The sequence below is a fragment of the Schistocerca piceifrons genome, chromosome 7, assembly GCF_021461385.2.
Source record: "Schistocerca piceifrons isolate TAMUIC-IGC-003096 chromosome 7, iqSchPice1.1, whole genome shotgun sequence".
Taxonomy (NCBI): Eukaryota; Metazoa; Arthropoda; class Insecta; order Orthoptera; family Acrididae; genus Schistocerca; species Schistocerca piceifrons.
This window is the reverse complement of record NC_060144.1, coordinates 208,996,386-209,140,564: the sequence shown is the minus strand read 5'-3', so window position 1 is coordinate 209,140,564 and position 144,179 is coordinate 208,996,386. Positions and strand designations below refer to the sequence as shown.

General features: G+C 44.7%; 1 protein-coding gene across 2 annotated transcripts; it reads right to left on the bottom strand.

Moving 5' to 3' along the window:
- Positions 1-55,021: 55,021 nt before the first annotated feature.
- Positions 55,022-124,544, bottom strand: LOC124805372 (trinucleotide repeat-containing gene 18 protein). 2 transcript variants are annotated; one of them, XM_047265929.1, is made up of 4 exons: positions 124,417-124,544; positions 70,517-70,739; positions 63,783-65,013; positions 55,022-56,094 (listed from the first exon to the last, which is right to left on the bottom strand). In XM_047265929.1, exons 2-3 carry the CDS (start codon positions 70,706-70,708, stop codon positions 63,952-63,954), a joined length of 1,254 nt encoding a protein of 417 aa, XP_047121885.1. In that variant the 5' UTR covers positions 70,709-70,739; positions 124,417-124,544; the 3' UTR covers positions 55,022-56,094; positions 63,783-63,951. The 2 variants fall into 2 exon arrangements, with proteins under 2 accessions (XP_047121885.1, XP_047121884.1); XM_047265928.1 differs by having other exon boundaries at positions 64,044-65,013.
- Positions 124,545-144,179: the final 19,635 nt, after the last annotated feature.

Here is a 144,179-nt window from a genome sequence, read left to right as displayed (position 1 = left end):
CGTGCCGGCACGGAGATCCGTACGCTATGGCTGCTCAGAGGGAACTGGGTTAGCAGGTGGTCGCGGCGGCGGCCGATTTAAATACCCTCCGCCCGCGGCGCGCTCCCTCCGCCGTCCGCGCCCCGCGCCACGGTCGCGCGGTGGAACAGATTGCGACGGCGTCTGAGATGACATCGGTGTGATAGCTCTGTCCGCCGTGGTCGTCACAACTATACGTTTGCTCGATTTACTCTTGATTAACCCGATCGCTGGTTCCCAAGCCTTGCTAAGATTATAGCCACAGTCCCGGTTTATGAGGTCGTCATTGGTGCGAATTTCGATGGCCTCTCTAACAACGCTGTCCCAGTATCTCGACGTCTGTACCAGAATCCTCGTGCGGTCATACTCCATGGCGTGATTTTCCGATAAACAATGTTCAGCGACCGCCGACTTACTCGGATACATCAGTCGAGTGTGCCTCTGGTGTTCACGGCATCGATCCTCAACGGTACGCATCGTCTGACCAATATACGACTTGCCACATTGACACGGAATCTGGTACACGCCGGCCTTCCTCAAACCGAGGTCATCTTTGGCGCTCCCCACCAGTGCACGAATTTTATTTGGAGGACAAAACACAGTTCCGACCCGGTGTTTCTTCAGAATGCGGGCGATTTTCCCCGAGAGTGCTCTTGTGTATGGAATAAATGCAGTGCCTACCTCCTCCCTCGTGACTTCATCCATCTCAACAGGTTGTGCTGCAGTGGTTGGGCGGAGAGCACGTTGAATCTGCCACTCTGAGTACCCATTTTTTCGAAATACAATTCTCAGATGTTCCAATTCCTGGGGTAGACTATTTGCGTTAGAGATAGTGCGCGCCCTATGTACTAGAGTTTTAAGCACCCCATTAGAGATAGTGCGCGCCCTATGTACTAGAGTTTTAAGCACCCCATTCCTCCGTGAAGGGTGGTGGCCATTGTCTGCGTGCAAATACAGATCACCCTAGGTCATGGGATGTATCGGAAGACAACGCACACTGATCTGTATTTGCACGCAGACAGTGGCCACCACCCTTCACGGAGGAATGGGGTGCTTAAAACTCTAGTACATAGGGCGCGCACTATCTCTAACGCAAATAGTCTACCCCAGGAATTGGAACATCTGAGAACTGTATTTCGAAAAAATGGGTACTCAGAGTGGCAGATTCAACGTGCTCTCCGCCCAACCACTGCAGCACAACCTGTTGAGATGGATGAAGTCACGAGGGAGGAGGTAGGCACCGCATTTATTCCATACACAGGCGCACTCTCGGGGAAAATCACCCGCATTCTGAAGAAACACCGGGTCGGAACTGTGTTTTGTCCTCCAAATGAAATTCGTGCACTGGTGGGGAGCGCCAAAGATGACCTCGGTTTGAGGAAGGCCGGCGTGTACCAGATTCCGTGTCAATGTGGCAAGTCGTATATTGGTCAGACGATGCGTACCGTTGAGGATCGATGCCGTGAACACCAGAGGCACACTCGACTGATGTATCCGAGCAAGTCGGCGGTCGCTGAACATTGTTTATCGGAAAATCACGCCATGGAGTATGACCGCACGAGGATTCTGGTACAGACGTCGAGATACTGGTACAGCGTTGTTAGAGAGGCCATCGAAATTCGCACCAATGACGACCTCATAAACCGGGACTGTGGCTATAATCTTAGCAAGGCTTGGGAACCAGCGATCGGGTTAATCAAGAGTAAATCGAGCAAACATATAGTTGTGACGACCACGGCGGACAGAGCCATCACACCGACGTCATCTCAGACGCCGTCGCAATCTGTTCCACCGCGCGACCGTGGCGCGGGACGCGGATGGCAGAGGGAGCGCGCCGCGGGCGGAGGGTATTTAAATCGGCCGCCGCCGCGACCGAACCCAGTTCCCTCTGAGCAGCCATAGCGTACGGATCTCCGTGCCGGCACGTTCACAGGAGCTCAGTCCGTCAGTTCACCTGATGATGGCGACATGTATGATCGCCGAAATATTGTGCCCGTTGGACACTATAGACCGGCAGCATATCCGTGGATATTTTGATTATCAAATACGCCGGGAGAAACTCAAGAATCACAATATTTATGCTATCACTATATGAATAGATTGCTAAAGCTGGTTTGCACACTGGATCTTCCGCGTGTGCGCTGTTTCAGGTGCTCCATGTGCTCCATGGTCAATAGATTTGGACAGTCATATGGACGTCTGAGGATGAGTTACATAACTTCGGAATCGGTAACGTAATGTAAATATGACTATCATAATTAAAGGCAGCTGAGTGGAATACTGCAAACATATATTAAAAATAAATGCACCCGAACGCCTAAGACTTCTGTCTGGAAATATAGGTAGCATAGAAAGATTCTTCTATTAAAGAAAGCTTTCACCGCATGTGCCAATCTATTTCTGATATTTCGCGTGTATGGGCCATCATGTGTAATCGCTCTCCCTACACAGTAAAATTCCTTTATTGCTGTTGGAAACATTTCATGCCGCGTATTCATGCGGTCTTCAGTAAGCACTTGTCTGTCTGAAAGAACCTGTAGTCATCTAGCTGTCTGGTGGGACAGTATATCACTTGGTGGAAATGTAAGGCGTGTCTTGGCCAGTCGTCTAAACTTTGAGGTGAGCAAACCAAAAGAAAAGCTAGGCGGGTAGAATCTGTCAAGCAGTCGGCACATAGTCTGTGCATTCGAACGTCAACGTTGAACGTGCCGATTTCACTGCGTTGCTGAACGCTCAGAAGCGATGCGGCTTGTGCTCATGGTGCGTGAGCCTCGACGTTGTATACGTGGTTGCAGCGCTCTCCAGTGGCAGTTGTCGACTGTATCTGGCTCGCAAATCTCACTGTTTCGAAGTGTACGAGCACTGAATTCCTACGTTAGCTCTGTTACAACGCTCATTTGCTCCCTTGTCCATATGATGATCATGCTGTTCTGCCTGTGGTACACATAAATAAAAACTACAATATCCATGAACATGTCACAAGGCAAGAAGGGAAGTACCATGTCAGTCAATTAGGATATGCGCTTATAAAAGTTCCTTTGGAAATAGACTCATACAAATTTGCAATAGTTCTCTACATAAGATAAAAATTAATTCTTCATTTCCATTTTAAAATAAAAACCTGAGGTAATTCTTGCTTGATCGCTATTCCTGTTCAGTAGCAGAATCTTTACAACATGTGAAATACGAGATTTGAAATAAGAAGGTGCAAAATATCTTATTTCGAGTAGAGCAAGCTGTAAGTCCCATAGTGCTCAGAGCCATTTGAACCAAGAGTAAGCTGCCTTGTAGATAAAGCCAATCAAACAAACTCACTCCTCACAATCAGAAAGACTGCACTTATAGTTACATCGAATATTATACAATATATTTCTATTATATTTCTATTGTATATTATAGAATATATTTTCTACTAAACTAACAAGAAAGTGAACGTGAAAGTTACTAAAAAAATTTGAATGCAGTGGGACGCAAACCAGCAACACATAATTTACTACTTCACAATTGTTCGTCTCTACTCATTACGCTAACATTTTTAAATACACGATCCATGAACGATGTACGACCATACTTTGCACCTTACCATCTCCTGATAGCTTTGATCGTAGATGTGTAATTTAATTATAACAACTTAAGCCAAGAACAATATTCTTTTATGGATCCTCAATGCGCCGTTGCCTTGGGATACGAAAGTAACAATAATTCTGTAACTACAAATATGACTTTCCCGGTCACTTTATTTCAACAAATCCCACAATAAACGACGAGTATCCGAGAGATTCTTTGTCTGCTGGTGCTTAGTAACGGCGAACATACATATGGGATTCAACTGAAAGCCAATAAGGCGTCTCGGGACTCGGTACTGAAGACAGATGGCGTCCTGTGACGTAGATGGCGTCCTTCCATTTCACTGATCTACGTTCTAACGCACGAACGGAATATCTGGCATGCTAGTTATTGCTCCGCACGTTCAGAAAGACCCACCAGCGTCCTTTTTTCCACGCTATGACTCATAAACTCGGCCCCTTCAACGTTGACGTTCGAAAGGACTGTCCTTGGTTTAGCGTGAACCGCATAGCAGAAAACGAGCCACTCTCGTCTGGACTTTTCCTCCGCACGCATCTGTGAGGAAGTTTTGATCTGTTATTATAGATGCTAGTGCTTGCGATAGCAAAATGTGAGCACTGAAGCGACAACGTTGTGGATTATGGTGAGACGGTTGCTGGCTACTTGCTTGCGCTGAATTTACGTGATTGTACGGTATATGCTTTTCAGACTGTTGAACACTAGATTTCTTTCCGCAGGATACTTTGCAATCGTACTTAAGGTGAGAAATGTTGAATTAACAACTTCGTTGAAACGCTTGGGAATCAACATTCAGTTAGTATTCAGTCATCGAACCTTTCAAATTGATTATCTCGTTGCTCTTCCGCTCGTCAAATAATACACTACTGGCCATTAAAATTGCTACACCACGAAGATGACGTGCTACAGATGGAAAATTTAACCGAGAGGAAGAAGATGCTGTGATATGCAAATGATTAGCTTTTCAGAGCATTCACACAAGGTTGGCGCCGGTGGCGACACCTACAACGTGCTGACACGAGAAAAGTTTCCAACCGATTTCTCATGCACAAACAGCAGTTGACCAGCGTTGCCTGGTGAAACGTTGTGATGCCTCGTGTAAGGAAGAGAAATGCGTACCGTCACGTTTCCGACTTTGATAAAGGTCGGATTGTAGCCTATCGCGATTGCGGTTTATCGTTTCGCGACATTGCTGCTCGCGTTGGTCGAGATCCAATGACTTGTTAGCAGAATATGGAATCGGTGGGTTCAGGAGGGTAATACGGAACGCCGTGCTGGATCCCAACAGCCTCGTATCATTAGCAGTCGAGATGACAGTTATCTTATCCGCATGGCTGTAACGGATCGTGCAGCCACGTCTCGATCCCTGAGTCAACACATGGGGACCTTTGCAAGGCAACAACCATCTGCACGAACAGTCCGACGACGTTTGCAGCAGCACGGACTATCAGCTCGGAGACCATGACTCCGGTTTCCCTTGACGCTGCATCACAGACAGGAGCGCGAGCGATGGTGTACTCAACTACGAACCTGGGTACACGAATGGCAAAACGTCATTTTTTCGGATAAATCCAGGTTCTGTTTACAGCATCATGATGGTCGCATCCGCGTTTGGCGACATCGCGGTGAACGCACGTTGGAAGCGTGCATTCGTCATCGCCATACTGGCACATCACCCGGCGTGATGGTATGGGGTGCCATTGGCTACATGTCTCGGACACCTCTTGTTCGCATTGACGGCACTTTGAACAGTGGACGTTACATTTCAGATGTGTTACGACCCGTGGCTCTATCCTTCATTCGATCCCTGCGAAACCCTACATTTCAGCAGGACAATGCACGACCGCATGTTGCAGGTCCTGTACGGGCCTTTCTGGATACAGAAAATGTTCGACTGCTGCCCTGGCCAACACATTCTCCAGATCCCTCACCAATTGAAAACGTCTGGTCAATGGTGGCCGAACAACTGGCTCGTCACAATACGCCAGTCACTACTCTTGATGAACTGTGGTATCGTGTTGAAGCTGCATGGACAGCTGTACCTGTACACGCCAACCTAGGTCTGTTTGACTCAATGCCCAGGCGTATCAAGGCCGTTATTACGGCCAGAGGTGGTTGTTCTGGGTACTGATTTCTCAGGATCTTCGCACCCAAATTGCGTGAAAATGTAATCACATGTCAGGTCTACTATAATATGTTTGTCCAATGAATAGCCGTTTATCATCTGCATTTCTTCTTGGTGTAGCAATTTTAATGGCCAGTAGCGTATTTCGGACGTTAACGCTAATATGTGATGATTTTCTTTGTCTCTTCTACAAAATGGTTATAATTAAAATTTCGCTACTTGAGACAGTGTGGACGGAAAACTATTTACCACATGGATACCCAACTTTATAGGAATGATGTTCGGACAGTGCACGGCAGGATTTGAGTTGTTACTGGTGTTAGTTTCATGGCCTACCGTTAGGCGCCGGTACTGATACGGAAAGTAGAGTTGAAACAGAAGAATCTGTGTGCATTTCAGTTGCACACGGTCAACACGGGTCAGGGCAAGACAAGCAGGACTTTACTCATACAGCTGTTTTATCAAAACAACAAGAATACTGCTGCTGCTCTTGGTGAATTTTTTTTTTTTTGTCGTCAGTCTACTGACTGGTTTGATGCGGCCCGCCACGAATTCCTTTCCTGTGCTAACCTCTTCATCTCAGAGTAGCACTTGCAACCTACGTCCTCAATTATTTGCTTGACGTATTCCAATCTCTGTCTTCCTCTACAGTTTTTGCCCTCTACAGCTCCCTTTAGTACCATGGAAGTCATTCCCTCATGTCTTAGCAGATGTCCTATCATCCAGTGTTTTCCACATATTCCTTTCCTCTCCAATTCTGCGTAGAACCTCCTCATTCCTTACCTTATCAGTCCACCTAATTTTCAACTTGGTGAGTATCGAGGCACTAAAGGGTTTGTGTCGTCTCGTTGCCACTGTGGAGTCTTGTACCATGGGAAGCAAGAAGAGGATGTTTGGTGGCCGGTATCCTCGTACTGCAAAAATATTGCACTCATGTGTTAACATGGTTCTTTATTAACATAAACAGTGGGCTACTTATCCTTAAGCAAGTTGTTGTGGTACAAGCTCTTCCACAATAGTCCACGTTAGCCTCACTGCTGGCTATAAACACTACATTCTCGTAGGCGGTGACGTGAACTGACTGACGCCAACTGGAACAGTAACTGATTTGACTGCGACTGCGGCTGACTCTTTCTGACTGGGCTGACTGTCTGTGACTGACTGGGCCCTCCGTTCCGTGGTGGTGATCTAAATACTGGCGGTCGAGAGGGTGTCGGCGACGCGTTGCTTGCGAGTCTGTCTTTGGCCTCTCTCCCGATAGGCGCGCTTGATTCAGCGCCTATTATCGATCTTCTTGCAACCTCTTTGCCGACTGGAGTGCTGGCGACAGCTTACATCAGCACAAAAGGAATATGTAGAGGTTCAGAGGTTCGTTTTCTGCACCAGAGTTGAAGAACATGATTCGGAAGTTCGAATTAACTGGCAATTTGGGAACTGCAGCTAGGAGAGTCCGACGACAAATTGCGTCACAATTTGCTGAAGAAGATGCTGTCGCTATGGCTGAGAATTCTGGACGCCATGTGCGATCTTCAAGCAGTGGACGAGCTGTGTCACGACAGTTGAACATTTCCTGGTCCACCGTTGTTTCAGCCAGCAGTAGAGCAATCTCTAGTGCGGTTCAGCCTGTCGTGGATGCAGATGGTGTCGACTCTGAGCAAAAATTTGTAACCTGGAACATAAACACAGTACGCAGTAAACAAATGTTATTCTCTCATGTGGAGATTAAAATATATTTCTTTTAGTGGTTTATTCGTTATTTCTCCCCTGCATGTCCTTGCACATTTATCCACAAAGTTTCATCCCCCTATCACTCGTTCGTCATGGGGCTCTCTCAAGTGGCGAAAATTTAATTATAATCACTCTGTACGTGGTTGATCATATAAAGACACGGGGTGGTTCGTTTAATGGGATTTGTACGAGGGGGAGTTGGAAAATAAGTTCCCATGTCTACTGTGGGCAGAGTTGTGTGATATGGGCGAAAGACGACACGGCAGGTGAACGCGCACGTGCAAGACACCGATACACCATTGGGTAGAGGTCGACGGCCAGCCGCTCAGTCTTTTCCTGGAGCTATGGAGAGAAGGTGCGATTTGGAGTCGTGGTCAAAGGCGGAAGTGAGAGCTGTTATCCGCTACGAATGGGCACGTGCAGTATCAGGCACAGAAATTCATAACAGCTTTGTTGAGGTGTATGGGTCAGATGTGATGTCGAGGCAAATGGTGCGGAGATGGTGCCAGCAATTCAGCGATGGACGTCAGCAAGTGCAGGACATACCGAGACGCGCACGGCCACTACAGATGCAAATGTCAGGAAGGTGGAAGACATGATTAAAGCGAACCGGTGTATCACCATCTGTGGAGTAGCGGCAGAACTTGGAATCGGACATGCGCGAGCTCAAAAGGTTATCCACGACATTCTTCGATACAGGAAGGTGTTAGCACGATGGGTGCCCCGCCAACTGACCCCGAACACATGGAACAACGCATGGCGTTCAGCCTGAAACAGCTCGTGCGTTACCATGAATCTGGCAATGACCTGTTTCGAATTGTGACGGGGGATGAAACGTGGGTCCATCATTACACGCCCGAATCGAAGGTCACATCCATGGAGTGGAAACATCCGTCATCACCTGTCCGAAAGAAGTTCAAAAGCACTCCGTCTGCAGGTAAAGTGCTACGCACCATCTTCTGGGACGCCGAAGGAGTTTTGCTGCTGGACTTTCTGGAGGATGCAACCATCAATGCTGCACGGTACTGTGTCACTCTGTCGAAATTGAAAGAGGTGATTCGGAAAAAGCAGCTGGCCTTCTCAGATCTGGCGCTCTGCTGTTGAATGACAGTGCGAGACCACACACGGTGACGGCAACGCAAAACCATATTGCAACTCTTGGTTGAGAGCGCCTACACCATCCTCCTTACAGTCAGGATCTGGCACCATGTGACTTCCATCTGTTTCCTGCTTTGAAGAAGACTATCGGTGGAAGGTGCTTTGGCAGCAATGGTGACGTCAAACAAGCCATTCAACGCTTTTCCGCATGCAATGCCCTGATTTTTCCCTGGAAGGCTTTTTGAAGCTTATAAAACGGTATGACAAATGTCTCAATGTACTTGGAAATTATGTAGAAAAATAAAGATATGTCTTGTCTTTAATGTCTCATTCTCTTTTTTTTTCCTTTCACACACAACTCTGACCACAGTCAAAAGGGGAAACTTATTTTCCAACTCCCCCACGTATATGAAACATGAGATTTTCTATGCAGTTTCTGAACAATACATTAAGTATAACGATAATTTGGGGTTCTTATGAAGTTATTTTCGCTCCTTTGATTTTTATTCAATTAACCTTTCACCTGCTCCATGTCTCTACGTGTTTTCACTAACAAAGTCCGCTTTAACGACGTATAGAGCCGAGAGGGAATAAACTGCCTTCAGCAGTGATAGCATTTTTATTTTAAATGAAATTTCTGGCAGAGGTAAGTTCTTGTCATTGGGGAACTTCAAGGCAAGTGTTTCTGGAGACAGAGACTTCTAGTTAAAATTTTGTTATTACGCTAGCTCAAATCTTTTTCTTGTGCCTCTGTGCCGCATCTGCTCAAGGTTGGCACGGTTAGTTTAAGGGACGGCTCGATGCCCTTCTTGTCGCCACCTTGGGCGGAATGTGTTTACCTCAACTTTCTGTGTATAGTATTACTCATATGAAGGTGTTCTAAAGTTTTCTAAATGTTTTCGAATCGTGTAACTGATGTTTGAGTTGGGTATCAGCCCGGCATTCCCCTAGTGGGACGTGGGGAAAGGCCTAAAAACCATATCCAAGCTTGCCAGCTTACTGATCCTTGTCGTTAATCCGCAGGGCGGATTCGATCTGGTGTCTGCGCTCGTACCCGTCCGTAAGTGGCGCCTTACGCACACTGCTACTTTTATTTACTAAGTTTTGTGGGATACAAAGTGCAGAGACATTTGCAGAGCATCAAATTTCTTGTCTTCGTTTTTCTTCTTCCCGAAGCATCTCTGCTTATGCCGGTCGTTCATGAATTACACCCATAAGATGTAATTTATATAGAAGTGTAGTGAGCAGCTGCTTGAGGTTTTTTTGTAAGGATTTCGGTTTCAGTTTTGTCTTTATATAGCTTTTATTAAATCACACTTTAATTATTCCGTTGCGGCATGAGGAGGTATTTTCCACAATGAAATTTAAAAACAGCTAGACAGGTTGTTTTTATTCAAACATGGTTCACATTCTATATAAAAGGCTAATGTTTCAGGGCATTAAAAACTAGAAGCATAGTCCTTTTTAAACTCATACAGGCAAAGTATAAAGCAGTGCAACTATTTTAGACTACAACACCAGGAAGGATAGCAAATGATTAAATTATGCAGAGGAAGGACAAAAATATGGAAACACGAAAAACACAACACATTACTGTGCATAATACGGTGTAGGAAAACCGTTGGCCTTGAAAACAGATCCCAGTCATCTCGTAATGGATAAATACAGGTCCTGTATGGCTTTCAGGGGACGATTATATCACTCTTCCTACGAAATAGTGGGATGTTCAGAAAACGATGGTGGAGATTGACAGCGATCATGCACCCGTCTCTGCAAAGTAGACCATAAAGGCTCAATAATATTGAGATTTGGTGACGGTGGTGGCCAGGGAGATGCGATAAGCTATCCTAGTGCTCACAAAACCAATCCTGGACGATGCGAGCTATGTGAACAGGGACACTGTCGTTTTGCAACACATCACGACAGGGGAAGAAACTTTGTAGCATGCTATGGACATGGCCAGCCAAAATGGTCACATTATCCTTCATAGTAAAGCGACCTTGGAGATTAACTATGGAGCCCAATTCATCAGCAAACCCCTGTCTGCTTCACTGTTGAACATAAACTCCGCCATAAGTTGGAAACCCCCGTTCAACAAGACAAATCCGTCAAAAAGACCTTTTTCCGTTGCTTCACAGTCCACGTTTTATTGCTTCGGCACCACGTTTTCCTGTTATTGCCAATTCCATCACTGTTGAGTGGTTTTGGAATTCCAACTCTCCCTGCAATTTCCTCAATTTCCTGCTTTATGGAGCTCCGTTCCTGTTGTTTTGGTGCTGACAGGGTTCGCGAGAGCGGTATTCATCTCTGCAGTCGCTTTTGCAGCTGTCATCCTCTTATTTTTCGCCACAATCCTCTTCAGTGACCGTCTGTCACGATCACTCAACCCGCACTTTCGTACGCGTCGTGACTTAGCGGACGAGGTTTTCACCACTTTCCATGTATGCAATATAAGCCTTCGATATGGTGCTCCCTGAAACACCAAACATGTCGACTACTTTGACTATTGAAACATACACCGCACGAACACCAACAATTTGCCCACGTCTGCATTCACATAGCTCCGATATAAGGCACACACTGCTACAGAGAACACTGCTCTGTCCCCGACTGATATATGCTACGTATTGAGGACATTCTACAGCTGCCATTAATGGTCCATTACAACAGAGCAATCTGCAGGCTTGGCTAGCATTTGAATTTATGTTCAAGTATACATTTTTTTTGTCCAACCCCTGTAATTATTATGCGTATGCACTATAGTCGGAACAGTTCATGATTCAATTTGTAGGTGATTATGGGATGTAACTGGTGCAAAAAATATACTACACAAAGCTGACACCACTGCCTTATACATTGGCTCTAACCTGGCTAGGCATCCACTCCAGCTGAACCGGAGTGATGTATACGGGTACGTCATTCCATGCTACTTCCACTTGATGCAATAATACATGAGTCACAGTTGCTGACAAATGGTGCGTATCAGCCTCTTGACAACTCGTGACCAGATATTTTCAATGGGTGAGAGATCTGGAGGATGTACTGGCCTGTCGTACACCCTCTGTAGCTCAAGACAATATGCGTATCATGTGGTCTCGCATTACCTTGTTGGAAGGCAACATGATGGAGACATCGAAGATAGGGCACAGTCACAAATCTTGATACACCAGAAACGTAGCGTCTGATGTCCAAATTCCCAGCTATGCGAACCATGGGTGATCGTGTGCAGGCCCTTACGATGATGACGAATTCTTTTATCAACATTCGTTCTCCTCAGAGCCTCTACACACAGATGCATCCATTGTGATGTTATACTCAGACCTGAAACTCGTCTGAAATGACTACGTTGTGCCACTGCCGTGAGCAGTGTTGTCATTGGCTGTATTACTGCCGACGATCTCTCTCTGCTGCCGCGTCGTAGGCCAGTGGCTACCCTGCAGACTGTCTGTGGTGCTCCAGACGTCACTGCACTGTCCCTTTGAATGCTCGTCTTAATGTAGACAAGCCCATTTGTTGATTCAACGCACGTTACGTAGTTTTACAACCCTTCATAGGCAAGTGAACATTGTCTGACCTCTTGCTAGCTAGAGGCACGAAGACTTTGTGATCCTATGTGGTGCTGAATATGGTCATCCTGAAATCCTCGATTCCATATTTTTCTGGCAGTTGTAGGATCTTACCTAAAGCGAGCAGCTAAATTGCAGAATGGTTAACTACAGTCTCGATAGACCACGATCCGTCCACTGTAGAGCTCTGACACGAGCTGGTAGACATTTCACCTTCTTGTACGATCTTCCCACAAACAATTAACATTCAGATGCGATTTCTGAATGAATACGACGCTTTGTAAGAACTGTGGCCGTGCTCGCATGACAGTAGTTTCATCGTTATGACTGATAGTGAGTAAGTAAACTGCTGCACATGAAATAACGCCAGCTGCCCTCACGTGTCTGCCTGTTCTGGTATGCATAGCCAGCGATGTGTTGTGGTGTACGACGGGATGCTCGCCATGGTCGTCGGAAACGTAAATTTGCATCGCGCAATCGTCTCCTAACAGTCTGATGTGGTGCATGAGTCCTGTATCCTCGTCGAACGCCGAATTCAGTTATGGATCACTCAGCCCACGGTTCATTTGAATGAAAAGTCGTAGATGTCGATCATCCTGTGCATCTATCGCACGTGGGCGGCCTATGCAGCCTATGCAGTGTTAAGCCATCAAAACTACCTGTGAACTGTAATCAGTTCCATGTCTGAACCACATCGCTTTGACTCTTCTGCACACATCGAGCAACTTTCTTGGTTGATAAGATTTCTGTGCGTAACGTGGTGATGTGGAACAGATCATTGCTCGCGATTTTCCTTCGTGGCATCACGGATGTTCACTTTACTGTTCCACAGATGTCTTCAACGCGTCCCTACTGGACCTTTACTTTCAACTGGAATATTGAACTCCATTCAAATGCTGTTCTACAATTAGGTACCGCTCATGTGTATGTTTACGAAAACGTCACGTTTGACCTTCCGATTGGTCCAGGAACAGTCACAGTAGCAACACCCTTCCATGACGTATCGAGAAGAGTATTTATTGCGGATAATAAGTGAGGTAACGACCTTATCTCACGTCACTGATAAAGACTTCCAGTGTCAGGTTACAGACTTGGCGACTTTTGTTCAACGTCACCTCCACTCCCCTCTGCCAGTGGAACCACCTGGAATTATTCAAGGTAACCCAGGGAAACCTCAACTCCTCTCCTCCTCCCCTCTACCCCTACATTACTCTCTGCCCTGGACCAATGAGATTGAAGCACCCCATCGTCAGCTTCACATTTTATTATTAGGGCACTTGAATGGGTGGGGTTCACTCTGGAGCTATACATCATTGGGACAGAATCAGCTTTGTCTATTTGTTAATAACAAACAGCTCTGCACGGGCCTCCGCAGCAGGCACCTGGTTGACTCACATATGCTGACTGCTTTTCATTGGTGACAACGGCTCTAATTTGCACGCCAATACCGCAACTGGACATCCAAAAAAATGGTTCAAATGGCTCTGAGTACTATGGGACTTAACATCTGAGGTCATCAGTCCCCTAGAACTTAGAACTCCTTAAACCTAACTAACCTAAGGACATCACACACATCCATGCCCGAGGCAGGATTCGAACCTGCGACCGTAGCGGTCGCGCGGTTCCAGACTGAAGCGCCTAGAACCGCTCGGCCACACCGGCCGGCCGACTGGACATCCAGTGAGTGGCGACAGGTAGACTTTTCAGATGAATTACGTTTTATGCTCCATTATATAGCTGGCTATTGGCGTGTGCAGTGTGAAACGTCTGAGAGCAAACACTCTGCAACTATTGCCGGTAATGTCCTGGCCAGAGGGCATTCCCAGGATGATCTCGTCATTCTGGAAGGCATAATGGAACAGTACAAGTACGCAACTATTCTTGGGGATTATGTCCACCCATACATGCAATTCGTTCTACCTCGGAACGATGATTTCTACCAGCAGGACAACGCAACATGTCACAGCTCGTAGTGTACGTGCGTAGTTCGAAGACCACCAGGATGAGCTAACTGTACTACTGTGGAAACCAAACTCTCTGTATTTAAACCCAGTCGAGAGTCAGTGAGACCACCATGATCAGGCTGTTCGCTTTGTGTATCCTCAACCTAGAAACCTAGCGTAGCCGGCAATGGCACTGTAGACGATAAGGCTGCACATCACTTTCCGTACCTTCCAGAACCTCATTGACTCTCTTCTTGCATGTCTCACAGCGGTCCTCGCTGCAAAAGGAGATTGTTTAGGCTTTTGCAGTGTATAAACTCATGCAAATCCATCTCTACAGTACTAGGGTGTGCTAAAATGAGCTTGTTGTCATATTGTAGAAATAATGATATCATACCAAAATTCTGATGTCCTCAACCAAGGATACTGTGAGTTAAGAATTAGCACAGCACCATATAATACGCACCTAGAGAGAAAGAGAGCGCGAGAGAGAGAGAGAGAGAGAGAGAGAGAGAGTGAAAGAGAGAGAGAGATAGCTGACCAGTATCTGTAGTCACCCCACCGAATATTATGTCGCCGGCAGTGTAGGCCACCCCTCTGGCGCTTACGTGTAGAGTACAGCCGAGTCCGCGAATATCGATGTTCAGAGTATGGTCGTGAACATACTGCCAGCAACCTAGCAATGACTGAAAAATTTGCACAGTTATGTGTAATCGTCTCTGGCCTAGTTGGCTGACGCAAAAGGCACTGATAAGAAAATCCGGCATTCAGGGAGGGGACACCCCACCGCAGCAAACCAGTCGTAACTTAATGATGCCTACAAATTCACCAGTGAAATTCTGTAGGACAACTTTGTAACAGATTATGCACCATGCGCTCCATTCCCCTCTCCCTTTCTCGCTGGAACAATCATAATCCTGCTTTCAGCACTAGCGCTTGTGCATGTTCGATCCCACTTTCTGCTCGACAGTACTCCCAGGTGGAATGAAGACACGTAATTATACGAGGGCTATTCGGAAAGTAAGGAATGATAGGTCACGAAATGGAAACCACAGTGAAAATCGAAACTGTTTTATTTGAAACAGCTACCTATCTCCATAGTCGCCAATCCGAATTAGACGTTTGTCGTAGCATTGTACCAACTTTCCAATACCCTCGTTATAGAAGCCAGCCCCCAGTGGTTTCTGCCAATTCTCTACGTTGGCCTGCAGCTCGTTATCTGTGCCATAACGTTGTCTTCATAGCCAGCGGTTCACGCGAGTAGAGATGAAACTCAGATGGAGACAATTATGGGCTGTATTGTGGGTAATCAAACGTTTCCAATTGAAAACTGTGCAGGAGCATCGTCATTGCCCCTGCAGAATTCGGCTGAGAATTGTGTTGAAGAAGAAAGCGCACGACAGTTATGTAATGTTGGCGAAATTTCTCACCAGGTCCTCGTCCTTGGCGAGAGACACTTGTTCTAGGTATCTTTATGTGCTCCCTGTGTGCTCAGAACTAAAAAGAACGACGTAACGCGATCGAAGAGCATACTAGAGACACTGCCCAAGAAACCTGTGCAAAACTTCATCGGATTTCACTGTGTTTTCCATTTCGCGACCGATCGTTCCTTTCTTTCCGAATTACCCTCGTAATTAGGGTACCTAAATAAAATAAACCCTTGTATTGTTAGTTTATGTGGCATTAGTGTAAGTCCCGTGTATTAAGTACGGGAAAATTAGAGTATGACCATGGCTATTAAGGTAAATCCACAGATCAACTGAGATCGAGCCGCGCGAAGTGGTCGCGCGGTTTGAGGCGCCATGTCACGGATTGCGCATCCCCTTCCGCCGGACGTTCGAGTCCGCCCTCGGGCATGGGTGTGTGTGTTGTTCTTAGTATACGTCAGTTTAAGTTAGTTTAATCAGTGTGTAAGTCTAGGGCCGATGACCTCAGCAGTTTGGTCCCTTAAGAATTCGCACGTATTTGAACATTTAAACACACGTCGAGCAGCTTGCACACTGCATCATTTAAAAGTAATTATTGCTACAAAATCGCCGGCCGGTGTGGCCGAGCGGTTCTAGGCGCTTCAGTCTGAAACCGCGCGACCGCTACAGTCGCAGTTTCGAATCCTGCCTCGGACATGGATGTGTGTCATGTCCTTAGGTTGGTTAAATTTAAGTAGTTCTAAGTTCTAGGGGACTGATGACCTCAGATGTTAAGTCCCATAGTGCTCAGAGCCATTTTTTGCTACAAAACCTTACCTCTGCATTAATAATGGGTGACACTGCGTAAAGTCGAATGTATGCTTTAATAGTGGGAAGCCAACGCATTATTACGAACTTGCTATAACACGATATTTATACAAATAAACCCTGCAACACGATTAATTTGTGGCAATGCTTGTAAACACAATCCTGCAAGCACACTGATGGTGGGTGGGATCTGCCAGTGCTCCCAGGTAGAATAAAAAGAAATGTAACTCTGGCAGTATGAGTGTGTGACGTCACTATAGGACTAGTAAATAGATTCGGAGTATAAATGCACAGTCCCGCCACCCATGTGAAACTGAGTATTGGTTACAGTGAAGGAAAAATAAACTATCGCTACTCATGCAGTCATAGACTCACAGAGGTCACGGAACCTCTCTCATTATACGATAAAACGCGATCTTAGAGAGCTGCAGAGATGACACACCATATTTTGATAAGTCGATTCCCCAAAGACACACCACAAACTAGGAATTTGCTTGTGAGCAACACATGCGCAATGACTGCTGGGAAAACGGGTTACGCGTACCCGATAACAGTAGACTCAAAACCATTTCTTCTCTATTCCTGCGTCAACTTCGATCGAACGCTGCCTCCACCACTATAAGGCTCCAGGTAGAGCATAGGAATACAGCTGGCTTCGCAACGCCCCGGGGAAGAACCAACACAGCCCCAAAGTACGGGCACTGGTTGACAGTAATAGCCGGAAAACGTTTTATGCAAAGTGGGCGGAATCACTGACCTGTGTGTACGTCCAGTTAATGGTCCAGAATTCCTTTCAATGGCTAGCAACACATGCAACTTATTTCGCTAGATAGCTCACATTGCCTCTTAATACGGCTGCCAGATAGAGGAGCCCACGCACTTAGATAGAGACGCCTGCGGACTCTCTGAACGCTGTGTGAAGACAATCTTAAAAGATCTAAATATATTTTTACTACACCACTCATGCATGTCGTTGTACACATCCGTCAGTTGCTGGATTTACCCATTTTTATTAATAGAAATATATCGATAGTCTGTGTTAAAACAAAAAATGCATTATTTAGTAGTAAAAACGCTCCTACATGTACTCGATACAGGAAAATCATTACACTTAAAGTGTGGGACGTTAAGATTTTACCAGGAATCCACCTCTCTCCTGGTTCTCATACAACGTTAGAGCTCTGAAAACTCCCTGACATTGTCACTGATGATGAAGCACAAATCAAGTTTAGATCCTGATGCTGCCGAGAGGAGAAGGCTGTAGAGTGTAGACAGTATATTACTTTTTTTTCGTTCTCTTGCAAGCCAGTAAATACGACAACTCGTTTGGAAAAAAATGCCCATAATCCTTGCAAGTGATGTTTTCCTCTTGTAGCACTCTGCTAGGTAATTCGTGTCGGCACCATAGGTTTATAATAGAGCGCGCAGTAATTATATCCCACATCTATTAACCCAACTTGGTATGGGCCTCAGACTGACAATCAAATCCTGCAATGTTGTTTTGTAAGGTTACTGACCACACCTGGTAGCAGTGAATCTTTTGTTGCTTGGGAAAATGCTGTAACACACCTTTTATTAAGAAGAAGACTTAGAGGGAGGGGTTGGGGGTTCCATTGGGTTACCTAACCAAATTCCGGTTCTTCTTCGGGGGTGGGGAGGAGGGGGGGGGGAAGATGGTGGGGGTTGACCTTGAAGAGAAGTTGTCCAGTGTGGAACCTGACACCGTAAGTTCTTATCGTTATCTCTCTCTGTTCCCGCAGTGAATAGCTATTGGGGTTATGCAACACTTTCGTTGAAGTGTGTATGTTGTCTTTTCCTTACCTTTTTAATTTAATTATGTACTGCGCGGTATTCAACAATCTCTCATTGTTTTAGGAATTATTCAGATTATTTAAAAATTGATATATTACTCTGATGAAAAGAATTGTCATGTTAATGGGTAATGGTTGATGATATCTGATCTACTGTTGTATGAAATCCGTTTTCGGTTTGAGCACAGCCTACATGCAAAAGGAATGGGATACTATATCTTGTATTGTTTCTCCAACACTTTCCCAGGAAGAATTATTTCGTATGTATATTCCATTCCTTTTAACAGGTGTTCAAAGTCTTCCCAGAAAGAAGGGGCACAAAAGCAGAGAAACCTAGATCGTTCTTCTCAAAAATGCTCTACCGGAAAACTTCGTAACCATGTTTACTGTAACACTGTAAAGAGAGCTGCGCGATATTAGATATATACCAAACTATAGATTCGTTCTGTTATTCTACTTTTGAGAAATTAGAGAATGGAAAGAAAACTTAAGTTTGTGCGGACGACGTCCCGCCCACTCCCTCATGTCCACAAGCATGAGGAAGGAGGGCGAGCGTCGCGATATCCGTACCAAAAGTTAAGCTAAATCATAGGAAACCATTATTTAGAAAAACCAGGCAAGTATTTTAAAAGCAGATTGTCCAAAAATATGTCTGCATTGAGCTAATAGATTCTGAAATTCATAGAAGAATGAATATTCAGAAAGACAATTCAAGTTCGTTGCAGCACCAAGAGCACGAACAGGAAAGCAAATCGCCTAAATGTCCGTCTGTGTTCAGTTGGATCAGCAAGTTGAGAAGTGAATACGAACGGCATACGGCAATTGACGGCACTGCAAAACCATGACGTGATCTGCCACGAAGTTTCAACTCAGAGCACACTACGCTGCAGAGTGAGAATTCATTCTGGAAACAGTCCCCTAGTTGTAACTAAGCCAGGTCTCCGTAATATCCTTTCTTCCAGGGCTGCTAGTCCAACAATACATGCAGGAGAACTTCTGCGAAGTTTGGAAGGTAGGAGATGGAGTACTGGCGGAAGTAAAGCAAAGGTCAGGTTGGTAATTGTACGTGCAGAGATCAGTTGGTAGAGCACATGCCGTAAAAGGCGAAGTTCCTGCATTCGATTCCCAGTCTGGCACTTTTAATCTGCTACGAAGTTTCAAGATGTCCTCCAGTTCCACAAATTTTCTATGAGACAGTGTCCATGTCGAATGACTTCGGAATTCTAAAAGCGAGGTCTGCTTGTTTTTTAGGCTACGTTTCTGTGTCTGCAGAAAATTATTATTAAAATGTCCCACGTTCTTGTAAGAAGACAATTTATAGTTATTTATACCCAAAATTGTTTTACCACAGGTGCGGTCTAATTTCCGGTATGGATTTTGTATTAGCACCCCTGTGTTGGAGACGGTATGCTGCATTTACTGGATACCTGTGACTAAAATGGATAGGCAATTGCAGGAAACTAAAAAAATATCTTAGATAACATATAAAATGGTGTAATATAAACAAAATATCACGTACGGGGTGTAACAGGCATAAATGCAGATACACTACTGGCCATTAAAATTGCTACACCATGAAGATGACGTGCTACAGACGCGAAATTTAACCGAGAGGAAGAAGATGCTGTGATATGCAAATGATTAGCTTTTCAGAGTATTCACACAAGGTTGGCGCCGGTGGCGACACCTGCAACGTGCTGACATGAGGAATGTTTCCAACCGATTTCTCATACACAAACAGCAGTTGACTGGCGTTGCCTGGTGAAACGTTGTTGTGATGCCTCGTGTAAGGAGGAGAAATGCGTACCGTCACGTTTCTGACTTTGGTAAAGGTCGGATTGTAGCCTATCGCGATTGCGGTTTATCGTATCGCGACATTGCTGCTCGCGTTGGTCAAGATCTAATGACTGTTAGCAGAATATGGAATCGGTGGGTTCAGGAGGGTAATACGGAATGTCGTGCTGGATCCCAACGGCCTCATATCACTATCAGTCGAGATGACAGGCATCTTATCCGCATGGCTGTAACGGATCGTGCAGCCACGTCTCGATCCCTGAGTCAACAGATGGGGACGTTTGCAAGACAACAACCATCTGCACGAACAGTTCGACGACGTATGCAGCAGCATGGACTATCAGCTCGGAGACCATGGCTGCGGTTACCCTTGACGCTGCATCACACACAGGAGCGCCTGCGATAGTGTACTCGACGACGAACCTGGGTGCATAATGGCATAACGTCGTTTTTTTCGGATGAATCCGGGTTCAGTTTACAGCATCATGATGGTCGCATCCGTGTTTGGTGGCATGGCGATGAACACACACTGGAAGCGTGTATTCGTCACCGCCATACTGGCACATCACCCGGTGTGATGGTATGGGGTGCCATTGGTTCACGTCTCGGTCACCTCTTGTTCGCATTGACGGCACTTTGAACAGTGGACGTTACATTTCAGATGTGTTTCGACCCGTGGCTCTACCCTTCATTCGATCCTTGCGAAACCCTACATTTCAGCAGGATAATGGACGACCGCATGTTGCAGGTCCTGTACGGGCCTTTCTGGATACAGAAAATGTTTGATTGTTGTCCTGACCAGCACCTTCTCCAGATCCCTCACCAATTGAATACGTCTGGTCAATGGTGATCGAGCAACTGGCTCGTCACAATACGCCGGTCACTACTCTTGATGAACTGTGGTATCGCGTTGCAGCTACATGGGCAGCTGTACCTGTACACGCCATCCAAGCTCTGTTTGACTCAATGCCAAGGCGTATCAAGGTCGTTATTACGGCCAGAGGTGTTTGTTCTGGGTACTGATTTCTCAGGATCTATGCACCCAAATTGCGTGAAAATGTAATCACATGTCAGTTCTAGTATAATATATTTGTCCAATGAATACCCGTTTATCATCTGCATTTCTTCTTGATGTAGCAATTTTAAGGGCCAGTTGTGTATTTTATATGTGGTACATGGCAGTGCGTTAGTTGTTATTTCTCTGTGTCGAACAGTTTCCCAACAAACATGTCACAGATTTTGCGACCGGATGTTTTCTGCATGGTCGTAAATGCACAACTAAGTGGGCTACTCCTCTCAGTATAGATTAACCATTTTGCGTCCATGTATCCACGTTTCAACACCTGACCTGCTAGCCAGCGGAAAATAAGCCTTAATGGCTTGCTCTTGCCACATGTACTTGGAGATACTAACCAGCCTAAAAGATATTATTCCTAATGGCAATGATTATTAGTCTGCAAATCAAGTCGCCAATAAAAATATCTACTCTAACACCCGTTGCACCTTGTAATTTGTGACTGATAGCTTTAAGATACTCAAGGAACTTCACTGTACCTTTACACAGCTGTATTTTTTCTTTATTAAACAACTGAATTTGTTCAGTTATGGGCCATCTTACGGTTATATGAGAAATTATTAATTTTTGTGTGCCTTTGCAGAATATTGAAGACTATAATAGTATCTCTGCAGATCACGTAATATTTACATAATTCTATCAGGTTTTTCTCCGGATTCATTTCTTGCGCAAAAAGAAGATGAGCCAAAGATCCTGTTGCAACACGTAGAGACTTCAGAAAGTAAGTTACACGTGTCGTCCAGTAGTAAACCACTGCGCAATAAGAGTAGTACATTTTGAGAAGAGGGTACATGTTCCCAGCTTCTTGTGGACACAGTTCTGCTGCAGCGCAGATAAAAAGTGCATCACCGTGTACGACTGAAATGTTACGGCAACTGGAAATGTGCTCCGGCGATATGTGAACCAAACGCAATGCCACGTCCTGCCTTAATGAAATGATGCCAACGGTTTGACCAAGCAAGACGGCACAGTCTTGTTTGATGATGATGGGGAAGGAAGGCCATCCACATCGACCACATGGTGTACCATACGATTTTCATCTTTTAGGCAGGCTGAAATAACATATGGCGGAAAAGAGATTTTCCAACGGTGAAGGCGTTCACACAGCATTTCTCGAATGGCTTCGTATCCGAGGAGCAGATTCCTATCTTCGAGCAGCTGAGTGATAGGTCGAAAGTTCTGACCGTTGTGTTCAAAGACTTGGGGACTCTATTGAAAAAATAACGTCTTATACCTGCGTTCCTTTGAAATGCAGTGCTGCATTCAATAAAAATTACTTGGCTTAACATAATAATGTTTAACCTAATTTTTGAAGTCCCTTCCTAGTTACTGTAAACGCTGACCAGTCCAAACACTCCCACACAAATTTCAACTTTGTTCAGTTATTAATTGAAATAATGTATGAAATATGTATTCGCATCGCCAAAAATGCTCTTTTAAAAGATTGAGAGTTAACTGTAATAAATAGTGAGTGGTACAGCTGTTTTGTTATCGGAGCATGAATTTTTAGAAAATGTCGGAATTACTCGAAACAGATAGTAGAAAATTATTTACATTGACCTTAAATGCAGTATAATAAAAACAACGATTTCGTTCAGAAACCACATGACATTAATTCAGATATACTTTACAGAACTGACTTGTTTAGGAAGTTGGCATGTTTCCTCTTGTAGAGATTTTTTTCTCTCTCTCTTTCTCTCTCTCTCCTTATGGTGTTGCGATGTTACATAGAACCAGAAATCTTCTTTACTTTTGCTTTCTTCTCTTAGGATGTAATAGTTGTGAGACCTTTTATTCAGTTCACTCCAAAGATGAAGTACGCGGAACAGTACGATTCTTGTGGGCAAGACGTCTAAATTAGGCACGGACAGTTTAGCGCCCGGAACGAAGTAGTCTGCCGGCGTGATGTTATTGAGCGTAGTTCTGTTTATTGTTGTTAATATTTTCCAGTTAATAATATTCTTCGTCGGTACAGTTATTTATTGCATGTCTTCTTTCTGGCGGTTTGTCTGATCGTCTTTTGAGTGTCAGTCTCTTCGCTTGGGCATGTGACTGTCTCCATTGCGATTCCTAGTAGTCCAGGCGCCTCTTCATGTGCGCAGTTAACGTATTGTTCCATTTCTCCAATATTTTGACTGCCGAATTATTGGTTGTTTTCCTCTCCGGCTTTCGGTTTCAGTTCGTTGTCATTTCGACGTGACACAGAACTTGGTGTAATCAGGTTTGGTTCTCATTTCTGTCTTTGCGTCTTTGTTGCTATTTCTACGAGAGTGTCGGATATTGGCGGCGAATTCGTTTCTGCCGCCCGCTCAAAATGGCTCAAATGGTTCTAAACTCTATGGGACTTAATATCCGATGTCGTCAGTACCCTAGACTTAGAACTACTTAAACCTAACTAACCTAAGGACATCACACACATCCATGCCCCAGGCAGGATTCGAACCTGCGATCCTGTACCACCTGTATAATGTTGATCATGAAGGATCAGGGCAGCCTGTAGATTCGGCACAATTGGAAAGAGGGCGGCATTTCACTGGCTGAGCCTGCAGGCCTAACGTTCAGTCGTTATGCTCCAATATTAATTTCTGGTTTCTACGCCACGTCCGTCTTGTTCCACTAAAGTGTGCAGGAGCATACATGCCACTTCAGGTAGATCCGCAATTTCGTCTCCATAGACCGAGCGTGCGCCATTACGAAGCTTTGAGTTTGTGTGTTGCTTGTGGGTCCAGATATTCCACCTGACGTACTTCCTCGTAGATAACTGAGCGGACTGACCCACAAGCAATTTCTTGAAAAGCCAACACATTCGCACTCGGAAGCTCCAAAGTGTCGCTGCTATATTCCGTCTCAACGTCATGTTAAATGGTGTTAACTAGTAGATAGGACTTATCAAAGATGTAGACGTATGTTTTAACTGTGGCTTTATTCCGTTCGACTTTCATGGTTCAAAGCATGTAACACACTCTACAACAAACCTTCATTAGTCTAAATCATATAAGCAGAGGGTAAATGCACGCTTCTAACTGTGTGTTTATTCTGTCGGTCTGAGAGGACGATTTGCATCAGTCCAACCATACTTTACTCCTGACTATAAACCAAGCTTAATTAGCCAAATCTACGGTGAATTTATGCGTTCATTATCGTTGCCCTACCTAGAAACGTTGAGCTAGACATTAATTATACGATGCAGCAATCCTGTCCCACATCTTACCAACCACATATGACTACTGATTCCTTGGACGGTCCATAACGAAGTGAGCGATGTTACAACATTGTGAACGCTCACCAGCTCTTATACAAAGTTAAGTTGTTATAGTCATTCTCAACCTAGTTTTGTGGCGGTCGTTTAAACATCGATCGTTCTAGAGCATAGCTGGACTGGAGTTTTTACACCGCTAATTATTATAGCTCCTTTGTTTCCAGCCTTTGAGAAACTGTACACTTTCCCGTACAGCAGAGTGGAGCATCATAGTTGCAGAGGAGTCTGGACACTCACAACCTTAGTGCCTCTTGTAGACATACCAATTCACCTCGTCTTCTACTCATTAGAGCTTTTAATAATCGCCAATTACCTGACTTAACAGGAGTTCCCTATCAGCCGAGGTGTAATTTCAAGAACTTGTGGCATCTTAATGCGATTGCGTAGCGTGTCAAAGATGGACTAACATTCTATTAGATAGCTGACTTGTGAGCGGATATGGTGTCCTCTGGTCACCCTGATACAGAATTTCTGTGTTTCATTAAACCACTTTCGCTTACTACGACAGTGGCCCTGGGACCAGGTCACAGCTGGTCCGTTACCATGTTTCTGTTACACTAAGCTGCTCCTCTTTCTCCAGCGACATCGATAACAAATTGTTGAAATATCCAGTTTTCCTGTTCTAACAGTTTCACCTATATTGTGCAGAAACTGTCTGATAAAGCCAGTGAATTTATCACATTCTTTTGTCTTTTACGCGAAGCGCGACCATGGTCTTAACCATGATTTTAACCTTTCATTATTGCTTACCGTCTCCAAACAAGTTATCCAACATCGTTGAAGCTCTGCGGAATTCCAAGAAGAGGAGAATGTCATCAGTAGACTATAGGTTTCAATATCTACCATTATCTACAGCAGCTATTTCTCTTAGGCCATACGAGGTTAAAATGGATTCCGTCATATAGTCTCCGCGGAAAACGCTTCGCACTGGGTCTCCTCAACACATTGACGTTTTCCTTAAAATTACGACAGATTTCTCTCGTTTGAGACTATCCGGAAAGAGAATCTTTCCTCGCAACAACGGCCCTGTGTCCCCATTCTGTCGTCTTATCTCAGATAGTACTTCGTAGATGTCTGAGATAAGGGCCGAGGTTCTTCGTTCTTAGGACGTGGTAACTGAAAAAAATACGCAAGCCCAAGTGTGAACGCGAAGGATGTTTTGCTTACATTTCAAGGATTTAGCAGTAATTTCTTGGCAAGAAATAGTTTACAAATCCAACGTCTGAAAATTACACAAGAATTAATGCCCCGTATGTCTTGGGGTCATTTGCTTATATGGATGCCACCACACACAGGATTTTCGTGGCTTTACATTTCTGACATAGTTGCAGTTTACTTTCACTGACGAGTAAAATCTGTTGTGAGGTTGTTATACAGATAATTTCAGTCTGACTCAACAGTTACTGTTTGTGTCACTTTCGGATACTGAACACGTACTATTGCTTCAGCTAAAGAAGACTAACTCGATAAGCACGAATTAACCAATATAATAGGTGAAAAAATAATCAATAAAAATCTAATTTATGATGCGCTAATGGTAAAGGTATAGCGGTAGTGTATGATTGGTACCACTGGTTTACATATATCTTTGTTTAGCGAATGAGTGGAGAAACACTATCACCAGCATATTATCACGCTAGCTTCTTTTTTTACAAGTAAAGCTTAATATTTTACCAACTAATATTATTTTAACTCTTCCTCCGTACCGATAATAAAATAGAACTTTCAGTTCAGTTGCCAAATTACCTTAGGCAGAATCTACTGTGCAGCCAATAAGGAGATCATGTGTAACGTGGTGTTCAAATGCCCAGTATGTGGCTAGAATTATCTATACAGGAAGACGCTGAGATTTGTGCAAAAATGTGGAAGAAGTCGGCTGTTTCCCCATCAGAGGAAGCAACTTAGGGAACCAGGAAAAACCCAAATTTGGATGCACAAAAGGCCTTCCGAATGGGAGTTTGGCGAAGTAATCACTTTGTCAACTGATCAGTGTGTATCTGTGCTGCCATTGATGTTCCTTTCGCAGACACCGGCCGCGTAAATATCAGTGCACGGGGCTCCGTTTCGTATTTCGGTCTCATTTCCCCCGAAACACAGTGAGCAATTCCTAGCTGCATTCCAACAGCAAGGTAATCGATGAAGTTCACATAGGACCTTGAAAGACCTGTCCAGCAGGTTCACTAGATTTTCTTCGAACCAACAAGCAACGTTGCTACCTTTCTGGAAGCGAGGTTCCTATCGCTAAAATAGGAAAGTCCCATATCATACTGTAGGCGCTTTATGTTAAACAAGCCAGTCTCTAATATTTTACAACATCGTATAACTTCATCTTTCACTCTAGCAAAAGTAAGAGTCTGAATCCAAACCTACATTGTAAATTAGCGTTAAGGAATAAGCAACATTCGATCGTTGGGATCTGTGATGGCTCTAAGCAAGTGATTGTACCTGTCACAGAGAGCTGTAACTCTAATCATGAACATACCCGACGATGGTGTGTAACTGTGCATTGACATGCGATCATATCTTCTAGGTGCTTCACTTCTTTTATCAGGTAGCGTATTTTATTATTAATAGCGTTCTTATGAGTGTCTAACCGGGGTGTTCATTTTATTTTTAAGCACTTTATTCTCTTGCTGCTAGCTGTGCTGTTATGCCCACTCGCTGCCTGGAGTCCAACCAGACTACTGCAGTCCAGACGACGAGTACGCATAACAACGTAGCTTCCTGAATAAGGTGACTGGGTCGGTCGTCGAAATATCGCGCGTAAAAATGAAATCAACACCTCCGTTGAGCACCACACCAAGAAAATCATAGTGGTCACAATTGTAATTATTGCGACACACTGAGGTGAAAGGTAAGACCAAGAAGAAGAGCTTGCCAACGTGCTTTAGGGCAATCAGAGCGACGCTCCACGAATGCGAGGCAATTAATATGAGTTACAAAACATTGCTTCAGGAAACTAAAAGAATACACAGAAGTTTCTATCAGGCCAACTGCAATTTGTCATAAGGGAAAGACCGTGTAAGTTACTGACTGGAAAGGTTCAGGGACCTCCTGTCACGTCCACAATTCTTAAAAAGTATGGCTCAATGACGACTGGATAGAGGGATTCAGCAGAGTACCTGCTAAACGCCCTATTTCCTGATGATAACACTAACACAGATACTGCAATACAAGTACAACTTAGAAGTAAACTAGATAACGAATACGTCAATCATTGATATCTTTCCCTCAGAAAGAAGTTGCTATAGCAATTTCGAAGCTCAAACCTGGAAAGGCACCTGGCCCGAATGGCGTCTACCCTGAGGTCGTGAGGATGGTAGCTTCACTGATATTGCCATATTTGAAAGCATTACTATAAGAGGCACTGCGAATAGATGGGATCCCAACAGTGTGGAAAACAGCTAGAGCAGTAGTGATAAAAGAGGTGAAGAATAAAGACCCGGCAACACCGAAAGTGTATAAATCTATTTGCTTATTAAATGTCTTGGCCAAAGTCGAAGAACATCTGCTCTGTGATCGGTTGCAAGCGCACAGGTAGACCTCGGGTATAAACCAGTATGGATTCAAAAAAGGGAAGTCTACAGATGATGCGGTTAATAGAGTTCTTCATGATTGACATCGTAGGCGCATTCGATAATCTTTGTGGCCTGCGACGTTCGCACGCCTCCGAGATCTCAGGATCCCCAAATGTCTGTAGAAGAGCTTTGTAAAATATTGCAATGGACATAGTGTCCAGTGGCTTGAGGACGACGGTTCAATCCCGCGTCCGGCCATCCTGATTTAGGTTTTCCGTGATTTCCCTAAATCGCTCCAGGCAAATGCCGGGATGGTTCCTTTGAAAGGGCACGGCCGACTTCCTTCCCCGTTCTTCCCTAATCCGATGAGACCGATGACCTCGCTGTCTGGTCTCCTCCCCCAAAACAACCAACCAACCAACCGTCCAGTGGCTTGAGGGGCAGAACAATTTAATCAAAAAGATTACCAAGGGGTCTCCGCAAGCTCCATAAGTCTTCCATCGTCCTGGGATCTTACTATTGAACCGCTACTGACCTACACTATGTGATCAAAAGTATCCGGACACCTGGCTGAAAATGACTTACAAGTTCGTGGCGCCCTCCATCGGTAATGCTGGAATTCAATATGGTGGTGGCCCACCCTTAGCCTTGATAACAGCTTCCACTCGCGCAGGCATACGCTCAATCAGGTGCTGGAAGGTTTCTTGGGAAATGGCAGCCCATTCTTCACGGAGTGCTGCACTGAGGAGAGGTATCGATATCGGTTGGTGAGGCCTGGCACGAAGTCGGCGTTCCAAAACATCCCAAAGGTATTATATAGGATTCAGGTCAGGACTCTGTGCAGGCCAGTCCATTACAGGGCTGTTACTGTCGTGTAACCACTCCGCCACAGGCCGTGCATTATGAACAGGTGCTCGATAGTGTTGAAAGATGCTATCGCCATCGCCGAGTTGCGCTTCAGTAGTGGGAAGCAAGAAGGTGCTTAAAACATCAATGTTGGCCTGTGCTGTGATAGTTCCACGCAAAACAATAAGGGGTGCAAGCCCCCTCCATGAAAGACACGACCACACTATAAGACCACCGCCTCCGAATTTTACTGTTGGCACTACAGACTCTGGGAGGAAGTTCACCGGCCATTCGCCATACCCACACCCTGCCATCGGATCGCGACATTGTGTCCCGTGATTCGTCACTACACACAACGTTTTTAATCTGTTCAGTCGTCCAATGTTTACGCTCCTACACCAAGCGAGGCGTCGTTTGGCATTTACCAGCGTGATGTGTGCAGCCGCTCGACCATGAAATCCACATTTTCTCGCCTCCCGCCTAACTGTCATAGTACTTGCTGTGGATCCTGACGCAGTTCGGAATTCCTGTGTGATGGTCTGGATAGATGTCTGCCTATCACACATTACGACTGTCTTCAACTGCTGGCAGTCTCTGTCAGTCAACAGACGAGGTCGGCCTGTACGCTTTTGTGCTTCACGTGTTCCTTCACGTTTCCACTTCACTATCACATCGGAAACAGTGGACCTAGCGATGTTTAGGAGTGTGGAAATCTCGCTTACAGAAGTATGACGCAAGTGAGACCCAAATACCTGACCACGTTCGATGGTCGGAGTTCCGCGGAGCGCCCCATTCTGCTCTCTCATGATGTCTAATGACTACTGAGGTCGCGGATATGGAGTACCTGGCAATAGGTGGCAGCACAATGAACCTAATATGAAAAACGTATGTATTTGGGGGTGTCCAAATACTTTTGATCACACAGTGTATGCACAGGGTGGTTATAACTAAACATTCGTTGCTTGAGCCAGTGTAGACGGAATGCTTAACCAGCTTCAAGGGAATGATATTCAGACTGTGCGCTGCATGTTAAGCGTTGTTAGTTATGTTACTGTCATGCAGCAATGCTGCTGCTCTTCGAGAATATATTCAGAACTCTTCTTTCAGCACCAGAATTGAGAACATGATTCGGAAGATCGATTAACTGACATTTTAGGAACTCTGTCACAAGTTGTTAAAAATTTACTGTTGTCACGGCTCAGAATGCTGGACGCCATGTGCAAGCAGTGCATGATCTGTGTCACGACAGCTCAACAGTGCACGGTCCACCGTTCGAAAAATACTGCGATAATTGTGAACTGATATTCGTACAAACTTCCAGGCTATCGTGGGCACCAATGTCACAGTGGGCAACGTTTATAATCTGGAAAGTAAACATGGCACGCATTTGGCAAATGTTACGCTATCTTGTGGAAGTTAAAACGTCTTTCTTTCAACGGTTTACGCTATTTCTCTTCCGCATGTCCTTACAAATGTTTCCATGAAGTTACATTGCCCTACGACGGCTTTTTTCATGGGGCCCTCCCAAGCATCGAAAGTTTAATAATAACCATCCTCTACTTCGGTATTGCCTGTTGTGTTTGTAAATTACCAGGGTGTATCAGAAATAAGAACGCTAACTTTTCCCAATACAGAAGGCAAACTCAGTTTAGGGGTGACTGTATAGAGCCAGCTTCTAGAAGCTCTCCTGAGAAACATCGTAACTTACTTCATTGAATTTGCCTTTGCAGATGCACCTCTCTCAGGACAAAGAAAACTACTAAACTTCATTATCAGAAGGCTGGACCGTAATGAAAACATGTTACTTCACGACGTAGATACAAAATGGCAAAGATTCAGAGATGGCGCAAGTATGGTGACACAGAGCTTTTATGCAAGAAGACTACGAACTTCATTTACTCGTTGCTGGACTATTACATTTGATTGAAGATAAAGCTGTTATCGACTCTAAGTTTGGTTTGAACATCTCGGTTCTGCCATTTTCCATGCTACAAGTCCAAAATACTGTTGGTGGTTCGAGGAGCATGAAATTTATTTAGAAATTGCTATCTTGGTTACTAAATTTTACAAATGTCACAGAGAACCATTCTTTCTTTCGCTTACGCCATAGTTCCGTCGCAGGGTCGGGGTGGTTAGAATGGATTTGGCAAGGTGAGTTTTAGGGGTGGCTGGATGCCCTTCCTGCCGCCACCCCATACCCCCAGGGATGGAATCAGTGTACCCCAGCTGTTTGCATCTAGTGTAAATTGTGAAAGAGTGCGAACGTGTTTCAAATGTCTGCAATGCGCGTAACTGAGGCGGGAAATCCGGGTTCGAGTCCCGATCCGGCACAAATTTTCATTGTTTTCATTCCATTATACAGCTGATGTTTGTCCATATTTGCAACTGCGAATAGATTTCATGCACATTACATACGTGTCTTAAGACCTGAACTATATCTGTCGTCAACGTGATGTTGGTTCGAACACTGCAGTGCTGTACTAACTAGCATGCTGCAATGGGGGGTAGGGGTGGGGGGGGGGGGTGATGTGTCCTTGCCTCCAGCCACCTTTTGTACTGACTTACAAAAACATGATGGCACGCAGTTAAACTTGAATTTTAAACCACGGTGCATTTCCACGTTTTCACATTAATAACGATTGCCAGAGGTGAAAGATCGATAAATCGTAGCAAAAAAGCCAATGTCTGATCACGTACCGATCACCGCACATTTGGATACATAGCATGGGACTAACATTTTTTTATAGAGCCTCATTACTGCCATTGAAACCGGATCTTACGGTTGTCATAATTGCCTTCAACGGCAACGGCTCTTCGGCCTACATTTCTGATTTTCACAGGCCTCTTCCACGAAAATGAGCAGAGAGAGAGAGAAAAGAGAAAAGAGAAGAGATAAGCAGAAACAGATGCTGATGCTTTGTTGCTGCGAAATTTGGTGGAAACGTGATACCCTTGTAATAACTGAAACGCAAAGTGACGATTCTACTTGATAGGTAAACAATGCAAACAAAAATTTTTTAAAAAATCTCATTTTGTTCGCTTTCTTTTGTTGCATCTGCTCGGGGCGGGCGTCGTAAGACATCCATTTTAAGTTCGTTGTTGATCGATTAACTCAGTTTCTTTAATTACAGAGAGCAGTTAACCCTCTGACCGAACACGCTGAGCTACCGTGCCGGCAACCAACTGAGCTACCCCAGCACGACTCGCGCCCCTCCTCACAGCTTTACTTCTGCCAGTACCTCGTCTCCAGCCTTCCAAACTTTACAGAAGCTCTCCTGCGAACCTGCAGAACTAGCACTCCTGAAGGAAAGGATATTTCAGAGACATGGCTTAGCCACAGCCTGGGGGATGTTTCCAGAATGAAATTTTTTCACTCTGCAGCGGAGTGTGCGCTGATATGAAACTTCCTGGCAGATTAAAACTGTGTGCCGGACCGAGACTCGAACTCGGGACCCTTGCCTTTCGTGGGCAAGTGTTCTACCAACTGAGTTACCCAAGCACAACTCACGCCCCGAGTTAGAGTCTCGGTCCGGCACACAGTTTTAATCTGCCAGGAAGTTTCAAAAAATTCCTTCTGAATTAAAATAAGTAGCGAATTCTATTCAAATGTAACCAGACAGAATAATACACTCCTGGAAATTGAAATAAGAACACCGTGAATTCATTGTCCCAGGAAGGGGAAACTTTATTGATACATTCCTGGGGTCAGATACATCACATGATCACACTGACAGAACCACAGGCACATAGACACAGGTAACAGAGCATGCACAATGTCGGCACTAGTACAGTGTATATCCACCTTTCGCAGCAATGCAGGCTGCTATTCTCCCATGGAGACGATCGTAGAGATGATGGATGTAGTCCTGTGGAACGGCTTGCCATGCCATTTCCACCTGGCGCCTCAGTTGGACCAGCGTTCGTGCTGGACGTGCAGACCGCGTGAGACGACGCTTCATCCAGTCCCAAACATGCTCAATGGGGGACAGATCCGGAGATCTTGCTGGCCAGGGTAGTTGACTTACACCTTCTAGAGCACGTTGGGTGGCACGGGATACATGCGGACGTGCATTGTCCTGTTGGAACAGCAAGTTCCCTTGCCGGTCTAGGAATGGTAGAACGATGGGTTCGATGACGGTTTGGATGTACCGTGCACTATTCAGTGTCCCCTCGACGATCACCAGTGGTGTACGGCCAGTGTAGGAGATCGCTCCCCACACCATGATGCCGGGTGTTGGCCCTGTGTACCTCGGTCGTATGCAGTCCTGATTGTGGCGCTCACCTGCACGGCGCCAAACACGCATACGACCATCATTGGCACCAAGGCAGAAGCGACTCTCATCGCTGAAGACGACACGTCTCCATTCGTCCCTCCATTCACGCCTGTCGCGACACCACTGGAGGCGGGCTGCACGATGTTAGGGCGTGAGCGGAAGACGGCCTAACGGTGTGCGGGACCGTAGCCCAGCTTCATGGAGACGGTTGCGAATGGTCCTCGCCGATACCCCAGGAGCAACAGTGTCCCTAATTTGCTGGGAAGTGGCGGTGCGGTCCCCTACGGCACTGCGTAGGATCCTACGGTCTTGGCGTGCATCCGTGCGTCGCTGCGGTCCGGTCCCAGGTCGACGGGCACGTGCACCTTCCGCCGACCACTGGCGACAACATCGATGTACTGTGGAGACCTCACGCCCCACGTGTTGAGCAATTCGGCGGTACGTCCACCCGGCCTCCCGCATGCCCACTATACGCCCTCGCTCAAAGTCCGTCAACTGCACATACGGTTCACGTCCACGCTGTCGCGGCATGCTACCAGTGTTAAAGACTGCGATGGAGCTCCGTATGCCACGGCAAACTGGCTGACACTGACGGCGGCGGTGCACAAATGCTGCGCAGCTAGCGCCATTCGACGGCCAACACCGCGGTTCCTGGTGTGTCTGCTGTGCCGTGCGTGTGATCATTGCTTGTACAGCCCTCTCGCAGTGTCCGGAGCAAGTATGGTGGGTCTGACACACCGGTGTCAATGTGTTCTTTTTTCCATTTCCAGGAGTGTAAATCTTCCGGGCGCCACTGTTCTCGAAAAAGTAAATGTTATTGGATGCTAAAACTTCGTCATGAAATTGAAACCCTTTCTGCACATTGAAGGGAAGGCAAATGCAGATATTCTGAAAAAAAAAAGTTTCTTTGTGACTAATATTCTGCTTAAAGGCGAAAAAATGTACTGAAACGTCCATGGGCATTCTGTCCGCTTATTGGCCAATAGGAACTTGCCGGAATCCGTGACATCAATCCCCTTGTATTGGTATAAAGTTCTTCGTTCCGCAAATGCATATCTACGCAACTATTAAAGCGCTTTTCTCCCCCTGGTTTCGCCACCTCCCTTGCCTTATTGTACTGCTTATTATTTATGCTACCAGACAGTTTAGGTAATGTGATTTCTTGTAATATTAGAAGCCTAGATCGTTTGATGTGAAATAGTTTATTTCATGACGAGTTTCGACAGTATCTAGCTGTCATTTTCAGATTCTCAGATCTCCGAGAAATATAACTACACATCAGTCTGTGCTATATTGGTACATACTGGGAACAAGCTCCTTTACAATAAATCAGCTCCACTCCGGTTTGCCAAATATTTAAAACTTGCTTTGACAAACCAGTGTGGAGCTGTAACTGGACTGTGTTCTCCGTATTTGGACGAAACTGGTGTGTAGTTGCACTTCTGGGAGATCTGAGAATCTGAAGATGACAGCAAGTTACTGTCGAAACTGGTCATGAAATAAACTATTTCACATCAATCGATGTTAGCTTCTAATAATACGAATCACAACATTAGATCGCCCCGAAAACATGTGTAAATTTTAATTTGATTTTATCACATTAACTTTTTCTGGACGGTAACTTATTAATTGTTTGTCTTTTATTAATTTTGCATAAGTGCATAGGCAAGTATGATCTGCGTTTTTAATGTCATAATTTTAAATTTAAGCTAGTTTAGCATAATAATGTTCATTCAGCATTTCGCACCCTCCTCAGTGCATACCATTAGTGGCCTTTTCCGTCGGAATCTTTCCTTAGCCCAAGAGTTACGTACGCAACGCTAGTGCATTAGCTGTACGTTGTTGAAGTACAACTCAATGACGACTGCCTTGTTGTTCATAATTTTAATATTATGGAGTGAAATTTTACATATTACTGACGTCATTGGGCTATATTTCAACGTACCTACAACACGTAAACCAGTAATTTTGAACAATTTTTGTATTATCAGTTTCTTTTATTTCCGCCAACGATCACAAAACTTTTTGTCCTTAGATTACCGGTTTCAGTCAGCAATGACCATCTTGAGATCTGCAACAGATCATGGGAAATGGAACACAACTAGATTATGTCTTAGAACGATAAAATTATTTCTTTCATGGATATGAAAACATGCTCTTGAAATATGATGAAGCATGTATTATACTTTATTATTGTAAAACCGTATACATATGGCTACTCTACTATAGATTTTACCTATTGTACTATTCACTTATTGCCTACTGTACAGTTTTTATAATTGACAAATATGTGTAGACTTACAGCAGCGATATCTAACGAGTTTACGGGACGCACGTTCGTTGTGGCTACCGTACTGAAGTTTGTTATGACCAGTAGCGATAGAGAGAGTATGACTGCCAGAACTGTGGCCTAGATTACGTAACATTTTAAATCTGTGCGACAATGCTACGCTGATTCTGTGTATATTGTATTTTGTGTATATATATATATTTTATTTTAGGACAAGTTATAAAACAGGTACGCCTCGTTATGTTTCAAGTGCATGTTTTCATATCCACGAATGGAATAATTTTTCGTTGTGGCATATTTTATAATTCCAAGACATAATCTTTTCACTTGGTGTACTCAGAGGCGGTTCACAGGTATGCATTCTGGCTGTTTACAAATTTTTGGTTTCAGGTAAATATGAGAGTGCGAAATTTTATAGCAGCTGCTATATAACAGTTACACTTGTCAGCATATTTATACAACTTCACCCACTGTCAGTTATAATAATAATAATATGTGTAACTTGTCTGAAAAAAGAAAAATTGTTTTATGGAATTTTGTTAGTTTGTATGTAATTAAGTACAGTTTATGGCAAGAACGAAATAATGTTTAAGCTTTCCCTACACTCCGTATCGAATTTTTGTGTAAGTGGTAGTTTTCGTGCTTTTTGATTTTTTCGGACAAATGTACAAGATCTCTAATTTATGTATTAGTTTGCGAATTAATTTCTGGGCTGAAAATCAGACAATATTACGTCGCACCCACATAATAACTTACGCTTATTATACACTTCTTTGTTAAATGTTCGTCTGTAATCATGCTTATTTGATTTCGTCACTTACTCTCTGGTCTGGAGTGCCCTAGTCTCTTTGCGGCTAACTTTTCCTGGTAATTTTCTTTTCTGTTAGCGCTTAATACATATTCAACAGAGTTCATGTTGACAGCCACAAGAAAACTCCATTCACAAACTGCAATTTGTGGAAATGATTAAACTCAAGTAGAACTACCTACCAGTAAGGTCACTTGACTAGAACACCAATGAGGCGCTGAGACCCATTAGAGACAAAAATACAAGGTCTTCGACTCCCCCTCCCCCCCCCCCAGCCATATTTAAGTGAATATCAGAGAAATCAGTGAGACAGCTTTTCGTGAATGTTATAAGGGGCGTTCAAAAAGAAACGAGCCGGAGGCATAATTACGGAAACCAGTACTTGTATGTTAGAAGTATTGACCCTGTCTGTTGAGACACTTGTCCCACTGTTACACAAGGCGGAGAACGGTTGTCTCATAAAATTCCTGGGGCTGCGATGTTAACTAGTTCTACGCGTACAGGTGGAAGTCGTCGCCCGAGATGAATCGTTTGCTGCTGTTCTTCCTTGACCAATATGGACCCCTTCTGATTCACTTCCTGCAGCATGGAACAACAGTGAATGCCCAGCGTTACTCGCAAACCTTGACCACCCTTCGTCCAGCGATCGAATCAAAACGACCAGGCAATCTCACCCGTGAGGTCATTTTGCTCCACGACAAAGTAAAGCCTCATACGGCCAACACAGTCGCGGCACTCCTGCAGAAATTCAAATGGGAGGTTCTCGGCCACCCTCCATACAGTCCGGACCTCTCTCCCTGTGATTACGCCAATTTTGATCCCCTTAAAAAGGCTCCGCAGGGCACACGATTCACCTCGGACGACAACGTCCAGCTGTACGTGCGGAACTGGTTAACATCGCAGCACCGAAAATTATTTGAGACAGCCATTCACCGCCTTGTGTCACAATAGGACAAGTGTCTCAACAATACTTCTGACACACAGGTACGGGTTTCCGTAGTAATGCCTCCGGCTCGTTCGTTTCGGAACGCCCCGTATATACATACAATACGCAATGTGGACCACAGTAGATATAAACCTGACACTCCACATCTTTTTTTTCCTTTATTGTAATTTTCATACCTATACAAATACATAGTTAGGCTGGCAGCAGCATCGTACGCTGCTCTTCAGCCTTCGATTTTCCAATGAGAAAAAACAGAAAGAAGATACATTAATAGTTAGAGTGACGGGTAAAAAACAGTAGACATACAAAAATACAAAACGCGGAGCGGTTCACACTCGATGAAAAATTACACTGGAACACGTTGGCACGGCGCACAAACACTGATGATTCGACGGCACAGGTGAACGTAGTAGTGTGACGGTGAACACTAACACAAACACGACGGCACACACACGAGAAACTGATGGCGATGATCTCCGGCGCGCGAATGTCCACGTAATGTGTGCGAGTCCGGGGACCTGCCAAGGGGTGAAGAGGGGTGAGGGGGAGGGAGAGGGGAGAGCAGAGATGCCAATGGCAGAAGAGATGGGAGGAGGAGTAGAGGGACGGGGGTAGGGGAAGCCCGGGGGAGGAGTCGTGAGAAAGGGAGGAGGGATGGAAGGGCGAGAGAAGGGAGAGAGGGTGCCCAAAGGAAACAAACACAGGAAGAGGGAGGGAGGATCAAAGTTGGTAGGAGGAGTAGATGGAGGGGAGGAGGGCATCATCAGGGAGGGGGAGCTGGCGGAAGCCACCTTGGGAGAGGGTATGGAGAGTGGAGAGATGGAGAGCAGGTGGGACATGGAAGTACAGGCGTGGCAGCGGACGGGGGCAGGAGAGGATGGGAGAGACCAGCGGATGAGGAGGATCGAGTTTTCGGGAGGTGTAGAGGATCCGTATCCGTTCGAGGAAGAGGAGGAGGTGGGGGAAGGGAATTAGGTCGTACAGGATCCGCGTGGGGGAGGGGAGACGGATGCGATAGGATAGGCGAGGCAAAGAGCATGGCGTTCCAGGATCTGAAGGGATTTGTAAAAGGTAGGGGGAGCAGAGATCCAGGCAGTGTGGGCGTAATAGGGCGAATGAGGGATTTATAGGTATGGAGGATGGTAGAGGGGTCCAGACCCCAAGTTCGGCCAGAGAGGAGTTTGAGGAGACAGAGGCGGGAGCTCGCCTTGGCTTGGATCGTCCAGAGGTGGGGAGTCCAGGAGAGGCGACGGTCAAGGGTGACACCAAAGTACTTAAGGGTGGGGGTGAGGGCGATAGGATGGCCATAGATGGTGATGTAGAAATAGAGGAGGCGGAAGGAAGGAGTGGTTTTGCCTACTATGATCGCCTGGGATTTGGCAGGATTGACCTTAAGCAACCACTGGTTGCACCAAGTAGTGAACTGGTCAAGATGGGATTGGAGAAAGTGTTTGGAGCGCCGCAGGGTGGGGGCAAGGGCAAGGAAGGCAGTGTCATGGGCATACTGGAGAAGGTGAATGGGGGGTGAAGGCGGCAGCATGTCCGCCATATACAAGAGGTACGGAAGAGGGGAGAGGACGGAACCCTGGGGTACACTGGCGGAGGGGAAAAAGGTGTAGGAATCCAGGTTGTGAATGGTGACATACAAAGGACGGTGGGAAAGAAAGGAGCCGATCAGACGGACGTAGTTAATAGGAAGGGCAAAGGTTTGGAGCTTGAAGAGGAGACCGGAATGCCACATGCGGTCATAGGCTCGTTCAAGGTCAAGGGAGAGGAAGATAGCGGAACGACGGGAATCAAGCTGTTCGGAAAGGAGATGAGTGAGGTGAAGGAGAAGGTTATCAGAAGAGAGGGATGGCCGAAAGCCACACTGGGTAACAGGAAGGAAGCGGTGCTGGCGGAGATGCTGGTGGATGCGTCGGGTGAGGATGGATTCCAGGACCTTGCTAAAGACCGAGGTAAGGCTGATGGGACAGTAGAAGGAGACAGCGGATGGCGGTTTACCGGGTTCAGGAACATCAGGATGTGGGAGGTTTTCCTCCACAGGTCGGGGTAGTAGCTGGTGGACAGGACTACATTGTAGAGCCTGGCCAGGGTGGAGAGGAAAGAGGCAGGAGCTTCACGAAGGTGACGATAGGTGACACGGTCGTGGCCAGGAGCGGTGTTGCGTTTCGTGCAGAGTGTAGCAATGAGATCCTGTGTAGTGATAGGGGCATTGAGTCCTGTCTGTGCAATGTTGTCAAAGTACTGGAACCCAGGGGCGAGGGGAGGGACAGAAGTGTCAGTTCGATCGCGGACATCTGGGAAGAGGGACTAATCGAACTGGGGATCATCAGGAATGGTAAAGACATCGGAGAGGTAGGAAGCAAAGTGATTGGCCTTACTACTGGCGTCAGGGAAGGGTTGGTTGTCATGAAGGAGAGGATAGTAGGGGGGGTTTAGATCCGGCAAGGCGGCAGAAGGCTGACCAGTACTTGGATGAGTTGATAGGATGGGTGGGGTTTAAGCCGGTGCATGTCTGTCGCCAGTCCTGGCGTTTCTTAGCCGCGAGCAAGTTACGGATGTGTCTATGGAGTTGCCGGTGGCGTCGTAGTGTGTCCGGGTCACGCGTGCGAAGGAAGGCGCGGTAGAGACGGTGGGATTCACAGAGGAGGAGGCTGGCCTGTGGGGGTAAGGTAGGACGGTGGGGGTGGATGGCGACAGAAGGGACGTGGGCCACCATGGCCTCAGACAAGGTCTGCTGGAGAAAGGAGGTGGCATGGGTAATATCATCAGGGTGGTGGTAGGTAAAGGGGTGGCCATCAACCTGGGTGGAGAGGGTATTCCGGTAGGCATTCCAGTCGGCACGGGAATAATCATGGACGTACTTCGGGGAGGGTCATGATGGGGGTTGGGATGGGGGCGACGACCGTCTGAAACAATGAGGAGGACAGGGAGATGATCACTACCAATGGGGTCCAGGACATCCACCGTTATGCGGCCAAGGAGGTTGAGGGAGGAGAGGATGACATCGGGAGTGGAGATGGATTCGGGGCGGGTGTGATGGGGAATGGGGACGAGGTCGCCTTGGAGGGTGGAGAGGAACCGATGCCACTGCTGTAACTGGGTGGCAGAACAACTATGGATGTTGAGGTCAGCGACGATCACGTAGGAGGAGAAGGTACGATCAATGTGGGAGAGGAAGTCGAAAGGAATAGGGGTGTTAGGGCGGACATAGATGGTGGCGCAGGTGACGGTAAGGCTGGGAAAGAAGAGACTAAGGATCAGGTGTTCGGTGGGGTCGGGAAGGAGAGGTTGGAGCCGAACCGGGATCTGGCGGTGGTGACCAATGGCAACTCTGCCACGTGCAATTGGGAGGGTATTATCGGAGTGGTGGAGAAGGTAGGGCGAAGTGTGGATGGTGTGGTGGGGTTGGAGGAAGGTTTCATTGAGGAGGAAGGCATCCACACTGTAGGTTGCAAGGGTGTGCATGAAGAGGTTCTTGTTGGCGGGAAGGGAACGAATGTTGTTGAACAGGATACGGTGCTGTCGCGCCATGACAGGGATTTAGATGAGGGTGTCGAGATGGGAGAAGGTGAAATGGGCCTGGTTGTGGGAGTAGGTGGCATACATTTTTAGGTGAAAGACGGAACGGGCGGCGAGGGATATCTGTTGGAGGGTCTGAGGGCACTGGAATGGGTGGACATTTTGCAGTACAATGGTGATGAACCTGATGATGTCCTCAGCAGTGGGAGGGGGATGAAGGGAATTGCCAGGAGGGGTGGGGGCATCCAGAGGGCAGAAAGGGACGGTGAGTTCAGGGTGGTTGGAGGGGGTCGGGCCTTACATTTTTGGGAGTAGGTGGGATGCGGGAGATTGCAGATATTACAGGAGGGAGGGGACTGAAGGTTAGGGCACTGCTGGAGGAAATGCGCTTGTTTACAATGTGGGCAGGTGGGGGCCTCGCAGCACTCAGCTGTCGTGTGTGCGTTGTAGCCAGACAGGGATTGAGGAGGGGAACGGGAGGGGTCAACCTTGTATCTCTGGTGGAAGAGGAGGGCACCCTCCTTCAGAAGGCAGTCAATGGAGGGGGCGTCCTCTGAGAAAACCCACATAAGGCGGGTGGGGCCAGTGGAGTTAAAGATGCGGCGGACCGCCCGCACCTCTTGCGAGGGATGCGCCTTGAGCTCCGCCAACACCTCGTCCTCTGTGATCGTCAGACTTTTCCAAGTGATCACGGCGGTGAGGGTCGGCGGGCGACATGGGGGTTGGGGTTGGTGGGTAGGAGGTGGGGAAGGAGCAGGGGTGAGGGAGGTATTAGGGCCAAAATGGGTGATGGGGATGCGGGAGAGGATGTCAGTATGGAAGGTGGGGCTGGTGGAGGAGATGAGAACTAAGTCTCTTCTGGGAATGAGGAGGGAAATGGGGGCTCCAGAAAAGTGTTGGTGGAGAAGGAGGGAGAGGCTCCGGGTCTCGAGGAGGGAAGGATCGGGACGAGAGAGGACGTACTTGTAGGAAGAGGGAGGGGAGGAGGAGGAGGAGGCGGAGGAGGCGGAGGGAGCAGGGCCAGGTGGGGAGACATCCATGGCATCCTGGGGGAGGGGGGGGGGGAAGGAGGACGTGGCAGGGCCTTTTTGGGAGCGGAGGAGGTGGTGGCGCCACTAGGGCGTTTAACGGCGGCGGAAGCGTGGGTGGTGACATGAGGGACGGGAGCTATAGGGAGGTGGCGGGAAGTGGCAGGTCCTGGTGTGGACGCAGTAGTCGGCGCCGGAGATGGTGACGGCGAAGGCGACGGCGACAGCGACGGCGACGGTGGTGGCGAAGGCGATGGGGAGAGCTGGGCATGGGCAGTGGCCCGACAGGCCACCACCGTAGCTGGAGCTGCAGTGACAGGCTGGGGGAGTGGGGGGAAACGATCAGAGGGAGAGGAGCGGGAGGAAGAAGCTGGAGAAGGGGCGACAAAGAGCGAGGGCGAAGGGAGAGTTAGGAGGGATGGAAAGGGGGGGCGACTGGACACACCATGTAATGGTGGTGGTGGCGGCGGAGGGCGAAGTATACACTATGGCAGTGGTGGTAGTAGTGGCAGTGGTGGTGGGAGCTGACATGACGACAGGGATGAAGTAAAACAGCACAGGACGAAAAGGAGAGGAAAAAACCGGGGACGGACGAAGACGAGGACCAGAGTCCCACGCTGCTGGCGCTGGCGCTGGTGACGGCAGGCAGGAACGCCGCAGCAGCTGGCTGGCTGGACCGCTGCGACCGCTGCTGCTGCTGCTGCTCGGCTGGACCGCTGCTGCTCGGCTGGACTGCTGCTGGGTGGCTGGCTGGCACCTGCAACCCTAACACTTCGATTAGTGACAGGCACGAATCGAAGGGCGGTACTCGTTGCGAGGCAACGCCGGAGATGACCACAGCATCAACAGAGGTGTCAGAAGTATGAATAAATGCTACAGTCTCACAGTTGACGATTAAGTGCTTTATGGTTCTCAGCGCCTCAAATGGATTACTCTATGATAAAAACCAAAACTTAATATAATATGTCTCATTCAGAATTGCAAAAATAGGTTTTTCTTTCAGTATAACTATAGCATATACTGATGTCCGATCTAATTTTACTATGTAGAGAGTGAATTTGCATATCTGTGGTGTGTACTACCGCCTAGCGGGATTTATGCCAAGCGAATGTAGATAGAAGTCTGTTGCAATGTGCTACCACCTGGTGGCATTGGCGTAAACTTGTAGTTGAGTGGTAAGGGCTAGCAGGGCACGCTGTGAACCGTGTAAATTATTTATCAAATCCGTATGTATTTGACCTGTATGCCAATTACGTCACGCCAGTCACGCATGCGCGGAAGCTGCTTTAAATGTGCACAACTGAAGGTGTGCTTGCGTCCCTTACGCCAAGTTTCACCGAGTCTAGAGGAGCAATATGTAGCACAGAGCAGTATATTTAGTGCTGTGTATTTCAGATTACCGCATCTACATTACGTTTAACAGCATTCAAAGAAAAATAACCAATAAATACGCAAGGTGTCAAAAGTTAGGGTGCTCATGTGCCACAGCAGCCGCCACTGGTTCTACTATATTTCCCACGATTTCCTGAGGATCTGAAGATGGTCATTGCTGACTGAAATTGGTAATCGAAGGACCAAAATTGGCGGAAATAAAAGAAATTTGTTCTACACTTCCTGGAGCACTGTTTTCATCTGCGACCAAGTCGTAGCTTGTGAAATTTTTGTATTCGTAACTAGTTATAATTGTTGCTGTGTTATATATACACATTTACTGTTAACCTATTTACGTTGTCACTATTTTCCTTCCGAATAAGACTTTTTTGTGAACATTGGAACCATTGTTAAGGGGTTTAAATAAACAAATCTTTAACATCATGCAGCACGTCAACAACCGTATATGTATAGAAAATAAACCTTCCATTTTGTAACTGGTTGGCTGCTTATTATTCCTTCACGAAGATGTTACACCACTTACCATATTTTCGTGAACTATAATATCGGCTCTTAATTAACGACTTAGATGTAAATGTCCTCATACATAGCGCTGGGAAGACCAACACACTTTGCAATTTTTTGTTCCTCGTTCGTGTTTTTGCTAATTGAGCCACTCTGTATAAACCGCTTCTAGCAATAAATGCAGTAAAGGCGTAGTTTTAATCTCCTTCATACCCTATTTCCGAATTCGTGCTAAGGCTGTAGTGCTGTAGTGCCACACAAGTTCCTATAGTTATGCACACGCCCTTTAGAAACTACCCTGTTCTGTTGATTCCGCGGGTTCCGCTGAATAGGTCAGGAGTTCACTACACTCAGCTGGCGGCTACACGGGTAGCGGAGGCTGTATGGCGTGGACTTGGCGGTTTTTTTAGGTTAGAAGGCCTCGGGAAAGTACGGGGTGGGGTGCAATCTCAAAGGGTGCATGGCAAATACAGGACGTGCTTGGATCAAGAAACAGTCGGAATTGTAGTTGTAAATTGTTGTAGTTGTGCTGGGAAAGTTCCTGAGCTTCAAGCGCTAATAGAAAGCACAGAAGCTGAAATCGTTATAGGTACAGAAAACTGGCTAAAGCCTGAAATAAGTTCTGCAGAAATTATTAAGAAGTCTCAGACGGTGTTCACGAAAGACAGATTAGGCATAATTGGTGGTGGAGTGTTTGTGTCTGTCAGTAGTGGTTTATCTTGTAGTGAAGTCGAAGTAGATACTCCGTGCGAATTGGTATGGGTGGAGGTTATACTTAACAGCCGAACTAATTTAATAATTGGCTCCTTCTACCGACCCCCAGACTCCGATGATATAGTTGCTGAACAGTTCAGAGAAAATTCGAGTCTCGTAACAAATAAATACCCCACTCATACGGTTATAGTTGGTGGGGACTTCAACCTTCCCTCGATATGTTGGCAAAAATACTTGTTCAAAACCGGTGGTAGGCAGAAAACATCTTCCGAGATTGTCCTAAATGCTTTCTCCGAAAATTATTTCGAGCAGTTAGTCCACGAACCCACGCGAATTGTAAATGGTTGCGAAAACACACTTGACCTCTTAGCCACAAACCATCCAGAGCTAATAGAGAGAATCATGACTGATACAGGGATTAGTGATCACAAGGCCGTTGTAGCTAGGCTCAATACCGTTTCTTCCAAATCCACCACAAACAAACGCAAAATAATTTTATTTAAAAAAGCGGATAAAGTGTCACTAGAAACCTTCCTAAGAGACAATCTCCATTCCTTCCGAACTGACTATGCAAATGTAGACGAGATGTCGCTCAAATTCAAAGATATAGTAGCAACAGCAATTGAGAGATTCATACCTCATAAATTGGTAAGAGATGGAACTGACCCCCTATGGTACACAAAACAGGTCCTAACGCTGTTGCAGGGGCAACGGAAAAAGCATGCGAAGTTCAGAAGAACGCGAAATCCCGAAGATTGGCTAAAATTTACAGACGCGAGAAATTTGGCACGGACTTCAATGCGAGATGCCTTTAATAGATTCCAAAATGAAACATTGTCTCGAAATTTGGTAGAAAATCCGAAGAAATTTTGGTCGTATGTAAAGTACACAAGCGGGAAGACGCAGTCAATACCTTCGCTGCGCAGTGCCGATGGCACTGTTACCGACGACTGTGCCGCTAAAGCGGAGTTATTGAACGCAGTTTTCCGAAATTCCTTCACCAGGGAAGACGAATGGAATATTCCAGAATTTGAAACACGAACAGCTGCTAGCATGAGTTTCTTAGAAGTAGATACCTTAGGGGTTGCGAAGCAACTCAAATCGCTTGATTCGGGCAAGTCTTCAGGTCCAGATTGTATACCGATTAGGTTCCTTTCAGTTACGCTGATACAATAGCTCCCTACTTACCAATCATATACAACCGCTCGCTCACCGATAGATCTGTACCTACAGATTGGGTCAAAATGGGTCAAATGGCTCTGAGCACTATGGGACTTAACATCTATGGTCATCAGTTCCCTAGAACTTAGAACTACTTAATCCTAACTAACCTAAAGACATCACACAACACCCAGTCATCACGAGGCAGAGAAAATCCCTGACCCCGCCGGGAACCGAACCCGGGAACCCGGGCGTGGGAAGCGAGAACGCTACAGATTGGAAAATTGCGCAGGTCGCACCAGTGTTTAAGAAGGGTAGTAGGAGTAATCCTTCGAACTACAGACCTGTATCATTGACGTCGGTTTGCAGTAGGGTTTTGGAGCATATACTGTATTCAAACATTATGAATCACCTCGAAGGGAACGAACTATTGATACGTAATCAGCATGGTTTCAGAAAAGATCGTTCTTGTGCAACGCAGCTAGCTCTTTATTCGCACGAAGTAATGGCCGCTATCGACAGGGGATGTCAAGTTGATTCCGTATTTCTGGATTTCCGGAAAGCTTTTGACACCTTTCCTCACATGCGACTTTTAATCAAGCTGCGCGCCTATGGGGTATCGTCTCAGTTGTGCGACTGGATTCGTGATTTCCTGTCAGGGAGGTCGCAGTTCGTAGTAACAGACGGCAAATCATCGAGTAAAACTGAAGTGGTATCGGGTGTTCCCCAGGGAAGCGTCCTGGGACCTCTACTGTTCCTGATCTATGTAAATGACCTGGGTGACAATCTGAGCAGCTCTCTTAGGTTGTTCGGAGATGATACTGTAATTTACCGTCTAGTAAGGTCATCCGAAGACCAGTATCAGTTGCAAAGCGATTTAGAAAAGACTCCTGTATGGTGTGGCAGGTGGCAGTTGACGCTAAATAACGAAAAGTGTGAGGTGATTCACATGAGTTCCAAAAGAAATCCGTTGGAATTCGATTACTCGATAAATAGTACAATTCTCAAGGCTGTCAATTGAACTAAGTACCTGGGTGTTAAAATTACGAACAACTTCAGTTGCAAAGACCACATAGATAATATTGTGGGGAAGGCGAGCCAAAGGTTGCGTTTCATTGGCAGGACACTTGCAAGATGCAACAAGTCCACTAAAGAGACAGCTTACACTACACTCGTTCGTCCTCTGTTAGAATATTGCTGCGCGGTGTGGGATCCTTACCAGGTGGGATTGACGGAGGACCTCGAAAGGGTGCAAAAAAGGGCAGCTCGTTTTGTATTATCACGTCATAGGGGAGAGAGTGTGGCAGATATGATACGCGAGTTGGGATGGAAGTCATTAAAGCAAAGACGTTTTTCGTCGCGGCGAGATCTATTTACGAAATTTCAGTCACCAACTTTCTCTTGCGAATGCGAAAATATTTTGTTGAGCCCAACCTACATAGGTAGGAATGATCATCAAAATAAAATAAGAGAAATCAGAGCTCGAACAGAAAGGTTTAGGTGTTCGTTTTTCCCGCGCGCTGTTCGGTAGTGGAATGGTAGGGAGATAGTATGATTTTGGTTCGATGAACCCTCTGACAAGCACTTAAATGTGAATTGCAGAGTAATCATGTAGATGTAGATGTAGATTAATGTATTGAAGTTACTAATATTGTCTTTATCGTAAAGGCTACAAAATGCCCCAGTATCAAGGCATAAGCATTTTTCTGTCTTCTGTTTGAAAGTAGCTCCACAATGTTCTGGCAATTAATGCCAATTTCTTACGCATACAGTTCTAAACCTGAACAAGGCAAGCAAAAAGATGGGCCAGTAATCACAAATTCGATAGTCTGCCAATGTATTTAAGACTTCCCTTTCTCACGGCTAATTTCGTCTCAGTGTTACACCAACGACTAATAATGTCTGTAGGAAATAAAGGATGATGTGTGTGACCATGCTTGTTGCCAGTTTTGGTACCAAGCCATATATATCTCAGTTGCTGGAAGTGCTCCGACTTCGCAGATATGGTTTTTAACATGCGGCAGTGTGTGTTAATTTTCAGTGGTTCAAATGGCTCTGAGAACTATGGGACTTAACTTCTGATGTCATCAGGCCCCTAGAACTTAGAACTACTTAAACCTAACTAACCTAAGGACATCACACACATCCATGCCCGAGGCAAGATTCTAACGTGTGACCGTAGCGGTCATGCGGTTCCAGACTGTAGCGCCTAGAACCGCTCGACCACTCCGGCCAGTTGTTAATTTTCGAGGGCACGTTACCAGTAATGGTCGAACATAGGTCTGTCAGGGCGTTTACTTTATGGCTATAATCACCAGATGTGGGATGAATGGACGTTTTCTCTTGAGGCATTGCTAAAAGCCTTAGGCACTCCCATCAACCTGATTGCTTCCAGTGCTACTTTTGATGAAGAAGTGCGTTCGACTGGACTGCAGCTAACTGCCTACAATACACGGTCCAGTTATTCCTCTGGCTGGACTCTGCTCATCTCAGAGGCTAAGACGGTGTGTGGCCGAAAGCTGGCAAGTCATGAAGGAGAAGTTCATTTGAAGGGTATTTTAGATAGCGGCAGCCGTATCACCACCATATCGGAGGGGCGTATCAAAGGTATACAGAAAATAGACGTTGGCCGACACTGCTGCTTAAGATGCCAAGAATCAGAGGAGCATCAGTACGCAGATATTAAGATGTAAATCTCCAGGATAGTTTAGAATTCGTGAGGCGAATTAGGCAATTAGTCTGATCATTGGCATGAATTTTCTGAACCAAAACCAAGCAATACTAGACCTTGGAAGAGGTGATCACACTGCAGAAGGGTTCAGTCATTTGTATACGCTCTTTAGAACGTACTATCCAAACACATATTCCAGCTTACTGTTTAAAGCTGAGTTATGTTAAAGTCAAGATGAGTGCGAAGCCAGGTCCAGACGGTAAGGCCAAGAAAAAGAGAACAAACTCAGATAAAATGACAGGATTGAAGAGAAGGTACGGATTCTGCACGGTATTAGACCTACAAAGATAGAGGGATTATCAAACTTTTGTTGAAAAATGCGGAAGTAATCTTGCCAATACCCCGCACCAAAAAGAGCTTCCTATACGAATTCAGAGTGCGAGAGCAAAAGAAGTTATTCGTGCCACCATAAACTATTCCATTCGCCCATAGGTAGAAGGTGTTCCTCGAGCTTCATAGGATGTTAAGAGGATGGTCTCAAAATTCTCAGGGTGTTAGGTGATGGTGTAATTCAACCTATTAGGTCGACATATAAAAGGCCATTCAGGGTGGCTGAGAAGGACGGTTCCATTCACCCTGTCTTAGACTCATGACAAATAAACACAATAATAGATTCGGAAGCAGATAGGCACAAGAAACTTGAAGAACTTTTACAAAATTTTCATGGAGTCAATGCCTTCTCATTTATCGATTTATAATCCAGTTTCTGGCAAACAGAACCACATCCAGAGCATTCGTAGGATTTGGCAGGTGTTACTAATTTATGTGGCTATATATATCGTCATCTGCATGTAGATGTAGACTATATTGAGTGATGCTCTTAAAATGTATGTGGATCAACTGTTGGGAGGATTACAATCAACTTGTGAGTGAAGAACTAAGAACTTTCAAAGAACACGGTGTCACAGCTAACATCGAAAAATCCTGCTTTCAGACCTCTAGAGTAAAATTTCTGCAGAACATTATCACAGAGGATGCGATATCTCGGAACTCAAATAAGATGGATACTATCTCAGAATTTGTGATGACAGCTCCTCAGAATAATTAATTTTTATAAAAGATTTACAAATATAGACACACTGGTAACACCTCGACTCTGACAACCAACAGCTAAAATCGGCTTATGATGCCGTGGCCGAACATGAAGTCAGCATTAATAAGAGTGCCGATTTCGTCATATCCTGATATATCGCAGGACATCTGTATGGTCACTGACAGTGAATATACTGGATTGGATATGTGGTATCTCAAGAGTAGGAAGCAAATGGGAGCTTGCAACGATAGCTTTTGGTAGCCGAATGTTAACGAAGTGTGAGATGAACCATTCAGTCACCAAGTTGGAGGCTCTGGATGTGGTCTGGGGGTTTCATAAGTTTAGGCTTTTTTGTTTGGTAGAAAGAAGAGGATTTTCATAGACCATAAAGCACTGAAATTCCTATTGACAGCAAAATTGATGCATAAGAGATTAGCGATATGGGATTTTACATCCATAAAAAACAATGGGAGAGAGCTAAGCAGGGATCCAGCGCTTTTGCATTGAAACTTAAGTTGAAAGACCGAAGCCAAGTAGTCATTCGATAGATCTATTGCACAAAGGAGTTTTATTCCACTGCAGCAATGTGGGAGATTCGTCTTGCCACCTGTATTAATCGGAAGATCTGATCATCAAAGTCATCTGGCACACATTTCTCAGCTATGGTCATTCTGGACCCAGAAAATAGAGGATGCCTTGTTAATTTAATAACTGGGAGGAAAGATTTCAGAGAGTCTTGTCTGTTTGTAAAACCCACCAGGCAGGAAAGCACTCGACAATACCAATGCAGGCACTGTTGCACCCTATCATGCACAAGAAACTAAAACAATTAGCCACGACTGACTTAATGGGATATCTGGCATGTACACACAGAGGTTTCAGCTACGTAATGATAGTTGTGGAGCTAACATCTAAATTCCTCAGCCTCACGTCATGGAAGAAGGCCCCAGCTTTGACAGTGTCAAGTGCTTTATCCAAGCACTTCTTGCCACAAACATGACTGATTTCAGATAACAGTCCTTAGTTTATATTCGAGAGATGGAAGGCTGCATTGAAGAGGCACAGGATAGAACCTATAATACATATCCTCATATCATCCAGCCTCAAACCCAGCAGAACAAATAATGAAACAACCAGGCAGTTTGTGTGGAATATATTGCACGAAGTAGCACACTAGACGGGATATTTTCCTGAGAGATTTCCAGGATATTATGAATGAAATGGTCCATGGTATCAAAATTCTGGATCCTGTGACAGTATTAAGGAACATCTAGCCAAGAAATCTTATATCAGGAGTTGTCAACTGTCCACCAAGGCCAAGAGAGCAGCACAAAAAGAGAGTGGGGAAGCACTCCACAAGATCCAGATCGCAGCCAGGAAATGGAAGGAACGGTTGGACGAGAAGGTGTGAGCAAGCATGTTCCATAATGGTCATATTGGTCAGAAAGTTCTGATAACGTGTTTTCAGCTCTCAATTAGGCAAAACCAACTGTGTTACAAATTATTCTCGATTTATACTGGACCTACGCATGTCTAGAGGATTGTGCTCCCCTTGAATCTATTGGAGTACATCACACATGTCACATTAAACCATACACTGAGTAAAATAAAGGGACATAGGTTCAGTTATGCTAGGAGTATTACACTACAGTTTATATGTTATGGTTTAATAAGAAGCTGAATACCTAGATGGTCTTAATACATGGTTACATTCTAGTTAATAACGAGCATCATCAGAATGTTGTTATTTTTAGTTGTATGCGATGTTATGCAGGTCGCAAGAACCTAGTCAAGACATACATTCTTTGAATCTTCCTGTTAATCCCAATGTTACAGCAGAAAGGATTAATGGATGTACTACAGACTGGTTAGTATGATATTGGAAACTAATTGTTTCCGACTTGATCACACAAATGTGCGTCACTGCTTTCTTTTTTTTGGGCAAACACTTACATGGGAGAAGTTATAATGCTGTCCCAGGTTACAGGTGTCTAGTTTACTTCATGTTTCCAAGATTTCGTTGTCCTTTCGCTCGTCAATAGCGTCATTGGTGCTTTTGTTGTTGTGCCATTGTGTTTGGGTATACCTAAGATGTATTGTACCAGAGTTGTTTTTGCGCAAGAGTTCGTTTTGTACCCATGCTGTGGATGCGCGCCTGACATATGAGACGTTGTTATTTATCGAGAGTCCCATGCCGCAGTATATGTGCGGGGCCATCGGCTTTTTAGTCGCAGAGAATTACGTTATGTTGCATGGAGAGTGTGAGCGATGGTAACAACCCTGCCTGTTTTATCATAGGAAATCTCCCACCAAGAATAGGAACCGTGGAGAGCATACCCAATAACTACAATTATCTTATCGATCTACTAATATACAGTAATCATGGACAATGTTGTGCATGCTAAGTCTAATTGTGTATCCATTGCCAATTTGTACAGTATAATTGATGCACATACTTCAGTTACTGGTATCAGACTATGTGAGGATAGAAAATTACAGGTAATCTGTTCGCTTTGTCACCATTATTTTGTGCCGGGAAATATTTCAACTGCATAAGGTGCTAAGAGATGGTAAAAAACCAGATGAATGTTGTGAGTATTCATCTGTGGAAGATATGTAACCTCTCGTTTTTGAGTCCATGTCAATACAACGGCGTGTATGAAATCCTATGTACTCTCCTCATGAAGGTCTAAGGTGAAACCTTGTTTTTTGTTTTTGTCGTCGTTTGTGTGGTTAAAGAGATGTTTTCAGGTTATTCAGTAGATGATTTAGCGTGTGTGAATCGTCATGTATGTCGTTGACAAAGTATGCTGGTAATCAGGTAGGTATTGCTTAGTACATTGGATTGTATTTTGTTTGAGCTTCTGTTCAGCATGTTAGGTTACATCATGTTTAAAACTTTCTGGCAGATTAAAACTGTGCCGGACCGAGACTAACTCGGGACCTTTACCTTTCGAGGGCAAGTTTCATATCAGCGCACACTCCGCTGCAGAGTGAAAATCTCATTCTGGAAACATCACCCAGGCTGTGGCAAAGCCATTCTCCGCAATATCCTTTCTTCCAGGAGTATTAGTTCTGCAAGTTCCGTAGAAGAGCTTCTGTGAAGTTTGGAAGGTAGGTGACTAGGTGCTGGCAGAAGTGAAGCTCTGAGGACGGGTCACACGTCAGGCTTGGGTAGCTCAATTGGTAGAGCACTTGCCTGCGAAAGGCAAAGGTCGCGAGTTAGAGTCTCGGTCCGGCACACAATTTTAATCTGCCAAAAAATCTCATTCTGGATACATCATGTTTAATTTAAATAATGATGGGCTATAGCTATGTTATATTCTCTTTAGAGGCGATGTTACAATTAAGTACATTGCAAGCATGTATAAACGCTGCTATACCGACAGTTGGTACGTACGATCATATGAATGGACTAAGGTACTAACTTACACTCAAACAACACTATTATCACCATGCTCATGCAGTACCCTCTGCGTACTTGCAGCCCCAGATTTACATGTCATAGTTGATACATATTTAATATGACACAAACTGTGTATAATGGCTTAACTTATGTAAGTGTATTATCAAATATGTTACTGTTTATGTTGATTTGGTATGTTGCCACACGTGTATCTTTTGTAAAGTTTTGGACATTCGCTGATTTGGCATATATGAGGCATGTGCACACCCAGACCAGAACTGATGCGACATGGGGATGCTATTTATATGGTTTCCAGAGAGTTGAAAGTTGCAGGTACACATCAAAAAAATTTTGCATCACCCTGGTTCTCTGGAAGATAGACGTTGAAGTCTTTATGAAGTGTGTGTCTCTTAAAACATTTCTCCTCAGATTCTGAAATGGCACCACACTGCTTGGTGCTTGACACTGTCACCAGCACACCAAATGTATTTTTTTAGCTCTTTAGTTCAGTACCCAGCAACTACCCACACAAAAAAAACATTGTCATTGGAAATCAGTCCCTTCAGAAGACGTACCACGAGTGTTTGTAATTTTTGGCAGCAAGCCCCTCTGTTACAGGGAGTGATGTTGCCTATATTATGGAGGGAGACTGCATGTCTGTATATGTTCATGCTGTTGGCCCAGAGAGCCTGCTATGTGTCCACTGGTAGTGTGTATCCTGGGAAAGTAGGTAGTTTTGAGAGAATTTTGGAAGAAGTTTGTTACAGGACCCCCAACTAGGGGAGTCAGTGCAAGGATGACATGGAAAGAGGATAGAAATAGGCGCATACATCCACGTTCTGGCCATTGCAATGGAGTCAATGATTTGAGCCCATCCAGGACTGCACTAGTCACACACTTGCAGATCAGTGGTGGCAAGCAGGGGCTACTCACGAGACATTTGTTTATGGGGAGCATCTTTGCAGCTCAGCATGTTAGTTTTCCATGTGCTCTATCACACTCTTCAGCATGTTCTTTCAACCTCCAGCAGCACCTGTTCACCTAACACATGTAACATACCATTACAGTTTTGTGGTTCACACTCTTTTCACCTAACATAGAAACATTCTGGTAGCATTAATATTGATAGAGAAAGGGGAAGGTGTGATGCAGAGAGTTCCAACCCTCATGCTGAATTGGTCATTAGTACTTTCACGGTTTTCATGTGTGTGTGTTTCAAATAATGTGTGTTCTATTTATTTTTGTATTTAAATGTCAAATTACGTCTATGATTTATTCAATAAATCCATTGTCATGATGAATAACATTATTTCTCTCACTCTTCCCCTCCCCCCCCCCTCCATCTCTCTCTGTCCTCCTGTCCAATAGACAGTGCCAAAGTTTACCCCGATGTCTTGACACCACAAACACGCCTTATTAATCCACATGATGGAGGTTTAACCCTCCGAAATATGTTGCAGAAATAAATGTTACTTTTAACTGTAAACTTCTTTCATTCTATATAAGTCATGGTAAAGCCTAACAAAAATGTTTGGACATAAAATTCACTAATAGATGAGACTTTTGTTCCCCCAACTCTTACGAAAAATAAAATTATAGAGGAATTTTCTCCTCTCTAAAAAGAAACAGCAATCACCAATATAGCTAATAGAGTACATCAGTTACACAAAATATGCAAGTACTTATGATATGTCAAAAGTATGGAGGCTACACTGCTGAGCCTGCAGATCTGTCAGTTAAAACTGGAGCAGTCACAATGTAATCACCTTACTAATGTTTCACCGCCCTAGGTTTCATGGGATCACAGTTTCTCTGAACGAGTCTGACTTCTTGTTCTGTTATTCCCAGGAGATACTCACTACTTCTGTAAACAGCAGCTCTTGTAATATCTGCTCATTCAGCAACTGTGACAATGATTCAGCACTGTCTGAAATATAGAGGGTTGATGTGAGAAAGTAACTGAAACAACCATTTGTAACACCTGATTTATTTAGCTGCAATCCAAGTATATACAGAAGCAGAAAACTTCATACCAAAAGAGGAACATGTATTTTTCTGCAAGAAAGTCTATACAGCTGTATAATAATCTGTCCAACTTCCATTAACATGTGTTTATGTATTTACAATGGGCATAATGTGTGTGATTTTGTATAGAAAAAGCAAAATAAAGAAAAATGTAGCTGCAATGGCAATAGCCATGCATTAAAAGTAGAACTTAGCAGATTCTTAATTCAGGAACAATAATTATTATGCTCTGTAATCAGTCTCAAATGTTAATGACTTACTAAAACTTGATGTGATCATGTACCACCTGCTCCTCTCAGAGACACATACAACACAGATTCACATTAAATACAATCATAAAAACCAAACATTTACTCCTGATGACTTATACATTGACCACATCTTTTTACACTGACAATTTCAGTCATGTTTAACAATGTAGCTTCCAGGTTCAAAGCTATGACTATGTGTAGATTCCTTTAAAATGGTTTTGCTTATTGTAAATCTTTTGACAAGGTAACATTGCTGTATAAAGGCCAGAATAGATGACAGACAGTACAAGCAACACAACTAAGATGCTGCTACAGAAATGTGAATAATTTTCACTGTTATTGGACATGTTAGCCATTGTTACCCGTTACCATGTGGAAGCAACTAAGCTGCTAGCTGAAGGGAAAAATATCAGAAATTAAATATTGAACATGTTTTCTCTCAGACAATATTTTCTGGCAGAGCAGTAAATCATTCTACAAAATACAGAAATTACCCTCAAAGATGGTTTGTGAAGGCTATATATTCAATATGAAAAATTCCATAATAGCTTCTAAAACTATTTTCTTTCATTGAAAGATGTACATAAAACGTTAGACAACAATCCATGAACACGCAAATATGCTTCTGTGAATTACGAAAATAATGTTATTCATTATGTATGACTTGACATCAAGGGATTGCTATACATATCAGGTCAGTAAAAAATGAAAGCAATACAATAGTATACAGCTCTTCATGAATTCGTACAACATCCACGTAGTTGTTGAGCACTATGTACAATTAATGCAAATAGCATTTCACATTGTCTTCTCTCTCGATGTGGAAATATTTACAACAGCTCGGAAGCAGCCGAGAGTTTCGAAACTAAAACTCATTTCGCGGGCGAAAAAAATCGATCAGTCTTTCTGTTCTCAATTGTCTTATTTACAGCCTCAATCACACACTGCAACCACTTTAGCCAAACGTTCTCTCGCATACCACTGCTCTCAAGACGATACAGTAATCGACTGCTTAAAAATAATAAAAAATAAAGCGATCCGGTCACAGAACGAATCACGCTGACAACGGTACAACGAAAGCGAATAAATATGACACTGTAAACAGAGGACAGCAACAACGCGGTTTCGTATAATCTTGTCACTTCTCACAGCTCACTCGCGCCAACACTGCAAGTTTCTCGTGGTTGTTCAACAATGCTGTCACTGCGAATTTCCGTTAGCAGGTGGCGCATTTGACGAAGTTCCCAACTGCAGTGTGGTCTGCGGCTACTCTGGTCGGCTGGCTTGACAGCTGGTGGACTATGGTTGGCAGTCCTGCGGTGTGGGACTCTGCAGCAGACTGGCCATCGGACGTCTGCAACGGCGGCTTGCTCGTAGTGTTGCCAGAATGCTGCTCAGGCGGTCCTCTGGAATGAAAAGGAACATGGAGTGGTAAATGTTAGCCCACAAGGAAACCAAGTAGAACAGCAGAGATGACAGCAAAGGAAAAAAAAAGCACAGTATATAGTGTGTGGATGCAGTTTCTATGCTGAAGGCAAAGAAAAATGACATACAAGAGTCGAACGTTAATGTATAAAACAAGAGGGAAGATTTTTTAGGCAATAAGGGAAACAGACACAGGCACACAAAGGAAAGTTGGATTGACAGGAGGAAAACAGAACGAGGCAGCAATCTACAGCATCAGTGGAGGAGAACGAAGTACAAGATAAGGGAAAGAGTAGAAACCTGGAAAAGAGAAATTTTTTGGGAGAAGTTTACTACCAAAAACAGAAAATGGAAGGAGATGTTATGAAAACACACAGAGGAAGTACCTAGTCTAAAGAATGCCACGTATGGAGCCTCAAATAAATTAGCTTTAAATGGAAAGTTCAGATGAATAAATATGACTGCACCGCCAACGAAAACAGAAGAAACGTAAGTGTAACTGACCAATGCAAATGTGTAATGGACACCAGCGACACCAAGTAGTTAAGATTATACTCAAATTTCCCAATAGTGTTTACCGGGATCCTGTATCAGTAATACTAATGTTATAACAACACCATCTGCAGTATTGCCTGTATCACACGGAGGATACTTTGTGTTAGTTACTGACCGCTGAAGAGGATTGAACAACTTGTTACAATTATCTTCTAAGAACTTTCTCTATAGTTTCATGATCAGTATCTTCATATAACGACTGAATCAAGTGAAGCAAATAAAACCAAAAGTACACAAACCGACTACTATGACAGGAGCCCTATGCCTCATTTGGGCAAAGGAAAGCAGGAAGGAATCAGTAGTGGTCTTCTTTAAAGAGCTTAAAGTGGTAATACACTAAGTACAACACGAATCAGGATAGCTAGATCTTAAGCTAGCATTCCGCTGTACTGTACGAGATCACTAAGTAGTTCTTTGTACCACTCAGTCGATAGGCAATGGAAGTGATGGAGCAGAACGTATCGATTTGGAGTCGAGGTGGCTGAAATTCGGCAATAGCTATTGAACTTTCTGAAGTGTCGTAAAATCCTTCGAATGAACGTGTGACCTTTTAGGCGACTTCAGCGAATACATAAACTTTAGTTTCAGAGCTCCTACATGATCGGTAAGTAGAACTACAGCAACTGAAAATGAGTGCTCATCATTTACATTGTGTGCAAAAAGAAATGGTGGGGCGGATCCTGGGTATCAAACTCAGGGACGGGGTTAACGAGAGCGGAATGCCGATAAAAGACACCCCGAAAATAGTTACGGGGCTGAATGGCAAATGGCGTGGACTGTAGTGCTGTACGATCCCAACAGGTCGAGCAATGAGGTGGTTCATTTGACCCACGAAAGAGGCACTGGAAGACACCAGAAGAGATTTCTCAGTGAGAAATGTTGGAACGTTGCTGACGTGATAGCACAGATGTGACGTGGAAGAATTTGGATGAGGTCGCCATCAGCTGTCGATAAATAATGCTCTAAGAACAAATACGTAGGTGAACAGAATCAGGACTGTTTGCCGGTGATCAGATCGCTTGGGACACTGACTTCCTCATGTAAGATGACGGCCAGCTGGTGCCAGAATTCCGGGACGAGGAACGCGACTCCGGCGCCAAGTGCGATATCTGCGGGTTGACTGAGAATGTTGCGTAATTGGCACGCGTCGGCTGCGGCCGCTTCGGCGTGTTCTGCTGCTGAGGGGTCGGGGGTTATCTCGGCGCCAATTCCGCCATGCGCCGCTCAGGTCCCCAACATGGCGAACTCCGGAGCATCGCTCCAGCTTGATGACCCTCTTCGACCGCCGCAGACAAGTCAATGCTCTAGGAAAAGCTGAACTGCCTCTCCGATTATTTTTCACACACGCAACCGGACCACTGTTGGCAGTAGCAAGAACGGTTAGGTTATTTCCTTTCACCGCTGAATAGTACGGTCACGCAAGTGCAGCTTGGTTGCTCAGGTGACTGAACAACACGAGGGGCGTTCAATAAGTAAAGCAACATTTTTTCCTCTACCAGTTGGTTGAAAAATTTTCGAATTTGTTCTGGGACATAGAATATTCCAGTTTCAACCCTTATAGTTTCATGAAGTTTGAAAGGGTGGGAGGGGGGGGGGGGGTGCGCTATACGTTGCCTTCAAAATAGCGTCTACAATGGAGGTCCGTTCCAAGCAGACGTGTCTGTTTTTTGGCGGTAAACCAAAGCATCGGAGATATTCATAGGCGCTTGCAGGACGTCCACGGGGACCTGACAGTGAACAAAAGTAAGGTGAGTCGTTGAGCAAGGTGTCTGTCATCATCGCAACAAGGTCGTGCAATCCTGCTGTGAATCTTGCAGTGTTGGAAAGTGCTGACACTCAGAGAAGATCGACGGATCACAAACGCCTCGTTGCTGAAACTGACATCTCTGCTGGCAGTGCTCCAACACACGTCCGCCAATTGCGGCACTAAAAGACTTGTGGCCGCATGGTTCCTCGGCGCCTACCAGGAGAGCGTAAAGACCAACGAAGGACCATCAGAATGAAGGATGCACTCCACGGCAAGCAGTACGTGGTTGATGGGCAGGTTATTGATGCAGAAAGACGTTGGCACCGACGTCGACCAGTAGAGTGGTTCCATATGGGCATACCGGCCCTCCATTTAAGACGGCGTATTGAACGGAGATTAAGTTGAAAAAGATGGTTTTGTAGCCAGAACATTGGGGAATAATACGGTGTATTTTAATCCTGAATAAAACCTAGCTGCTTTCAGAAAGAAAAAATTGTTTATTTATTGAACGCCCTTCGTATTAATAATGTAGGTTCTGGCTTGAATTCACATTGGTCAGAGGTTTGTGTGTCAGTATGTGGAGCAAGAGTGAATTCGCAAATTGCGGTTATGATTTAGCGTCTGCTGCAGAATATTGCAGAGCAAATTAACGTATCTGCAGAGCCGGGACTAACCCGGATTTCTCCCTTGTTGCGAGCGGTCAGTGTAGCCACTTCGGCTATCCGTGCAAGATTCCAGGACGGCCCAGATCTCAATTTTTCCTGGTGTGTACATTCCCTAGATCGCGCACTATATTCCCGCAGTTCTCGCACGGGTTGACACTTTTTTCATATCTTATTGCCGTCTAACGGCATAAAATACTGTAAGCACGTGCAAAAGGGCATCGCTTTGGACTACAACGGCTCATTCTTATTAACTTCCAAAAACCACTTAAACGACGTAGATGTGATCGCAAAAGTCGGGAAACACCCCATACATTTTGATCCTGAAGGTATACTTCAAATCCAGCACATGTTGCCACTTACGTCTACCGCAGAATGGCGAAATTTCAAGTATGTCATTTCCTTTTTTTTTTAACCACTCCTCCGACCTTAGCTGCACCCTCCACGCACTGCAGGTTAAACGTCCGATTGGTTATAGGTGCACTGTGGCAAATTCGTGACTAGTCGGAAAAAACCACACACATCCTGTCACCCACTGCCCTATATCCGTGTTTTGCCCACTGCTGCTTTGCTTTGTGTGTCTTAAGCAATAGGGTTTTACGTGGTAACCCTCTATAGATCTCAATTTTATGCAGCCCCCTTTACAGTATGCGCTCAGGAACTGGACGAGATGGACTTGAATTCACCTACAGTAAGGATTTATTGGGTTTGTCCATGACAAACCGTGATAATTGTCTTCAGCCCCTGCTGGTTGCTACCTCTTTACAAGCACTGTTTGTATCAACAAATCGGGAGACTTCATTTACAGTGTCATGTGCACGCCCAAAGATTACCGGTGCTTTCTGCGATTGTCATGTCTCCATGGCAATTCAGCACACTGTGCTGATTCCGTGTAGCCGACTAATACGTACACACATACACCATTTCACTGCCATGGTAGTCAGGGGTACAGCGACCAGTGTGCTCTTTAACGAAGCGACAAATCTTGTTTGTTGAGCGTACTAACCATCTTCAAGGACAACGGTACATTTAAGGCCGAAGTGTAAATCGTAATCTCAGTGTTGCTTCGACCCGAGCATGTGTCATGAACTGCTCAAAAATACTGCTAGTATTTGTTTATAATCCATCTCGTATCTCAAGACAAGTTTTAAATTTACAAATTATGGTGCAGTTGCTAAACCTACGAGATTTCATTATTGGCATTCTTGTAGATTTTTCCCGAACTGAAGGCTATTGTATGTTAAGCCGATCCTCAAATGATGGGTCAGTGCGGGCATATCGTAGAACTTCGGTGAAGATTGCAAGGTAGGAGGAGAGGTAGCGGGGGGAAGTAACGCAGTGCGGCCGAGTCGTTGGGTCGCGCTTAGGTAACCCAGTCGAGATAACCCTTGCCCGCAAGAGGTAAAGATCCAGAGTTCGAGTTTCTATCTAGCACACAATTTAAATCTGCAAGGAAGCTTCAGTATTCAAAATCCTTTAAGCTTGCTACCAAAACGATTTTGTAGTTCTGTGTGCACATCGAAACCCCGGTACACGTACCCAACTGTAAGTTTCGCAAGACTTTTCATATTACGTTCACAGGGCTACTATTTCTGGACGATGCGGCATAAGGAAATTTGAGATGATAGGTACGATGGAGAGAAGCGTCGCTTTCGTTTGACCTGACCTACTTCCTCGAGCGCTAAGTGGGGCAGAAAACAAATATCTTAAACGACCAAATCAAAAGCGCGAGAAGCAACTTGAGAACATCTGCGGAACTTCGGACAGAAGGGACTATTTCTCTTTCAGAGTAGGACATTTCTGATCCACGAAGCAAGAGGAGCGAGTTTACTGCCGCCTTCATTACTGTGAACTGGTCAGGCGGACACGGTTTACCTCCCGTCGACAACGGTTTCGGAGAGAACATAAGCTCATGTTGTATAAGAACGAGGAAGGAAAACGGCCGCATTCAGTTTAAAGGTCCATTTATTTCGTGTTTGTTTCTCCAGAAGAGAATTCGATCAAAAAACTACACTTTTCTTGGACTGAAAAAGTCATCAGTTTTATTTACCAGGACTTATTCACTTTTATAGCCATGCTGAAACTGAGGTTTTCAGTAACTGAAGCAGAAGTGCTGACGCCTTTACGGAAGGGGAGGAAATACGTCAGTTTTACTAAATATATGGTGTAAAGTGTGAAACTGCGCAGAACAAAAATTCTATGCAAAATAAAATAATCGTTATTATTGACAGTAACTAAAATCGCTACCAGCAGATATTAAAGAGCAGACGATCATATGCGGGACGACATTAAGGACTTAATATATACTGTATGAAAGGAGGAAATGGTGTATGATCACAGGCTCTCACAGCTGCAATAAACATCTACAGAAAATGAAACTCGCAAGACCTGCCAGTGAACAGTTCAGCTTAGCCTGAACTTTTAGACAAGGGAAACATGGTGAACAACTTAATTGTTGATACACAGAATATTTTTAAATGAATTACTTTTTAATCACGAATTATTGTAAAAATCGGGTGTTATTAAATTGGCTGGAGACATGACTGTCAAACAAACAAGAATTGTTTTAACTGACAGCTGTAACACATTGAGATAGTCTGCTCTTTAGGTAGTAACACGATTACTTTCTGCCATAAAAGTTAATACTAAGACTTGGTTACCGAGGAATAGTTATCGTTTTAGTTACTGGGAAACGTGCTACAAAGGAAAGACGTCCAGTATCAGAATCTGGAACAACTGAGGACAACAGGATGGCCACCCACAACAAAATGGTTCCTACCCACGTATTCTTACGTCCCAAATGACTGTTTTATAAAGACTAAGATACAATGCAGTTTAGTAAGGAAGTTACTGTTTCTCAACACCCTTGTTTATCAGACTATTTTCCATTCAGAAAAGGATGAATAACATCAATTTTAAAAAATAACTTAATATTATAGTTTGCATTATGAAAAGTGTTCGAACGCAAAATGTTCTGCAGTGCTGATACACGATGAAAGAAACGGCACAGTTTTCGTATTGCTGAAGGAATTTTCTATTCTGTAAGAAGCACTACATGCGTGATGAGAAAGTAACTTCCTTGTTCTGTACTGCATCATACCGATTTATTGGTAATTACTGTTTTTCTATGCTATAAACTGGCGCTAAAATAAAGGTGCAAGCATTTAGTAGAGTGGAAATGCTAGTTCATACTAGGACCGTAATTTGTTTCGGTGGAGAGTGATTCAGTTACTCAACGAGTTCAGACAAAATCAATACTGGTAGCCACATGCTACAGTATCACTGTCTACCCCCCCGTTCCCCATTCTGTACCCAACAAGGAGCTATTAGGCACCAGACAGGTGAGAATGCCATCTGCTTGGTCTTCGCTGTCCCTTACCAATGACCTGTTTCTTGTGGACTGGTAACGTGGTTACAGTGCTTATAACACTGATAGATTTGTTGTCGATTACATGGAACAGTGCTTATATGATTTAAGTTCTCTGCGTGGCACACCTCCCCTATCTCAGGATCCAGCAACAAGCAGGTGTTCTCTCAGCTTTGTTTGTGCAGCTAGGACTTCATGTTGACAACTGATTTCACTGTGTCGTGTTTCTAAAAGGAAATTTAGGCAAGAAACCGACAATCTCAGTGCAGAGAACCATTCTTCATACCGACTGGGTTTATTAAGCAGCACAACGGAGGCTCCACAACCTCTCTCTTCGAGCAGTCTTTTTAATACCTTTATCCAAATTTCTTAGGTTTAGGTTTCTTACGAGACTGATTGCTTGTTATTAATTATGAAATGCATTTGCAAACTGCAAATACAATTGGAAAACTGCTATACGATTTACTGGTAACATAAGAAAATGTGCCGGACCGAAATTAATCCGGATTTACCATTTTACGCGAGCGGGCGCGGTTGCCTTAACTGCTGTCTTAGGACGGACCCAAACTTCCCAATGTTCAAGTCATCTGGTGTCTACGTCTTATAGTACTCGCATATGAATCATAAATCCCACACAGGGAGGGACTTCGTTTTACTCGTCACATTGCCTTGTCTTGGAATGAGATAAAGGACAGAGTGTGTATTTTTCAGAGCATGCATTTCTGCTAAATATAGACACTCCCCTACCGTATTTATTGTTTGAGTTGTCTTGTTTCGCGAGACGAGCTTACAGTACACACACTGCAGTGGGATACACTGACCCTACCGGTATCTCAAGTATCATTTGACTACGTCTTCAAGTTACTGGACAGAACACACGCATCGAAATCCAATATGCCTCAAATATGCGCCGTATCAACAATTTTAATTACTCATGACGTCACATTCGTTGAAATCGCCAATCACTACAAAACTAAACCTTTCAACCGAAACTCATCCTCAAGCTACGCTACACGGTCTATAAACGCAACCAGCAGTTTAAGAAATACAAAAGCAAATCAATATTGTCCGTTTTCTATCTACTTTCGCCCTCGTATACGTCACGAACTTCGCCAACGTCCAGTATCAGTAGAGTAGATCTATCGCTAATTGAAAATTTATGGGAAACTAAAATGCGTCTTCTACAATGTGTGTTTTTTCGTTGAATCACTCGTCACAGAAATAAATTGCAGGCCAGTTTGAGCCAACCTTATTCGAAAGGCAACTAAAGGACTTCTCTAGACAGAATGTAAAGAGAGTGAACCCAGAACACCAATCCACCACATAACAGCTTCCTACCTTTCAGTCGTCTCGCAGACGACACCATCCAGTTGTCCAAGCAACGCTTCCCAATACATCAATCAGTTTTGCGACGGGTGAAGCGACAGCAGTTTTAGCCCGAGTCCCAACGAGAGCGCACAACGTGAGCTGGTCTCCGGTCTTCTGACGATCGAGCGCGGCTGTCGCTTCACCAGTAAGGCCCTTCGGTAACCAGGTGGTTCCAGCTGGCAAACTCTGACCACGAGTCGAGCTTAGCGTGAAGGGCGTCTCTGAACTTACCGGCGCCCTGGGCAGGCCCAGGCCCGGCGCCGGCGGGGACCGACGCTGCCGCCACCGCCGCGGGGGCGGCTGCAGGGGCGGGCGTCGCGACGACGGGCGCCCGCCGCACCAGCGCGTAGTTGGCTCCGCCGTTGCTGTCCCAGTACTCGTGGCCGCCGCAGCGGAAACACACGCAGAACTCCACTCGCCGCGAAGGCTCCTGTGGTCGAGCTGGCTCGGCGGTGGTGGTAGTTGTTGCTTTAGTGTCACTAGCGCTGGAAGAACAGGATGTCATGGGCGCAGGGGAAGAAGAGGGTGCAGAGGAAGAAGCGTTAGAGGCAGGAGAAGAAGAGGATGCGGAGGAACAAGTGGTGGAGCCAGGAGAGGAAGATGATGCGGAGGAAGAATCGGACGATGAAGCTGGCGTCGCAGAGGCGGGAGACGAGGTGGACGACGAAGAGGAAGAGGAGGAGGAGGAGGAGGAGGAGGAGGAAGATGTAGCGGAGGATTCGTCTCGCGGATTCGCAGGTGGGAGAGAGACGCGGAAGGAGAAGGTGTCGTAGAGCACGTAGGCTGAGGAGCACGCCACCTGGTTCTCCACGTAGGAGCACGGCTCGTCCGTGTACGTCTTCCAGCCGTCCGCCGTCCAGCGCAGCTTCACCTCCTTGTGGAAGTCGAGGTTGCGCACCTTGACTGTGCCCGTGAAGACGCCCTCGGCGTCGCGCACTATCACATTCTCCAAGGAGACGTTGCCCGAGTCGAGCCGCTCGCGGAACTGCAGGTAGTCTGAGGCGGGCTGCGCGAACTCCGGCACCCAGCGCTCGGGTTCGGAGGCGGTGACGGCGGCGGGCGAAGAAGCGGCGCTCGTGACGGAGGCGGCCTCGTTGGCGGCGGCTGCTACGGCGGCGGGCTCCAGGTCGCGCATCACCTGCGCGAGGAACTGCAGGCTCCACGTGGGCGGCGCATTTGACGGTTCGCGCATCACTCGCACCTGCACAGCCAGAGGCAACGCAGCGTTAGTCAACGCCGCGCTGGGTTCCGCCGAACTATTCATTCAGCTGGACAGGAGCATGTGAAGAGGAAGGTGCAGGCCTTACAATTCGTCCTTAAATTACTTGAGCTTAAAACGGGCGCTGGGGGAGGGAGGGAGGGAGGAAGAGGGGGGGCGGAGGAGGAGAGGAGGGCGTGGGTGAGGGGTCCATCAAAATCTTACCAAATCTCATTTAAGGAACCTGGGGCATGAAGATATCAGGTTTATTTTTTTCAATTCACACAATATACGTTATTATAATGGATAACATTTTGTTTTATAAATATAGTCCCCGAGCACAGGTAATATTACAGTGAAACTTTACTGGCAGATTAAAACTGTGTGCCGGACCGAGACTCGAACTCGGGACCTTTGCCTTTCGCGGGCAAGTGCTCTAGGAAAGTTTCATACCAGAGCACACTCCGCTGCAGAGTGAAAATTTCATTCTGGAAATATTTTTTACAGTGCCCACCTATCTATAAGTCCGAACTGAACTGACCGCTTTACAGGTGTGCATGCCAGGGATTCCCAACTTTAAACAAGTGCCGCGTAACTATCAGATTTCATCCAGGAAGTTCCCCGCCAAACCAGTCGAAATCGCTGCGTGCCAGTCGCGATATTCTGCATGGAACATAAAGCGGGTGTTATTCTGTTCAACATGAATTGGTATCAAAACTTTCACGATATGTATGTTAAGCGATATGCCGGCTAAACACATGTGCGAGCAAGAAGTTCATCGTTTGTGGAAGGAAGGTAAGCTGAGGTTCACCCACAAGAGTTTTCTTAGTGGTTATATAAATCAAGGGATTCGAAAGTAACGCGACATAATCGTAAGGCTCGAAGGAACGTACGAACAATGTTTTCTCATCTGCGAAGTAAGTGAAAGTTGAACAATATTCAGTGCATTGTATATATATGTTGTTGTGGTCTTCAGTCCTGAGACTGGTTTGATGCAGCTCTCCATGCACCTACATCCTTCTGAATCTGCTTAGAGTATTCCTCTCTTGGTCTCCCTCTACGATTTTTACCCTCCACGCTGCCCTCCAATACTAAATTGGTGATCCTAGATGCCTCAGAACATGTCCTACCTATGATACGCCAATTTTTTAGGGATCGGTCAAAACGGTCAATAGCACGTTCGTGATGCCTTTTGATCCTCTCGTCCATCCAGATAGTATACACTGCGCAGTACCCCCTCTCTGTGGTATTGATGTTTGAATTCATTTCAAAGTCTCGCGACAGAATAAAGCCGCATTTTGTACTTTACACCCTGTGACTAGTGTAGCTGATAGTTTCTTATTCTCACATATAACTTAAATTAAAAACTGGTGTGGACAATTTAACGACTTTTCTTAGTATTATACATGCAGTAATACGGTTAATTTCTCCGATGTGCCCGATATTAATACAAGTTACAGAACTACAGTTCAGGCAATACCTTTATTGCGTTGCGAGTCACCCACCCCTTCCACAGGAGTATTTTAGACAAAATTAGTGTGTTTTATGCTTTGGTTATACGAGTGCAGATACTGAAACAATATCAAGATGAGCATTATATATTAGGAAACTAATTTCTGAGAAAACTCCGTATGAGTCATATTGACGTTCTGACGTCTCTGATCTAAAACTGCATGAAGATCTGCAATCCATTGTATTTTATGAGAGAGATAAAATGCGACGCACAATTTGATATAGTGCCACAGAGCTTTACAGACACTCCGTATGTGCCCCTTACTGAGTCACTGATATCAAGCCAATGTGTCGATAGACTCAAATACTCTCAGATATAAAAACTCCTTTCTGCTTTAAAGCAATGTTGCTCCTTAGCTTCGGTTTATGGATTCACGGACTTGCGCTCGAAAGATAAGTTCTAAAAATTTTTCCGTGTTTACAAAACTATAATTATGAAATAAAATTTTGCTCACTTTCATACAGGTTTCGGCACAAGCAAACGCTGTACAAAATTTCACCATTGTAGTCAACCTGTACTGGAAATACAGCTATTGAGATAAATTTAACAGTTCTTCAGAAGTCGCCTGTGGACTGATTTCGTGGCTAGTCAGCTCACCGAGATGTTAATCTGAACATAATTATGTGTTGTGCGTTCTGTGTCATCTATGGTCTAAGGGGCAGACTGGTGAAAATGCGTTCCTCTACTACAGAAGTTCTGATACCGGCTTTTGCAATTCTCTCAAGGGACAAATTACATAATGAATTCCTTATTATGTGTATTAAAACAATTGTCTGTGATTGTCATTTATTGTTTTCCATGGTGCGTTTGGAAAACTTACACCCCCCCCCCCTTTCCCACACATCTCAGGTGACTCTTTGGATTCCATCAGAATTTTGATGCACGTGATTGTCTGCCTTATCCTTCATGACGCTTCAAATTAGTTCTTACATGTTAGCGTAATATTGCACTGAAACATTTGTATCGGTGAATAGAGCCCCATCACGGAGCAGAAACATTCCAGATTCCACACAGGTGTAGAAGCATGGTGCCTTATATTTCAAGCGGACTTTGTAAAATGGTCGGTGCTTGACTTGTATCAAAGACTCTCAACTTTCCAGGTAGTTTGCAACACAGTTCCAGAACGTATAGTTTCACTAATGCTATGAAATGACAACCTTTAGGTGCTTACAGGCGTTGACATACGTCAACGGAGACAGATGAAAATGTGTGCCCCTACCGGGACTCGAACCCGGGATCTTCTGCTTACATGGCAGATGCTCTGGCTGGTGAGCCTTTATACACACACACACACACACACACACACACACACACACACACACACCAGTATCTAGCAAGGCTGCATAATGCTAAGCCGCGGCAATGACTTTCCATGCACAGAGCGTTGGGAGAAAGGGACACCTCGCAAGCGGTGGACCGAATATAACCGAGTTGGAGACGCCGGAATGTTGACAGTAGTAGTAGTCTCTCCAGCGGACGCAGCTGCTGTGTGTTAACGAGTTGGGCCAACTCCTCGCCGTGGCTGCGCAAGCGCCGTGGCGGTCCCAGCAAGGTCGCAGGCGAGCTGAGTGCTGAACTAGACGTGGAGGCGAGGTCGGCCGGCATTGGCTGCAGGGTCGACGGGGCTCTACGAAGCGCACGCTAATCGGTTAATCGCTGCGCCCCGAGCCCTAGTCCTCATACAGAAATTAGCACTAGTGGGCGCTCGGGATCTCTCCTTCAGCGCTTCCGCACCGAGGACGTTTCAGCCCACGAAATCTCACCGTGGGCGTGGGGCAGATTACTGAGCACTGCCGTAGGCATTAATTCATATTGCGTGCCAGCTACAGCACGCTCTATAACATTAAAAATCTTTACAACCTAATGGTCAACAGCAAGTGGAACACCAGAATACTGTAGTTTGGGAAACATTTACTGAGAGTACAATCAAATACTTCACACCGAATCTGTATCTTCCCTACTGTAGAATATATGTTCACTGTAACGACTGTCAACTTCGTTACATAATGTGCAACGGCGAACCATATTTTGTTAGATTCTGTGTAATATTCCCCTCTGATGGTACCAAACACTGTAAAGATGCGCTCAGTGAGCTCAGGTACTGCTCCTGCTGAGTATACAAGGGATTTAGCATGAACCCCAAACGAAAAGTCAAGACGGATGTGGTTAGTGGAATGCACAAGCCGTGACACTCGGGATCCCCTTCCTATTACGCTCTGCCTGACGTTGTCTGTGAGATATGCCCTGGCTCGAAGGTCATAGTGCGCTGGAGCACCATCATTCTGAAATCACGAACCAGTGTCAGTTGCTAGGTAACGTCCCCCGCAAGTTCAGCCAAAGCATTGTCCAGGAAGTTCTAGCCTTCCGATGACGACCAGCAACGCCGCAGTAGCCAGTTCCAGCTCCTTTCAGAAGCCTTGGTACTTACGACAGAGTTTACTGCTATATTAGAGGGACTGGATTCTACCAAGGGAAACACACTAGTACACTCATTCTAGCAGATTCGCGGTCAGTATTGCTGCTCCTACAACATTCAGTGGGTAACGAGGCGCTATGATATCACTGGCAATGAAATCGTCTACATTCTTGCTAAGAGAGGTCTCCGCCATGGAACGAGGAAGTATCAACATGTTCCTTACACGGACCTTCTGAAAGCCGGCAAATTGGATCCTTATAGGATGTGTCACTCATCATTTCACCTAATGGGATGTCATTACGCAACCGTAGTACTGAGCATCACTGCCAACTGTGGTTCTTCATTGGTGTGTACCACAGACAGTTTCTGGTCACCAAATTCCACCTTCTCTTTAACCGCAGATGGTTCTGACTTCATCTCTATCGGCTGCAACTGATGGCTCCACCTCTATGAGATTGTGGCATGGGTATGTGTGCGCCGGCCGAGTTGACCGAGCGGTTCTAGGCGCTTCAGCCGGGAACCGCGAGACAGCTACGGTCGCAGGTTCGAATCCTGCCTCGGGCATGGATGTGTGTGATGTCCTTAGGTTAGTTAGGTTTAAATAGTTCTAAGTCTAGGGGACTGATGACCTCAGATGTTAAGTCCCTTAGTGCTGAGCCATTTCAACCATTTTTGAGACGTGCGTGCGTCTCTGATCTCCTCCCAAAATCGAGAACGAATTTCAAGCACATTTGGCACAGAAACAGCAGATCTGAAGAGTATCATCACTTTAGGGTTCATAACTTCTTTGCTCCAATAGGAGGAAAAATATGGGCAAAAAACTTTTTCCAGTCCCTGAGGTATAAGATGAGCAGCATGACAGGGATGTGTGGGAACTGTCGGCCTGCCAAATCAACCTGTGTTGAAGGGCAGCCTACATGCCAGGGGGCAAGAAACTTTTTTCTGAGTCCAAACATGTAGGAAGCTCTGTAGGGTGTGTGTGTTGTGGGAGTAGTTTTTGTCTGCTTTATTGAAGTGTATTGGAGAGACTACATATGCCGATCATGGTTGGTGAGACAGATGGATAGATGATGGGATGGAGGTGGAAGGATTAGGTGGAAAGAGAGGAAAGAAGTGGTAGACAAATTGGGGTGAGGGTGAAAGGATTCAGTATATGTGTCAAATGCATATGCAAGCAACGCTGCAGAGAAAAGCATTATACAGAAATGAAACTTTACTGGTTAAAAATGTCAGTATACAATTACTATGTTTCCTATATATATATATATATATATATATATATATATATATATATATATATATATATGTGTGTGTGTGTGTTTTTGTGTGTGTTTTTGTTTGTTTGTTTGTCTTAGGGGCAGGGAATTGCAGTTACACAAAGGCATGATTATAGTAAGTAAGTTCAAATGGATAGAGATTATTGTAGCTACACGAGATGAATAAGCTCGCATGTGACAGCCTAGTGTGGACAGCAGCAGCAAACAAGTCTTTGGACCGAAGACTTTAACAGTAGTAGTAGTAGTAGTATAGCGATAGAGGGAATGCAGTAGGTATACGAGTAAATTATCGTGACGTACCTGTGTGAGCGAGTAGCCCTTGTCATCGGCGAAGACGACCTTCTTCTTGGCGGCTCTGGGCGGCGGAGAGGCGAGGCATGGCCTGGTGGGGGCGTGCTTGGGCGGCGGGGGCGGCGTGTAGCGGCTGCGGTAGAAGTAGTCCGGCGGGCTGTGCGACACCAGCACCTCGGGCATTGCGGCCAGCGAGCACATGGCGGCGGTGGAGCTGTTACTGCTTCCCGGGCTGCAACACGGCCACACATCGTTCACACTTAGCACCAAGAGCTGAGCTCCTCCACACCACTACTAAATGCATTCCATCAAATTTCGGTTACACGATAAATCATTTAAGTTTAAAGGCTGTCGATTCAACACCTAGGAATCACAATTAAGAACAGCTTAAACTGTACGATCCCATAAAAAATACGGTAAGGACGAACCGAACACTACGTTGTATTGGTAGAATACTCTGAAGGTGCCACAGTTCTAATTTGGCTATGTTCATTACGCTCGTCCGCTCTTCTTTGGATTATTGTTGCGATGTATGGTATCCCAACCAGATTAGCTCGACGCACCGTGTGTACTCACATCGTCAAAAACATTAAGTACATACGTGACGGTATCTCAGCGGTAATCGTGCAGCAGTAATAGATTGGAAGGCAATCGTTGTGGACGTAAGCAGAAGAAAGCAGGCAATGTGACTGCTATACAATGAAGCAGTGACTACACTCAACCGCTCTAATAGAATGTTTTCTAAAATGTTATTAACAGATGATTTTTATATCAAGCTGAAAGGGCTCTCGCCAGGGAGCAAAGCATTTTCCGTTCAGAGCTATTTGAAGTTTTCAATGTGCCTAGTCTAGCAAAGCGCAACCACGAGGATACAAACAACGATACATGCTTCCATAATTTCGCTATTGATCCTCCTCCGTAGAACAAACTGCTCGCAGAACGTTTTGCACACTTGAGACCATGATCATGTTGCTCCCTGCGAGGTGTGCCCATACTTCAGGGGATTTTTTCGATCCTTCAATGAGTAAGTTCCAATCGAAACCGGCTGTATCCACGGCAAGCTGACTGCAGTTGCTGCTGGAGTTACGAACAGCTGTGCCTGCCCAATTCTGCCTCAGTCACTGCTATACAGATAGCTACGAAGCAAAAGTGGTTGGCGAAAACAACTGAGTGTTCGAAACTTCGCAGTCATTCTGTATGTGACTCCATTGCTTCAAATTTACTACTAAAACGCCCTAGGAAATGATGTGCGCTCGCGATAATAAACCACTCGTGTCCGGCGAGACATAACTCACGGAAAACATCGGAAGTTCAGAGAAACGCAGCTCGTTTACTGTTATCGCAAAGTAAGAAAGTGAGTGTCACGGGAGTAATATGCGAATTGCGGCGGCAGTCGATAGAATGCAGGCGTTTTTGTTTCGGCGAGATCTTTTTACGAAATTTCCACCACCAACTTTCCTTCCCGCGTGTCAAAATATTTTGTTGACCCCTGCAAACAGAAAGTTTCTACTGTGATAAAACACGATAACCTCGTTCCTTCGACACAGTCCCGTTCTGCCGTTTAGTGAAAAAAAAAATACGAACTTATAGAGCATCGGACCAGATTTGTTAAGTGGCGCTAACAAGGGGAGGCCGCCAATTGTGAAATTCAGATTCGATTCATACTGCGCATAATAAAAGCTCATGGCCAGAGGTGTAATGTGGCAAAGCACCAAGATGCACTTCTCAGCCGTTGTCGAGAAAATCGACAGTTAAAAGAAACCGTTGCGGTGAAATGCTCTCTACGGTTAATAGTTTTATACAGCGTCGTGGCGCAGCGGTAAGCGCTCGGGTTTGTAATCGGAAGGTCGGTCGCCGGATCGAATCTCGCGCCATGCAACATTTTTTTTTATTATTAGTTTTTTGTAATTCAAATTTATATATATATAAATAAACTATTAATGAATTGCTTATGCATTTTGGTGAAGGCGGATCGCTCTCCAATTGTACCGCCTCCATTTTTCCGTTTGTTTAACAGGGTGTACCAAAGCTCTCACGTCCGCACTGATTTTCGACGATGTTATAAGTTGCGCTAGGGACCGCATCTACCTTCTTCCGAAGTTAGCAGGCAACTACGCTTTTATGCGGCGGCTCGTTTCGGCCCATTCAACATCTGTCCTTCAAGTGTATCGAGCGAGTAACGGAGCTTATATTTCATACCTGCCACAGCAAATTTGTGTTCGTGGGGTTTCTATTCTAATTCTAACGTTTGACTTACGCTATACGTATTCGTTTCGGAATATCGTTTCTACGTCTTCCGTTAACTATACGTGGTTAACATTATGAAGACAATTAATAACATTTGTGAAATACAACTTTGTTTGCGGAAGACATAATGATGTTCGAAGTCGCCAGTTTTTCCACGACAAACGACCTTCAACAACTTATTATATGCATAATTGTTGCAACAGATTGCCGGGAATATATATATATATATATATATATATATATATATATATATATATATATATGTGTGTGTGTGTGTGTGTGTGTGTGTGTGTGTGTGTGTCTATAGACACATTTGAATAACAAAAAACAAATACTAAAAAATTGCATGACGCGAGATTCGATCCGGCGACCGACCTTCCGATTACAAACCCGAGCGCTTACCGCTGCGCCACGACGCTGTCGATAATTATTAATCGTTGAGAGTATTTCACCGCAACGGTTTATTTTAACTGTCGATTTTCTCGACAACGGCTGAGAAGTGCATCTTGGTGCTTTGTCACATTACACCTCTGGCCATGCGCTTTTATCATGCGCAGTATGAATTGAATCTGAATTTCACAATTGGCGGCCTCCCCTTTTAAGACTTCCTTGCAGACAAAACACGTCGCTCACAAGGGAATAAAATCGTCAGATGGAAAGTTAATTTCCAAAGTACGCCAAGGAATTGGGATACTAAAGGGAACTGTAGAGGGCAAAAATTGTACGGGAAGACAGGCTGGAATACATCTAGAACGTAGGTTGCAAGTCCTACTCTCAGATGAAGAGGTTGGTACAGGAGATAAATTCGTGGCGGCAGCATCATACCAGTGAGAAGACAAAAGAAAGATGTAGTAGAAAGCGCCGGTAGCCCTTTATCACTGTTCGCAAGTGGTATGGCTGTCTATAGGAAAGTAGCAGCGCCAGAAGACAATATAGACTTGAAAAAGAATCTGCAGAGGACTTCTGAATGGCGCAGGCTCTGACAGTTGACCCTGAACATATTTACTGTATTTCACATACATCGGAAAAGATATCTAGTATTATAGAACTACACTGTTTATGAGAAATTGCTGGAAACAGAGCCTAGCGTAAAATACCTAGCAGCGACCTTCAGTGGAATGAGCATCTAAAATTGCAAGATATGCCCGACAGATTCTTAGGAAGAATCATAACGAAATGTAATTCATCCACGAAAGAAGTGGATTATTCGGCACTCTTTGGACTGGTTCTAGAGTACTGGGTCATTTAATCCGCCCGCGAGAGTTAACATCCTGAACAAACTTAACTGGCAGACGCTACATGAGCGGCTTTACGCATCACTATTTTACTATTGAAATTTCAAGTAAGGATTTCTCGTGAAGAGAACTTGTTACTTCCTTCCGCATGCATCTCTCGAAATGACCACGACGAGAACATTCGAGAAATTGGAGCTAATACAGAGGCATTCATTCTTCTTACGCGCCATTCACGGGAGGGAGGGGTACCAGAAGTATCCTCTGCCACACACCGTTAGGTCGCTTGCGAAGTGTGTCGAGGTAATAAAAACATCTCGTAAGTGAAGATTTAAGTGTTCATTTTTTGCGAAGTGGTATTAGAGAGTGGGACTTTCGAGAAAGCGTCTGAAAAATTCTTCTATCCTCTGCCACACACCTAAGTGTGAATAGTAGGAGTATTCATGTAGAATTTTTTTCTCCTTTTATCAGGTTAAAGTCCTATGTCGCGGGAATATGTCATTATCGCCTCAGAAGAATGCGCTTATTTCCTTCTACGAAGAATCCTAAGGACATGGTGTTAACGCGTAACCAGCTTCCTGCAAACTACTTCTTTTAATTATAATGCCATTGATTTACTTTTGTGTACTGCCGCTCGTACGAGCTTCTGACGACCAGACACGGTCTAGTTACGAGTTTCTGCGGCAACACTTCTCCACGGGCAATAAAACAGCCAGATATAAGATTGATCGTGATGTCTGGCGTGTGCAATTAAACAGCAGTGCTTTCGGCCCGCGCTTTGCGCCTGTGTGAACTTAACCGCTCACGATTGTTATCTTTATCCACGGCATCGTTTATTCTCACAAAAAAGAAACTAATGTAGTGGAACGAGAACGAAAACAAGACGCGACCAGAGAAGCTATAAGTGGCGCGGAATGTGAAACACACGCCGCGCGCAGGACACGTATTAGATACAGCGAGCGATAGACCGCCGGGGACGGCCGATCAAAGAGCTCTGCGAAGCAGAGCGTGTCGGCGCCATGAGGCCAAACCAGCCAGAAAGAGCCCGGGAGTCGAACTCGTGGCCGCGCGCGCGTGTGCGTGTGTATATATATAACGGTGAGCGCTTCTGGGTCAAAGCCGAACATGCACGCAGAGCTTCAGCGTGAATTAGCCGAAGCTTACTCTGTTCGAATTTCCCATTAACAAAGAATGCATCTACAAAGCTTCACAGTACTGTCGTAATTTGCCTCTGTTCGTTTGCTTAACTTCGAAATTACAGAAACGAAACAATGTAATTTTGGTTTCGATAAATTCAGTGGTATGTAATCTAATATTCTACTTACGTGTGTGCAATCAAACATAAAGCTCTGGTTTGTGGACAATACATGCTTACTATAAGCTCTCTGATAAGCGTAATTGTTTCTAGATAGCTGTATTATACATTTGAATATTTCATCGACATGTAGTTCAATGGAGACGACCAGCCCAATTTCTGATGATGATGATGATGATGGGGATATTGTATATTTTCTTCGTGAAACTGTTGTATGGTTCGCTCATATAATTTAGTTCAACAGCGGAGAGTCCAAATTCGTGTCTTAAATACGCTAACTCGCTCTGCAACCGTTTCCAGTTTGTGCACGAAAGTGTTCAGTATTCGGCTGCTTATTACACCGATTTCGTAAGCCATCTCCATTTCTATCTGTGTATCTCAGCGGATTATATGCTACTGGTTGGTAAGTCAGAAACAAGTCAGCACTAAGGTTTGTCTGTGATAATGATTGAAGCAGAAGAAATGGATTAAAATTTGTACCGCCACCGGGACTCGAACTTCTTGCTTGCTAGGCAGAAATGCTAACCGTTACACCACCACAGCACTATAGTTTGCATTGCTGCACGAACTACCCAAATTGAGTGTCTTCCCAACACAAACTTCATATCTTCTGCTTAATTTCCTCTTCTGCTTATTTTCCCTTACATTGTCACTACTGCCAGAGCTCTCCGGCATTTGAATATCACCCTAGCATTGGACGTAATGGGAAGGTCCTGTACCATCGTGCAGCAATGTTAACCATAGTGCTGTGGTGGTGTAATGGTTAGCATTTCGATGACTCGGTTTCGAGTCTCGGCCGCAGCACAAATTTTAATCCATTTCTTCTGCTTCAATCATTATCGCAGATAAAGAAGAGACTGTCTCGGGGGAAAATATAGTTATGAGATATGTAAGGTTTGTAAAAACCAAGCGGAAGATGCTGTGTGTTTTCCTGTTTACCAACAATGCCTATGGGAAAAATTGAGTATCATGATTGTGCTACTAATAAGTGGACTCGTTTTGTAAAGACGTCTGTAACTTTAGTATTGATACGGGAAATTGGGCTTTCGGTCCTAACAGCAATTCTCAGACTGATGATAATTACAATCAATAACTAGACTATCTTTAGCAGACAGCGCATCTGGCGCTAACCCAAGCAACGACTCAGCTCCATAATTTACGTGTGACGGAATTCACAAGGGTTTACTCCCAGTGCTTCAACAATGCTAACAGTTCTTAGGGGTTTTGGTGCAGTCCTCTCCATTCGTCAGCCTGTGCTGTAGCTGAACTCCCATAGGTAAGCAAGGTTGAGGTCAACTCATTGGGTAGCCACTCACTTTCATTCATATCCCGTGGGAAGCTGTGTAAAGGTCCACACTTCATGAACCAAAGCTGTTTCAAATTGAAAATGTTATGAGCCGTCGGTACAGGATAGCAACAGCAACAAACAATATCGTTAGAAACACATCGGCATTAAGAACGTCTGATTGCAAGTAGGTGAGGAGACAAAAGCTTATAGAGAGCCAACTATTCAGAATTCTCATCGAGGTCACTGGACACTATCATTTAAGCTGAACAGTGGTGGAAGGAAACTGCTGTGGCATCTGCCCGACTGTGGAGAGACCCCGTTCAAGCTAAATCAAAACGGTCTGACGGGGATTGGAAACGCGCTCGTCTACAACAGTACAGGGTCGTAACCGCTGCGCTACCTCTTTCCGAACATATAATTAAGATCGGTTATATATTCATTGTAAGCTGTCGAAGAACCATTACTTTTCTAGCCCCTGTCTCATTTCACTACTTTCGCACACTAAAACCGCAAACTGTATGCTGCCTGCCACGTAGAAGCTTCTGGCGTCAAGAAGGTCGACGAAGTGGCAGAAGGTGAGCCCGTCAAGTCACAACCTGGCACCTGTTCACTGCAAGCGACCCTGGGCTCGCCAATTTCTGCGCGTTGGCCCGCTAGAGGGCAGAGCTGGTGATAAATGGGCTATAAATAGGAGCGCCGACCGCGTTCGTCCGAGACCTACTTGCGTGGAGGTTCCAGCACCTTCCAGCGTAGAGTTCCTAAGCGTACGGCCGATTGTAGTCACGTCAGGCGCGAACGTGAGGTGTGTGGCCTATACGAGCAACCGAGCGGGTCGAACAAGCTCCCACGATGTAGCCTTCACAGTATAACGCTCAATATGTGCAAGCAGAGTTCGTCGTCTTTCTAAGGCGCTATGCAGCTATTTCCATGGCCTGTGCACACTACTGTAAGCTTCTAATGCCCTCACGGACCACGCGAACTAAAAAACGAAGTATGTTCTGATAGATCTTGTTCAAATTTTCTTAGCACATCTTAGAGAGACGTAGGTTTAGTAGGATATAATACATGCTCTTCCAGTTTCATCTGAAGAGGGTAGAGAGAGGAAAGTACGCCATGTAATGATTAAACAAAATGGTTGCACGGTTTGAGAGCAAAGAAGAAAAACTCAATTTTATCTTTACCAGACAACACGTCTAATGTATTTTCTCCGTTGCAATGCTTACAATCGCTGGTTAACGCCTATCGCTTCTGATTATTGATTGTTGTTTTATTGAAGAGCAGTAATTTATTAAGGAACAAATTACCTAAATTGTCAGTTCGCACCGATCTAGTTGAACCAGTAGAGTAAAACAATTTAATTTCCATAAGTTACTAGAATTTCTGTACATTTTCTTCCTCAACGGAAACTAATTATGCCCAACACGACGAACAAACTACTACTTGACATGGTATCTTCGCAGATAAAATCTCGTGTATAATTGAACCGATCCTTTAAGATTATTTTTTAATTTATACCAGTTATTTGAAACGCTTCAAGCACTAGAACATTGAAAAGAAACAAGCTTTTGGAAGTGGAACACTTGATACCAAGCAAGTCATAAATGTCTAGTTGGAAAGGCAGTAGAAAACGTTTTCAAGCGGCACTTCGACATTCTTTTTGCACAAATTTTACATTTGCTTTGAGCGCCACAGATATTCTCTCTTTGTCGCAGTTTACAACACCAAACTAAATTACATACCCAACTGATACCATTGGGCGTTAGTACTTTCTGAAAGCAGGTGACTCAGAAAATTCATAAACTACACTATCTTCCACAGCCAATCCCCATTTAGATTTAGACACTTCATTTACACGCCTATTTTATTTCTACCTTCACGAATCCACACTACTACCATAATGTAAAGGTTTTACGATCTGCAATCGTCAGAACGCCTACTGCAAACACTAAAATACCCAACAGAATTTCTGAGCTGCTGCTTTGGTTCAGTCCCCTTGAGTGATTAGCGAGGTCGCACCGTCTATGTTTTTCGGGCTCTGGCAGATCCGCTGGCGCGATGATGGTAGTGAGTGAGTGAGGGTTCTATTTGCGGCCGTCCTTCCTTCCCGCAGCAGTCAGCTGACGCACAAATAGCTGGCTGTCGCCCAGCGACGCCCACGCCGGGCACGTACGCCGCCAGATGCCAGCACCGGCGGGATTGGGGACTTCCTTCCAGACAACCGTTGCCTATCCATCACCTCGTAGCCGCTGTCAAGAGCCCGCAGCGGCGCGCACAAGTAATCGCAATGCCACAACAATCTGGCCGTAGCTACAGCTGCTTATGTCGCGCTGATCCAGTTTGCAGTACTGTGAGTTGCACAACACTTGCGCGCCACATTCACTGATGCTCGAGGAAGCAGGAATAGAATCTATGTTCCTGCCAAAGGCATTTATTAGTGTGCCCGTGTGCGCTCAGGAAGGGGGGAGGGTGGAGGGAGAAAAATAGATGAAACCATAATTCTTAATGGAATTTAGTTAAAGTATAAATTAACGCTGGTAGTAGACGTACGATATTGAAACTGTCTACCGATTTAGATTTAATCACTCGGCAAACTTGTTCAGTTAGTAAGTAGATTATTATGATGTAGGCCTATTTTTATACACTATCTTAGCACCCTCAGAACTATGTAAGAGTACACTGTTCAATAACTTATGTTGTGCAGAAACTAATATTAATGTACTAATTTCTCCTGTAACAAGTAATTTCAGATATCACTGTAATCACACAAATAGTTCGTGTATGCATTTATAAATACGAGGGGGAGTTCAGCATGTAAAGCAACATTTTTCCTCGGTCAGTTTCGGTTTAAAAAACTTGAGATTTGGTGAGGGACATCGTGGAATATTCGCGCTTTTGCCTCCGCAGTTTCATGAAGTCCCGGTAGGTGGTGGCTCTGTACATAGCGTTAAAAATGGCGTCTGAGGTGCGTTCCAAGCAGGTGTCACTCAGTTTCTTTTCGCGAAAAACCTGACCATTTCAGATGTTCACAGGCTCTTGCAGAATGTCTACAGACATGGCAGTAAACAAAAGCACGGTGAGTTGTTAGGGGAGGCGTGTCATCATCGCAACCAAGGTCGCACAAACTTTACCCATCTCCATACAACCAGAACCTCGCACCTTCCGACTTCCATCTGTTTGACCAAATGAAGGATGCACTCCGCGGGATGCAGTACGTAGATGATGAGGTTATTAATACTGCGAGACGTTGGGTCTGACGATCAGTAGAGTCGTACCATGCGGGCTTATAGGACCTCCCCAGTAAGATGTCTTAAGGCCGTTGATTGAACTGAGAGTGTTGAAAAAATAGGATTTTGTAGCCAAAAGAGTAAGGTATAATAGGGTGTATTAGAATCCTGAATAATGCCCACCTGCTTTCAGGAAAAAATGTAATTACATGTTTAATGCTCCTGTTATATTAGGTAGTATGTTAACTGTGCTGAAATCTTTGATCAACAGACAAAGTCCATGCAGTGTGATGTTATACGAACGTAGAAGTCTAATGTTAATAACAGCATGAAATTATACTGTGACCTATACTAGGAAACAGCTTTCACAATACATGAAACTTTCTAAAACAATCCCTATGTCCGCCTTCATATTTACTTAAAATTCACCATAACATCACATCTACGTTTGATACTGCAGTGACGGTCCTCTTCTAGTTAGCTGTAATCCCGAAGAAGAAATCTCGATTAGAAACGTACATAGGATAATGAAATAAGATCGAGCAGTAACTGAATTTTGTCATTTACTATACCTTTACGAGTTAAGAGATGTCAATAATGACAGAGCAATAGCGTTATAGCATACGGTTTTTGGAAGAAAGCTACGGTAAACTTATTGAAGGAGTTATCACAGGATATGCCTGCAAGTATTCAGAGAAAACGAGGGAAATCTAAATGCCCATTACTGCTCGAATATTTGATTTCCGATTCTCCCCAACGAACCAGTGTTGTCGCAACTACCCCTGTCACTAAACTTCTCTAATATTTAGTACTGTAGTCAACATTTAATAGACAAACTCCAAAAATTTGGGTCTCGTTGCTGCATAGCCATGCACTTTGTTATGCTCTTACTAAATCCTTTGCGGTGAAGGCTTGCATAACCCAACAAAAAGAGTCGTCCATACGTAACAACGAACTGAAACATTTTTCAGTCTCTTGTACACACGCTACCTTAGTGACAGTAGCCGTTGTCTCTTTAAACTCCATGTGCACAACCAAGCAGACCATGGTAACGACTGACGATTTAACTGTGTTCGACTCCGTTACTAAAAACACTAATCACAAATTTGGCGCTCAGACGTTCGTCACACTTCGTTCTTCAACTGAAGTTACGGTGCGTAAATTAACTAGTGAGGAGAAGGAAGAAATAAAATCCCAAATGATTACTTCAAAAATGTCCAGCCAATCATTCGTGCTAACAAGCAACGTGCAGCGAATGTGAAACCAAGGGCAGTGTAATTACAACATGAGAAAGAAAGTATGCAGATAATACAGCTTATCTCTTATCTAGATACGTCTTCATTGCCTAATACCAGATGAAACTAGAATATCTCGCTCGAGTATTAAAGATAACAAAAGCGTATCTTAAAACTGTGCATTTCACGGCGCCTCAGCTTATCAGACGTAGATACCAAATTATCAACAAACTACTATACCTTTTTTTCACTAAGGATTGTGTGCAGCAAAAAAATGTGGGATTCGAAAATTCGATATTTTTTAAGACTTCAGTGCCCCTCAACAACGAGGGAAAAGCTGTCAATTTAAAAACATGTAAAAAATGGAAGGAGCACTTTAAGTAAATCGTACGCCAAATTTACAACGAAAAATTGAGTAAACAGCGGACGAGAGAAACGTATCATGTTTACTGTATTTATATAACAACCATTGACGATGCATTGTAGTTTAGAAATAAACGCATGTGATGTAAAACAAACTGCTGTTCGCTTAAGACAAATGAATTAATAAATTGATAAATTTTGTCCTCATCTAAGTTAAATACTGCTATCACTTTTCGCTTACGCAACATTCTGATGCCAGGATGAACAGTTAAATTTTTCTGGTAGCGAGTGACAAACGAGAAAATAAAAAATGCTTCGCGAGAAACTATATATTACGATTTCGCAAACATTTTAACAGAAAAACTTGTTCTTGTAAGATATCCACGCGGACGAATCGCTCTCTTTCACTATGTTGCATGCTTGCTGCCGGTCTGAAAGCCCAATTAATTACGTGCGAGAGGGAATGTCCCTGACCGCATAGAGGGATTAACCTAGATGCATGGCAGACTACGAATCTGCATAACACTATCCATCTCTGGTGGCAGAGCGGTATAATGCTCAATACCGAAAGCGAAAATCGAGGTCAGGTTTCATGTTATTTCGCGAATATTTCGTCCTGTCATTAGGTGGGCTCTATGTACCTAATCGGTTTACATCGTAACACCTCATTTTGCAGTTCATAGTCATGTACAAGAAGTTTTTTGCCGTACTTCCCAGAGAGTCTTTAAGTTTGTCTTTCACCATGTGAGATATTTTAGAATCACACATTCACAGCTGCGGACGGATGACACCTTTAGTGCGCTGTGCTGACGACTATAGTTCCACTGAAGGTCACTACACTACAGAAGGCGGTGTATTACATGTCTGTTCGTATAACAAGCCAGACGTAGACTAAGCGATATGACATTTCTTACTTTGAACTAATGACAGGGAGCGGTTAGCTACGCAAGTACACCGAAAACTAAATATGCCACTGGCGTGGGGAACGAAAGGATCTTGGACGTCTTAGAATACGCTATCTTCAAGAAGATAGTGTTTCACTTCACCCTGAAGGCTATGTTCAGGCGTAGTCAGCAAGCCATTTTCAAAATTTCAGATAACACGCGACACTTACTCTTCTCAGGAAAGAAGTTTACCGTCGTGGGAATTAGGACGCTTATTCCAATGCAGTGCTTTCCCGCAGCTGGACGTAAATGCGCATTCATTATCGGCGTCGTTAGTTGGCAGGGCTATTAGATGTGACAGGAAATATTCCGCTTTACCTTTCTGGAAATGAGCTCTCAGGTTCATTAAAAGAAACAATGGTAATCTGTTAGGTGCAATTGTTGGCGTCTGTATCGAAACCTTTGCCTTTTGTCTCCACGACATAGGCAATTACAACGCAGAAGTGTAAGATTTAGAACGAAATCTCTCCAAAACCCGGTCGGTAAATGTGAAATCTAGCATTGGGTTCCACAACCGACTGTGTGAGCTGGTTATCAGATCTAAGCACACCAAAGGTTCTCAAGTATAGTAGCATGCTTGTTCAATGACTGATGTATTAAAAAAAACGTTTAGATTGCAGACTGAATTTTTTGCGACTCCGACGATTACTTCACAAGAGGGTCTTTAGAGCTTCCTGAATTGACACAGCGGTCAGCTCTTCACAAACCAAGTCACTGAACGTGCTTTTGTTGTAAACATTGCTGATATGTGTTTACGTATACCGCAACTTTACGAAATTTATTTGCAGTGACAAATAAGCATAGCATCGAGCGACTTGTTTACACATAAGTACCACAGTGCCAACCAGAAGACTGGGTTGAACATTAGTTATTTATTAGGCATGTACCTATTTAAAATGGCATGTCCTTGCCTTTCCCGATCTTTGAACTGCCTGACTCAGCCACATAACCTTGCGTTAAAAGCTGATTCCTTGCCACGGCACCCGTAAGTCTTATTGTTATGCAACAGTTTTAAACCATAAACCAGGTTTCTTTTGAAGTGTACAATGCAGGTGTGTGTGTGTATACCAATGGTAAAATAAGATGTGCTTTATTAGCTGTAAACCTGTGTAGCATACTATTGGGCTTTGGACGTTGTAGACAAACTGAACTATCTTGGGCTTTGGACGTTGTAGACAAACTGAACTATCTCTCACAGACTAAAGTTTTGTCCACGCTACTGCAGAGAGGCCGAGCGCATCTAGCTGTCAGGTCACTTGTGTACCTGTAGTAACAGACGGGTTGGGTAACGCTGGGCGAAATTTTGCCCAATGACGACGGCGCAATAAAAGTAAAAAAAATAAAAATCAGATTACTGCAATGAAAGGACAATAAGGTTGGACGTTTCATCGACGATGAAGTCATTAGAGATGGAGCGCAGACTGATTAGATTGGCTTAAACGGACCGAACTATGAGGTCATCGGTCCCTTCATACTCGAGAATGGTCTTCAGAAAGGAAGGATGTACCAGACGATGAACCCATTGCAACCGAGAATCAGTAAAACCGGGAGAGAAGCAAAGAGGAGGGGGGAGGGAGAGAGGGAGGGAGAGAGGGAGAGAGAGAGAGAGAGAGAGAGAGAGAGAGAGAGAGAGAGAGAGAGAGAGAGAGAGAGAGGTAGGTGAAAGTAAGATGGGCGAGTTACGACGCCCAGAAAGCAGTTGGAGGCCCCGGGTATTCCCTTACAAAGCTTGATAAGAGCAGGGATGAGGAGGAAAATGGATCATACTACGTAAAAATTGGGGAGGCCTTACGCTTATTTGAATGCCTTTCTTCTCGAACGCTGCATCTCGCTTCGTAAGAGTGGTTTCAGCCTTCGACAGCGAACTGTCACAGATCAATATTGTGTCTCCTGCCCCTGAACATTTGTCGTAATATTTGATATGTGAGCGGTTGCCCTCCGTAGTCTCATGGTAAATGATCACCTGTAGTGTGTCCGTGTGTTTGAACTGTGGCGTTACGTTGTTTGTTCTCAAGAATTGTTGAAAGAAGAACAAAAAACGACTAAACAGATTTCGATGCGACGAATGTGAGAGAAAAAGAAGATTGTAAACAAATTGTGCTCTTCCTGTGCCACTATCTAGTTGAACTATCGGAAGTACATCTTATAACAGAAAGTGGACGGACTTCATAATGGAGATTGAATAAATACTGTACGACATACGCTGCGACGAAAGCACTATGAACAAGTAACAATTTCGAACCTATTTTTGGCTATTGCAAGGGAAGAAAAGCGAAACATTTTGCCCACGGAAGCAGTGTCCTTTTATCATCTCCACACGGGTGCAACTGGATATACAGGCCGCGCACCATTGAGGATCCCTTCTTCGCATAATCAGTGGGGCTCCTGCTGGCTGAATGAGAAGCCATAGGGGAGGACAGCTGTACTTCGCAGACTGTCACCCGTGGGTAAGCGTGCGGTGCAGTCAACGCAGCGCGGCAGATTTACACGAACGAGTAAGAGTTAACACGAATAAATTGGCTTCGATTGTGCAATGAAGGTATTGTTGGCACTAATACGTGACACACGTCTAGACACCATCAAATGATTGCTTCTTACCGCTCAAGTTTACATTCCGCTCTTATTCCGACGAGTGGGCCAACACACTTTCCGCGCCCAATGCCTACGATCACGCGTCAAACAAAATCTCTGCTAACTGAAATCTCTATTCACATAACGATATGCCGTTTATACAGCTGAATGGTCTATTTCAGAAGAGTTCCACTTTTGTCACGAAGTCGTTGCAATCCGTCTCACAATTCGTTTATGTGGTCGTTATAACCTAATATACAGGGTGTTACAAAAAAGTACGGCCAAACTTTCAGGAAACATTCCTCACACACAAAGAAAAGATGTTATGTGGACATGTGTCCGGAAACGCTTACTTTCCATGTTGGAGCTCATTTTAGTTTCGTCAGTATGTACTGTACTTCCTCGATTCACCGCCAGTTGGCCCAATTGAAGGAAGGTAATGTTGCCTTCGGTGCAATCACGTCATCAACACAGATTTTCTGTGAACGTTTGGGCAGGCATTGTTGGTGATGTCTTGATTGGGCCCCATGTTCTTCCACCTACGCTCAATGGAGCACGTTATCATGATTTCATACGGGATACTCTACCTGTGCTGCTAGAACATGTGCCTTTACAAGTACAACATGTGGTTCATGCATGATGGAGCTCCTGCACAGTTCAGTCAGTGTTCGTACGCTTCTCAACAACAGATTCGGTGACCGATGGATTGGTAGAGGCGGACCAATTCCGTGGCCTCCACGCTCTCCTGACCTCAACCCTCTTGGCTTTCATTTATGGGGGCATTTGAAAGCTCTTGTCTACGCAACCCCGATACCAAATGTAGAGACTCTTCGTGCTCGTATTGTGGACGGCTGTGATACAGTACGCCATTCTCCAGGGCCGCATCAGCGCATCAGGGATTCCATGCGACGGAGGGTGGATGCATGTGTCCTCGCTAACGGAGGACAGTTTGAACATTTCCTGTAACAAAGTGTTTGAAGTCACGCTGGTACGTTCTGTTGCTGTGTGTTTCCATTCCATGATTAATGTGATTTGAAGAGAAGTAATAAAATGAGCTCTAACATGGAAAGTAAGCGTTTCCAGACATGTCCATATAACGTATTTTCTTTCTTTGTGTGTGAGGAATGTTTCCTGAAAGTTTGGCCGTACCTTTTTGTAACACCCTGTATAAACCGAAGAATAATTGTTTGCATCCCGGATGCCTTGTTGCACTTCTGATTTCATTCCACCAATAAGTATCGCGAGCTCAAACGATAGAGTAACTTCCCTCTCTGCACTTGCCACTGATTTTACTTTTGATACATTGCTTGTACCTGTGCGAGAAGATCGGTGTACACGTTGTACAGGTGGTTGCACCCCGCAGGGTTCAGCCCAGCTGCACCAGACAGCGGCAACGCCGGCTCGGCGCGGAAGGTGAGGCGAGGTCGTCACGTGACCGTCTGGTGGGGCTCTGCTATCGCCGACTAGTCTGGTGGGCCGGTTTAATAATAGCCGACCACGATCTGCTCTCTCCTGCGGGCGGCTGCCTGGCGCAACGGGACAACCAGCGGCGGCTGCCACTGAGCAGGAGGAAATGCCGGCACGACCGCACGGGGGCGTAACCAGTTGAGGCTACATTCCAGAAACAATTGCCAGGCTGCGGTTTCACACGGCGCCGCGATACGACAGCTACGGTCTCTGCTGTGAATCTGATTCTCTCACTATCAACCTGACTTAGGCTATTTTTATCTTATCCGTAATGAAGATCGAATCTGTGACTGCGGTCACAGTAGCGTATGCTTTTATTGAAACGGCGACCAGGCACTTTACAACGCATTTTTTAAAAATTATTCTTGCATTAGTGTTCGAACCTCAGCAGTTTCTTTCTCTGAAGATATTTACAGGGACTTTTACCAATAGCCATTCGATAAGATTCACGAAAGGGACAGAATGATCGACGTCAGTTCATTGGGAGAACTCTAGGGAAATTTAAGTCATCTATGAAGACACTATAACACCTGTGCGACCCATTCATGAGTACTTTTCGCGTGTTTGGGATCCACACCAGGTCGTATTAAAGAAAGTCATCAAAATAATTCAGAGACGTGCTGGTAAATCTGTTACCAGGGGGTTCGACCAACATGCGATTACGGAAATGCTCCATGAACCCAAATGGGGATCCGCATTAGTGACAGTGCAGAACGATCCTGCCGCCAACACCACGACCAAGGGGACGCCCATTAATTACATGAGCTGAAAATGGGGGCAGGGGTCTCGCAAAATCTCACCGAATCACATTTAGATGGGGCAACGGAAACTCTCTTCAACTATTCAATTCAGAAAATTGAAATTATAACGATAACGGGCAATACTAGAGTGTTCATTAGTCTATCATGTGTCTTAACTAAATGTTTTATACATGGGATACCCGGGTTTCCCAGATCTGAAACAAGTGTCACATATCATTCGCTGAGTTCTCCGTTGTGCCGGTCGAAATAATTGCGTATCAGTGAGTGAATCTTGATATACTGCAACGCATATAAAGCAGACGTAACTGTGTTCAAGATCAATTTGTAACAAAACTTTTACAATGCATATGTTAAACGGCAAGCAGACAAGTCTAAACACGAGCGAGCAAGAAGTTAATCGTTTGTCGAAGGAAGCTCAGATTAAATTCACCGACAAAAAGTCCCTTAGTGATTAGGTAAATTTAGAGAGATTCAAAAGCTATTTAATCATACGGTTCAAAGGAACATAGAAACAGTATCTTCCATCTGCGAAGTAGGCAAATGCTCAATGACGTTTAACGTATGTAATAAACTATTAAGAGGTCAGTTTTTTAGGATACGTTGAAACGGTAATACTACTTTCGTGGAGAGTTTTTGTCGGTCTCTGTACCTTGTCAGGGTTGCCATGTTTCAAATAGTGTTCTAACAACCTGTTAAAAATCACATTAATGCCCCTTCTAAATAAAAGTTTTTGAAGTGTTTTAATCCATGTTTAAAACAAAAAATTCTTTTACATATTTTTACCCAGCTATGGGTTAAACCTCAGGCGAGGAGGGGGTCTTGCCACGTATCACCAAGGAGGGGGGGGGGGGGGGGAAGCAGGTTCAAATATTAAAGAAACTTCTCACGTAATTAACGGACGTCGTCTAAGGACCGCGAAGACAAGACAAATGAGGGCTCGTACAGAACGCTACACAAACAGTTTTTTTCCTTACCTTCGTTTGGGAGTGCAACGCTGGAAAGCAAATGACAAGCAATAGTAAAAAGCACCCTTCACCATACACGGCATTGCGGCTTGCAGAATTTGTAAAAAGACGAAGATATTTCCAAAGGTAAGAAGATACTGAACTATCTATTGCTCTGAACACCTGCTCATTTAGGGAGAAAAAAAAAAAAAAAAAAAAAAAAAAAAAAAGAGTCCGACACCCTGTTAGTTCTACGGTTTTAATGTGTCTTTTCCACTTCTTTCACCACTAATGTGAAATCTGCCAAGGTACATTAGAGTTCGGGATCTACGTTAAAATATAGGTCCCCACAACTGGCTGGGTAAGTCAGTTCGATGGAAGACTACGGTGTATCACCTCAAATGTGACCACGCCTGGTGAAGCACAGTGCTGTTAAAACCAACCTTCGCACTGAGGATAACTTTAAACGATGTACAATCATCTTACGAAGGTTTCATGATCGTATGAAAACGAATTTCTGTTTAGAATTGTCGGATAAATGAGTTTACCTGCTGTAACCAAAAAACTGACATTTTCAGATTGGCAAAATCGGCCAACATGAGCTGAGAAAGTGACACTAAGTCCATGAACTCCGTAAAATCTGCGTTATCTATGCCTGTTTCAGTGATAAGTACCACCAGTTGCTCTCTCACTAGATAAATTTGAGATGCGAACAAATATTACACTAGCGATTAGCAGGCGACTACTAGGCGACAACGCCGGGGCAGTGCTAGCAGAGGCCTCATCGTAACCAGTTGCCGCAGTTACTTAATCTGGCTGCTAGAACCGCGTCTGCTGTTATGCCGCTGCCTGTGAAGTTTTATGTACTGTCATCCCGCCACAACTTGAGATAACGCCTCTGTGTCACGCTTGGGCAGTAGCTATTTCCAGGCATATAAACAAACTAATCTCTATTCCTAGCTGCTGTCTGAATGTTTTGAGCTCACATTACGAGAACCTAGACGTAACAATGCACTTTTAACCGTCTTATTACGTTGCTTAAGTGTCGTTCAGGCTGTTTCTTCCAACTCTCGCCTCCTCTGGAAAACAAGGCTGTTATCGCTCCTTACAAAATGTCACCGCCAGTGTGGTGTGAGTCAGACCAAGTTCTTTCACTGTTTCCCTAACTCCCAACACATTCAGGAGAAACTGGATTTCACCATGCCCCAACTGTACCTAAAACCTACCTTGAAAAATCTTGCCCGCAAATGTTATACGTTTACCGTGAATAAGCAGTATTTCCGAACCGACCGAAGTTCACGTCCTTTCCCATCTCCCCAGCTTCATTTTTATGAACACAGCAACAATTTCTCTATGTTCTCAATACGAAAATTACTTTGGCTTCATATCCGAAAATACCAAAATTCGTTTTTCGCCATTTCGATTAGAAAGTAAGGCATGACGTCAAAAACTCTTAACGACTTACTACGTGAATAACTCATCATGACATTCAACGTAGACATATTTGCCATATCAGACATCGCGTTGCATCGTCTGCCAACTATCACCCAGTGACGTAAACGTCTGGCTTCACACTAATTTACGGAGTGCGGAGCAATCTACTGAACTGTTGACTGCAATAAACAAGGATTTCGATAATCATAGAAGAAATACGAAACTATTTTGCTTTGGTTAGTAATAATTATTTTTACTGTTGTATTAAACATAAAACATTTACTATGTGTCTTAACTACAACACACTTATTTTCTTTCCCCACGAATTTACTGAATTTTTGCCGGCAGCTCATGTGTTACATCCGCCACATGAGCTGAACGCAGAAATCGGTTTTTGGAGGTGAAATTAAAAGCAAATCTTGTGTTACAGATAAAACAGTCGGTAAACAAGTGTCTACGCGTGATTCACCGGCAAACAAGACAGCAGCACCAAGAACTATGATAAGCTGTATCAACTGCATTCTGGACAAATTGTCACTTGATACCTTTACCCGTTTTTGAGAGAAAGGAGTCTTCACAGATAGAGGGATATCTCAGTGATCCCTTAAGGGTTAAGTTTCTTCTGATTGCGGTACGAAACGCCAAAAACATCGACAACATAGAAAGTGCTGATTTACTTACGAGTACAAGAAAAAAGATTGTGTGTCGACCATACCGCGGAAAACACTAATTTCCTTGCAAGCAAGCCAATGATAGCTACAGTATCCAAAGATGTCTACCTAATATTGCTTTTTTTTTAAATTATGGAACAGTTACACAATGTGATTGGAACATACTGCACACGTTTTTGTTTAAGAACAAGTATCTCTGATGCATGCGTTGTGTTATTTTCTTTTGCCAAGGAGCCGGAATTATTCACATGGACTCATAGGAAACCGTTTTGAAATTACCACACTGACAAGTTACCAAGAGTGAAACAGATAGTGACATCACGATGTGGAGCTGATTACAGCTTCCAGGAAAGCGTTAACTAATGGGACTGCTTCCCAGCAGAAACAACTGACCTCTGGTTCCGAAGAAGGACGGCCACTTGTTAACCCGATGGCCCGCCGTGGATTGCTCTTGCCAACTTCTTGTTGATGCTTCTCCACAGGACGTACACCAAGTGCAATACCCGAGGCCGAGGACAATTAACACAATTACTGGAAACTACCAAAGGCCGCACTGTCCCAGAAGGGTTCGGCAACAGGGGCGTTAACTGTCCATGTACTGCTCTGGGTGTGTTATACAGCACCACATCTGCTAATCAGGGCTCAGGAAACTGTTACATGACTCCTGTAGGTTAAGTTCTCAGACTGTGGGACAGAAGCGTAGTAATTCAGTTGTGACTGCTATAAAGAGAGCCTAGAATCCACTTGTGAAAAGGTCTCCGAGGCACTGAGTAATATGAAATTTAACCCTAGCAGTACTTGCAATACCAACACATTTTCCATAACGCGCATTACCGGTGGGGGGGGGGGGGAGGGGGGGGTGTTACTTTATGTCCAACTTAAGCAAAATTCGGTAATCAGAATGAGATTTTCACTCCGCAACTGAGTGTGCGCTGAAACGAAACTTCCTGGCAGATTAAAACTTTGTGCCGGACCGAGACTCGTACTCGGGAACTTTGCCTTTCGCGGGCAAGCGCTCTAACCATCTGAGCTACCCAAGCACGACCCACGATCCGTCCTCAATGCTTGTTAGAGCACTTGCCCGCGAAGGGCAAAGGTCCCGAGTTAGAGTCTCGGTCCGGCACACAACTTTAATCTTCCATGAAGTTTCAAAATTCGGTAATCTGACATTCAACAACATACTTTTGAAAGAATAATTAGTGATGTGTTATTAGGGTTCAGAGCAGAAAGTATCTTATCACACTCTTAGCAATATTAATACGCTTTCAATAATGTGTATTACCAAGGGAGGTGGGGTGTAGGGCGGTAGTGGGGCGGGGGGAAACTAGAGAGAGACCTGAATCTGAAAATGTTGAATGTAACTTTCATTGGGAAAAGTGACATCTACAACAAAGTCAAATTTTTGGTTTTAGTTCAACTGAAAGACTTGAAACATATGTGGAATCTGGTTAAAGAAATTAAGAACTATTTTTTTCTGAATTTTAAAATATAATTTAACTAACTAGGTTTCAACATTTTCAAAAGTGGGCGTGAAGTACTCTCTGGTATTCCGAGGGTTAAATAGACTGATCAACAGATTGTCCTGTAGTGCAGAAAATATTCACAAGACAGAATTGTAACTGGATACAGTAATCGACAGAAGGGATGATATCTCTCTCCAGTGTCTTGTTCAGAGTCACACGCGGTCACTCAGCGACTGGATAGTGATGGTCAACACTATACAATATTTTCTTCTCAAGTGATCCGAAAGTGAAACTACTTTTTCTTCAGGGCAATGACGAACGTTCGACTCCAGTTATTTTCTCAGAAAGATTTCTTGCTTGTGTGTATAGCAATAATCTAATTAGAGACAGTTGCAGGATGAGGAAATATTCTGATAGCTTATTTATAAATTTATTCCATGCCTCGTACAAACCAGTTCATCTACTGTCTCGTACATCCAGTTTTTGTATTCTAAAATAGGAACTTACAAAACTGAAGTCATGTTGGGTGGACAAGGACTTTCCAAGACGACGGGAGATTCCCCTGCCTCAAGTAGCCAAGTTCAGAATCTGACTTTCATGCCGAAGTTAGTTCAGTTAGAGGAAAAGTAACGGGCAAAGAACTGAGGACAAAATAGTGACGTCTCCCGGCTAGTTCATTAGAGACTGTCACAGAATCGAGACATCGCTTGAGAAGTGTAACAAAGTCACGGGAGCCCAAAAATCTGAAAATTTCAAACGGTCAGCTTCAGCGTGAGCGTGCTTTTCTAGACGGTTTCCCGAAGACCCTTCCGGCAGATTTCTTTGAACAGACTTCCCACTGAAACACACCATACGAACTGCAAAATAAGAGAATTCACATGAACCACAGATTTGATCAGAATCGCCAACACAGATGTAGGCTATGGAACGATAACTGGAAAACGAAAAATGTATGCCACAGAGAGAGAGAGAGAGAGAGAGAGAGAGAGAGAGAGAGAGAGTTGTGCCCAAGCTGCAGCAGATATTCAAGTCACCAGTCGCCGCCAACAGCGAGCTGTGCAGGAAATCTCAGCCATGACAATCTAATCCTCCACGCACCACTGCCGCAGGCAATACGTAATGTTCCATCTGCAGCTTAACGCGAGGCAGAAAGCTCTCTCGTTCCGACTTACATTTCCGCAATCAGAGGCTCTCCATCGTGAGTGGGGGGGGGGGCGGGGGAGGGGGGGGGGAATAATAAAATCTGCTACCACGATTATGTTCGACTAGATCACTGTGCTTGAAGGGATCAAAGTAGCGAAAGTATGTAGAAGAAATTCTATTCTAGTATGCCTAATTCTGCTAGTCACGCATTATGAAGTACTTGAACGCATAGTCGATAGGAAAAGGAAATGGGACCAGGTGAGATTTCCTCTCAGGAAAACGGTACGAAATTTAACAATTTTGGACTGAAAGATTTTGTCCGCAAGATCGGTTGCATTAATGTGTGACACTTCTTATTGCGGGGAGCCACGGCCAAGAATTTTCCGATGTTCGCTCAAGTGAAGTATTCAGTATACACGTGGTAAATGACTAACAGCAGCTGAATGCGACATTTTTTTTTTTTTTTCACTTGCCGCCCTGATTTTACGACCCACCACCTAAGTGCTTAAGGTGGGTCTATTTTGACCACTTGGCCGCTACGACCGGTGTGCGGACTGTGATGTAGTTGATGAAACTCACACCAGTTCCCGCATCCGGTCGCACCGTTGCCCGTGTCCCGCCACGTGGAGGCGGGTCTGTGCTTTTTTTTTTTTTTTTTTTTTTTACTTTGGCAGCTTTCCCAAAACCGATTTAACAAAAATTTTACAAAAATTAATTTTGAATTGGAAGAAGGAAATACAAGGAATAGTTTAGTCTGAAGAGGAGAAAAGACGATAGGAAAGGAAGAGATGATAGTCCCACCACCGTAGGGGACTGAGGATGAGCGTCTTGGGATTTATCTTCAAGCCTCTGATCCTCAGTCCCCTAACCTTAGCCTAGGAAGTTCTATTCTATTCTAGTTGTGGCGTTTGATATCTCTATTTATGTTCTGTCTGGTTACTTGTATACAGGTTTAGAGTGCCGTGGTAGCTGATGGCAATTGCGACGGTGCGCCGACACTGTTTGTGTCTAATTTTATACATTAATCTATTGTCAGTTTTAGGTCTACTTATGTAAGTCTATTGCATGTCAGTTGTTTTATATTGAGACTTAGTTCAGTTCTTCCACACTATGGTGTCTGTCTGGGTGCTGCATATAGGTTTATTGTCTGTGTGGTCTTCTGTTCCTGTATTCTTTGTGGCATTCGTCAGAAATTTTGTCTGTTAGTGCGTTCAGTATGTCCCAAAGTTCAGGTGTTCTGATCGCGTCGTATATGTGTTCCTCTGTCTGTAAGTGTTGTATCCCAGGTGTGTTCCTGTGCTGTCCGTATTTCCCGCAGAATAGGATTGTGTGTTCGGGGGTTCCCATACCTCCACATGTACACGTTGATGTGTCTCTAAGACTCACGCGATTTAAGTGCGTGGGATAAGGTCCGTGGCCAGTCAAGAAATGCACCATGCCGCGGCTAGGATCGGCATGTTTCATTCTTAATCTTTCCGTTATGTTCGGAAAAAATGTATAGACTCTCCGTCCCTTATCACTTGTGCCCCATTCCTGTTGCCATGTGTCGATTTTCCATTTTTTGAGGTCCCGCTTATTGTTCAGCGGGGAACCAGTCAATATGTTGACCTGGTCTAGTCTACCCATCTTTAACCAGTACAGAGCGGCCCGATATTTGATTGTGATATCTATCGGGAAAATTCCTAGCACGACACACAGTGCTTCAACTGATGTAGTGCCGAAGGCTCCCGATAGTCGCAGAAGGACGCTTCTCTGCCCTCGCCTAACCGCTGTTCTGTTTGTGACGAGGTTGAGTCTGTGCGCCCATGTACTGGCCGCAAAGCTTAGCACTGATTCGAAGAGTGCGCAGTGGTAAGTTCGTGTGACTGACAGAGGAAGTCTGTATTGTCCTGAATTAATCCTTGCCAGTTTATGTAGTAATTTTTCTGCCTTGTTTGTTGTTATTCTGATATGTTCATGGAAGTTCAGCTTCTCATCTATGTATACGCCCAAGTAGCGGGTTACCGTCATTCTCTTTATGTTGTTGTTCTGTATTTTAATAGATGGATTGCGTCTGAGTTGCCCTTTGAGCAGTGTGTATGTTGTTTTGTTGCCCGCTATCTTGAGTTTGTTTGCGTTGCATCATTGTGTTATTGTCTGCAGTGTGCCACTCGCCTTCTCCTCTAGCTGGGCTCTTGTATTTGCTGAGATGACCACCAGTAGGTCATCTGCATAGGCGACAGCACCGTCTGTCCTCATATCCTCCTCCAGCAGGTGCAGGAGAGGTTCAAAAATTATGTCCCAGAAGATGGGTCCACAGATCGATCCCTGCGGACATCCCTTGGTAATTTTCCTTATTACCTTCCGGTTGCCCACGCGCCATTCCACTATTCTGTCTCTGCAGTAGTCTAAAAGACTGTTGTATAGGGCTGCGGGTACTTCCATCTGGCGTAACCTCAGAAACAGTGCTGGCCACCACAGGTTGTCAAATGCTCCTGCGATGTCTATCATGATTGCCAAAGAGTATGTTTTATCTGTGTTTTGTGTGATTTCTAAAGCTCTGTTTATTGCATCATCGATGCTTTTCCCTTTCCGAAATCCAAACTGGTGGGGATTCATTCCAAGTAGGGTTCTGTGAGCCTGCAAGCGGTCACACAGTAGCCTCTCTTGGATTTTTGCCATGGTGTTTATGAGGCATATTGGTCTGTAGGATTTCGGATCTGATTGGTCTCTGTCTGATGATTTTCGTATGATGACTGCATTTGAGGTTTTCCAGACTGTCGGTACACGGCCTAGCCTTAAGGCGTCGTTTAGTAGTTCTGTTAAGTATGGGGTGATCTGTGGTGCTAGCCTCTTAAGCACTTCTGCATGGATCCTGTCGGGTCCAGGTGCTTTTTTATTCTTTAGCTCTCTTATCGCTACCGCAACTTCCTCGTGCGCAAAGGGACAGGTGACGGCGTCGGTGTTATACTGTTCATGAAGTTCTTGTCTGAGTGTGATCTGTTCCTGTGTGTCTGAGTCTGTGGCATCTTCCGGGAGGAGTTTGTTCAGCAGATATTGTGCTGTGTTTCTCCATCCCACTGTCATTGTGCCGTCTTCCTGCCGTAGCGTGCTTAATGCCAATGGGGTCTTTATTTTTTCTGTCAGGATCTTGTATTGTTCCCCCCAGATATTCTGTTGTGTGTGTGTGGTCAAGTAGCTCTCCCAATGTTGTTTCCTGGTCTGAAATAATGTCTTTTTGAAGAGTTCTTTGGCTTCCCTATATGCAGCTAGTCTCAGTAGTTTGTCTCTTTGTATCCATGTCCTCTGGTATAGTTTTCGTTTCCTTGTCATGTCACGTTTGAGTCTGGTTAATTCGTCTGACCATGGTGTTTCCCGTTGTTTGCTGTGTGTGTGCGTAGGTATTGCTGTTTCTTGTGCTGTTTGGATGATTTGTGTCAGTTTGTGTGCTCTGTAGTCCACGCTTCCCTGTATGTTGTATATATTCTCATTTTGAACAATTTGTTGTAGTCTGTCCCAATTCACTCTTTTAAAGTTGAAGTGTGTTGTATTGTGTGTGGTGCGATAATTGTTTGTTGTGAGACTTATTTCTATTATGTTGTGATCACTTGTGGTCAGAGAGTCGTGTATGGTCCATCTTTGCAGTCGTCCTAATGTTCTGTCATTCGCCAGAGTAATATCGATTTTGGTGGCAGATCCGCCTGGACCTCTGTATGTAGGTGTAGGTCCGTCTTCATTTATAATATGTAGTTGTGTCTCCTGTATGACGTCGTTGACTTTCCGTCCTCTGTCGTCCGTTCTGTCCGAGTGCCATAGTGTGGATTTAGCGTTGATATCTGCACATATAATTAGGTTCTTATTTCTAGAGTATTCAGCAATGTCTTGTATCATATGTAGGTATGGCTCTATGTCGTCACTGTACTGTGCGTATAGTGATGAGACCACCCATGTGTCTCGACCCTTAGTTATTTCTGCTGTGGCCAGATGACTGTTTTATTTGACTCTCAGAACATTTGTCTTCATCTTTCAAGCGTTTACTCCATTCATTGCGACGCATTTCAGACGCCCCTGGCACCGGGTTTTATTTCTAATCAGTAAGTGACAGCTGCCTATGTTTCCGTACGCGATCATTGGTATTTTGCTCGAAATTTCATATTTTTGAGACTCGTGACTGCCTCAATACATACTTACTTACATACATACATACGCGAATTTTCTCAAGATTTCAATATGTGAAGCTTATGATAGTATTTTGAATGATAGTATTTTGACATGAGGCCTCACGGAGGAGAAAAAATTTGTAAGATAATGTGAATTCTACAAAAGTCTCATCTAAGAATTAAATAAATGAAAAATTTCGTGCAGATTACCATACAAAACGAGAAATGTGAAAGTACAGTAATGCATATAATTATTTTTCAAATGGGTTTGTTTTCTGTTACAACGTGAAACAAAAATGCTAAATAAATACCTTATAAAACCAAGCCACGGTTTCATCGAATGATAGTCGATGAATCACTGGAAACAGCGTTTAATATCTCGGAATACGCACGCAGAAAGGAAGTGGAAAGTCCAAATAGAAGTAATTTTACAAACCGAGTCATGTGAACCCTATGGAAATCTAAAACAACAACGGAGGATATAAAGCACAGAACCTATCTACGAAACTCTCTCTCTCTCTCTCTCTCTCTCTCTCTCTCTCTCTCTCTCTCTCTCCCTCTCTCTCCCTCCTGGGGGGGGGGCAGGGGGGCTAACTACTAGTAGAGATCTTCGAGCATCCCGAGGAGACATACTAAAAATTCCGAGAGCGTAGTTTGTAGTAAATGTCGTATGTATCTCGGAATGATTCTACAGATAACGGAAATTCGAAAGCATATACAAATTTGAAGGAAATGGATGATTTCTTCAGAAGAATAAAAAAACAGGAGTAATGGAATGTAGTGTAATCAAATCAATTGATGCTGAGGAAGTTCGACTGGGCAAGGAGAAATGGTTCAAATGGCTCTGAGCACTATGGGACTTAAGGTCTATGGTCATCAGTCCCCTAGAACTTAGAACTACTTAAACCTAACTAACCTGAGGACATCACACAACATCCAGTCATCACGAGGCAGAGAAAATCTCTGATCCCGCCGGGAATCGAACCCGGGCGTGGGAAGCGAGAACGCTACCGCACGACCACGAGCTGCGGACGGGCAAGGAGACAAAAGTAGGTATAGGACGAGCTTTGTTATTTAGGCGGCAAGATTCCTGGCGACAGCCGCAGTTCAGAGGATTTAAAATGCAGCTGGTAACAGAAGGAAAAACTTTTCAAAAAATGACAAGCTTGTTAACATGTCAAGTAAACCGAAGTGTTAGGAAGTCTTTTCAGTAGCTGTTTGCTGGAGTGTAGCCTTTTACAGAAAGTAAAAGACGGATAACAAACAGTTGAGACAAGAAGAAAATTGAAGCTTTTAAAATGTGGTACTGCAGGAGAATTCTGAAGTCTAGATGGGTGCAGAATGAAATTTTTCACTCTGCAGCGGAGTGTGCACTCATATCAAACTTCCTGGCAGATTAAAACTGTGTGTCGGACCGAGAGTCGACCTCTGAATCTTTGTCTTTCGCAGGCAAGGTCTCTACCGACTGAGCTACCCAAGCACTATTCACGACCCGTAGTTGCAGCTTTACTTACTCCAGTGCCTGATCTCCGACGTTATAAACTCCACACAGACGAGGTACAGGCTGAAGTGTAGCTGTGAGGACGAATCGTGAGTCTTGTATGGGTAGATCAGTCGGCAGAGCACTTGCTCGCGAAAGGCAACGATCCCGAGTTCCATTCTCGGTCCGGCGCACTGTTTCAATCTGCCAGGAAGTTTCGATCTGCTCAGATCGGACAGATAATGAGGATATACTGAATTTCGGATAAAAGGAAACTTGACTAAAACAAGGCAGAACCTGATAGGACACGTTCTGAGAAATCTTGGAATTTAGTCAATTTGATACTGGATGGAAGTGTGGGAAATAAAAATTGCAGAGAGAGATCAAGTTTTACTGTAGTAAAGAAACAACCACCACCACCCACTTCTCCCAACGCATCATTCGCAGGGGTTTGTGTTAACTGTGCAGGAAGTACCCTCGCCAGAGTACAGACTCAGCTGCAGAAATACACGCCATCGGCGGCTGAAATAGTCTGTGTGGCGCTCGGCTGATCCCAGGGGTGACACTGTGTGCTCCGCCCAGCACACACCACACCAGGTTTCCGGGTCGGTGCACCACCAGCGGGCCGGAAACCCAGACACGCCCACTCGGGGAAGCACGCTCCGCTATCGCTGCCTCTTCATTTCCGTCGGCGGGGATAGACCGGTAGGCGCTCGGCGTGACAGCCGCTGCTGACGTCTACATGTGTCTCGTCGCGAAAACGTCGGACCCGTCTTCACCGACGACAGCGGCCAATGGACTTCTAACAGCCTGTATTCTGTTCACTCGATGCGAGAGCACGTTGCTTCATTAATAACCTTTTCTTCGGAGAAAGATATCCGGTACCGATGTTAATGTTAGTCTTTCCAAGCTGTCAGAGTTCCAGAACATTGAACATCGATGGTTTACCTCAACTCGCGCCTAGGGCAAAATCCGACTTACACTTCCTCCCCAACGAGACTACCTAACCATCATCTCTGCTCAGGCCTTTTATTCGTTTTTTGAGAGCAACGATTTTACAGTGAAGGCATGGGTACAATTCAGACACATGGTACACACCGACCAGTCTCGTGGCCCGCAACAATAACACGTTTCTTTTGTCATTGTTTCATTGCAAACCAAACGAGGAGAGACACTAATTACACTATTTACAGTTTCGTTGTTAGCTCATTTGGCATAGCCGGAGTGCTTCGTTCCACGGAGGCATGTCGAAAAGTAATGCCTCCGATTTTTTACTGAGAAAACTGAAAGCTTTTTAAAAACAAGCGTTATTAACATTCTAGATCTTTATTCATCATGTCTACATATCCATTTGTTATACTCACCCTGACAAATATTTCTCTCTTTGCTTGCAGCGCTTGATCACTATCGACGTACAGTCCTGTAATGTGTTCAAGTTTTGGAAACGAAAATCGGATGGGGGCTGCGACTATGTGGTGTATGATCGATGAGAGTGAGCCCAAGGCGTCTGATTGTAGCGCAGCACTCACGTTACGTCTCGCACTGTCATACTTAAGGTGAGGTCGCGCTATGTGTGGACGAAATTGTCGAATTCGTGGTCTCAGTTTCCTCACGCAGCTAGGTAGTTTCGCTACAGCTCTGAGTCCTCTAGCGTCAGACAGCTGCCAATATGTAAGAATGAAGAAAAATGATACAGAATGCTAAAAACGTTTGTTTTATTTAAAAATCTAAGACTTAGTGTGAAAAATTAGGTGGAATTACTTTTCAGCACGCCCTCGTAGTATCTCTTATGAAACTGTTGCTCATCACAGTAATCAGAATCTCTCAGTAATTTAGTTTCATACAACTCCAGTCCTGCTCTTTTTAATGTCATAGAATCCTTAGCCACCTCCCTTTTCTTCCTCATTTTTCTACCCCTCTTTTTGCTCTTCCTTACTTTTCCCCCTTCACGAAACCACGCTTCCACTGGTACGGCGACAAGAGCACGCGTCCTGGCTGCCATACAGTAATTAGGCAACTGCTCAGCGTCAAGGTTTCTTACCGTGAACGATGATGTAAGCCATCGCATCACTATTTCTAGAGCGCTTAGACACGCAATGTATGCGTACGAGAGAGAGAGAGAGAGAGAGAGAGAGAGAGAGAGAGAGAGAGAGAGAGAGAGAGAGAGAGGTGGATATTGGGGTCTGGAGTAGGGGACACGGTATTACGTGATACGCGGAAGTTCCGTATGGGAGAGCCTGGACGCAGTTTCACAGCGTAGCATGTCCAGTTCTGATACGAAATCTTCCCTGCTCACTTAAAAAGCGACGTCCCCGAGACGTGAGATATACGACCTCTATTGTTTCCTATATAAATAAATGATCTGGCTGACAGGGTGGGCAACAATCTGCGGTTGTGTGGTGCTGCTGATGATGTGCTGTACGGGAAGATGTGAAAGTTTTAGTTACTGTAAGAGGCTACAAAAAGACTTAGCTCTAAATGTAGAAAAATGTCAGTTAATGCAGATGAGTACGAAAAACAAAATGTTACGATACAGCATTGTTAGTGTGCTTCTTGACACCGTAACGACATTTAAATATCTGGGCGTAACGTTGTAGAGCGATATGAAACGGGAAGATCATGTGAGGATTGTGACACGGAAGGCGAATGATCGACTTCGGTTTCTCGGGAGAATTCTGGAAACCATCTGTAGAGGAAACCTTACGACCTAGTCTTGAGTATTGCTCGAGTGTTTGGGATCCATATCAGGCCGAATTAAACAACGATTTTTTTTCATTTTGTTCGTTATTGATTGTGTTTGGTCGTTGCGGACGTCACATGACATCCATTCAAGTTCGTTTGTTGATCCTTCCACTCAGTTTTTTATTACAGAGGCCAACCGGCTCCCTGACCGAACACGCTGACGTACCGTGCCGGCATATTTTTTTTACATCTCATTTTGTTCGCTTTCGTTCGTTGCATCTGCTCGTGGCGGACGTCATAAGACATCCGTTGAAGTTCGTTGTTGATCGATCAACTTTTTTTTTTATTACAGAGGCCAGCTAATCCTCCGAACACGCTGAGCTACCGTGCCGGTCATCTAAGCTATTCAGAGGCAGGCTGCTGGATTTGTCACCAGTAGTTTCGAACTCTAAGTGTTATGGAGATGTCTCGGGAACTTAAATGGGAATGCCTGGAAGGAAGGCGACGTACTTTTTAATGAACACTTAAGAAAATTTAGAGAACCAGAGTTTGAAGCTGACTGCAGAACGATTCTACTGCTGCTAACACCCATTTCGCTTGAGCGCCTTGAAGATACGACAAATTAAGGCTCATCCGGAGACAAATAGGCAATAGTTTTTTCCTCGCTCTATTTCGGAATGGAATAGAAAAGGAAATGACTAGGAGCGGTACAGGGTACCCTCCGCCACGCACCGTACGGTGGCTTGCGGAGTATGTATGTAGACGTTTTCGATTAAGACAGCCGAGACCGGTACCGCAGGGGTAAAATGAACGTCGCTGTTTCAACAGTTCCAAATAAACTGGAACATAGATTGTCCATACCTAGTGAGCAAAGAGAACCAACAGGTAGACCTAATGAAAACTACACATTTCACAGAATCTAAGCAGCGGAGAGGCGTGCCGAAACAGTTCATAAAGGGCAACCACATAAAAGGCTATTACGGCAGCTCGCGAAACTATATCTGCCGAGGAACGGCGGATTTTTAGCTATTTAGCTACAAGTTATTTCGATGTCGATCGGGATCAGAAGCTGAAGTAAATTGTTTGCCTGTAACCTGCAGGCTTCTGCCGACTCAGTGGTAGGAAGCTTGGAAACAGTGAACACACGGGCAGGCGGCAGCAGCGTCGAGGTGAGGCCTCGAGGCGGAGTCTTCCAGACGTTCCGGGCGCGATTCCGCAGAATCGGAGCGCCGTCCGTGACCAGACCTGTCCCCGGCCCGGCGCCACGCGACCCACATACAAAGGGGAGCGGCAGCCGGCCGCGTCTGCCCTAGCGGCTCTCAGCTTCACCCCAGCTCTCGTGCTTATTCTCAGCTCCTGAGAAATTCACCAAATTTGTCTGAATGATAACTTTTTCCTGTACAAACTGTCGTTGGACGAACTAAAACTCATTCGTTTTTATAAAATCAGTCGCCACTGACTAGAAATCATTTTCGCTACTGCATTTTCGACCTTATTTACATAAGTGCGTCTTGCACCTAGTCTGGGTGCGCCTGTGCTTCGCCCGATAGCGTCCAAACGAATTCCACTAGGTTTCGTTTAAGCACACTTGGTGGCCAGGATAAGAACGTGACTTTATCATCATGCTATTCAAGCCAGCGTAGCACGAATCAGGTCTTTTGACATCGGCAGTTATCCTGTTGGAAGACGACAATGCCGTTGCGCAGGATGGCAAGTACGGAGGGATATAGGTGCTTTCCAATGATGATCACTTAATCCACAGCTGTTCTAATGCCTTCGATTACTGCCACGGTCTGCTGCGGCCCTGTTCTGTCTACACTAGCGTAACACACACACAATTATATATATCAAGTTTTGCATCACCTCGGTTCCGAAATCTGTACGGAAAATGGGAAGATTAACATAATCATCATTTCCGCCCTTTTTATTGCTCATGGAAACCACACAGTGCATGTTGTTCCACCATACATCGAGACCTTCAGAGGTGGTGGTCCAGATTGCTGTACACGATGGAGGCACGAATAGTTCATGAAGACGAATGCCTCGCCAATATGGTGGAACTATCTGTCTGAGGATGGCATTCACGTATCGTACAACCGTTACGGCACCTTCCATGACCACCAGCGGCGTACGTCAGCCCCACATAATGCCATCCCGAAACATCAGGGAACCTCCACCTTGTTGCACTCGCTGGATAGTGTGTAAGGCGTTCGGCCTGACCGGGTCGCCTCCAAACACGTCTCCGACGATTGTCTGGTTGAAGGCATATACGATACTCATCGGTGAAGAGAACGTGATGCCAGTACTGAGTAGTCCATTCGGCATGTTGCTGGGCCCATCTGTACCACGCTGCATGGTGTCGTGGTTGCAAAGATGATCCCCGCCATCGACATCGGGAGTGAAGTTGCGCATGATGCAGCCCATTGCGCACAGTGAGTCTTAACACTACGTCCTGTGGCTGCACGAAAATTGTTCAAGATGGTGACGTTGCTGTCAGGGTTTCTCAGAGCCATAATCCGTAGGTAGCGGTCATCCACTGCAGTAGTAGCCCTTGAACGGCCTGAGCGAGGCATGTCATCGACAGTTCCCGTCTGTATATCCTCTATGTCCGAACAACATCGCTTTGGTTCACTCCAAAACGCCTGGACACTTCCCTTGTTCAGAGCCCTTCCTGGCACGAAGTAACAATGCGGACGCGATCGAACCGGGGTATTGACCGTCTAGGCATGGTTGAACTACAGACAACACGAGCCGTGTACCTCCTTCCTGGTGGAATGACGAACTGATCGGCTGTCGCACCCCCTCCGTCTAATAGGCGCTGCTCATGCGTGGTTGTTCACGTCTTTGGACGGATTTAGTGAATCTCTGAACAGTCAAAGGGACTGTGTCTGTGATAAAATATGCAAAGTCAACGTCTATCTTCAAGAGTTCTGGGAACGCGAACAATGTGGTTCGCAACTGCTAAGACAGGCGCTCTGCATCACGAGGAGGTCGCGAGCATATTGTTCGAAAGACTACATGCAACTCCGCAAGTTTCATTCTGTAATTTACCTTTTTGACCTTTCTCATATTTTAGTGCTTCATGTTAGCAGCGTCTACGAAAAACATTATTCGCTAAGTGGTTTCTTTAACAAAGTACTGAGACAGGCGGCGCTTCATACTTGCAGTGTACATCCTCGTACAAGGGAGCCGAAAACAATCCGATATATACGTATTGAAAATGTGTTCCACTTTACGTGCTTTCAGAGTTACCGCTTTTGTATTCTAATGTTCTTGTGAACCGGAAGCAATAGTGCCTCAGCAGGCGGTTGGGATGACAATGCAAATTACAAAAGACTGGCGTAAGCTACTTACCATAAACTTCTAAATGGACTGACAAAAATCCGCCTTTACGGATAGTCATGAAGTAATTCAATGCAGATGTGAGGGATGGGAACTAACACTATCTGGCACTTCAAGCGCGGCATTTTTTTGCTAGTTTTAACTCACCAGTTTCTCGTAAATTGACGCCGTTATTAAATGCATTGACAAGAGTGACGAATACCTAACGTCTTAATACCACGTAGTTGAACATAATCATGGGACCAATGATGAAATTTGCAGCAGGTACGGAAAGACATCTATCTCTGACGGGAACGGTTTATGGTTGTGCGGACGTGTACTTCGAAAGGAAAAAACAACGACAAAACGCAGCTTTTCGCTAAAGTGTATGCTATACGACCCATTGAATGATCGAAGTAAAATCTCCAAGAATAGTGATTCCCACACTCACCAAACTCAAATGTTGATTAGACAACGAAGAATGCAGACTCCGCAGCATTGCGGATGAAGACTTAATTGAACGTCCGATGTCATCTCTCAATTTAAAGCTTCAGAATATCTGAAGCTTCATCGCAACAAAAATATCGTGGTAATTTGGAAAATTTCTCAGCGCGTCGGCAGAGAAACGGCAGATCAACAATTGTTTCAGTTTTCTGAACGTAATTAGACCATGGCCATCAAAATGTACGGGTTTGTAACTTCCTGAACTACGGGGTCATACTGGACCGTAACGAGACTAACAGCTGAACACATGCGGCCACCAAAACGAAAGCAATTTCAGTATTTATTTCCAAGAATTTAAATCAACGTAACACGAGTACAGCGCATTTATGCCACCCTAGATACGGTTTTTTAACAGGAAATCCAGAACTGAAATGTTGATATCACGTCCCTACTTTGACACACGTGCCATATTGGTATGAAAAGTAACTGTAGCCACCACAACTAGTCATATTTTATCAGACCTGTTTTTTATCAGACGCATAGGCGTGCTACTGACTAGTAGAGAGACGGGAATTAATAAAATGACGTCGCTGGTTGGGGCCATAGACATATGCTGCTGCACCTTTGTTGTTTCTTGTGTGTTGTCTACTGTGTGGTCTTTTACTGCAGCACGTATCCTGTCACGCCACCATACATCTGCGTAGCATTACAAGTGATGAGATCTCCGACCAAATGGTACCAGCAGCTGCGACGCCTACGCAGACGAAATTGGATGATAGCTCTAGACGAAGGCGTGGGATGAACTGATGTCTATGACAACATTCGTTCAGCTGCTCTGGCCCACTCACTAGTAATAAACACCCCTATTGTCGGCACAGAGTGATACCAGAAGGAACTGCAGTTGCATAACTAACTACCAGCATGGCGCAATGACACGACGTTTACACAGAGTTTCTTTGATTTTTTTTCCATGGCAAATGCGCAACAGCACTTTTCGCTGATTTACTTTAAAAATTCCTGTGTTATGCTTTGTGCGGCATTTTGCCATTGGAACACTATGAAAAAATTAAAATGACAAATTATGGCGCTACAAGAAGACCACTAGAGTATCTTGTCCTGTCAACGCTATATTCGCTACAGATAAAAATGCAAGCAGGCAAGGATGAGCGACGGGTGAGGGTGTTATATCTTTGTTATCATTCAACCTCTCTGAAGAAATGACTCCGCGAAACTGTAAAACATACGTTGGCAAGACTGGGTTCCTATGTCACTACCCCTCATTTGGATCCACTTAAGATGACTGTCACTGCTCCATCTTACCTGCATTATAACAGCGCCGAATAGGGACAAATGTTTATAATTCTCAGCAGATGCGTCGCGTCGAGTAAGGATTTCCGAATCCATCGTCCTCGTCAGATTAACCGTGTACGTAAAGCTGGCAATTATATGTACCACTGAAATTACCATGTACAGTACAATTTTTTTTGGTTCCCGACTCATTCCTATGAATATTTACCACCGCATACTTCGCGATTGATCTAGAAATATATATAATGAACATGTTTAAATGGTTAAGTCTGACGGGTTGCTAGAAAGCTTCGAATTCAATTTTCATTCCACACGGCTCATGTACACACAAATTTATCGTACCTGTTGCTAAAAGCTTTGTAATTGTTCTAATGCGGAATTTTTTTGAAATCTGTGCTCTCTAACGAAGTTAGCGCTTAAGTGGCAATATTTCCGCAACCCCATCCAACGTTGTTAAGGATGCTCTTTACGCTGTTGAAAAGTAGGCCTACTTTAACAGTGGAATAGGGTCAAATTTATGGGATTGAGTGCCAAATACAGAAAACATTTTTGTAATTATTTCTCGCGTATGTTACATAAGAAACCGCAAACAGTTTTCCAGGAAGATACTGGACCGTCTTGTCTCACAGAGGAGTAAGTGTATTAACAGTTACGGAGATTACTTTAAATAATAAAACAGATTACTTCATTTTCCACATGTCTCATTCTCAATTTACTGCCGCTTATACCTCCGCTATAGCGAATTTTGTACTGTAAGATTCTCTCATATAGAGCGTAACTTAAGTGCGTGCGCCAACAGTCGACTAATTTCCAGAATGAGATTTTCACTTTGCATCGGAGTGTGAGCTGATATGAAACTGCCTGACAGATTAAAACTGTGTGGTGGACCGAGACTCGAACACGGGACCTTTGTCTTTCGCGGGCAAGTGCTCTACCAAATGAGCTACCCAAGCACGACTCACAGCCCGTACTCACAGCTTCAGTTCTGCCAGTATCTCGTCTCCTTGCTGCGAAAGGCAGAGGTCCCGAGTTCGAGTCTCTGTCCGGTACACAGTCTTAATCTGTCTGGAAGTTTCAGTCGACTATTTGAGACATCGCGTTCCACAACAACGTCAGGTTACGACGCCGCACATCCTTTCCAGTAAGGGTAGGGCAGAGGCTGAGAGCGACTGTGGAAATTGTACCCTCAAACAGATCAATTTTTGAAAATATTTTTCCAATGACAATCTTGACTCACGCTTCAAAAGACTAGACACGACAGCACCGTGTAGAACCACATAGCACGTCAACACTGACATTTATAATTACGATGGTTTGTGAAAAATCAACCAACGCAGCAGAATGATTTTATCCACTTGGTAAAGCGGCAAATAAGAAACAATTTCCTGGCAAGAGACGAGCCTCACGTGCGACGGCTTCACACTTATCACTGGCAGTATTTCAGGGCGCAAAAAGCAAGACTCGACGATATGTTATCGTGCGACGCCAGGTGCTTTCTCGTGTCTGCGGCCGACCCGTGCAGGCAGAAGTCGGTGAAAGCAAGAACAGCAGACACGACTGGCTCTCTCCGTGTGCACCAAGATTGGTGCTCCGAGGCCGAGGCCGACGATCGACGATCGCGTCACGCCGGAATATTGTTAACAACGTACGCCAATGAACTATTCACCCATGAAGCGGAAAGGGATGTCTGAATCTTACACTAGCTCACGAGTTCTTCGAAATTACATAGCTGGCGCTGTTATTTAGGCACTGAACCACTGTCAGAAGTGATATTCAAATCGCCACTGTCCGTAGTGCGTGTAACTGTCAACTGATTGCTGGGATGGTGTCTTCTCTGAGTAACGTTAGATTCGTTTCCCTCTGATTGGCCAGCGCGATGCACAGCTCCGTTGAACGCATGTAAACAGAACCTCTTTCGTAGCCTCACAGTTTAGATTCGCCATGAAAATTACACCCCTCCCAACTCGTCCTCAGCACAATAATAGCACTTACTAGTGCATCACCATTCCACGTGAAAGTACTGTGGAACTATTCCTCCTGCTCGCGTGGAAAATAGTTTCGTGCCATTTGACGGCTAGCGTTTCTTATTTTCCTTTCTTCCTTGCCGAAGCAGCAACGACGCCAGTTACGTGGAAGTAAGAAAGTCGGAAGCTGGGATTGAAGAAAGAGGTGGAAGAAAACCTGTATTTGCAAAGAAAGAATTTAAGGAAAACCACCAAAAATGTAAATCTGGATGTCGTCATCTGCCGTCCGGCAATATTTTAGCTACACTTTGTTTCGATCTGTTTGCTTAGAACAATGTCAACACCAACGAATGGTTTACTATGGTTACAAGAACCTCACCAGATACGTTCCATTTCTCGTGGCCCAGGTACCACGGGAGGCGGGGGGTGGGGCGAATGCTCGTCTTTGTTTACTGTAAAAATTCTAGAAGTGTAATTCATTTATAAGCGAGCCAATGAACAGAACGTTGAAGCAATTCAGAGACGTGTTGTTCGATCAACACGCGATTACAACCGAAATGCTTAGTGAACTCAAATGAGATATCCTGAAGGACTTTCTTGAAATACTGCTGACATTGATAAGAAAACTGGCATTTGCGACAGAATTCCTAAGGATTCTACCGCCACCAGCGTACAGTGAGATGACAAAAAGAGTCATGGAATATCTCCTAATATCGTGTGGGACATGTTTTTGCCCGGCGCAGTGCAGCAACTCGACGTAGCATGGACTGGGCCAGGCTGCCTCTATAACCGTTCGTACTTGCGAAAGTGTTGTCGCTGCATGATTTTGTGCACAAACTGACCTGCCGACTGTGTCTCAAATGTCCGACGAGGTTCAAGTCTGGCGATGTTGGCAGCCAAATCGGTCGCTGAAATTCTCCCGACTATTCTTCAAACCAATCGAGAACAGATGCGTCCAGTAACATAGTGCATTGTCATCCATAAAAATACCGTCGCTGTTTGGGGACGAAGTCCAGGAATGGTTGCGAAGTGTCTCCAAGTAGCCGAACGTAACCAATTCCAGACACCCATCGGTTCACTTGTGCCAGAGGACGCAACGCATTCCATGTAAACACAGCCCACTTCATTATGGAGCCAGCACCAGCTTGCACAGTTCCTCGTTGTCAAATTGGGTCCATGGCTTCGTTGGGTCTGCGCCACACTAAACCTATCATCAGCTTTCACCAACTGAAATCTGGACGCATCTGACCAGGCGACAGTTTTCCAAGCGTCTAGGATCCAACAGATATGGTCTCGAGTCCAGGAGAGGCGCTGCAGAAGATGTGCTTTTAGCAAAGGCACTCGGGTCGTCAAATTGCTGCTGTAGCCCACTAACACCAAATTTCGCTGCACTGACCTAATGGACACGTTCGTTGTACATCCCACAGTGATTTCTGCCGTTATTTCACGCAGCGTTACTTGTCTGTCAGCACTAACAATTCTATGCGAACGCCACTGCTCTCGGTCGTTAAGTGAAGGCCGTAGACCACAGCATTGTCCATGGTGAGAGGTAAGGGCTGAAATATGGTATTCTCGGAACACTCTTGACACTGTGGCTCTCTTAATATTGGATTCCCTAAAGGAGAAAAGAAAAAAAAATATGGCTCTGAGCACTACGAGACTTAACATCAGTTGGTGGAAGCTGATGATATGTTTAGAGTGTGGCGCAGACCCAACGAAGCCATGGACCCAATTTGACAACGAGGAACTGTGCAAGCTGGTGGTGGCTCCATAATGAAGTGGGCTGTGTTTACATGGAATGCATTGCGTCCTCTGGCACAAGTGAACCGATGGGTGTCTGGAATTGGTTACGTTCGGCTACTTTGAGACACTTCGCAACCATTCCTGAACTTCGTCCCCAAACAGCGACGGCATTTTTATGGATGACAATGCACTATGTTACTGGACGCATCTGTTCTCGATTGGTTTGAAGAATAGTCGGGAATTGGCGGATCGAGCCGACCACGCCCATACAACTTAGAACTACTTAAACCTAACTAACCTAAGGACATCACACACATCCATGACCTAGGCAGGATTCGAACCTACGACCGTAGCAGTCGCGCGGTTCCGGAGTAAAGCGCCTAGAACCGCTCGACCAAACTGACAACATCCGAAGTTAAATGTCCCATGCCTCTATCTTTAACTACCATTCCGCACTGAAAGTCTTAATTCCCGTTGTGTGGTTATAATAACGTCATAGACCTTTTGACACGAATCACCTGAGAATAAATGGCAGCTCCGCCAGTGAACTGCCCTTTTATAAATTGTGTACGCGATACTACCGCCAACTGTAAATTGTGCATATAGTTATACGACGACGACGACTTGCCACCTAATGTAAGTTCTCAATTGCAATTTATGAATAAATTATATACCATGAAACTTCCTGGAAGATTAAAACTGTGTGCCCGACCGAGACTCGAACTCGGGACCTTTGCCTTTCGCGGGCAAGTGCTCTACCATCTGAGCTACCGAAGCACGACTCACGCCCCGTACTCACTGCTTGCCCGCGAAAGGCGAAGGTCCAGAGTTCGAGTCTCGGTCGACACAGTTTTAATCTGCCAGGAAGTTTCGTATCAGCACACTCCGCTTCAGAGTGAAAATCTCATTCTGGAAATTTTATACCAATTTGAAATCGTCCTCCCCATTCGTTTGCCTACAAACTTTGAAGCAGTGGGTTGCGGAGTACAGACGAGTTAGATCGTCCACAGTCTTTCATTCAAGAAAGTAACAGACTCTTCAGACGACATTACATCTACTGCAGTACAAGGAATGTTGCTGCACTTTTGTTGCCGAGTCTTGTACCCTTGCTGCACTTTCCGACTACTGGGCGCGGCGTGTCGATGCGATGTGAGCTGTTGGGAGGCGGCTCGAGTGTGTGTAGTCGGCGAGCGTCCTTGGGCGCTGACCGCTGCAGCCCTGGCGGACCCATTGCGGGAATTGGCGGATTGAGCCGACCACGCAGTCAGTGCGTGCACACGCCGTGTGCGGCCGGAGAGAGAGCAGACACCGGTGCCAGCGAACCCGCCCAGGTGGCGTGATGCGTGCCGGGACGGGAACGGGAATAGACGGCCGGCGCTCGGTCAGAGAGAGAGAGGCATCAGGGACTCTGCGCACGTCCAGGAACTGCGTATGTGGCAGAGGCGTCGCTGGGTAGATTGACACACGCTGCGCAGTTTTAACTTGCCACACCCCTAGCTCAGCCTCCCAATCCCACAAAGAACATGCTTTGGGGGATGATAAAAGTTGGTAAGTATAATGTTAAATATTTTTAATATTTATTCACGAATGGAAACCAATTTTTATAAATAAAACTTCAAATCCTTATTAATAAAGCACTACAAATAGTAAATATCTTTTTAGTGTTAGATTACTAATAGCTTAGGATTTCCTTTGCTGCTGCAAATTTTTAAAGTGTGTCATGGAAATCGATAACTTTAGCTCGATTATTTTCGATTGACAAAATTTCAAAACTAGAGATTCGTGCTTGTGGCATAGTTGACCTAAGACAATTTATCAATTACACTTAAGCATTTCATGTACCGACGTTTTATCAATTACACTTAAGCATTTCATGTACCGACGTGTACAAATTATCTAACGTTGACACTTTTATACTTTAGGTGACCACAGCAATTGGAAAGCAACATACATATATACGGATGGGGGTAGTATCTCTTACACAAGGTATAAAAGGGCAGTGAACTGGCGGGACTGTCATTTGTAATCAGGTGCTTTATGTTAGAAGTTGAAACTTTCTGGCAGATTAAAACTGTGTGCCGCACCGAGACTCGAACTCGGGACCTCTGCCTTTCGCGGACAAGTGCTCTACCATCTGAGCTACCGAAGCACGAGGGCGTCCTCACAGCTTGTTAGAAGTTGTCCGACATGATTCTCGCCGCACAATGGGAATTAACAGACTTTGAAAGCGGAATGGTAGTAGGTCCTAGACGCATGGGACATTCTATTTCGGAAATCGTTAGGGAAATCAGTATTCCGAGATTCACATTGTGAAGAGTGTCAAGAAAACCAAATTTCTACCATTACCGCACCACGGACAAAACAATGGCAAACGGCCTTGACGTCCGAGAATAGCGGCGTGACGTAGGGTTGTTAGTGTTAACAGACAAGCAACAGTGCGCGAATTAACCGCAGAAATGTGGGACGCACGACGAACGTATCCGTTAGGACAGCGTGGCGAAAATTTGCGCTAATGGGCTATGGCAGCAGATAACCGACGCTAGTGCCTATGCTAACAACACATCGCCTGGTCAGGTAGACTGACCGCTAGACAACTGGAAAATCGCGGCCTGGTCAGGAGTTAGTTGGTAACAACTGATCGTAGCGTTCAAGTGTGCCAGAGACCTCATGAACCTACAGACCAAGGATGACAAGGCATTGCGCAATTTGGTGGTGGCTCCATAATGGTGTGAGCTGCGTGTACAGGGAATGCACTGGTTCTTCTGGTCCACCGGAACCGATCACTGAGTGGAAATGGTCATGTTCGGCTACTTTGACGCCATTTGCAGCCGTTCATGGACTTCATGCTCTCAAACAACGATGGAATTTTTATGGACGACAATGCCCCAACTGTTCGCAACTAGTTTGAACATTCTGGTCATTTCGAGTGGAGCCGGCCCCTGTGACCGAGCGGTTCTAGGCGTTTCAGTCTGGAACTGCGGTGCTGCTACGGTCGCAGGTTAGAATCCTGCCTCGGGCATCGATGTCTGATGTCCTTAGGTTAGTTAGGTTTAAGTAGTTCTAAGTCTAGTGGACAGATGATCTCAGATGTTAAGTCCCAGAGTGCTCAGAGCCATTTGAACCATTTTTTGAGCGAATATATTTAGCCACCCAGATCGACGAACGTGCATTCCTTCGAGCATTAATGGGACATAATCGACAGGTTAGTTCGTACATAGAATACTTTGGCAATCATCGACGGCTGGAGAGGCAGCATGGCTTAATATTTCTGAAGGGGACTTCCAACGACTTGAGTCGCTGTCACGTCGATTTGCTGCCTCCTCCAGGTAAAAGGAGGTCCGACACCATATTAGCAGCTATCTCATGATCTCATGACGTGTCACGTCAGTGTAAACGATCACCCCTATTAGACTGTTAGCAGATGTTAAACGCAGTTTTTGCATCTTACATTTGTTTCGCGGGACGGGACTGAGCACCGTGGCTGAAAACTGCGTTCCTTTCCTGTCGACAACACACACACACACACACACACACACACACAGACACAGACACAGACACAAAGAGAGAGAGAGAGAGAGAGAGAGAGAGAGAGAGAGAGAGAGAGAGAGGTAGAGGTATGGGGGAGGATATAAACGGTACCGCAGCCAGGCGCGCCCCATTGTTCCAGGGCCACTCCCTGGTTCCTAATTGAATGTCCGCCCCGCCCCCTATTTCTCCCGACGCGGCAGCCACCGGCGAGACCACGACCATGTCGTAAAACTGCTCGAGAGCTGTCTGCTCCACTTTGCCGCACGTTCGCCGCAGGTCGTAAATCAGAAAAGAAAGTTTGGCGCCATCCAACTCTACTTTGTTACCCGACCGCACTTACTGATTTCTAAGAAGATAAAACGTTCGATATCCCCGCTGAAGGATCGCCACCGCACAACCCGACGAAAAAGGAGAATTCTGTAGATGATGAGAAGCTTTTCTGAACTAGCTTTGTGGCCGGCCGGTGTGACTGAGCGGTTCTAGGCGCTTCAGTCTGGAACCGCGTGACCGCTACGGTCGCAGGTTCGAATCCTGCCTCGGGCGTGGATGTGTGTGGTGTCCTTAGGTTAGTTAGGCTTACGTAGTTCTAAGTTCTAGGGGACTGATGACCTGAGATGTTGAGTCCCATAGTGCTCAGAGCCATTTGAACCAACTACCTTTGTGGTATCGTCTAGATATCGCTGTGCCACACCAAAGTCAGCAACACATATCGACACCACAGATGTCTGCAAGGTCTCGTTGCAATCCGTAACGATGTATCTGAGACGCTCCTGAAAGCCAGGTGTCCCCTCTCAGCACAGCAGCGCCCTCGCACTGGAAGTCAATATAGTGTCTAACATGCAAGAGCTTAGCCCCAGTTCGTGACATCTGAAGGGATCAACACTACAGTGTAAAAATCTGTTAAAGTTTCTGATGTACTTTTATTTTTCTGAATGTTTAACATTGTACCTGCAGAGAACAATTGCTTCAACTGATGATCTGCTAGTCAATGACAGTTTTAAATTATCCAATACTTCTATGGCAAAGGAGTGTGACCGTGCCATCCCACCGAGCAATCAAACAACAGTTACGGCCAGATGAAAAGTTTTGTCCGTTCACAACAAGCTTCTCGCCTGCAGCTCCAGCGACATATATGTATGTCACATATATTAGACTTCAGATTCTTTTGAGGCATTATGGCAACAGTAAGTGACTCCTCCTGAATAAAGGATCTGTTACTGGCAACCGATTCTTCGCTGATTTACACCTTGCTAAACGTATCCGTGGTATTCAGCTGTGTGGCACGATTTTTGACCCCGAAACAAGGACAAAATATTTGCTCACAGTGGTTATTCTTGCGACCTGGTTGACGCATTGAGCAACACTAACAAGAAATAGATGGCGCTTCAGACTTTTCAAATATTACAATTCAAATAAATACAGGAAAGAAATACTTACAGGTCCTTTTCGAACTTCTTACGTCAAACGTTCTCGGCGCCACCCTAAGGAGTATTATTCTCACAGAATTTTTATACAAATCTTGAGCTATGTACGTAGCTAACTTCGCTGAAACCTGTCTAGGTGTTCCTAAGTTATGCTTGTTTGTCACTCCCATACTACGCAGCAGGTGTTTTACGGATGTCTTACTGTTTCGTTCTTTCCAGATAGTGACACAGGTGCCAAGTTTGGTAGAAATTGCTTCAGTAGTTACAGAGATGCTGATATCATCACTTGCCAAATAACTTTACGAAAATAGCTCGTCAGTTAAGAGTTACCAACCAGATTTGATGCGACCGCTAGGTGTGCATTCCTATAGCATGTAGCTTGATAACTATTGATTTTCAAGGAAGCTGTCCACAGTGTCCTGGATTTCCTGGTATCGCCAGATCACACTCTCGCCCGCACATTACAGAGGGCAGAGGCCTTGGCTGGAAGACTGCCACGAGAGCATAGTTCAAATGATAACACGATAACAGTAACTTTAATTGGCAATACAATATATCAACATATTAACGATTGTGTTTGGGCATTCTGCAACATTGTGAGAGAGAGAGAGAGAAACCACACACACACACACACACACACACACACACACACACACACACACACACACACACCCCTTGGCTGTGAATGCAACTTTTTTGAAGTGTAGTGGCTCACGACACCCAATCCTAACAGAAGAGTGTACCTAATGTTATACTGCAACGAGCCAAATTGTCGATGGCTAGCGAATTCGTACAGGCTCCTGTTGAACCTCCACGTGATGTCAACCATCGCGCAGTTAATTAGAAAGGTCCAGAAACCAGTAGTGGAGGACTACTTACAATTCCCACTTTGCTTTCTACGATTATTCACAGAAACAGATTACGGCAGCACGGGGCGGTAGTTGTTCCTTTCCAAAGGAACCATCCCAGTATTCGACTTAAGTGAATTAGGGTATCGCCAAAGACAAATATGGACTGCTGGATGGAGAGTTGAAGTGTCATCCTCTAGAAAGCCCAATACGCCATATAGCTCTATATGGCAGTGGGAGTAACATGAACAACCACTTATAAGATTTCATAAATCGTGTGCATTTTCGGATTTTCACGGTGTAATGAATAATTTAATAAATTTTAGGCACGCAGTAATGCAAGTGTAGGCGCTGGAATTTTCAAGGTTGAATGTCCGAAATTTAATGGCTTTCTTGAAATCAGTTTCTGTGGTGAATGTGCAAGTATCTTACAATCCCAATCTCGCGCTAGAAGCATTAATGTTAAAATCGGCCGAATAGAAGACGATGATTCTTATTGGTTGTCGTTCTATGAACACCCCAATCCACAACAGAAACTATCTATCGTAATTTGACACTAAAGCAAACGCCTTCTTCATGTAGTCAGTGCTTACCAACTGTATCAGTTGGTAACTGGAACTGCCTCTAATTTTTCCCAGGATTTTTTCCTTAGAAGATGTCTTACGAAGTTGTTATCTCTTAGTATTTGTTCATTATCTTTTCTTGTAGTCTAGGATGTTTTGTGGCTATTCTCCACATCCACAGATCTCTTGCTTTATTTTGTTTCCTTCTCTCGATTTTCCTGAGTCGACGCTTCACAACCATAGCTTAAAACGCTCCAAATAAATTTATTGGTAAGCTTCTTTCTTCTTTCTTCTTTCTGTATTAAGGTGGTAAGACGTCAATAAATTGCTTATATTTTTAAGGCTTCTTCAGTCATAGTAATTCTTTTACTATCAATTAGACTTGTGTTACCCGTTACACGTCCCAATTAGCAAAATTGGTTTACTTGCGTTAGTGAAGTATTTCCACCTTAATTTTAGGCGTTACTGGTCAGTCCGATTTATCTAGCACGCTTATTTTGTTTTTTTTTGTGTTTCTTTTAGGCGGCCAAAATATTTTAACGCCCTGTTCGCCTTTTTCATAATCTGCCAAGACTACTACACTTAATGTTGTAAGATATCCAGTACGCACAGTTTTATAATCTGTAGTTGCTGGTAGAGTTATGCCACAGTAGAAATTAGGAGGAAATTTTGACGGAAGCCGGGAGGCGGCAAAAGTAATCCGCCGCTGTGCTTACGTAAGACCCTCGAGGCACCGGTAGCGTAACTCTGCGAATCGTTACGTCATCTTGCAGAAGCCACCGCTAGTCGCCGGCTAGCTACACTACGACTGGTCTCCCGAACGCGTGGGCAGACCAGCTGTCCGCGGAAAACGCCCTTGGCGAACCGACCTTCCCAGGGAATGCGATAATCCCAGCTATCTATGGAAAGCAACGGTGCTCCCCTAAATCTGTCTCGTAAATAACCTGCGTGCGAGGTAGCTGATATCGCCGCGGCTCCAGGCAGACATGCTCTGAGCGGGCGAGACAGGCAGATAACCGCTTTTAACTGATTCCATGGTCTCCTTGATGGATCGTGCCTGGGGATCAGGACACTGCCCTTCAGTTGAGTGTGGTTTGTCCAACATATCTTTGGCAAGGATACGAAATTGGCTACCAGGTAAACCTTTCCGACGCTTGGTGATTTGCCGTTTGCATGAAGTTCAGGATGACCTTATTTCCAAAGAAACACCTGCCTTCTCAGTTTAAATAATATCCTGATGGTGTCCAGATTTAGCACATTATGGCAACGAATAAAATTCATTAACAAGCTATTAATCCAAAACGAATGAGAGGGCGAGCCGAGCCTGGGTAGCTCAGTTGCTAAGTAATCTGCTCGCGAAAATCAAGGCCGAGTTCGAATCACATTCTGGTTCAAAGTTTTAATTTCCGAGTAGTTTCACTGAGATTTGTTTCTTAGAAATAAGAATACCAGTTGCTGCAAGCTATTTCACAATAGACTACACGCTTCCTCAGAGAGAGGCATAACAGATCTGGCACAGAGAAGTCTAGATCAGGAGAGTATCTGTGGCAGCATGTGTGGCCAAACTGACTCACATTTGCTCCTCGATTCCAGTCTACTGCTGCCTTGCACGTCAGAGTGCAAGCTACGCTGTGAGCGTATGAACCAACCCGTGGAGACTTCCCCGATGACTCGCTGGGTAGTGGTTTAGTGCGTTAATGTTATTCGGGATGTGCGAGAATCAAATCCCCCATGAACTATCCAGTTTTTAGTCTTCTGTGGTTTCCTACACCTATTATGGCAATAGCACAACTCATTTTCTTACCACGTTTTGTCCCATTCAAGATTTGTGGCACTAATCACGTTTAAAATTTTAACTGGTGTGGAATATTAGGACTTCCCTCAACCAAATGAGGTTCGTCTTTCGACCACTGCGCATTAGTCGGTAGGTTCATTGTTTTCTACGTTGTTAATTAACTTTTAGAAAGGTTCTTTTGTATTAAGCTTTCAAATACGAGTCCACACTAACGCATTGCGTGACTACCGTACTATAAATTTCATGTGGTCGAGAAACATTTCAATTTGTTACCAACTTCGTCGTTGGACCCAAATCTTCCTTTCCATTTCGCTTTCTAGTTTCACGTTTCTCTACACCAACTGAAGCGAATTTAAGGTTGGTTCTTTCAACGGGGACAGACGATTTCTACACTCACCCACCTGAATCCAAGTTCAGTTTTTAGGCACTTCGATGTAGACAGTTCAAAAATATGACGCGTCTACCTTTGCAGTACAGTGCAAGCTGAAAATCTTAGTGCGTTTCTGAAATAATGGATAAAGTAAAAATTTCTTGAGTGGCTCACGAGTTATGTGACACGGTGGTAATCATTAAGCATAAAGGTTTTGGCATCCAATTCCCAGTTCGTCCTGTACGTTCTACCTGTCCCTTGAGATGATTGGCCTCCTGCAATGCTACGCAGATATACACAGTGTAATGACTTGCAATTTCTATTCAACGAGAAATTAACACTATCATTAACGGTGGAGTTTTCAGTGCTTTAAAGCAGCCTGTGTATGGGTCCCAAAGGCTGGCAGGCAGCTTGCTGGGGTGAGTCGTCGTCCCCTTTGGTTGCCACTGTGGAACAGCCCCCCCCCCCCACACACACACACACACACACTCCTCCACCACTCCATGCGTGCCGCTGCTCAGAAACCGGTGCTCAGCCGAGCAGGGACCTCCGCCCACCACACCTTGGCCGCCACCGATCCTAAATATATTTCCGTCCCTCCCCTACAGCCAACAAAAACATACCTCCTTTTGACATCTCCTGAGTCGCAACGACGCCTTTATCCTCCCCCAAGGGAGACCTCTCCCATTCGCTCCTCTTTTTTCTTAGCTGCGGCCGAAAAAGCTGCTCCAAGGTCGGCAGCACCTCGGCTGATAAGACGTTTGGTCTGTACCACGAGAATATTAATAGTTCAACGATGCTTTTACAGAAAAGAAAGATTTAAACTCAGAGCTTATCATCCCGTCCATATCGAACTAATCACAGAACCGGTCACTAACTTTTTTCGGTTAACAGTGGTTAATGACACTAACCGCGCATACCATTTCCACATCTGTAACCTGCAAGTTAAGGAACCTCTGGAAAGAAAACTGAGTTTACAAGACAATGATGCACGGTAACTCCTTTCGAATGCAACTCTTGCGCTTTTAATGCAGAGCACGATGGATCCTGGAGAAGTGGTATATAGGTGTATTCTACAATGTCAAAAAAACAATTTACGAAAACGTTAATAAGCGAAAAAGGGCTAAAATCTTAAGCAGCATTTTTACTTTCTGTATGTCCCGCTGAGGAACTTTATAAATCAGACGTCTTAGGAAAAGTTTATGCATCACTGTAGAAAGTGGGCTTGTAAACCCGAAGTCTACGGCGTATTAAATAAAAACCATAAGTTGTGAAATATCGAATAATTCCTGTACAGTAATTGCAATGTTTCACCGAGGGTGTACAGTCAAGTCAGTGAATATAACGTTACAATTTTCTTTCGCGTTGCACGATCCGCAGCGCAGCAACTAAGTGCTCTGTTAACTACGAGGGACATTGAACAATTATACGGAACTTTATGTAAAAGAAAAACCATTTACAGAATTACTTATTACTTCTCAGTATTAATAAATTCGTCCCGACGGTGAACTAGTCTTTTTATACCTGATGCAAGGATGACTCTTTAGAGTCACTTTCCCACAAATTCTTTGACCTCGGCGTTGCCTTTCTTTTTTTCCACTTGATTCAATGAGTGGACCAAACAAGTAAAAATCCGAGGCAGCCAAATGTGAACTGTAAGGAAGATTAAGCAGTACCTCCCAACCTATTGTTTGAAAGATTTCTTTGGTCAGCTGGACGGTGTGAGCTAGTAGCAATATCAAGCATTTTCTTCGAGCTTCGCGACGTTTTTCTCTCATTGCTGGCTTTACTTCATTCACCAGCAAGTCTGAGTAGTAATAGGCACTGTTTATTGCACTATTATCTTCCAGGTAATCGCACAAGACGACACTTCGGTCATTACAAAAGGCATCAGTCGCTGAGGTTCGACTGTTTTTGAATTGTTCTAACCACTTCCAAAAATTTCTGCGGTTCATAAAACATTCACCCCACTGTAACATCATCCCAGGGAAGGTTTTAGCCGGGCGGTGTGGCCGAGCGGTTCTAGGCGCTTCAGTCTAGTACCGCCCGACCGCTACAGTCGCAGGTTCGAATCCTGCCTCGGGCATGGATGTGTGTGATGTCCTTCGGTTAGTTAGGTTTAAATAGTTCTAAGTTCTAGGGGACTGATGACCTCAGATGTTAAGTCCCATGGTGCTGAGAGCCATTTGAAACGTTTTAGCCTGATTGTTACATTCAAAAAGAAAAAGAAGGCTCAAGGAGCGTGTTCAGTTAACGTGGAAACTTAAAGCGGACACGCCATCGTTAAACGCAATATTGAAGTTTTAATCAGAACAGCTTACCCGTCACCTTTTCTGGGCTCATTCCAGTAATGCCAACAGCCATAAAAGCGCTAAACTCATCCAGCATACTGTTTCTCTTCTACATCAGTTCATCTCACTAATTATTGAATGTTCCTTTTTCATGTATACTTGGCAAACCATGGTGTTCCTAACGGTCCCTACGAGAGCTGCGCATAGATGGCTGTAGTATATTCTTGGATTCTTCAATGTCTTAAGACGGCTTTACAACTTTGTATGTGACATTTTGTTTGCGGAATGGTTGACGTTTATCTTCAAGGATCTGCAAAAAACTTTCTTAAAAATTTACTCACGCTCGTAAATTCTGTTGCATAAGCCAATCCCGTCAACAGTTGCAGAGTTTTAGAGCGTTGTCCCAAAATACATCTCCGGAATCTTTTTTGGAGCTGCCAACCATCTTGCGCACTTTCGTGACCAATGTAGCGCGCCAGCAGCTGTCTGCTTGCCTGTCCGTGCGCCAAAGCAGCAGCAACGAGGCAGGCGCCCGTGTCGAAATCTCTGTTTACTTCCCACGGGCACGTCTATGCTAGGTGATGAAACTGACCTATCACAATTGCCACAGAGCACGTGAACAGCTCATGTTCGGCCTCGCCAAAGCTTGTGAGTATTTCATTAAAACGCAGGGCGCTGCAGTCAAAATATGTAACAGATTAATAATTGAGTGTGCCATGCAGCTACAATACTATTACTGATTTTTATTACTTTGGGGATTGTAACATTTCATTCTGAATCGATGTAATCGAAGAAATTAATGTATCACATGTACAGATAAATTATAAACCAGAAGGTTTGAGTACCACGGTGCTTCGCTCGGCATGTTCATTGCGTTCCTCCGACCTAAGTTACCAAGTCAAGGGGGGGGGGGGGGGGGGCGAGGGAGCGGACGGGGATGTCTTCTGTAGTTTAAGGTGGGCCAAGAACCACGATGGCACTCTACAGTATTCACACACAGTAGTCATTGCAAGAGGTGAAAGTGGTGTCTTGACGGGGGTCGAACCATGGAGCTTAGGATTTACAGGCTCGCTTACGCACTAAGATACCGAGCCAAACCAATGTAATAAAAATGCCGAACCTCAGATTGATTTTCATGCACCACGCTCTCTAAGGATGTATAGGACGAGTAATAATTTAGAGTGCCATGTCTATCAACATGATTTCAACTTTTGAGTCTACATAAATTATTTCGGAAGACAATAGTTCGTAAATAAGGGCAAATAGTAAGGGGAGTCCGTGGGAGTTTTAGAATGAAACCACGCCCAACAATTATTTCAAACTATTATTTACTTTTCTGTCAGTCCCGCACTTCAAAGTATTTCTGACACAGTATTGATAACCATTTTAATAAACATATTATTTGCATATAATTAGTGAAGTGATCCTTACAACAGTCCACTTCGACATTTCATGGCGTGACTTAAACCTACTTACTGTACATTAACGTTAGTACTAAATTTTATTTTCCTGCCGGTAAATCGACAAAACTTATTAAAATTTACTCTCTGGGAACTAAACATGCCCTAAATGCGAATTTGATCCGAAAGAGCAACATACGATATATTTTCCGTTGACAAAACATATTGCAGGTCATGATCAACATTGGTAGAAACATAAGCAATCTTCGCACTAACCTCAATAATAGATATCCCGTTGATGCGGAACACCCAGCTGCGCTCTACTACAAAATAAATTTCATTACATGAATAGCGCGTTCACCATTAGCTGTAAATATAAACACGCGCGTTTTTAAATTGACATTAAAAGGCGAGCTTCATGACTGAAGAAACTACAGCGTGCTGATAGCGTGACTATAATTTACAAGCGATCACCGGAAACTATTTTTCTTTATTGGATAGATGCAAAATGTTAAAGATCGGCAAAATAAGACAACAGAGTTGCATGTTTAGTTACATTTAGTTTCTTTCTTATGTCGTTTCAAAGTGCTCTAGATTGTACGACAAGTGGGGACTTGTTAAATAGTTTTAAGCTAATGCCGGTCAGCTGCTTACAATCTTCACAGTTATTCTCAACAATACATAGCCGGCGTTCATTCATTCGAGACCTCGAAGCTGGCCCTGGAGTGCACGTAGCCGTCCTCACATCACCTTGCAGTTTCGTAGAGGTCACGCTCGACTGACTTCCGTGTCGCGCAAACCACTCACTCTGCTTAAAACGCACCACTAAAATTTGGGACGGGACAACCTTTCTAACTTACGATAACGTTTCTATCAAACAATGCAAAGTTTATAAATCTCCACAAAACAATTATATCTAAACCTGAGAATTGGGCCGGACGGTATGAAAGTTGGGTCCTATCTTTCAGTACTACCAAAAACTCTTAGACAGATTAAGACACTCAAGAAAATGGCTATTATATTGCTGTACGTTCCATATAATAACCTCAAAACATGTCATAATTAGGACCCATAGAACATGTGAATAAATATATAAGTTAAAATCGATCTAATGGACTGAAATGATCTTACCGCGGGAATGTCCACGATTTAGTCAACCCCTAAACCGTGTGAGGAACTCGTTACTAAATCTTATGCTAATCTTAAGTAAAATTGTTAGTTTATCTTAAAAGCACGAATTAGGCTATTTACGGTTACAGTAAATGGTTCACTGTTAAATTTTGATTCATAGCTCAACTTCTGAAGAATGACAGCGTCAGTTCTGTAAATGGGCTTCTAAGAAAATACTCAGACTTTATCTACACTTGAAAGTACTGTGTCGTATAATGTTTTCGGTATACGTCTTTTCTGTCTCCTACCTATAAGGCGAGTTTGTAAGAGTCGAATACAATTTATTTCTGTCTGTCTAGCGTTAAAGTTATGTCATTGTCTGTTATTGTCTCTTCGCTGCCCTACAGCAGTCATTACGTTATCTGTTGGAACTACAAGTATTTGTCTTCAGTAAACCAATTCATAGCGTGTGTTCATAAACACTGGACTAAAAATAGGGAGTTTAATGAAATGTGAAGTAGTTCTGGGAGCAGAAACATACTTTGAAAATTTAACTCTAATTCAGCACTATTTCGTCTCGTAACAATGAGCAAGAAAGATTTGAGATTAATGTCCTGTCGGTAGAGCTGTCGAAGACGGAGCACAGGGATGTGGAAGGAAATTGGCCGTGCCCTTTTCACAGGAACGTTTGCGGCTTTTGCCTGGGAAGATTTATGGAAATCACAAAAAGGAGCACAAACTGTGATCGCAAATGAAAATTCATGGCACACAGTTACCTGGCACTGAGAGTCTGTACTTTAAGCTCTGGAGGCTCAACTATACATACTGCAAAAAAAGTCACCTACGACGAGCTTACTTCGAACTCAACTAATGTTAAATAGAATCTTGAGGGGACATAAGGTACTGCTTTACCGGTTCTCCACTCTAAAGTCGTGCACCTACGTAAAACCAGCTGTAGCCGATTACAAAAGATGCCAACACACCTTTTTGAAGTTTGAAAACACCACTTAGCAGACACCGGTGAATTGGACGCAACTGCTGTTAAGTGACACATCAGCAGGCACGGCTACCGGCACCCACCGGTTTGTTTACAAGAAACACTTTGCAGTTCTCGCTGACACAGCCGTCAACACTCACTCATCACACTGGCAGTAATTGAACACCTCGTCTCTCGATTCGCAGCTCACACACACTCACCTTTCTCTCGTGGTGCTGGGCTGTGGCGAGACGCTGTGGACTCCCGCGAATCCTCTCCGTTCCTTCTCGTACGAGCGTTGGACACTAACTGGCCCGGCCGGCTCCTTACACCAAGTTCTTCAGCCGGCTACGCGCGCAGGGCTGCCAACAGTTCCGCTGCAACGTCACTGGCGCCCGTCTCCCCGTACCCAGATACAGCCGGCAGAAAATAAAGTCAGGCCCAAGACCCTCGAGCATTAATGCCTCTACGTCGCTCCATCAAGCACACGCTGGCCGATGCGCAATCGAATACTGCCTAAATGTTTACCGTACGATATATTAAAATTTGATTTGGAGCGTGTATAATTTGTAAAGACAAGAAATCCTCCATGAGGTAATCATGAAGCATGAAACAGTTTTCGTTTATGCACGGACGTAAACACGCAATTCATACCGTGTAGCTCAACTGTGGTACGAACTAGGGAGAGAGATGAGTCACAAAAGCAGAGAGATAATATCTACCGTTAGAGTTAAGAAGTTAAACATTTGCTATGCCGCAATACGAAGCTGGTTTTAAGAGTACATACCCTCACCCTGCTTTGAGGAATTACTGTGCCTCATGAAGCGATTTACTAACTAGCGTTAACAACGAGACCCAGACAAGAGCGGCGGGAAAAAATCCATAGCGGAGGCAACTAAGAAAATTTTTCTCGCTGTTCAAGGGAAAGAAATAGCGACAGCACAACGCTTAGTCTGGAGAATGCCCCAAGCAAAGCACGCAAACATTGTTCAAAATTTCTTTTCTGTTTCAAGTCACTTCGAGTTAAGAATCACCAATTTTTTTTATACAAATGCTAATCATATTTCTTTCAAATTTTTCCTGACCTTTATAAAAAATGTCTCTGAGCACTATGGGACTTAACGTCTATGGTCCTCAGTCCCCTAGAACTACTTAAACCCAACTAACCTAAGGACATCACACAACACCCAGCCATCACGAGGCAGAGAAAATCCCTGACCCCGCCGGGAATCGAACCCGGGAACCCGGGCGTAGGAAGCGAGAACGCTACCGCACGACCACGAGCTGCGGACTCCTGACCTTTATAGTTCGCATCTTTGTTTACTTTTATGTAGTCATGTAACCAGTAACATTTGTCTTCCAATACATTACCTCTAAACAAGGACATAATATACCGGGCGATCAAAAAGTCAGTAAAAATTTTTAAAACTTAATAAACCACGGAACAATGTAGATAGAAGTAAAAATTGACACACATGCTTGGAATGACCTGGGGTTTTATTAGAACAAAAAAAAAAAGTGTTGCTAGACGCGTGAAAGATCTCTTGCGCGCGTCGTTTGGTGATGATCGTGTGCTCAGCCGCCACTTTCGTCATGCTTGGCCTCCCAGGTCCCCAGACCTCAGTCCGTGCGATTATTGGCTTTTGGGTTACCTGAAGTCGCAAGTGTATCGTGATCGACCGACATCTCTAGGGATGCTGAAAGACAACATCCGACGCCAATGCCTCACCATAACTCCGGACATGCTTTACAGTGCTGTTCCAACATTATTCCTCGACTACAGCTATTGTTGAGGAATGATGGTGGGCATATTGAGCATTTTCTGTAAAGAATATCATCTTTGCTTTGTCTTACTTTGTTATGCTAATTATTGCTATTCTGATCAGATGAAGCGCCATCTGTCGGACATTTTTTGAACGTTTGTATTTTTTTTTTTTTTGGTTCTAATAAAACCTCATGTCATTCCAAGCATGTGTATCAGTTTGTACCTCTCTATCTACATTATTCCGTGATTTATTCAGTTTTCAAATTTATGCTGACTTTTTGATCACCCGGTATGTTAGACTTCATTTGTTATCTTTCATTCCCTATTCCTGAGCGATTTTTTGAAAACCTCTTTTCGTTCTCTAGCCCAAAGTGTAGAATAGGCTGTTCAAAAAAAAAACGACCAATTGTAAAACCAGTTGTTTTCAGCCAAGTCGTATGCAGGATCCCAGTCGGGAAATTTTGAAAGGGAGTTTCCAGTTTCGGTATTTGAACCCTTCTCACACCGTGTGGTGAGAGTGGGGGGGGGATGAAGTGGCACCTAATTGCAATAGATCTCGACTGTCAACGAAGGTAAGCGAAAAGTTGGTTGTTTTGAGTACTTGCGCACTAAAATTTCAATAAAATACAATAAATGAGATATTTCGAGTACATGCAATGTAATTATTAGGACAGTTCATTGTTTCCACATATACAGGATTAAACGTATTTAAACCGACAGTCTCTGGGAGGTTGCACGGGATACCAGGACAAATACTTTTCTCTGACTGCATAGTTCCCAAAGAGCATTATTTAATCCAGTACAGGAACCGCTCACTCTTGAGGTATAATGAATGGTTTGTTGTAGTGGTTCTTGTTGTACTGACGGAGAGCGTTCGTCACTCTTCAGCCATAATAGCTTTTACACATTAATATTTACTATTACGTCTTGACCAAGCACGCTAGTTGTTTACTAATGGAGCGATACATCTGGAGTGAGAAACTGATACGGTTTGTGCTTACTACATGGCGATGGGATCTTCAACATCGACAGTTCACGTGTTTGGAGTGAGTTTACTCAACGCTCATCACGTGCAGTTATACGTGAATGTGTGGACAGGTGTTGTTGGTGACCGTTTAACTGGGCCATATCTCCTACCTAGGTAATCTAATGGCAGGCATTTTACACTTTCCTCGCTAGAGCATTGCCAGAATCGCTGGAAGTTGTGCCACTCACTACAAGACAGAGAATGCGATTCTAACACGACGCGGTGCAGGTGCAAAACAATTTTTACTGTGCGTCGGTTATTGCCGCCAACAGTTTCCAGAAAAGTAAATTGGCAGATGTGGACCTGTACCGCGGCCCACTCGAGTCTCTGATTTGGCCACTCTGGGCTTCTTTGTGTTGGGAGGAATGCGCTATCTTGTTTACAAAACTCCTGTTGAATCACAAGAGGATCTGGTGCCCGGATAGTAACAGCAGCAGCAGGAGAAATCAAGGTTACTCCTGCAGTCTTTCACCGTGCTAGACGAAACATGACCCACCGTCGCAATCTTTGTTTACAAATCAATCGAGGATTTTTGAAGTAATTGTGTTCTGCTAAAAATTGTTTGTGTTGCTTTTCGTCTACTGTAAGTAAGATTTGACGTCCTCGTAAAATGAGGCCTAATAGGGAAACACATTAGAAAAAGTGTTTTCAGTGGCCTATGTAACCTCCTAGAGCTTGTTGGATTAATGAATCAGCATCCACAAAAAAACTCCTTCTGCCAGTTTACAAAATCCTCTTAAGAAAATAGGACATTAGAGAAAAACTTAAATAATTTTCACACTGCGTGTACATGTTTTAAAAGGATTTATGCTACCCAAAATATTGTTCTTAAAAATTAATTAGTGGGTACTTAACAGTGTTTACTTGCAACTGAGTGCGCTTGACATGGGTTAGCCTTGACTTATCGCTGTTTACTTGCTGGGCAAATTAATGAGTCACTACTTCGAAACCCCTCAAAAATACGAATTAAAAACACCGTATTATTTTAGTTTTTGATAATAACATTTACATTTACAATTTTTTTCAACAATAAAGCACAGAAACCCCAAAAATTAATCTATAATTTAGCACAACATAAAATTAATTTCAGTAAGCACACCATATGTAGAATGTTAAGGTTGCTCACTAACATTTCTACCATCACCCTACCATGCAAAATCACGTAAACTATGGAAAGGAAAAATGACATTGTGTACATGATTACATATAAATGTTTACATTTGTCTGATGAGTAACAAATTTGAAGAGCATTTGGATTCAGTATCGTATTTAGAATCCTTATCTAAGTTGCAGAAATCCGTAGCATCCCCAGATTCGTACAAATAGTCCCTGATAAGCATTTTTCCTGCACGAACACCACGTGCATTACTACTACTGACAGCCATTTTTTGGCATTTATCTGCTTACATGCACCCTGCAGCTGCCATATCTCGGTTGATTGTGGAACTGTCAATTCAAAATGGTTCAAATGGCTCTGAGCACTATGGGACTCAACTGCTGAGGTCATTAGTCCCCTAGAACTTAGAACTAGTTAAACCTAACTAACCTAAGGACATCACAAACAGCCATGCCTGAGGCAGGATTCGAACCTGCGACCGTAGCGGTCTTGCGGTTCCAGACTGCAGCGCCTTTAACCGCACGGCCACTTTGGCCGGCTGAACTGTTAATTAATATGAATGAAGCACACAGCTTACCATATTTTACATGCAATAACTGTTTTTCTCCCTTATCCACCCGAGGTCTTCAACTTAATTCTGGGACAATTTGTTCCAGACAAAATGTATGCAGGATTAGTTCACGTGTAAGTGTATTTGTTTATGTGACTTGTACAACATGTGCAGTGCGTGCTGTCAATCACAGGCGATGCCATAGATCGCGCACAACGATTGGGCAGCTACACACTTTTAATTAACTACCAACTAAGGGAAATTCTGATCCATTATTACGTCAGTGTCTTTGCAGCGAAATACCGAAGCTAGCCGGAGTGGCCGTGCGGTTCTAGGCGCTACAGTCTGGAGCCGAGCGACAGCTACGGTCGCAAGTTCGAATCCTGCCTCGGGCATTGATGTGTGTGATGTCCTTAGGTTAGTTAGGTTTCATTAGTTCTGAGTTCTAGGCGACTGATGACCTCAGAAGTTAAGTCGCATAGTGCTCAGAGCCATTTTTTTGAAATACCGAAAGTGGTAGTTGGGTTCCTAGTTGGGAATGGTAGACACGGGATCACCACTTCCTAATTTGGCCTACAACCAAGGTTCAAAATGGTTCAAATGGCTCTAAGCACTATGGGAGTTAACATCTGAGGTCATCAGTCCCCTAGACTTAGAACTACTTAAACCTAATTAACCTAAGGACATCACACACATCCATGCCCGAGGCAGGATTAGAACCTGCGACCGCAGCAGCAGCGCGGTTCCGGACTGAAGCGCCTAGAACCGTTCGGCCACAGGGGCCGGCCAACAGTCAAGGGAAACATCTCGAAAACCATGGATGGACCCGGGGGAGAAGAGCTATTTTTAATTTGTTTCTGGATGTATATTTTCCATTGTCCCAGACAAAAATAAAAAAAAGCGTGTATGCATGATAAGTTGACAGTGACTCGGCTGAGTGTGTGTGATTTTTTTTTTTTAATTCTGTTGGTAGAGTGGGCTATTCAAATGTTTACCCACTGCAGAGTCTGGGACTTCTCAGCCAAATACCAAGCGAGGTGTTACTGAGATAGTGGTGGTTCCTGTTGGGAATATTTGGGAGGTGTTTTCCTGTTCTGTCATTTGCCTTACAACTAAGGAAAACCTCCAAAAACGACTGGGACATAGGACTTATTTTTAATTCTGGAACAGTGTCAGTGGCTCTGGGGCTCCGGCAGGCAGAGCACCAGACTCCAGTCGTGGAAGTCGCAGAATCAAACAAGGACAGGGACGGTGATTTATCACCGTTCCAGTCCTTCCAGGCCCCTGGCCCGTTCAGCCTGCTATCAGATGAATTCTGAGGATCTTCCTTGAGTAAAAGGCAGCCAGGGCGATTGGCCCGCCACCCTACAGCTCCTAGTGCCGTGGCGATGAAAAGCAATGGTCTACCTACAGCTACTTTATAGGTCAATAGCTCGGTCACTGGCTTTACCTTTAGTTTTACCTTTACGTTATCTGGAACGACATGTCGCAGACAAAAACAAAACCCGAAAGTCTAGAGTATAGGTGAGTGTATTTATTTATGTGTGTGCAGAGTAAAATCGATGATTTGCTCTATATGTGCATTGTCCCAAGGTCGCTACTGACTTGTTCTGACTGGGCTGTTGTAAAGTACAGTTCTTAATTTTTTTCAGTAAAACTGTACAACTGCGAGTATGTGAGGCAGTATGCTATTAGCGTCTTAGAGTACATCAAGGTGACAAAAGTCGTCGGATACATCCTAATAACGTTTAGGACCGGGTTGGTTCCGGGGTTGTGCAGCATCTCGACGCGGCGTGGACTCACCTAGTCGTTGGAAGTTCCCTACGGAAATATTGAGCCTTGTTGCGTGTACAGCCGTCCATAATTGGGAAAGTGTTGCCTCTGCTTGTGCACGAACTGACCTCTAGATTGTGCCTCATAAGTGCTCAATGGTATTCATGTTGGGCGATCTGCGTTGTCACATCTTTCGCTCGAACTGTCCAGAACATTCCTCAAACCGGTTGCGAACAATTGTGACCTGGTGAAATGGCGCCTTGTCATCCATAAAAACTCCATCGTTGCCTGGGAACATGAAGTCCACGAATGGCTGCATATGGTCTCCAAGTAGTCGAACATAACCATTTCCAGTCAGGTGGACCAGAGGGTCCAGTCCATCTCATATAAACACAGCCAACACCATTATGGAGCCACCACCAGCTGGCACTGTACCTTGTTGACAACATAGGTCCATGGCATCATGGGGTCTGCGCCGCACTCGAACCCTATCGTCGGCTCCTACCAACCGAAATCGGGACACATTTGACGAGGCCACCGTTTTCCAGTCATCTAGGATCCAACGAGCCCAGGAGATGCGCTGCGGGCGATGTCGTCATGCTAGCAGAGGTACTCGCGTCGGTTGACTGCTGCCGTAAGCCATTAACGCCATATTTAGCTTCTCTGTCCTAACGGATACGTTCATCGTACGTTATACTTTGATCTCTGCGGTTATTTCACGGAGTGTTGCTTGTCTGTTAGTACTGACAACCCTACGCAGATGCCGTGGTCATTAACGGAGGACTGTCGGTCACCGCGTTGTCCGTGGTGAGAGGTAATACCAGAAATTTGGTATACTCAGCACCCTCTTGACGCTGTGGATATCGGAATGTCGAATTCCCTTACGATTTCCGAAATGGAATGCTCCGTGAGTCTAGCACCTACACTAACGGCCATTGAAATTGCTACACGACGAAGATGACGTGCTACAGACGCGAAATTTAATCGACAGAAAGAAGATGCTGTGATACGCAAATGATTAGCTTTTCAGAGCATTCACACAAGGTTGGCGCCGGTGGCGACACCTACAACGTGCTGACATGAGGGAAGTTTCCAACCGATTTCTCATACACAAACAGCAGTTGACCGGCGTTGCCTGGTGAAACGTTGTTGTGATGCCTCGTGTAAGGAGAGGAAATGCGTACCATCACGTTTCCGACTTTGATAAAGGTCGGATTTTAGCCTATCGCGATTGCGGTTTATCGTATCGCGACACTGCTGCTCGCGTTGGTCGAGATCCAATGACTGTTAGCAGAATATGGAATCGGTGGGTTCAGGAGGGTAATACGGAACGCCGTGCTGGATCCCAACGGCCTCGTATCACTAGCAGTCGAGATGACAGGCATCTTATCCGCGTGGCTGTAACGGGTCGTGCAGCCACGTCTCGATCCCGGAGTCAACAGATGGAGACGTTTGCAAGACAACAACCATCTGCACGAACGACGACGTTTGCAGCAGCATGGACTATCAGCTCGGAGACCATGGCTGCGGTTACCCTTGACACTGCATCAGAGACAGGAGCGCCTGCGATGGTGTACTCAACGACAAACCTGGGTCTCGGTCACCTCTTGTTCTCACTGACGGCACTTTGAATAGTGGCCGTTACATTTCAGATGTGTTACGACGCGTGGCTCTACCCTCCATTCGATCCCTGCGAAACCCTACATTTCAGCAGGATAATGGACGACCGCATGTTGCAGGTCCTGTACGGGCCTTTCTGGATACAGAAAATGTTCGACTGCTGCCCTGGCGAGCACATTCTCCAGATCTCTCACCAACTGAAAACGTCTGGTCAATGTTGGCCGAGCAACTGGCTCGTCACAATACGCCAGTCACTACTCTTGATGAACTGTGGTATTGTGTTCCAACAGCTTGGGCAGCTGTATCTGTACACGGCATCCAAGCTCTGTTTGACTCAGTGCCCAGGCTTATCAAGGCCGTTATTACGGCCAGAGGTGGTTGTTCTGGGTACTGATTTGTCAGGATCTATGCACCCAGATTGCGTGAAAATGTAATCACATGTGAGTTCTAGTATAATATATTTCTCCAATGAATACCCATTTATCATCTGCATTTCTTCTTGGTGTAGCTATTTTAATGGCCAGTAGTGTCATTCGCGCTCAAAGTCTGTTAATTCCCGTCGTATGACCATAATCACGTCGGACACGTTATCACATGAATCACCTGAGTACAAACGACAGCATCGCCGGTGCATTGCCCTTTTATGCCTTGTGTACATGGCGCTACCGCCATCTGTACATGAACGTATCGCTATCCCATTACTTTTGTCGCTTCGATGTATATGGACATACTGAAGTGCGCTAGGTCGCCTATGATTTCAGCATCCAGTTCTTTCTTTCTTTCTTTTTTTTTCGCTGTACTCTGTCGTGGCCTGTATCCAATACTGGGCGTTTGACAACTAAAGCCGTTGGCTCACGGCCAGTGCATTCGAACATCAACGTAGAGTGTGCCGAGTTTCTGACATAGCGTCGAAAAAGCGCGTAAGAGTGAAAGTTCTGCGCAAAATTCGACAAGCGGTGCGGGACTACGGCTTGGTGGCGCCTGCTATCTGCGTGAACATGACCTTGGAGCTGACGTGCTGTAATCCTCGCACGCTTTTACGTCATGCCAGAGTGTGACTTGGCGACCTGCGGAGTACATTAAAAAGCCATTTACTTTGCTGATACTCTTCCTGTAGCGCGCTGCTACACGTTTCTGGGACGCTGAAGGGCGTATGTCGTATGAGAGACTTACTCCAACTCCAGTACAAACACTCAACTCTCTCTCAGAATTATTTGAATCCACTCTACTATTTTTAGACACTCCGAGTATCTTACTTTTACTACAGAAAACCGTTTCTGACAAACCCATATATGTATGAGCGAACTATTAACTGTGGGCGAATTCATAGTCGATCAAATTTTTCATTTATGTCTTGGTAATGCGATGGAGGAAAAGGGTGGGGGGTGGGGGGGGGGGTGGGGGGAAACGGTGGCATTGCAAAACAGTGAAATGGAGAGTGACTTGGTAATCGTATGGAGAACAAGGGATGAGAGGAAATGGTGAAATGAATGGACAGGGGAAGGGAGGAGAGAGAGAGAGAGAGAGAGAGAGAGAGAGAGAGAGAGATGGCGTAGAGGGTGAGAAAGGAATTTGTTTTTTTATTGAATGATTCTTGAAAAGGGAGGCGTCTGTTTTTACTGATTTTTATGATGTTCGTATCTTTTTCCATTGTGGATAACTCACGATGTTTCTCTTTAAGGTGGTATACAAATGTTGACTGGTTTTTTCTGTATTTCCATACCCTCATGAACTCTATAACTTATCGATCACTCCCCACCATCTAGATAAATGAAACCTACTGTGCATAAGTACGTAGAAACACCCATTTCTGTTCGATTACAGTTCCGGTGATTTATCACAGTTACAACAGTAAAATATTTGTAAATATCCCATCAGAATGACCTAAAGTGCATCAGACACATAAAACTAATTGTGGATAATTAGATACCAGGCTGAGATTCATTGACGAATCCTGAGGGAAAGTAATTCACCTATGACGTAGGTAGCTTTCAAATATTAAGTATTGCTTGGCAGTGCGGGATCCTTACGGTGGAGAATTAATACAAGAAATAAAAAAGACCCGAAGAGGAGCAGGACTCTTCGTCACTGATTCCTGTAGTATGCGCGAAAGTATCGCGGAGATGTTCAGCAAGCTACGGTGGCAGACGCTACAACAGAGGCGTTTTGCGCTAGGGAGAGGTTTACTGCTTAAATTCAGGGAAAGTGCGATCCCAGAAAAATCAGACAACACATTACTTTTTCTCACATGCATCTCGCGAAATAATCACGGCAGGCCACGCGGCGTAGCCGCGCAGTCAGGTTCGCCTTGTCACGGTCCGCGCGGCTCGCCACGTCGGAGGTTCGAGTCCTCCCTCGGGCGTGGGTGTGTATGTCGTCCTTACCGTAAGTTAGTTTAATTAGTGTGTAAGCCTAGGGACCGATGACCTCAGCAGTTTGGTCCCATAGGAACTTACCACAAATTTCCAATTTCCAAGCCACGGCGGGAAAACCAGAGAAGTTCGAGTTAATACGGAGGTTTACAGACAGTCGTTCTTCCTTTGAGCTCTTTGCGAATGGAACATCAAAAGAGGAAATGCCAGTTATATAAGAAATAATCTCTGCTGCACACCATGAGACGGCGTGCGGAACGTAGATGCAGATGCACTCGTACAACACTGATACCGTGATTAAACGCCTTCTCGCCATGGCAGTCAACCAGTGTGGACGAAAAAGTTGACTGTAGGCTTGCTGAAAGAATCGAGCTGATGTACGTCTTACAGGATTGATAAACACAAATCACGTAAAGTTTGGAAGGTAGGAGATGAGGTACAGGAAGACCTTCGGTAGATCGATGCTTGGTGCAGGGAGTGGCAGTCTACCCTCAACGTACACAGCTGTAACGAACTGCGTGTCCATTGACAGAAAGACCCATTTTTGTATGTTTACAGGTTGCAGAATAATTACTGGAAGCAGTTACTTCCGTAAAATATCTAGGAGTGATTTAAAAGTGGAACGACCACATAAAACTAATCGCAGGAAAGACAGATGCCAGACTGAGATTTACTGGAAGAATCGTAGTGAAATATAGTCCCTTAACGAAGGTGGTAGCGTACAAAGCCTTCGTTCGACCAATACTTGAATTTTTTTGGTCATTAGGGGATCTGTACCTGATGGGACCGATAGAGGAGATCCGGAGAAGAACAGCGCCTTCCGTTATAGTATCATTTAGTAAGCGCGGAAGCGTCACGGAGATGGTCAGTCACCTTCACTGGCAGACGCTGCAAGAGGGGCATTCTGCATCACGCTTTGGCTCCGAGAGCGTACGTTCCTACAAGAGTCAACAAATATGTTCCTTCCTCCTACGTGTATCTCACGAAAAGACCATGAAGATAAGATTAGAGAGATACGAGGCCACACACAGGTTTACCGTCATTCATTCCTCCCGCGAACTATTCGCAACTGGAACAGGAAAGGGGATAAGTAACAGTGGTACACAAAGTAACCTCTGCCACACACCACAATGTGACTTGCAGAATATAGATGTAGATGTACTGCTGCTTCAAAACCAAAGCGATGTCTTGGTGAGAATTGATTTATTGAATGTCGAAGTAAGCAGATTGTTCCAATAATTATATGGTGCCGGGAAATGAAGGTGTGAGGGGCGGCTATGAGTCGTGCTTGGATAGCTCAGTCGGGAGAGCACTCACCCGCAAAAGACAAAGGTCCCGGCTTCGAGTGCTAGTGTAGCACACAGTTTTTACTTGTCAGGAAGCTTCAATTCAGTGCACCCTCGGCTACAGAGTGAAAATTCATTTCGGACAAATCACGCAGTTATGTAGCCAACGGCTCAGCCAACCCATTTGATGTCATGTGTATGAAATTGATATGAAAGGTCGCTTCCCCGGCAGACTATGTACATCAAACTGTCACATATATGTCAGGCTGCGTGTATAACTCGTTCACCCAGTTACATTGAATTCAAATGGATACACATTTGTCCAGGTCTGCTGGAGAGGCCGCGCACTTTCGGTACCAAAATTCGTTTACGGCCCCCTTCCATATTTGCCCTGTGATTACTGACAGCCTCTTCTCAAAGTTGTCAGCGATGTGTAAGGGTTGTCCGATTGAGAATTTCATGTCCTTGGACTGTCTTTTCATTATTCGCACCCGTAAAGTAAAGCATACAACCTATAAATTAATTCAAATAAGTTCTAACACCTACCTGATTTGTAAACCCACATGTTGAAGTATTACAAATTCAGTATTTATGTTATTTTTGCTCTATTCTTCCACAAAACAAATGTCATTCGTCTGAAATGCTAGAAGGAGTCTTGATTTGTTATTAAAGGTTGTCCATAACGCTTACATACATGGTCTAACAGGAATGAAATTAACTTCACCGTCCACATGTCTAACAATTATACACATCTGGAAAGGCCTCGGCCTGGTCCATAACTTTAGGTGATTATCTCCGTCAGCCAATGTGTTATAAACAATCATCATCTCTGAGTAGGTTTCGGGCGCTACAGTCAAACTTGTGCTTGGCGTGCTGTATTTTTACTCTCACTATTGCCAAACCATATAGAACTTTATAAGAGAAGGTCAGCGTATTATCAAAACTTTGAAGTTGCTGTTGTCTACATGAAATTATCGTAAGAAAATGTAGAAAGAGTTGGAAAATGTTTCCACTTCGTGTAACAAAAGGTAGCTCTTTTTAAAATTTGGTAAATGTAAGGCAATACCCATTACAAACAGATAGAAGCCCATTAGTATGCGACTTCAAGATTAATGGTGAACATCTGGATCATGTCACATTGCGTAAGTATTAAGGGTAATACCAAGAAGTGGTGGGTGGAAAATTTTGATTTGCTGGAGAAGATCTGGGAATGTGTAGTTCATCAGCAAAAATGAAGGCGCTGGTGCGACCAGTTCCAGAGCACGAGCATTATTCCGCCGCGTTTGGGCACCGAATTCAGATACGAGCTGCTAAGATTGTAACAGGCCGTTATAGCACTTGCAAAATCGAGTATTGCTCGGACAACTTAAATAGGAATCTCTGGAAGAAACTCTACGATGACTTCGCGAACTCCATTTGGATAAATACACTGAAGCGTCAAAGAAACTGGCGTAGGCATGTGTATTCAAATACAGAGATATGTAAATAGGCAGAATACGACGCTACGATCGCGAATGCCTATTAAGACAATCAGTGTCTGACGCAGTTGTTAGATCGGTTACTGCTGCTACAATGGCAGCTTATCAAAAGTCAAGTGAGTTTGAACGTGGTGTTGTAATCGACGCACGAGCGATGGGACACAGCATCACCGAGGTAGCGATGATATAGGGATTTTCACGTACGACCATTTCACGAATGTACCGTGAATACAAAGAATCCGGCAAAACATCAAACGTCCGACATCGTTGTGGTCAGAAAAAGATTCTGCAAGAACGGGACCAACGACGATTAAAGAGAATCGTTCAAAGTGACAGAAGTGCAACCCTTCCGCAAATCGCTGCAGATTTCAGCGCTGGGCTATCAACAAGTGTCAGCGTGCGAACCATTCAACGAAACATCATCGATATGAGCTTTCGGAGCCGAAGGCCCACTCGCGCACCTTGATGACTACACGACACAAATCTTTACGCCTCGCCCGTCAACACCGACACTGGACAGTTGATGACTGGAATCATGTTGACTGGTTGGACGAGTCTCGTTTCATATTGTATCGAGCGGATGGATGTGCACAGGTATTGAGACAACCTCATGAATCCATGGACGCTGCATGTCACTAGGGAACTGGTGGAGGCTCTGTAACGGTGTGGGGCGTGTGCAGTTTGGGTGATACGAGACCCCTGATACGTCTAGATACGACTCTGACAGGCGATAGCCGAGCGGTCTGAGGCGCTGCAGTCAGGGTCTGTGCGGCTGGTCCCGGCGGAGGTTCGAGTCCTCCCTCGGGCATGGGTGTGTGTGTTTGTCCTTAGGATAATTTAGGTTAAGTAGTGTGTAAGCTTAGGGACTGATGACCTTAGCAGTTAAGTCCAGTAAGATTTCACACACATTTGAACATTTTTTGACAGGCGATACGTACGTAAGCATCCTGTCTGACCACCTGCATCCATTCATGTCCATAGTGCTTTCAGACGGACTTGAGCAATTGAGCAATTATAGCAGGACAATGCGACACCCCACACGTCCAGAATTGCTACAGAGTGTCTCCAGGAACACTCTTCCCTACTTGCAACACTTCCGCTGGCCACCAGGCTCTCCAGACATAAACATTATTGAGCGTATTTGGGATGCCTTGCAACGTGCTGTTCAGAAAAGATCTCCCCCACCTCGTACTCTTACAGATTTGTGGACAGCCTTTCAGGAATCATGGTGTATGTTCCCTCCAGCACTACTTCAGACGTTAGTCGAGTGCATGCCACGTCGTGTTGCGGCACTTCTCGTGCTGGCGGGGACCCTACACGATATTAGGTAGGTGTGCCAGTTTCTTTGGCTCTTCAATGTATAACAACCAGTATTCGAGAAAGTTTGTGCGACCATTCAGCTGACGTCATTGCATGTCCCTAGTAGAAATTATCAGAATAAGATAAGAGAGATTAGGGCTCCTACAGAGGCTAATTGGGTGCAACTAAATTCCCTGTGTAGACGTTGAGGACTTATAGCGGGTACCATGACGCCTAAGTTCAGCATAGGAACTCATGTCCGGAAATGTATCGTTTTCCCGCTACACGCAAAATAACACAACACACGTTAAAATCGCCCGCATTTTTGGCGCCACTGACTAGGTAAAACGTACGTCATTCACTGATCACCTGATACGTCACTCCAACAACAGGTTTATTTACATGTCATTCACTTGAGATTGTGACCTAGGTTTGTACTGCTGTCGTACTTGTGGTCTTTGCTTATACTGTACTACTGAGCAGTAGTAATCATTCACTACAGTACAGAATACAAGCTGCACGTTCTTCCGGCTTGAATCAGCAAGACAAATACCTGTGAGGTAACACGAAATCTTGATTTACGAGACACCTGCGGCATCCGATGAAGACCTTCTGGCGCGGGTTATGGCTGTGGCTGATGCTTGAGGACCAGGGATAGGTGATCTCTACATCTACATCTACATCCATACTCCGCAAGCCACCTGACGGTGTGTGGCGGAGGATACCTTGAGTACCTCTATCGGTTCTCCCTGCTATTCCAGTCTCGTATTGTTCGTGGAAAGAAAGATTGTCGGTATGCCTCTGTGTGGGCTCTAATCTCTCTGATTTTATTCTCATGGTCTCTGCGCGAGATATACGTAGGAGGGAGCAATATACTGCTTGACTCCTCGGTGAAGGTATGTTCTCGAAACTTCAACAAAAGCCCGTACCGAGCTACTGAGCGTCTGTCTTGCAGAGTCTTCCACTGGAGTTTATCTATCATGTCCGTAACGCTTTCGCGATTACTAAATGATCCTGTAACGAAGCGCGCTGCTCTCCGTTGGATCTTCTCTATCTCTTCTATCAACCCTCTCTGGTACGGATCCCACACTGCTGAGCAGTATTCGAGCAGTGGGCGAACAAGCGTACTGTAACCTACTTCCTTTGTTTTCGGACTGCATTTCCTTAGGATTCTTCCAATGAATCTCAGTCTGGCATCCACTTTACCGACGGTTAATTTTATATGGGCATTCCATTTTAAATCACTCCTCAACGTTGTACGGATATACTGTGTCTGTGTTGACGTCGGTGGTTGTCACATCGAACCATACTTGTATGTGGACCACGACGACAAGCAGCGGGAATCAGAGAGCAACGTGTGTTGTGATATTTTACGTGTAACGGGAAAACGATACGTTTCCAGGTATGAGCTTCTGTGCTAAACTTAATCGTCTTGGTCTGCAATACAATAGTGCAAAATCTGTAAAGGGAATTTAGCTACAACCTGTGTAGATAGTTCTTTTTCTTTCATTCAGTGTCAGTAGGTGAATGGGCTAGAACAAAAAATCGCCAATGGTGGTACTAACTACCTTGTAGAGCATACATGCAGATGTGAAAACGAATCATAGAAATGTTATCCATTGCAGGAACTCGAAGGTGATGAGCAGCGTTGCAAAATAACCAAAGAACTCAGCAGATTCATCCGTTTCAAGTGCAGCTTGTCGGTTCGTCGAACATTGCCGACTCGTTCTCTGGGAAGAGTTAATAAATTTGATTTTGGAGTTTTTCGCGCCGGTGGCCCGTTATATAAAGTTCACAGTACACAAGCTAGTTCGTTTAAAAGTTATATTTTGATCTGGAGGATCGTTATGATTGTACTCGTAAGGAAATTGAAATGTGGCTAGGAGTTTGTGCCCATTAGGCTCCACCAGAGAGGCAGTTCTGAGTTTGTGCTCGATAACAGAATCGAGACTGAAGAAAAATCAAGTTACACTCGTAGATATTGTCGATCTAGAAAAAGCGTTCAACGATATGAATTAATGTAAGATGTCCGAAATTCTGACAAGGCTTTGTTGATTTGGGGGAGGGGACCATACACCGAGGTTATCGGTCCCACAGGGTAGGGGAAGTCGGCCGTATCCTTTCAAAGGAACCATCCCTGCATTTGCCTGAAGCGATTTAAGAAAATCACGGAAAACCTGAATCAGAATGGCCGAATGTGAGTGCAGTGTGCTAACCACTGCGCCACTTCGCTCGGTCTGACAAGGGAAACTCCCCATCGCACCCGTCTCAGATTTAGAGGTAAGATTGCCCAGCCGATAGCCCATCAAAAATTGAACACAAATCAAGCAGAAAACACGAAGAAGGTGTACTGAACTGTGGAAAAAGAAGCAAAATAGAAACAGTGAAATGTTCAAACTCCAGATGTGTAACATCGAGAGGAACTGAATAGCCGCAGCGTCCTGGCTTTGTCGTCACGGTGTTGGACACCGAAGAGGGAGAGCCATGTTGAAGTCTCGCTCGTGCCGCAAATTTTTGTTTTCACAAAATTCGGTCATTGACGTGTCTGTTCGCCGTATTGAAGTTTGTGTCTGTGTCGCGGTGAAACGTCCGTTTTCAACAGCGAGGTATACGGAAGGGATCTCCGACGTACGTACCTCCTTTTTGTTCTACACAAGTACCACATCTTATGACTCTTGCGTTCCTGTTTCGAAGTTTTGACTCTTGAGTTTCTTTGTTGTGACATAGTTCATACCCGTCAGATGTATATGGGGGATCTCGCCTGCTTTCACTATTCATCACATTTATTTGCGACGGTAGTATATTATTAGCACATGACTCATATTTTGTAATCAGTGTGTAGTATGACAATTCCCGCAAGACTGCAGAAGGAGAGCAGACACAGCAATGATCGGAGGGAAAGTTCATAATAGGTGTGGGAGAGATGGATCTACCGCTCGGCTGTACAACACTGTGACCACACACCCACGACGGCGCGGTTCTTACAGTTTGCTCGATGTTGCATATCTTGACGCGCTTATTGTTTATATTTTGTTCCTGTTTTCAAAGTTCAGTACACCTTCTTCCTGTTTTCACTTCATCTATGTTCAGTTTCTGATGGGCTATCCACTGTGCCATTTTACCACTAAATCTGATGGGGGTGGGATGGGGAGTTTTCCTTGCGAGAAAAAAATGAGTAAGCTACAGGTAGAGACGGGTGATGTGCAATAAGTACAAGAATCATGTGGAAACCATAAGACTGGAAGATCAAGAACGAAATTCGCGGATTAAAAGGGCTGTAAAACACGCCCCTACTGTTCAATCTCTACATCGAAGAAGCAGTCCGCCCCCGGTAGCTGAGTGGTCAGCGCGACAGAATGTCAATCCTAAGGGCCCGGGTTCGATTCCAGGCTGGGTCGGAGATTTTCTCCGCTCAGGGACTGGGTGTTGTGTTGCCCTAATCATCATCATCCCCATCGACGCACAAATCGCCGAAGTGGCGTCAAATCTAAAGACTTGCACCCGGGGAACGGTCTACCCGACCGGAGGTCCCAGTCACACGACATTTATTTATCGAAGAAGCAATGACGTAAATAAAAGGAAGGTTGAAGATTGGGACTAAAATTCAAGGTGAAAGGATATCAATGATAAAATTTGCTGAACACATTGCTATCCTCAGTGAAATAGAAAAAGAATTAGCCTACAGTATCTGCTGAATAGAGAGAACAGTCTAATGAGTACAGAGTACAGGTTGGGACTAAACCGAAAAAAAACAAAAATGTTATGAGAAGTAGCAGAAGTGAGAATAGCGATAAAATTAACCCCAAAACGGGGGAGCAAGAAGTAAACGAAGTTGAGGAATTCTGCTACCTCTGAAGCAAAATGCCGGCCGCGGTGGCCGAGCGGTTCTAGGCGCTTCAGTCCGGAACCGCGCGACTGCTACGGTCGCAGGTTCGAATCCTGCCTCGGGATGGATGTGTGTGATGTCCTTAGGTTAGTTAGGTTAAAGTAGTTCTAAGTTCTAGGGGACTGAAGACCTCAGATGTTAAGTCCCATAGTGCTCAGAGCCATTTTGAAGCAAAATTAACCATGGCGGACAAAGCTAGGAGGACGTAAAAAGCAGATTAGCTCATGCAAAGACGGTATTTCTGGCCAAGAGAAGTCTGCTGGTATTAAACATTGGCCGTAATTTGAGGAAGAAATTTCTGAGAATGTAAGTTTGGAGCACAGTATTGTGTGGTAATGAACCATGGGGAGTGGGAAAACCGGAACAGAAGAGGATCGAAGCGTCTGAGATGTGCCGCTACAGAATAATATTGAATGTTGAAAATCTCGTGGACTGATAAGATAAGGAATGAGGAGACCCTCCACATAATCGGTGAGAAAAAGGACCAATCGAAGACACTGACAAAAGAAGAGGCAGGATGACGAGACATGTATTAAGGCATCAGGGAGTAACCAGCATTGTACTACAGTCAGCATGGACTTACAGCAATGGTCGTCAAACTGGTGCCTGTGGTTATCATCCGCGTTTTACAACTGTATGCATCTAGCAAGTAACGGCTGAATAAAAAAAAATTAACAGTAAGAGTGTAGTTTTCCTGTTCATTAACAAATAAGATATTTGCAGAGACAGCACTATTCGAAGACGTGCTTAATTTTAATTGACGTCGATATATTCGACTATAAACTAAATAAAGTCGGCCGCTTGTCTCAAGGACAAAGGGGTGAGTAGCAGCGGGGCTAGAGGATGTGGGAGGGGGAATGGTTTAATGTTTGTCTCACAGTGCCGACAATTCATGGGCGTGCGCGACTCGTACTTTCAGCTGCTGTGGTATAAACTTTGGCATGGAAGTAACATGCATTCGTGAATGCACATTATAGACACTTTCATTTTCAATCAAATGCAGTTACAAGGAATGTGAAATGAAATTAAGGCTGTTGTAACATAATGCGATGAATAGAGGAAAATTACATTCAAAACATATAGTAAACATTTGCGTTCCTTCTGAAACCTTACTGCGTTCCGCGTCTTCAGGCATTACGTCCAGCTGAGAAAGAAAACGAGGCCAAGTATTGAGAGTGGTAACTTGAAAGATCGTGGTTGGCGGCTTTGACTAGACACTGTACTGAATGAGTGGTTCAGCTTTCTTTCACCTTCCTGAGTAGGTGAACAGCGAAACTAATAATTACTTGTTCACCGAATATCCTGAGATGGTGCATCAGATAGCTCTTCACGACCAAAAATGAAGTTTGGTGCGTTATTTCAGTTTAACTTCAAATTTTCGGTAAGTTGTAATCTCTGTTAAAGGAACATGAACGGACAGTATTGGTTTCCCCAGCGGGAAGGAGCCTTAACCGCCGTGAATAAGGCGATCGTGATTTTAGTTCTGCCGCAGATAGTTGATAGCCGTTTTCTCAGATGCATTGCATATCTTGAGGTTGTGGTTAGGGTAGGACATTAGTTTACATTCAGGGCTACAAAACGCGTGGTACGCCGCAGTTCAGTCATTTTGTCAGATAAAATCAGCTGTCAACAGAGCATCTCACGTTTCCGTCATACGTTTGTTCAACGCCTGTGTGTTGCAAACATCAGTTCACAGATATCTTTGGGCTCGTGAAACTTTCTGCAAAACGTTTGCAACCACTTCCGAAGTTCGAACTCAAGGCTTAGAGTCAGTCTTAGAATCGGAGACATCGCCAGTGGACCGCCGTGAA

What these genes read in the sequence shown, in the direction of transcription:
- LOC124805372 (XM_047265928.1), bottom strand. Translation starts at nt 70,708, where the DNA reads ATGTGCTCGCTGGCCGCAATGCCCGAGGTGCTGGTGTCGCACAGCCCG. An exon ending in AGGGCTACTCGCTCACACAG is followed by an intron (nt 65,014 to 70,516) that starts GTACGTCACGAT and finishes CTGGCTGTGCAG; the next exon opens with GTGCGAGTGATGCGCGAACC. An exon ending in TGGGCCTGCCCAGGGCGCCG is followed by an intron (nt 56,095 to 64,043) that starts GTAAGTTCAGAG and finishes TTTTCATTCCAG; the next exon opens with AGGACCGCCTGAGCAGCATT.